The sequence below is a fragment of the Puma concolor genome, chromosome A1 (assembly GCF_028749965.1).
Source record: "Puma concolor isolate L17-30 chromosome A1, mPumCon1.1.hap2, whole genome shotgun sequence".
Classification (NCBI taxonomy): domain Eukaryota; kingdom Metazoa; phylum Chordata; class Mammalia; order Carnivora; family Felidae; genus Puma; species Puma concolor.
In genome coordinates, this window is record NC_141667.1 from 37,653,003 (window position 1) to 37,797,181 (window position 144,179).

Here is a 144,179-nt window from a genome sequence, read left to right on the forward strand (position 1 = left end):
TTTTAAAAAATAATATCCACAGACTTCAATATTCCATGCAGGAAATGCTAAAAAAAAACTGACTTCACCGATCAATAAAATATCCATTGAATGGGTTCCTTCTTGCTGTTAATGAAAGAGATTATACAATGCAGTTGACTTAAGTCCTATGAGTATTTTTACCTTGATGCATATTTTTTAAGTTTATTTATTTATTTTTTGCAATCTCAACACCCAATATGAGGCTCTAACTCACAATCCCAAGATCAAGGGTCTCATGCTCTTCTGACTGAGCCAGCCAGGCACCCCTTGGTGCATATTTTATAACAATTAAATTTATACTTTTGTAGAGCAGGCGTCACCTTTTTCTGTAAAGAGTGTAGGGACCAAGGGCAGGCTACGCCAAGATAGTCCACTTTGGCCTGAACATTATTTTGAGTTAATACTAATCAAAATTCAGCAAATGCAAGAAAAGCTCTCTTCCAGGTCCTCAATTGCCTAAATTGACACTGGAAGGAAGAGCCTGTACCAGGAAGAGAGCTGTTAACAAAGACTCCCCTTTACCTAAGAGATTTATCTGCATAATAGGGCAATCTTTGTGTGTTTGTTTGCTTGTTTCAAAACATTTTCTTTCACCTTCTTGCTAATGGCCTTCCTCCCCTTTATATCCTCGGAACTTACTCCTCTCCTTAGCTCATATAAGCTTCATGTTGCCTCACTGTCTTTGGAATTTCACTTCTGTGTGGATTCCCTGTGTATACGTTGTTAAATTTGATCTTCTTTTGTTAATCTGTCTAACGTCGATTTGATTCTAAGTCCAACTAGAAGGACTTTGAAGAAGAGGGGAAAGTCTTTCTCCCTGACTTTTGGCAGATTTGGGAGGATACTTTCACTTGCTGGACACTGCTGACCGCAGACTCTGCTACAGCTGAGAGATCCTTGGGACACCTGACAAGCAGCCAGCAGAAGTTGAGATTTCTTAAGTCAGACTCCCAGAATCTCCGTGGAGTCCTATGGAGCAAGAGTGGTGACAGTCCTCTTTCTCTCTTTCTAGATTTAGATTAGCAAGAGAAAATATTTGTAGAACTAGTTCCTTGGGCCTAGCAACTCTTTCGTTAAATTTGGTAGAGTACTCTTTTGGATACTGATCCATTTCCTCCCAGAGATGGTCTTTGTTTTATTGTCTTTTGTTTGATGTGCACATAAGGTAAAACTGTTGCTAAGGGATACCTCAGAAGTCAAAGTCACAAAACTGGTGGGCACAGGTCAAGCACTTAAAAGCTGTTACAGTGCTTTCCACCTCAAAAAGACTCCTGTGATAGGATAAATTGGTCAAAGAACAAATTAGATTGACACGCAGTCACCTGCCAACCTCAAGAAAATTTCCATGCAATGAGGTACAGTCTAAACCAACACATGGTCTCTAACCCCACAGCGGATCCCTCTTAGGTATTAGTGTAGCTCCAAGAGACCCAGGGCTTAGCCAAGTTTGTTGATGTGCATATATTTCCCTGCTGTCTTGTTCTGTATCCTAAGAGCTTGGCTTTGTGACCAGTGAGAACATTCTTTTTGGTCTTTGTTCTCCACCATTTGGATATGTACCTACCAAGGCTCACCTTGATGACCAAATAGACTAGGGATCCAACTCTAACTTGCTTCCTCTCTCTCTCTCCCTCTCTGTCTCTCTCTGACTGTGCCAGCTGTCAGGGGTGTTTGTCATGAGAGGTTCCAGCCCATTGGAACCTTTGTTGTCTCAACCTTTGTTGCTTGTTAGTGCTGAAAAGTCCCAAACCAGTATCACTTACTTGGTGTCACGCATTAGTGGGTCTGTGACTAGAGGCATCTCATAATTTTGTGGGAGACCAGAGACATTATTTTTACCACACACCATCCTTACTGTTTGTGCAGCAAAGGTCCTTCCTTTCTTTTTTTTTTTTTTTATAAAGTTTTTTTTTCAACGTTTATTTATTTTTGGGACAGAGAGAGACAGAGCATGAACGGGAGAGGGTCAGAGAGAGAGGGAGACTCAGAATCGGAAACAGGCTCCAGGCTCTGAGCCATCAGCCCAGAGCCTGACGCGGGGCTCGAACTCACGGACCGCGAGATCGTGACCTGGCTGAAGTCGGACGCTTAACCGACTGCGCCACCCAGGCGCCCCTAAAGGTCCTTCCTTTCTTAGACTAGTTTTGGGAGTAAACTTTTGGATCAAGGGGCTGTATCACCTTTGCCTTCTCTGGCGGCATCTTGCATCTTTGGCTAAGCCATTAAGGCTTAGTTGTTTGAGTCACTATTAGCTCCTAGTTGTCATTGGCCAGATGAAGATCCTTTAATCTGGCTACCTGTGAAAGAACAATAATCTTTATAGAAAGCTCTCATTTGTCTTATTGATAATAATGGCTAACCTTAGGGATTCCCTTGACAAAAATGAAATCAAAGAAATTAGACTTAAGATTTAAAAATAAATCTCCACCTCCAATGTAAATTTTTCTTAAAATCTGGCCTCATCTACCTATTTTAACTTACCTTTCTTATAAGATATCCAGGGAGCACTCAAGCCTAATCTTGAAGTTCAAAGTGTACGTGTTACTCGCGTAAATACTAAAGCCATGAAATACATCTAACAAAAGCACCTGAGAATGGCTGTAAGGCTTGCTTTGATCCTACCTTCCAGGGACTGATAATCCAGCCCTGCCAGCCTCAGGCATTCCTATGCAATGCCCCTTACAGGTGTATTCTGGATCCCCACTGCAAAAGAATTCCTGTCTCCTCCATAGCAAAAAGTTTTAAATGATAAAGCCCTGTACTTCCACATTGAAAAGTTCCTACCAAATTTAGAGATTAAGAAGATTAATGACAAACCCCCTTTACAGGAAAACAAGACCAAAAATTTCTCCTGGGCTCTCCTACAAATGATCTGTGAAAGGCCAATGTTCTTCAGGGCCAATAGAAGCCAAGGTTGAATTACATACCCGGAAAGAAGGCTTTTGTTAAAATGCTTTATACAGGTTTTACAAAGATGAAAATCTTTTGATTCCAATTTTAGTTAAAAATCTCCCAATATAAAAGAAGCAAATTTTGTTTAAAAGGCAGTCCAATTGCTTGCGATTCAAGTTGTAATCTAGTTCTCTGCAGAATTGTAAACAACTTTTTGTCCTTCAAATCTTAACAGAACCAGAAATGCAACTCTAGAAACAAGTCAGAGCTCACCACTCTTTACCAATCCCCAAACCTCACCTATTCCAAAATGTTTGTAGATATTATGAAAGATCAAGACTTTGAAACAAGTGTCCTGTACTTAAGAAAAAAAAGGTAAGTTTTAAACCACAATTACCCTAACACTTTGTAAACAAACAACAAATTCATTCTTTCTGTCCCTTCAAATTATAAGCCACATATCTTTAAAACATAAACACAGCACACAATTGCCTGAAACTGAGGAAATAAAAGGGAAAAGGACTTTAAATTTTTTTTAATGTTTATTTTTGAGAGAAAGAGCATGGGGGGGGTGGGAGAGAGAGAGAGAGAGAGAGAGACAGATAGACAGAACTTGAAACAGGCTCCAGGATCTGAGCTGTCAGCACAGAGCCAGATGTGGGGCTTGAACTCCTCAACACGGAGATCGTGACCTGCGCTGAGGTCAGACGCTCAACCAACTGAGCCACCCATGCCCCGAGTTTTTTTGTTTTTTGTTTTAATACAAACTGCTAAAATGGCTTTTGTGTCCAGACTCTTGCACCTCTCATAACAGACAGATAGCCACCAAATCTCTACCTTGGAGAAAACATTAATACTTCCTCTGTCTTTATGATGTAAAATTTCTACCCCCACCTTTCTAGGACTTAAGAGCCATTCTTTGAAATACAAAAAATTATGGAGGACTTTCAGGAAAGTTTTTCACAAAAAGAAAAAAAAAAGAATGTATTTGGGAATTGGGCCTTTAATGTCCTTTCCACAAATAGAATAAAAGCCAGAAGACTGTTTGCATTTTGTCTGTGTGTGTTTCCATGAATTTTGTCTGTGTATGTGTTCATATATGCTATAAACATAAGACATTTTTTCCACCTCTGGATGGTATTGCTAAAATTAATTTGCAAAAGAGCTCTTTTTAGGTGGTTCTAAAGCAGGCACTTGTAAAAATTGGGCATTCCAAAATCCTGAAAGATAGAAACAAATCAAAATGCGTTTTTTTCATGTTTACGTAATCTGGGAAAATATTCAGTACTAAAGTGAATTTAAGGTTGTTGGTTTAATTAAAATAAAATTGCCTTCTGTTTATGAGTTAGTTGGAAGACTTTTAATTTATCTGTGTTTAATGAAGGTCAAATAGGTTCGTGTTGTCTCTGTTGCTTATTTGTCAAAAAGAAAAATTAAAATAATGGTTAACTTTGTCCAATGCCCATGATGTTTGTGGGTAATCTAAACATTATTGTTAAGAATAAGTAGGTTAAATACCTGTAAATAAGATTGAAAGGTTTATATGTAAACTACTGGGTGGCCTCCAAAATGTTTGGTAACCTGAAAGTTCAGAGTTTTGCTGAGTTAGATGAAAAGTTGAATTTGTTGCATATCTAGCTTGTCCAAATAAGATAAAATAATGAAATGTTAAGCACTAAATATAGATTTGTCTACTTTTGTCTTATTTCAATAAACTAAAGATACGTATGGGTCTGTTAGTAAACCTGATTTATGGTTTAATAACATTGCACATTAAAAACACACATTTCTAGGGGCGCCTGAGTGGCTCAGTCAGTTAAGCGGTACAACTTAGCTCAGGTCATGATCTTGCAGCTCGCGGGTTCGAGCCCTGCATCAGGCCCTGTGCTGACAGCTCAGAGCCTGGAACCAGCTTCAGATTCTCTGTCTCTGTCTCTGTCTCTGTCTCTGTCTCTCTCTGCCCCTCCCTCAATCATGCTCTGTCTTGCAAAAATAAACATGAAATTCTTTTTAATAAAATAAAAAAACACATTTCTAGAAATTATAAAATGTATTCATAAATTTGCTAATCTAAAAAATACTGGTATAGCAAACTGTTCACAATTCCTTACTACTTAGTTTTCACTAGAAACTAAGGTTTCTAAGAATTAAGAATTCTTCTTTTTAATGTTTTTTTTTTTTTAAGAGAGAGAGAGAGTGTGTGAATGGGGGAACGGCAGAGAGAGAGGGGGACAGAGGATCTAAAGCAGGCTCTGCCCGGACAGCACAGAGCCCCATGTGATGTGCTAACTCACAAACTGTGAGATCATGACCTGAGCCAAAGTCAGATGCTTAACTGGCTGAGCCACCTAGGTGCCCTGGAGTTAAGAATTCGAAAAAATGTAATTAAGACTCCTAGAAATATGAGAAACAATGCTGTAAGCAGAAAAAGTAAGAGTTGAAATTTTAGGGGGAAAAAAACAGTGAGGAATGGAAATACATTTTTCTTAAGGGAAAAGAAAGTAATTTTGTCCTATGACTGGTTATTTAAAGAAGAAAAACCTTGTTAAAAGTAAAGTTATAGAAGGTTTATGGAGAGGGAATGGTGTAGAAGGGAATTTTGTGTATGCAATGCTGGCTAAGATTGGAATAAATGTAAGTAAATGAGTTTTAATATAAAAATTCAAATAACCAAGTTCTTTGTTAAAAAAAAAGTTGTCTTAGACAATTGATCTACTCTTAATAAGACATTGTAAATGTTTTATCTTTCAAGTTTCTGCCTAGAAAACAAGGATTAAAAAGGTAAATTTTTCTCACATCTGTGTAACCTTATGTATTTGTTTTTGATATCTTTTATTGTCACTTAGGTTAAATGGATAATTAAATATTATTTCATAATAATCTATGATCCTATTTAATCAAATGTTCAAATCTTTTGATATTTTCTGACGTACTTCCCAAAGTCAAATTCTAAAATGAAATCTTCTGACCACAATCTAACTGAGATGTTCCAGAGAGCTGGAACATTTCAAAGATTTTGTAAGAAATTAGACTAATTAGACTTATTTGGTGTGTTAAATTACACGGAAAACATTGTCAAATAAGCAATACTATTTGTTAGATTATATTTGTGTAGCTTGTAATTAAAATAAGTGTTCTAAAAATTGTATAAAACCCTATTTATGATATTGAGGTATGTTATTATCTTGTGGTGTGTGTCACAGAAATAACAAAAGGTCCATTGCATCATAATGAACTCTAATCAGATTTTTAACCATGGCCATTTTTAAGTTACTGTTTTACACGGATGCTATTGCAAATGTGTTTCCTCTTCAGTGACTCATAAAAAGAACTCTTGAGTATAAGTTTCTGATTAACATTAAGGTCACAAATTAGAATTTCCAAAACTAGTGGAAGAACTGGATTCTAACAAAACAAAAATTAACATGGACTGAATGAACTGAGGAAGATAATCATAATTTCTATGGCTTTCTGTTTAAAACTCAGCCACTTTTTAAAATGTTTTGTTTTTCCAGATCTAAGGAAATCTTTTCTTAAGCTAACTGACCCATAGCAATTTGATAAATTATACCATTATAAGTAGAATTGAAAATTTTCCCTTTTCTCCCTACTGAACCCTCCAGAATTCAAAAACCCAGTGAGTATTCTTATATTTTTATGGCAATATATTTATTTGCATAAGTTCAATAAGAATCTGTTTTACTTGTTTTTCTTTTTTTTTTTTTATGCTTATTTTTGAGAGAGAGCACACGAGCAGAGGAGGGGCAGGGGGTGGGGAGCAGAGGCTCTGTGCTGACAGCAGTAAGCCCGATGTGGGGCTCAAACTCACAAACCGTGAGATCATGACCTGAGCCGAAGTCCGAAGTTCAACCCACCCAGCCACCCAGCTGCCCCCAGAATCTGTCCTCCTTGTAAGAGGACACCATTGGAAACTTTACTTATATTGTCAAGACTTCGACTGGAATGTCATATTTGAGACATGCATAAACTCAGGTATGACCAGACACATTTAAGGAACTAAGGCTGACTTTAGGGAGCCAATAGGGCCCCTTGGAGATGTTGGCCAGATACCTTGCCTATAGAGTTTCCAGCAGCCTCATTGCCAGGTGAACTGGAGAGAGCCTGGAACCTGAGGCCTCAACCCAATCGCTCCCAAAGATGTCACTGAAGGCTCTTGGTCTCTTCAGGAGAAAGAATTCAAGGACAGACACAACACAGTGGATAAGCAGAACAAGCAGGAAAGTTTACTAAAGCAAAAGTACACTGTGGAGATATAAGAGCAGGCAAGCTCAAGCCCAAGAGATTGCATACACCAGAATTTGAGTTTCTCTTTTATTGACAGTGGTTAACAAGGGGGTGAAATATTCATTACTTGGGGCAGGGATTTCTTGGAAGCAGGGTTTCACACTTTTTCTTCCTTATTTGGTCAAGTGTTTCCTGTCATGGCACCTGCCATCTTGGGCCTGTCTGGGTTGATCTGGCTTCTGTTGGCTTTGTTTTGGAGTGTGCCAAAACACGCTTTGGACAGGCCTCTGACTTGCCCCATAGCAGCCATGGCTTTCTTTTTGCTGGCCTTCAGGCCTCCTGTTAGAACCTAACTAGATTCCTCATATGTACACTATTAAATTTGATTTTCTGCTGTTAATCTTCTTATGTCAATTTGATTCTAAGTCTAGCTAGAAGGACCTTGAAGGGGAGAAGGTCTTCCTCCCTGACAAGAGCCTGAAAGTAAATACTTTAGGTTTTGTGAGCCGTATGGTATCTGTAGCAACTACTCACTCTGAAGATCCAGAGGGAAGCAGCTTCTGAATTCGATGGCTGTCTGAATTTGGCCTATGGGCCACAGACTGAAAATCCCTGGCTAACATTATTTTTCATGTATATCATTTAAACTAAGAACCAAATAGTTCTATAAAGGATGTGGTATGCTGAGTTTGGGGATCATCCACTCTGTAAAAGGCTAGACAACTCTATTTGGCTATGGGTGATTCCCATGGATCGGTGACAGCTCAGGACTGAGCGAGGCCGCATTGCTAGCAGCCAAGAGAAATATTCTTCAGTCCTAAAATAGGAATTGGGGACATAACACAGTATTCGCTAGGACCCTCTCTTCAACACAGATACCTGAATCAGATTACTATCAGTATATTTACTTATTTGCTTAATGCTAGAATACACCAGAAATACTTTCAAATTTGCCAACCCATCCCACTAGGGATTTGGAGAAGAAAGCTAGGAACTAGATTTCGATATTGGTTAGCAGTCTTTTTCATCCTAATGGACATATTTAAAATACTGTGTTCAAAGGTTACTAGTATTCCTTCTTTTCTCGTCTTGTTAGCATGCTTATGGTATTCATTTGAGACTTGTTGCTGTTTGTACTTTAAGATTTTTTTTCTTTAATCTCTGTTGATTTTATTCATTCATTCATTCATTCATTCATTCATTCATTTTAGATTGGAAAACATTAACATGGTTCCAAAAGTCAAGGCTATATAAAATACATACCCAGAGAACTATCATTCCTCTCCCCACCCCTTTCTTCTATTCCTACACCCTCAGTTCTCCCATCCTGATCCCACCCATTCTCTGTAAATAACCAATCCCACTAGTTTTTGGTATTTCTTCTGGTGTTCCTCTTTATAATGTTAAACACATATATTTAGATTTTCTTATTTCTCCATATTCTTATATAAAAGTAGAATAGTACTATTAATCTTTTTCACTTCACTTTTTTAACTTTATGTGTTTTGGAAATCCCTCCATTTCAATTCCTAGGAGGCTTGTTCATTCTTTTATAGAGCTTCCTGGTTCCCCAGTGTGTGGGAATACTATAGTTTATTCAACTAGTCACTTATGTTGGAATATTTTAGATTGTTCCAATGTTTTGCAGTTGTAAACAATGTATCAATTCAAATTTAAGCATATACATGTTTGTGTTTTTTGGAACTTTATCTTCAGAGTTAATTCCTAGAAGTAGGATTACTAGGTGTTTTATGTTAATAAATTCTCTTTTTTAAAAAATACTGAGCCTACCTTGAATTCCTGAAACAAATCCCATTTGTATATAATATATGATTTTATTAATGTGGTGTTAAATTCTGATCATCAATGCTTTATTTAGTATTTTTACAATAATATTCATAAGTGACACTAATCTGTGATTTCTTCTTATTGTACTCACTTCATCAGATTTAGGTGTCATTGTTATACTTCTGCCTAAAACAAGAATTAAAAAATTGTCTTTTATTTTATCTTGGAAATAATTCATGTAGATTTGGGACCATCTTGTTTTTGAAGGTTTTGTAGAAGTTTCTGTGAAAATATCTGATATTAGTGCTTTTTTGTCATTATTTCCTAGATAATTTTCTCTATTTCTTCTACAAAACTTTCTGTATCTTCTAGAAACAATATACATTTAATCTAGGTTTTCATATTTATTTGTTGGAAATGTCAGCAGTTTCATATGTTTTAAAGTTATTCTCTTTAAATATTTATTTTATCCCTTGTCAACTATTACATGAATATTGGTGTTTTCCTTAATTTTGCTAAAGAAGTCTGTTAGTGGTTTATTTTATAAGATATGATTTTGAGTTATTAATTAAGTATAATGTTTTCAATTTCCTACTTCATTTAATTTCTATTTTTATATTCATCATTTCTGTGTATGTGTGTATGTATATTGCTTTATTTGTTCTTCTTTTTCCAGGTTTTGAGTTGGGGATTACATTATTTTCATTCTTTCATTTTTATTAATGCAAATGTTTAAGGTTATAGATTTCCCACTAATGTGCTTTAAATGCATTTCAGGGGCACCTGGGTGGCTCAGTCAGTTAAGCATCCGACTTCAGCTCATGTGATCCCGCAATTCATGAGTTGGAGCCCCGCATCAGGCTCTGCACTAAGAGAGCAGAATGTTAAGAAATAACATGGAGATCCAGTATATCCTTCGTTTAGCTTCCCACAATGGTAATAATTTTCAGATCTGTGAGCCTTCTTCAGATTTCACCAGTTTTCCTGTATTTGTATGTGTGTATTTACTTCTTAACAATTTTATCACATATATAGATTTGTGTAACCCTCACCACAATCCATATACAGAACAGTTCCTTCACAAAAGATCCCAAAGTGGGTGCCTGGGTGGCTCAGTTGGTTAAGCATCTGACTTCAGCTCAGGTCATGATCTCAACGTTCATGAGTTTGAGACCCACATCGGGGCCTGGGCTGATGGCTCAGAGCCTGGAGCTTGCTTTGGATTCTGTGTCTCCCTCTCTTTCTGTCCTTCCTCCACCCATCCTCTGTCTTTCTCTCTCAAAAAGAAATAAACATTAAAAATAAGTGAATAAATAAAAAGATCCCTCATGCTGTCCTTTTATAGCACAACAAACTAGCTGTCTTCCCTATCCCTAATCCTGGTAACAAATAGATCTGTTCCCCATCTCTATAATGTTGTAATTGCAAGAATGCTATATAAATGGAATCATACAATATGTAGACTTTTGAGATTGGTCTTTTTTCCTCGGCCTGATACTTTGAGACCTATCTTAGTCGTTGTATGTATCCAGAGCTCATTCCTTTCCATTGCAGATTAGTATCCATGGTACGGATATACCACACTGTGTTTAACTACTGGCTTGTTGGAGGACATCTGGATAGGGTCCAGGTTTTGGCTGTTATGAATAAGGCATCCTACCTATGAACATTCATGTGCAAGATTTTGCATGAACATAACTTTTCATTTCCCTTGGATACATATCTGAGAGTTCAATTGCAAATTGAACTCATTACAAATTGAGCTTTATATTAAGCTTCTATACTCTTACCCAGAATGATTGTACCATTTTACATTCCCACCAGCAATATATGAGTAGTGCAGTTTCTCTACATCCTCATCAGCATTTAGTGTTATAATTTTTTTATTTTAACTATTTTGATACATGTACAGGGCTATCTCAATATGGTGTTTTTGTTTTTGTTTTTGTTTTTTGGGCGTGAAGCCCAACATAGAGCTTGAACTCAGGACTCTAAGAGTTAGTTGCTTAATCGACTGAGCCACCCAGGCACCTCTATCTCAGTATGGTTTTAATTTGCATTTCCCTACTGGCAAATGATGTTGAACATCTTTTCACTGCTTATTTGCCATCTATATGTCCTCTTTGGTGAAATGTGTGTTCATGTCTTTTGCCAATTTTCTAACAGGATTTTTCATTTTTTTAGAGTTTGGTTTGAGAGTTTTATATATTCTAAATACAAGTCCTTTTCCAAATATGTGGTTTGCAAATATTTTCTCCCAACCTGTAGCTTGTTGTTTTCTCCTCTTCACAGGATAGAACAATGGCTTTGTAAAGCAAAACGTTTTTATAGAGCAAAGATTTCTAACTCTGATGAGGTCCATTTTATCAATTTTTACTTCTATGGATTGGCCTTTTGGTGTCAAGTTCAAGAACTTTTCACTTAGCCCTACATCTGGAATATTTTCTCTTATGAGTTGCTTTTATGTCTTTGTCAAAATTTTCAAAAATAAAAGTGTATTCCTCCAATAATACCACAGTCTTGATTACTTTAGCTATTTGGAAAGCCTTAATATCAGCCACAATAATTCCTCCCACTTTATTCCTTGTTTTTTTTCAAAATTATTTTGACTATTCCAGGTCCAGTGACTTTCCATGTAAATTTTAGAATATGCTTATCTATGTTTACAAAAAACCTTGCTGAGATTTTATTTTTATAAGAATTGCATTATACCCATAGGTCAATTTGAGGAGAATCAATTTTTTTTACTATATTAAGGCTCTAATCAATGAACACAGTATGCCTCTTCATTTATTTAGATCTTTTCTATTTCTTTTGTCAGCATTTTATAATTTTAACCTTACATATATTGTCCATTTTTTAATGTATATCTAAGAATTGTACTTTCTTTGGAGCAATTGTGATATTGTGTTTTTAAGTCAAAATTCATTCTTAGCATGTGAATTAATATCTGTCTGTTAGCCTCATATCTTGTAACCTGAGACGACTTGTTAGTTCTAGGAATTTCTTTTGATAGATTCTTGCAATAACATAAACAATAATATGATAATATAATCTGTACATAGAAATGATTTTATTTCTTCCTTTCTACCTGTAAGCATTTATATTCTTCTTCTTACCTTTTGCACTGGCTGTAGTGTTTTTGCCATTATTTTAAATTTTTTTTGTTTCAGTTTGTATTTATCCTTTCCCTGAGGAGAAAAGCTAGTAAAAGCAAGATAAAAGGGGCCAGCCAGGTGTCTGAGGCTGGATACTCCCCTTGCATACTTCTGGCTTCTGTAATCTTCTGGCCTCCACTGTCCACCAACTGCCCGGATAGCATCACTGATAAGTGCCCCCTCCCCTTTTTCTTTTGTCTCTCAACCCCCTACCATCCCAGCCATGAAAGGAGGCAGATGCCAAGGTTTGGGGCTCAGCCTTTGGAGGTGACTCTGCTGGGCTGGCACCAGTGCGCAATAAACAGTCTTTTCCTGATTCCATGAGTGTTTGTGGCTTGTCTCTTCCTGGGCACCGAGTATTTACTGTAACATTACCAATATACAAATCATTTATTTTTATTCTGTATTTTTGATGCTTTCACATTTTGGGGTCCCGCTGGAAAGAGTGCCCTCCCCAAGGCTAGCTAATTCCTAGAGATAGCAAACAACTCACCTAGGGTATGTCTTTTGTATGCAAACCAACCAACCCAGAGCCCAGACTCCCAAACACCTCCTTTATCAGGCTCTCACATTCTTGGCCACTATTCGCCTCTTATGCTTTCTTCCATACACAGAAGCACTATTGTGCTTTTTTTTTTTTTAATGGAGTAGTTCATATTTTCCTAAGTTTGAGTATATGACACATGCATTCAGTTTTTGTTTTCAGTCTAAATCATCTGTCTAAAGTGTCTTCACTAGATTTTTCTTGTATAAGTAGATATCTTCCATGATTCCAGCTGGTGCATTTAACAATACACAGACTGATTGCTGGAATTAGTAATAGCACAGCACATAGCAGAAAGGTGAAGCCTGTGTATTAACCAATGGTGACTGAGTAAGTAACTGTAAAAGTGTTACGATACCAGGCTGGAACGCTGGGAGAAAAACCAAGCGGCACTCGGAGATCTTGGTGGATCAGAGATTGATTTAACACCAGCAGGCTCAGAGGAGACTGTTTCTCCAAAGTTCTGAGCTCTGAATAAAGGGGGGGGAAGGGTAATTTATAGTTGTCAGCTTCCTTATCTGTGGTGGGTTTTTGCGCACTTGGCAAACAGGGCAAGAAGAACCTGGAAAAGGGGTCTGTAAGCTAGAGATCAGAGCTTGTTTTAGTCCCTTTGGCCCTTTGGTGTAAAACTTTATTCATTTTTCCAACAAAAGTAGAAACTTCAATGACTCCACCAACCCTCTAAGAAAGCAGTGCAAGCCAACGAGTGTGGTTCACTGTGTAGTCCACATTGTAAGGCATGACCGTTCCTCTTGGGATCTGTGAGCATAACAGAGTATCATTTCAATGGCAGTTGTCTTCTGATCTTTTGGCCTTGCCATACCTAACTAATGATAAAACCTATATTTTAAAATAAAGAGCTGCTAACAAAAGGTTTTTATTCCTGGTAGAAAGACCCTTTGTTTTATACCTTAAAACTAATTTCTAGTTTTATTGTGTTGTTACAAAATGTTATCAGCACCCTCTTTTTATCAGGGTGATGTGGGAGCATAAGGCAACCTTGAGGGCAAAGTACAAGCTAGCATATCCTTCCACCCCCAACCAAGGTGGGCTATGTGTGACATTCCTCAGGCACTCCTGGCTGCCCAAGAACAAAGGAAAGGAACGAAAACAAATGGCTGACTGATAGAGATCAGAGTCATATAGGACATGGGTCTCCATCAGTTTACAAATATCTTAGTAAATTACAAGAAAAAGGCAATCATTAATAGCCTTAATCTCCAGAAACCTTTAGACTCAGCTTCCTGGAGCTCCAACATCACCCCTCCATAGTGATGTGGGGAACAAAGACAAGAAATAAATGGCAGGTAAAATTAAATTTCCTTATAACCTGCAGCCCATTGAAAAATACTTGACGCAAATAAGGAATATGACATTTCTCCAGGAACCCCCTACTGTCCGAATGTTAATGCTTTGCTAGAGGGAAAAACAACCTTAGCTGGACAATAGCAAGGCCTCAGTTATCTTAGGAGTCCTCTTTAGCATATCAAAGTCCTTCTGGAGGCCTCCCTTTTAACTTTACCTCTCCCATTCCATAGTATACAACCCTCATTCTTCACAACCCCAGTGCAGCTCTTTCTGCTCATGGGTCCTGTCCCTGTGTTTAATAAAATCACCTTGTTGCACCAGAGACTTCTCAAGAATTCTTTCTTGGCCATCAGCTCCGGACCACCCCCCACCCCCATCATCCCAAAACCTCATCACTTGGGCAGAGTGGAGACTAAACAATATCAGTCTTTTCAATAAATATGCATAGGCTTAAGATTCTCAATTTAGCTCACAAAGCAACACTATATGAGAGCACACCCAAACAAAGGGATCTAGAAAGGTTAAAAACAAAGAGATGGACAAAGGTATACCAGGCAAAGGGAAATAATAAGAAAGCATAGGTTGCAATTCCGATATCAGACAAGTCAAGTTTAAATCATATGTATTAAACATGACAAAGAAAGGCACATTTTATCTCAAAGCTACAATTCAAAATGAAAATATAATACTTATGAATGTCTATGCACCAAATAACTATACAGCAGACACCATAGGTAATGTAAGAAAACACTGATAGAAAAAAACTTGGGGCGCCTGGGTGGCTCAGCTGGTTAAGAGTCCGACTTCGGCTCAGGACATGATCTACAGTTCCTGAGTTCCAAGCCCTGCGTCAGGCTCTGTGCTGACAGTTCAGAGCCTGGAGCCTGTCTCAGATTCTGTGTCTCCCTCTCTCTCTGCCCCTCCCCCACTCATATTCTGTCTCTCTCTCTCTCTCTCTCTCTCTCTCTCTCTCTCTCTCAAAAATAAATAAAACATTTAAAAAATTTAAAAAACGAAGAGACTTTTATACAGTCCAATATAGAAGATCTGAAAAACAAAATCTACTAGGAATATAGTTACCATTAGATATTGATCTTTTACACCCTTGATGGGGTTTTGGAATGGTGGGGGTGCAGAGCTGGCCGTGGGGGGCTAGGGAGGTTGTGGAGGATGGGCAGTTGTGCTGCCAACTTGCACTTTGTCTCAGCCCGCCCCACGCTCCCTCATCATTTACGGCTGGAGGTCCTGATAAATTTTTTCTTTACATTTAAATTTGAATAGTTTTACTAAAATATGTCTATGGCTTGATTACTCTGGATCACTTTTCATAAATAACTAGGAAGTCCTATAGATCTGTATTTTATTTCTGAAAAGTGTTCTGTCTAATAAATACCAATATTAACGTTATTCCAGTGTTGTTTCTTCTCCAGTAACTTCATTTATATTTATGTGGGCCTTGTTTGTCTTTTTCAATTGCTGCCTCTCTGACCAATTTTACTCCGTTATCTCAAGTTTGATTCTCTTTGATGTTTTCCTACTTTTGTTTCTCAGGCATCTTTTAATTTAGTCTTCACTTACTATATGATTTTCTTTTTTTTCTTCTATTTCTTTCCTGAAGTAAGTCAACTACCCTTTTATTATTTTTTTTATGGCTTCGGTAGTTTCTTTCCTTTTTTAAATTTCTAATTCAAGGTTATTGTGATATTTTTATATCACAAAATGTTTGAGAATTTAATTTATTTCAGAATATTGGATTCCTTCTGCTGTGCACGTGTGCACACATGTGTGCATATGCATATGCATAAATGTGTGTGTGTGTTGGGAGCTTGCGTTAGATAAAATAGTTTTATTCTTATTTATGGTGTTCTTCTAACAGCTTTCTGGACATCAAAACACCTTTTGCCTTGCATTTCATGAACAAGGCTTCTGGTGTAGGGTGGCTCAGAATATTCTTAGTTGAAGAATGAATGACTCCTTTCCCTTAGTCAGTGTAGGAAAATGCAGTTTTTAAATCCTTACCTGAGCAGAAATCAAGAGTCGGAAGCCTAACCAACTGAGTCACCCAAGAGCCCCTAAACTTTTCAAAATTTAATTCAAAATTTTTCACCATATAAATCCAATTTACTTTTGCAGATTCATCAACCCACTTAACTCCCAACTTCCCACATCTATCCTCTATTATAATAACTGGTGCCACAATTTTTAGCATTCATTGATTTTGCTTTCTTATTCCCATCTTTATGCCTTTGCCTGTGCTCTCCCTAACCTGAAAAGCCCTCTCCATTAATTATTCAGTAGTTGAGAATATTATTTGTCCATTGAATTTTTACCTTTCTCTTCAATAAATACTCACTCTATGGTTATATGGAAAGATACCAAATCAGGAGAACTTTCCCAGTCTTGAGACTAGAACCCGCTTAGTGGAATGACTACAAGCAACATATAAGCAAGAGAATATTTTTCTCTTTTTTCAAAAGATAATTATTATGGAAGGAATAAATTCAACTAAATCAATCATCTATGATTCATTAAGATTGAACTCCCACTTAGTGTTTTAATAACATATGGTGACCTTTTCCTTGATAAACATTGATGATCAAGTTCCGGTTTCTGCAATGTTTCATATTCTTCCAAAGAGATATTTTAAAGGTACAGGAAGTTTTAAACTAATAAAGTCCTGATTTTCTTTTTTTCACAGATTTAGTATTTTCTAATCTTGATTAACTATTACATGAGGCATAAATCAGGACCTTGGATACCCATTTCAAATTTTTTTTAAAAGTCATGCGTTTTTCTAAGGTGGCTCAGTTTGTTGAGCATCCAACTCTTGATGTTGGCTCAAGTCATGATCCAGGGTTGTGGGATCAAGCCCCACATTGTGCTTGGTACTAAGTGTGGGGCCTGCTTAATATTCTCTCTCTCTCTCTCTCTCTCTCTCTCTCTCTCCCTCTCTCCCTCTGTACCTCTCCCTCACTCACACTCTCTTTTTCCAAAAAAAAAAAGAAGTGTTTTTTTTTTTTTTGTTTTTGTTTTTTTTTTTTTAATAAGACACTTGGATAATTTCCAGGTCATAACTGTGGAGATTGACCTCCACCTTCATTTGGACTCATGAACCAAGGTGATCGCTCAGCGATATCCAAACATCTACAGCAGAATAAGAGGTAAATAAAATTCTGGGGAAGTCTAATTCACTAACAATCTATGATGACTCTATTTGAAAACTTCTGCGTTTTAGTTCCTAACCATTTTTAGATGTGGGGATTGTTCTAGTCCAGTTAAAGTAGATTTATATGGCCATGGCCCTTATAAATCCAACTTGACAGTGTAAGTTTGTTGCTGATTTGGCACATTTATTTATTGAATAACTTCTTGAAATAATTCTGTTAAGCTCCCAAGCATACTAAAATGAAGCATGAAAATACTGAAACATTCTTATTCCTATTCTATATAGGAAGACACTGTACCATCCATCATGCTGCCCCCCCAGAAAACTGACTTTTGGTGTCCTCTTTATGTGTGCCTGCTTTTCCAAGTAGTGCTTTCCCAAATCAACGATTGCACTGAAGGGGTGTAGTAAATATCTGTAATTGGTGGAATTTTTCTACCACTGCTCATATCAGACCACAACACAGAAAGCTGGCCTTGACAGCAAGATACCAAACACATCAAGTCATTTAGTTAATGCAATCTATTAGCAATAATAATCGCGCCTCGGATAAACCTCATTGGCTACGATACTGCCACTGCGCAAAGCTAGTTAATGCAATCTAATGCTCTTTAGCTGATGAAAAAAATAATCACTTCTTTCCTGGCTTCTTTTCCTTTTCATATTTTTCTCTCTCTCCACCTTGCTTCAAGCATGCACAACACAAACTGCATTTCCACAGCCAAGTTGGAAGATGTGTTTGTTCAGAAACAAAGCATGCTTTTTCTCTCCTTGGAGAAAATAATCATACATTGTTAAAAAAAAAATATTTGGTAGGAATGGTTAATGTGAAAAATTACAGGAAAACAGTAAAAACTGTAAGTAACTTTACCAGATTATCTTTCTTTGCTGGGTTTCAGGCCAGGACCTCCCATTAAGATGGCTGTTACTTTTTTTTTTTCTTTCTCTCTTCTATCTTTCATTCTTTCAACTAGAGTTTGGCTTCTCATTGGAAGGAGATTTATACTAAGAAGAAATTATATTGCAAAATCTGGTCCATCTAAACCATGGCAAGAAAATGATGGCAAAATGCTTTGTCCTGAGATTATGCTCTGCAGTGAATAACGTTGATTTCAATTATTTCTCTAAACCTATGTTTCACTAAACATATATTAATTTGTCTTGTCATAAGTTTTGCACAAGTTTATATATTTAATATACAGATAGCATTTCCTGTCATGGAGATTTGAGGTTACAGAAGAAGGCTTCTATATTGTCACTTGACCTTTCTATTATTTTGAAACAAATATTAAGTGAATAATTAAGCAAAGAGAAACTTGGGGAAGTAACACCAACAACTAGTATTTGGCTTGTTCCAAACTAAACCCTACCTCTACAAATCTAAAAGCCATTACTAGGGTGACCTTAATAACGTTTAGTTTACTACTGTAGACTTTTAGCTGGTCTCCCTGCTTCATTTCTTACGTCCTCTCTACACAGCAAGGTGATTTTTTAATAATGAAAATCAGATCGTATCATGCTTCTGCTCAACACCACCCAATGGCTCCTGGTGTCAGAACCAACTCATTTTCCCCAATACGTATTTACCATTCTTCTTTGAGAATTTAACCCCCAATATATTCACAAATGTCTAGAATGAAAACTACACTTCCTACTTTCTTTCAGAGCTAGGTGTGGCCTTAAGATACACTTTTCAGTAAATAAGTTTATAAATAGAAGCATTTGCTTTGCTCCTTTGTACTTTCTGATCATTGACATGCAGAGTTTATGGCTGGGGCTCATTCAGCCATCTGGGTCCCAGGCTAAAGCCACATTCTAAGAAGGACTGACCCCTAAGGATAGAAGGAGCTATGCCCCTGACAATTTTTTGAAGCTGAACTGGGATGCCTATATCTTAATGTCTTTATATGAAAGAGAAGTAATCATCTGTCTTTCTTAAGCTATTCTAAATATAAATTTTTCATCACTTGCAGCTGTACCTAATTCTAACGTTTCATATGACTGAGATTAAAATTAAAATCCTTTCTGTGGCCTCCATATTGCTTGGCTAATTTTATCCCTCATTTCCTACCCTTCATCCTCATTCAGCTATACTGGACTTCCTGCTGATCCTTTGACACAGCAAGCACATTATTATCTTTCGGTCTGCGTACTTTCCGTCCCTCAGCCTGTCATGCTCTCCCCAGATATATATGTAACTTTAGTCTGGTCTCTGCTTAGACCTCCTCCGGAAAAGCCTCCCAACTACTGTCCTTAAACAAAAGCACAAGTTAGTCTTTCTTTGCTTTATTTTTTTATAGCATTTATTAATCCCAGTTAATATATATTTTATTTGCCTTTTCATTTATCTGTCTTCTCCATTAGAAGGTAAGTTCCATGAGGTAAGCACCTCACTCTGTTTGCCACTCCATCTCCCAGACCCAGAACCCTTACAGGCACAGTTGTATAATATGTACATGAATGCATGAGTGACGGATTATACGTCTAGGCATCCGTCTGCTATTCTTATATTGTCATGAAGTATATATCCTATCTATTATACCCAGAGAGTTAGGCTCATAAGCTGATATGACACTGGGCACTTTTTGTTTGATGGTGAGTTTGTTAAAGTTTTCCTGAAGAGCCTTCAAAATCTTACGTGGTGAATTACTATGTGGTTGGTTTCATTTGACACATAAGAAATAAGAAGAAGTTTGGTGAGATTAGGCCATAAGATTAGTTGTAATTTTTTTTTATTTGATGGGAAGAAACCAAAAAGGAAATGCAATGAGTTTGGTGTGCCCTGTTGTTAACTGGACTGGTTTTGACACAAGTATTATCTACTATTATACAATTCAAAATTCAGCAAATATACCCTTCTCACACTATTATGGGATTGTTTTATGGACAAGAGTAGAATTTTCCCTCAGTGGATATTTCTATCATCAGTCACACTGGAAAGATGTCAATCTTGAGGAAGAAAATGAGCCTCCAGAGCCTCCAGAGTACACCAGAGGCTGAGAAGTGCCAAAGCTTTCATTTTCTCTAAGCGTTTTTCAGATATGTGGCCAGGACTCTGAGAAGGTGAGACAGTGGGAATTCTCCCACTGGTGGAGGCAGCCTGGATTCACACAGGAAAGGAGTCTGGTAACCATTCTGCAGTACAGGGCTACAACCCTGTAAGAATTATGAATTATTTTCAGGACGCCTGGGTGTCTCTGTCGGTTGAGCATCCGACTCTTGGTTTCGGCTCACATCATGACCTCATGGTTCAGGAGTTCAAGCCCTGCATTGGGCTCTGTGCTGACAGTGTGGAGCCTGCTTGGGATTTTCTCTCCCTCCTTCTCTCTCTGCCCCTCCCCTGCTCATGCTCTCTCTCTCTCTCTCTCTCTCTCTCTCTCAAAATAAATAAACTTTAAAAATTCCTGAAAAGAAAGAATTATATTTTCGATGCTATATTTCCTTAGAGCGTAGTGAAGCTTATAGTAACATCTTGGTAAATGTTCTCTATGTCGTGAGGAATTTATTTATTACTGCACTAAAGCCATTGTCCCATTTTAACAAAGGCCACCTAGATAAAAATCTCCTTTATGTGCTCTTTTCTATTTATATCCCAGAAATTATTTAGCAGAGAAGAAAGCATTTTTCACATTGTATCGAAAATTGGCTCTTATTTTTTCACCCAGCACTAGTCTATAAATTCTTTAGGAACTGCTCCTTCCACCCACGAATTCCCGGTGGCAAGCACACTACTGAGCAAAGTAAGCCCTCAATAATGGCTTGTGGTAGGCATAAGCAAGTCTTTCTAACAGCATTTACAGCCATTCCTACGACTTGAATGAAATAACATACATAAAATTTCTGTCATAACAAATTTAATTGAATCTTATGTGGTGCTATGGGCCTTTGACAAGTGAAGGCTAAAAAAATGAGCAAGAAGAATTTCAGTATGCCTGTATTGCAAACTAGGAGATGAAAGGAAGTGACAAGAATGTTCTGTACAACTTCCATCGAAGTTCTTTCCCACATTTTTGCAATTCCTATTCCATCTTTCAAGACACATAAAACTAGGGTTGAAGGTAAAGAACCTGGAAAGAGACTTGGGGATAATTCGGGCCCTTTCCTCTCAGCCCAACTCTGACCTAATTCTGAGAAAATAAACTAGCTTCAAATTATGATCTCTCTAAATACCTTCACTTCTTTCCCCAAAATGCAACTTCTTGGATTTCTGAGGCTAAGGCAAAGGAAAGTGCTGACTAATAACCTAACTTTGTTCCTCACTAGATATGGGTAGGCAACGGTTTTGCCAGATAACACTTAGTAAACTCCACTGCATTCTATTATGTGTGGTATGAAAGGGAAATTGATAGAAGATGAACACGTGAGTTCCTATTCATCATCTCAATGGCTCAAAGCTCCTGAAAGTAAAACATTTTGCCATGGCTCCCAGGATTTTGCAAAAATTCAACTGTCCTAGTTCATTCCTTTGGCCACATTCTTTCTCAAGTCAGCCCAACACAAGACCTTTCAGCTACTGTCTTCTAGTAGCTCTCTTTTGGGCTGAGAAGCTTCCAGTCTAAGCTCAATCCTATGGACACTGATTGCTTTTGTGAAACATATTATCACAAGTAATCAGAGCCCATTTAGTCTGTGTGCACAATGGTAGGGACACAGATACAAAGGAATTAGTACTTTTGGCAAATCCCTATGATTAAAACAGAAAAGTAAGAATGACAGATAAATTTCACATGGTGGAAAGTCAGACCAAGAGCCCAAAATGAGATGATGTCTCCTGCTATTTCACAAGAGAACATTACCATTTCTTTCTACAACTGACTTTAATGGACAAGTTTTGGGGTCATGAACTCAAAGTGTACTTTCATGATGAATTGTTAAGCTCTAAATGATATGATAGAAAATAGCAAGACACTACTTAATGTGAGATCAGAAGACTAATTTTCATGGCTAAGGATTCATTTTCTTAATTGTGGGTTTCCCCTATATAAATAGATTAACATTATTTCTATCATCTCTTCATGTACTTTTATAACATTTAAAAACAAAACAAAACAAAACAAAACCTGGGAATACAAACTGGTGCAGCCACTCTGGAAAATAGTATGGAAGTTCCCCCAAAAATTAAACATAGAACTACCCTATGACCCAGAAATTGCACCACAAGGTATTTATCTGAGGGATACAGGTGTGCTGTTTCGAAGGGACACATGCACCCCAGTGTTTATAGCAGCACTATCAACAATAGGCAAAGTATAGAAAGAGCCCAAATGTCCATTGATGGATGAATGGATAAGATGTGGTATATACATACAATGGAGTATTACTCAGCAACCAAAAAGAATGAAATCTTGCCATTTGCAACCATGTGGATGGAACTAGAAGGTATTATGCTAAGCGAAATTAGTCAAAGACAAATATCATACGACTTCACTCATATGAGGACTTTAAGATACAAAACAGAAAGGAAAAACAGAAGGGAAGGGAAGCAAAAATAATATAAAAACAGGGAGGGGAACAAAAACATAAGAGACTCTTAAATATTGAGAACAAACAGTGGGTTACTGGAGGGGTTGTGGGAGGGGGTATGAGCTAAATGGGTAAGGGGCACTAAGGAATCTGCTCCTAAAATTATTGTTGCACTATATGCTAACTTGGATGTATATTAAAAAAAAAAATTAAATAAAAATAAAAAGCACCCTTGGCTTCTGTTTAGATGAAATATACTTATTTGTTATAATGCATTACGCTGACTTATTTTATATTTAACTAAAGGTTTTCTTTGCCCCAACTCAGGAAACTTCAGGGCTTTACTAGGAGCAAAATTAAAATGTAATTTGATTATGAGTTTCAGAATTTCAGGAGAAGTTTTGAAAACATAGAATGTTTCCAAAAGCATAGAATTTTAATGCTTCCTGAGCTACCTAATCTAGAAGAGTAAATAGGCTGGCTCAAGGTGTCATGAGAGGCAGATGTCTGCCTCCCTTGTAAACACATACTGCCAAATGCGATCTCTATGCACAAACTGTCCCCTGCCACTACAAATCACTGGGAACCCTGACTGATCACCCTTATCTCCTGCTCCCCATGGTAGCAACAATAATGGCTCCACACCCCCATTTAAAGAAACAAATATGAGTTAATATAGTTATGATAGGGAGATGACGTGAATATGAATATTTACTATTATTTTGCATGTGCAGATAGATTTTATAAATGTAAAAGCTTTCGATTCAACCTCCTTGATTATGGATTTATTTCCAAAATAATGCAACTTTTTTGTTGTTGTTAGCATAAAGCTAAATTGCTCACATATGGTTAGGTACGAGAGATTTAATATAATTTCCATTTCTTACATAGATACAATAGCTCAGAAGAAAGGTTCTTATGCTCAGATGATCTTTCTCATGTTTGTACATAAATATTGTCAACCAATCAATGATGGGAAGAAACTTGTAAACATGTACTGATATTTAAACAAGAATAAGAAATGGATTTCTTTTTTCCTGGCCAGGACCATCAGATAAGAAATTACAATCTTAGCTCATCGGTTTGTAACCATCCCTACTCTTTACTTTTTCACCAGCTTTGAGCTGACCCTTTAGGTTGATTTTCTACCTGAACCTATAATTAAAAAGTAAACATTTCTACCATATTCTTTTCAGAATCTAATCATTTAATGCCTAGCCTACTCAACCATTTCAAACATTTTCTTAAACATTTTAGTTTGAAAAAATTATAGATTCATAGGAAATTGCAAAGATAGTTCAGAGAAGTCCCATTTACCCTTAATCTTATTTCCCCCAAAGGTAATACCTTAGGTAATTGTAGTATAATATCGAAAGAAAAAAAATGACATTGGTATAACGTGTATGTAAAGTTCAATGCCTTTTTCACATATGTAGATTCACACAACCACCAACATACACAACTAACAGATCATCACAAAGGTCTCCCGAACGCTCTTTGTAATTACATCTGTGCCCTCTTCCAGCATGGCTAACCCTTAAGAAACATGAATTCATTCGCCATCTCTATAATCTTGTTATTTTGAGAATGTCATGTAAATGGAATCATACTTTTTGAGATGGCCTGGTTTTCACTTAGCATAAAGTCTTGAAATCCAACTGGTTTACATGTATTACTAGTTTGTTCCTTTTTATTGCTGAGTAATATTCCATGGTTTGAATGTAGTACAATTTGTTTAAATAGTCATTTTGGTTGCTCGCAATTTGAGGCTATTATAATTAAAGCTGCTATGTACAGTCATGTACAGTATTTTGTGTCAACATACGTTTTCATTTCTCGGACATAAGTGCCTACGAATGTGATTGCTCAGATAAGGAGTGTTTACTATCGTTAAGAATCTGCTACACCAAAATGTCTATACATCTCCACAAGCAATGTAGGTGAGATCTCATTTCTGTGCATCCTTGCCAGCATTTTGTATTGTCAAAATTCTTTATTTCCACTATTCTCATATATATATATAGCAATAGCTCTTCATTTACATTTCCTTAATGACTAGTGACGTCGAACATGTTTGTATGTGCTTATTTGCCCTCTATATATCCTCTTTGCTGAAATATCTTTGTGGTTTTTGCTCATTTTCTGATTGGATTGTTTCTTTTTGTTTCTACTACTGAGTTTTATGAGTTCTTTATATATTCCAAATATGAATCCTTTGTCAGGATACATTTGTCTTTTTTTTTAAATTTTTTTTTAACATTTATTTATTTTTGAGACAGAGAGAGACAGAGCATGAGCAGGGGAGGGTCAGAGAGAGAGGGAGACACAGAATCCAAAACAGGCTCCAGGCTCTGAGGTGTCAGCCCAGAGCCCGATGCGGGGCTCGAACTCACGGACCACGAGATCATGACCTGAGCCGAAGTCGGACGCCCAACCGACTGAGCCACCCAGGTGCCCCTGGAAACATTTGTCTTTTTATCCTAAGGGGATATTTTGCAGAGTAAAACTTTTATATTTTGATGAAGTATAATTTTTTTCTTTCATGGATTGTTTTTTTGATGTCATGCCTCTACTCGCTTATACCAAGCCCGAGGTTCAAAGATATTATTTTACTTTTTCTGCTAAAGGATTTATAGGTTATTTTTTTTTCATTCTCTCACTCTTTTTTGTTGTTGATTTAAATTGTAATAAGGGGCGCCTAGGTGGCTCAGCCGTTAAGTGTCTGAGTCTTGGTTTCAGCTCAGGTCATGATCTCACAATTCATGAGTTCAAGCCTCGTGTCAGGCTCTGTGCTGACAGTGCAGAGCCTTGCTTGGGATTCTCTCTCTCTCTCACTCCCTATCTGCCCTCCCCCACTCATGTGTGCACTCTTTTCCAAAATAAATAAAACTCTTAAAAAATTGTAATAAAATTACCATAAAGAATATTTGCCATCTTAACCATGTTTAAATGTACAGTTCAGTAGCATTAAGTATATTAACATTGTTGTAAAACAGATCTCCAGAAGTTTTCATCTTGTAGGACTGAAAATCTATAGCCACTAAACAGCTCCCCCTTTCCCTCTCCCAGCAGGAGCTAACCAGCTCAAGGCACACTTTTTTGTTGGGCTCTCTTGAGAAGGATGAATTGTTTTACCAAACTTCCCATGAGTATAATGAAAGGGAAAAAAATCAGTTTTTTCTATTGAAAATTGAAAATATATTTTCTTTTTTAAAAATGTTTATTTACTTTGAGAGAGAGAAAGAGAGAGAGAGAGCAGGAGAGGGGCAGAGAGAGAGGGAGAAGAAGAGAGAGAGAGAGAGAGAGAGAGAGAGAGAGAGAGAGAGACAGAGGTGGAGAGAATTCCAAGAAGGCTCCATGCCAATGAGGAGCTCCATCACAGAAACTGTGAGAGATCATGACCAGTTGGTTGTGGAACTTAACCAACTGAGCCACCCAGGTGCCCAAAAATATATTTTCTAATACTCACTTAAATCCTTAATTTGGAGGAAATTTTATTGAATTTAATTGCATATTAAGTACACTCTTTGAGTTATATGCAACAAAAAGCTTTCTTTAAACATTCCAATACAGACATTTTCTGTGCTATTTACATAAATCAGAAAGGCATTATGGAAATTTAGACAACTATGCTAAAAAAAAGAGAAAATATTAAAATTATTAGGAAATATGTCATCATAAATCCATGGTCCTTGATTTAAAAAAAAAAAGTAAAGTTTATGGTCAAATTTTTATCTTAAGAGATACAAAAGCTGTTAATATAATCATATTTTGTGATTTTTTGTGCCATTAAATAACATTATAGTTAATTACATATGTAATATGTCTATTATTTCCATTTATCAAATAAAACATAGAAAAATGAGAATTTGTGCTTTCCCTGAAGTACAGTACAAATTAAATAGCAAAATCAATTTTTGTGAGCAAAAGTTCTGAACCATAATAGATAACACACCAAAATAATATAAGATTTTAACCAATATCCTGTAAACAAGTTTCCCTAGCATTTTCTTATTTGGAAAATGAGAGAGTAAGAAACATAGATGTTCCAAGTTAATCACGTGATTAAAAGTAATTTTGACAATGCTATTCATGAGTAATCTTCACCAATTTTGTAAGTAAATTTTATTATAAAAGCATAATGAGGCATTCCTGATTCACTGACAATCACAGATATTATTATGATACATTAATCACGAAGATAAGCAGATCCAAAGAATTGCCCAATTCATTTCACAGGTTATCAAAAACATGACTTTCTTTTCCAACATCTCTCACAACTGTGAATCATACTTTTGAATTATAATAAATTTTAATCACATTACCTTTGGAAAGTAATAAATCTTTAAACTTACTAAATTGTCTCATAATAGGTGACTCTCACCTGGCATTTTCTAAAGATAGTTCTTTCCATGACCTTGAATTTATCACTCAAACTCGCTATACATGTTAATGCTATGCCTAGGCTAGAATATCCATAAAGTACTTAGTTCTTCCCTGCAGACAAAAAATGTGACCATACAGGTCCATTTTCTGTCTGTTGTCCTGGTGAAATGATACATATGCTTTCTTTCATTCTCAGTGTTTGGATGATAAAGCTAATGTTCACACTAACTACTGAGGAGTAAAAATAGGGGGACGTGGGAAGAAGGACTCTCCAAAGGAATAGAAGGGTCATGATCCCCCAGCACCACTCACAGGGACACAAGTATACAGATCCTATAAGCCTTGAGGATAAGATTGTGGAACTTCTTTAACTGACCATCTGAGAAAATAAAAAATTTTTTAAAAGATATTTGATATAGATAATAGCCTCATTTTCTAAGACGCATGTAAGTAGGGGCTAAAACTGTTCAACATGGTTGTTAAATGAAGACTCCTGAGAAGGACTCCTTGAATTTCCATCCCAGCTCCAAACACTGTCTCCCCAGGCTTTGGGTTTCTCATCTCTAATACAGCAAATGGTAATATTTCCTGTAGCATAAGGATGTGATGTAGGGACTCAAGGAGGCAACACATGTCAAAGCATTCAGCACAGTGCCTGTCACATGCTAAGCACTCGACAAATGTCAGGTTTTATTATTTAATGAAATTTATATATTCTTAATGAGGAACTCAATTTGGCATGTAATTGACCATCTAGATTCAGTGCAAATACATTCCTATGGACCACAGAATTGAACATAGGCAGTTTCAGTTTTCTTTTTCTCTGGATAGGATAGAGTCAAAGTTAATTAATCAGAATCAAAGTAGATACTATGTAAATATGTATAATTTAAGATTCCAACATAATTGAGTCATTCATCTATTTTTCATTCATCCAATAAATATTAACTCAGAGCATGCTTTAAGTAGGTCACTGTGCCTTTTTTTTAAATGTTTATTATTTATTTTTGAGAGAGAGAGAGAGCGAGCCTGAGTGGGGGAGGGGTAGAGAGAGAGGGAGACACAGAATCCGAAGCAGGCTCCAGGCTCTGAGCCCGATGCAGAACTGTGAGATCATGACCTGAGCCGAAGTTGGACACTTAACCGATTGAGCCACCCAGGCACTCCTGTGCCTTTTAACTAATACTGCAACACATACTTGAACTCACTCCCACCTGAAGATGAACAAGGGTAATAGGGAGTAAGTCCCCTAATTCACTAACTGCATAGCCTTTTTCAATTAGAAAAGTGCATTTTCTGTAAGGAAGTATAGTAAATATTCAGTAACCATCTTGTATAAATCTATTTAAATGCCTCAAAGATGAAGACCTAGGGAATAAGTGAGCGGAACTGACATTTTTTTTTTCTTTCATGAATTTGATTAAAGACAAATCTTCAGTGATCAAAACTAAACAATGAAACCTTTCTTTAAAAATTTTTATTTAAGATAAAATTTTGAATGGGATTCTGAGATACTCTAAAGTACTATAAGGTATTGGAAGAGAAATGAGACATGAGTGGGGGGGGGGGCGGGGGACACTACAGCACCATGCAAAGGCTATAATTGCTAAAGTTGTTTATATTTAAATTCAATACATTATCTCATTAAAATAAAAGATAAAAATAGGGTTAATATTCCAACTGTTCATGAAAAATAAAGGACAATAGGAATTTTAAATAAATTGAAGGGGGCATACCTTGTATAGCCATTTAGGAATCAGAGCTCTCTTCACTCACTAGATATTGATACATTATGAAAATCTGATGACGCTTTTGACTCTATTACTGTGTAGTTTTCAAAGTAATAGAAGCAAACATTGACTCAAAACCAAAATCTGTTAAAATAATGTGTTTTAATTCTGATGTCACAATTTAGAGTGTTCTAAAAATAACTACAAATTTATGAAACTTGATTGATTTTTACTGATACATTTACCTATTCAACACACATTTTGTGACATCTCTAATGCACCCTCTCTGTGGTAGGTTAGGTACAGGACACAGGAAGAAGACAGATGTTACAGGGTAATAAACACAAAGAAATGTGGAGTTATTTGATGAAATAACATGGTATATATTCCACTGGGTGTGAAAGATCTACCAGGAAATAACATCAGATTAAAATTTTGAAAGCTAAACTCGAGCCAGTCCATGGAAGGAGCACAGGGTGGGGGACAGCATTCTGCACCGGATCTCTGTATATCAAGGCTAAATCAAGACACTGGGGAGAGATTAGCAACTTGGAAAACTGCAGTATTAAGAAATGGGCACCTGGGTGCTCAGTCGGTGGAGTCTCCGACTCTGGATTTCGGCTCAGGTCACGATCCCACAGTTTGTGAGTTCAAGCCCTGTGTAGGGCTCTGCGCTGGGATTCTCTCTCTCCCTTCCTCTCTGCCACTCCCCCGCACACACAGGTGCATGAGCACATGCTCTCTTTCTCTCCAAATAAACTTAAAAAAAAAAATAAAAGGAATATCAAAGGTGAGTCTGCCGAATGGAAGCTGCCATATTAAGTTAGCATAGCGAGATCTGTGTTTTAGAAAGATGAGTCGGGCAGCAGTACAAAAAATGGACTAACAGAAGATGAGACAGAAGAAGGAAAGCCAAGCCCTTGCTACTGCAGTGGTGAGAGTGGGGTGGGGAAGGCAATGGGTGGATGAGTGAACTACTGAGAAGGGTAAAGAAACAGATTCATTAATAATGAGTATTAGTTAATAGAGGAGAAGAAAATGTCATAATGAGCTCTGGGTTTTGGCCTGAGTACCTAGATGCTGAGAAAAAAGAGACAGATACAATGGGGGAGAAGATTTACATTAGAGCATAAACTGAATATGAAAGTATCTGGGAGTTTTAAGACATCATTAAATCTACTTATTCTGCAAAACCCTGTTAGCTGGAAAGATTAATAGAACTTCCCAACATGTCTAATATATAAACATAGAGCAGTTTTCCTACTTCAGCTTTTCTGCTTACTTAGAATTTTCAGCCAATTTACAATTGGTTATTATGAGTTAATCCATCTATCTTCCACATGAGGTTAGTTAATGGAAGCATTCCATTTTTAATCTAAGAGTCTGAAGTAATTTTCCAGAAGTTCTTCCAGAGAGGATCTAAAAAGTCAAAACTCAACTTTAATTTTCTGAGTACTTTTTCTGCTTAAAGTCACTGAAATGAATTGCCTTTGCTAGGAAAAATAGCAAGCATTGACCCTTAAAAATTCAACTTACTATTTAAACATTTCAGATTACCAAGGGGCAGCAATTTTTCTCGCTTGAAAAATATCTTAGCCCAAATAGTGTTGCAAAACGTAAGGATGCGTACTGCCTACGAGCTACAAATTGTTTTGTATATACCAATCATAAATACACCATTTTGAATTGTACTTAGTCAAATAATAGGTCTCATTTTTCACTGAATTCAAATTGTTTATATTAATTAAGTGACCTGATTGGTTGTCTGCCATCATATAGATACCATCCAAGAGAATTTTATCAAATACTGAATTAAACCAAAACAATGCAAGGCTTATGGCTCTGAGACTAAGAACGAAATAAAATCTGCCATTACTTAAGGGATTTCTAGTTCAATAAAACGTGTATGTGTAGTTAACATGCTTTACACAAAATACTCTGCAACAAAACAATGAGCAGCTTCTAAGTCACGACTTTATGTGTATTACTCCTATTAGTCATACTTTTAACATTAGTTAAGATGCCATATAAACTCCAATTTTCATTAACACAATTTTATTATTTTCTCAGCCAGGACACAATGTAAATTTCTAGAAGTTATTATTATTATTATTATTATTATTATTATTATTACAAATCACTGAACTCCTCTTCTCCAAATGTGAGTCTCCTAGTCACCAAAAATCATGGGTTTCTTGTCACCATCCCAACTCTTCCCTCTTGGCTTCTGCTTGTTCTGATGGCTGCTATACTGGACCCACCAGCACTAGGGGCACTGAGGCTTCACATCATCATCTTCAACACAGTCTAGTATCCTGCAGTATGATTTTAATAGTCCACTCAAAGCCACTGACAATTTTTCATGATCTATTTCATTTGATTTAGTTAAAGTGATTTTATGAAATATTTCAGTTATACACACCACCGGAACCATTCAAATTTTGAAGAAAAGTCTACGGCATTTACAACAACAGAGAAGAAATACTTTAGTACCTCTGGGTTTCAAACAAAGGAATCATGACTAGAAAGCAGTAGCAAAGCCTTTTTAGATATTTAGCTACCCATGAGTATCAGGGCACCAGGTACCAAGTCAAAGATACCAGGAAACCATGAACCACAGAAGCAGTGCTTCTACAGAACCCTGTAGCAGTGCTATATTATGACTATATGGACCTATATCCTACAGCATCAGCCCAGGTGTAACTTATGAAATCCCAAACCCATGGCATTTAAAAAATGCTCCACATGAAGAGTAAGAGTCACTTTTGCCTGCTGTCTGAAAGCAGTGGAGAGGAGTGAAACAAAGGTTGGGAAATGGGCTTTTTTTGTGGTGATGGGAGATTTGGGGCAAGTATATGGTTATATTTCCTTGCCTTAAACTGCTATTTGTGGAGGAAAAGTATGTTTTTCTTGTGGCGATTGTGAGTTGTTAGCAAAGGCAGAAAGTATTCATTTCCTAGTGAAGATGGTTTTTTTCCAGTGTGACAGAGGATGAACCTTACATGAAAATTATTACAAATATTTCTATACGTAGTAAGCATGATTAGAAAAAAACAACTTTTTAAGGCAAATGGCAAAGATTTTCTTTTTAATGAATTCTTTGGTTATAAACAGGTCTTGAGTGACATTAGTTCTGCGTAGTATTAACTGGTTTTGCTGGTATCTGTTCTGTGCATCCCTTGATGACCAGGATGAAATTAATCATCCTAGGTTATAGCTCATAGAACATATTTAATATAATTTACCTTGCTTTAATGTAAAAATAAGTGCAGACTGAAAATATATCTTTAGATCCCACATACATATATTATTACAAAGCTACTGCTGAGCAATATATTGCATAAAATTTTCATCCTTTCAAAAATAAAAATTCAGATGTTCTTAATAGGAAGCATAAATAAAGCTGAAATACAAACTGCACATGTTCCCATGACTCTTGACACGATGTTTCGCTTTCATTGGCTCACGGATTCCTGAGTTAAATAAAGCATAATGAAACATAATTAGCATGTCCTAATCATTCTAGAACTACTTATCACTCTAGCAAAGCAAAAAGTGCTAGCAAGGAGTGATCCAAACCACTGCCAAAACCAACAGTATCCATCCTAAATACTGTGGAAAAAATGTTGATGAACTATGAAAATTTGGATTCTAATCAGTAAAGAAAATAAGCTAATATGGATTTGTTCATAGCACCAAATATATGGCAGTATATGAGAATAAAAGAGGACGATCCAGAAAACCTATGATAGAAAAAAAAAATAAGACTATATGAAAAGTAGTAAAAGGAACTAGCTAGCCCGTGGTGATATATATATTTGTGTATATGAATTTTTCCTTTTATTTGGAATATCCTTTGGAAGTAACTTACATTTTTTCTGTGCCTGGGGGCATTATTTTCTACACCATTGGTATCGTCTGATTTCCTGTATAGAAAACAAAAAAGAAAACCACTAGATATTTACATTACATAAAATCAAGTCAGTACACCATCTATAACGTGGCCATCAGGTTAAAATGTAAAAGGTCAATACAGACAATTCATTTTTCCTAAAAATGTTTTACTCATAATGTTGATTTTGTTTTTATACCATTGCTTAGAGAAGAACTATTGCCATAGATGACTGTAACCAAGTCCCTTTTATTTTATGCAGAGGGAGAACTGCTTCTCGCCCAACATGAGTGAGGACTTGGGGGTATATGACTATAACTTGTGTGCTGTCTTGAGGCCTGCAAGATAATAGTCAATCAGAAATTCAGCCAATACATAAGAGACGAGTGCTGTAATCTAACATGTTCATTACAATTAGAGGTTACACACGGTTCTCTGTCTACCCGATGTGCATCAGGGCAAGACCACAAATACAGGCTTCAGATTCTTAAAGGCAAGAATGACTAAACAAGGTAACAAGAGTGCATAAGAATACCCTTCTAGGTCTTTCGGGCAGGCCTGAGCTCATTAAGCTGTTACCACCAGATAGTAAATTCAACCACCTAAGCAAAATTTGAGGGAGGGGTGAGTAGATGAGAGTGTATGCATTAAACATATGAGTGGATCAGATAAATGAATGAGCTCCTCATTGAAATACATGAAGTGATTAGCTTGTTTTGATGTTACGCACTTAGTACTGTTTTTAAGATTTATTTTCATCAAGGAACTCTATGACTCTCCCTGGCATCTAACATATAAACATTATATATAAAATGTAATGATAATTCTAAACTAAAAATTCTAAAAGAACATTGGTAAAAGTTACTGCAAATGAATTCAAGTGCCCTTGACCCTTGTATTAAAATTAAAGATACTGAAATAAACTGGAGATGAGCAGGACAGGGTAGAGAAAATTATGTACACTATCCCACTTATCCATAAAAGAAAAGAAAGTTAATCATTATACTATAGATTGAGTCAGTTTGACATTATTCTTAGGATATTCTAGACAAAAATACTGTAAGAATATTTTTTAAACCGGGTAAGCTAGATAAATGAAAAGTAAATTGAGAATTGATGTCTATTCCATGCTTTTCTGATGTCATCCTTTCAGAGTGTGTGTTACACAAACCACAAAGCCTCCAAATGTGAGTACAAGGGAATGGCTAGAAACACTGGGGCAGCTGAGCTGGAAGAACAGAATTCAGGCAAGTCTGTAACTGTTTCAAGTATCTGAATGATGGTCTTGTTTTTATATGACTGCAAGTATAACAATGGGAATCAATACGCGGGAACCAAAAAGATAAAACATTCAAAGCCGTATAAACAAGGTATCCAAGTTCTCCAGAAAGAGGTGCAATTTCCTTCCAACTGTAAGTGTTTATGCTAAGACAACACTATTTTGTTTTGTTTTCTTCCTCTTTCTTCTGTGGTTACAGAGCACAGAGCTCCTGATATAATTATTTCATGTCCTTACTTTAGAAGTTCATATTTATTTTACTGACCATATGTGAACAGAGTAAAAAGAACTATCTGAATAACGTCTGCGAATATCGGAATGACAGCGGTCTACCTCGCTCCCACACTCTCTAACCATGGCTATAGACCACACCTCAGAACTTGTGTCGGCTGACAAAGATAAACTTCAGTGCCATTCTGTATTGGTCACATTTGCTCAGGCCTTCCATTTCCTAGGTTTCTATCGGCTGCTTTAATCTGGTCTCGTTTTCCTGGTCCAGCCCTTGGCTATGTTACTCAGATCTTGAATCCCAGACTTGGGCACCTCTATCTATCACTGGACTCCATGTTCACTCCTCCAGCTTAGAGGACCTAGTAACTCCCATCTTCGCCACACTAAGCTACTTTCCTGATAATTTTCTTCTCTGCCCTCTTCAGGCTTGACTCTCAACAAAGGGGCTGTAAGAGAACCTGTGGCACAATAAATGTTCTCTCACAAGTAGTGACTAATAAAATTCTAGGCCAGTGATTTTCAACATGACAGAGAATCAGAATCAGTGATCGACATTTTAGAGAAATGGAGATGCCCAGGCACCAATCCCAGAGGTTTTGATCCAGGAGATCCAGTAAAGTCTGAGCAACTGTATTTTTGTAAAATTTTTTTAATGTTTGTTTATTTTTGAGACAGAGAGAGAGACAGGTGTGAGCGGGGGAGGCAGAGAGAGAGGGAGACACAGAATTGGAAGCAGGCTCCAGGCTCTGAGCTGTCAGCACACAGCCCGACGCGGGGCTCCAACTCACAAACTGTGAGATCATGACCCAAGCTGAAGTCGGACGCTTAACTGACTGAGCCACCCAGGCGCCCCCTGAGCAACTGTATTTTTAAGGAGCATCCTAAGTAACCAAAGATATAGCCAAGTTTGAGAAATACTACTTTACACAATAATACTTCCTTATGATTACTGAACACCCCTGTGCATCAAAGCCCAGGCTAAGCATTTGGTCCAAAAGCCTTGTATAGCAAATGCTATCATTAAAGCCATTTTGTTGAGGAGAAAACCAAAGCACAGAGAGGTAAAAGTGAGTGGTGGAGGGAGGAGGGGAGGCCCCCTTGCAGGCAAGCCTCCCCACAACACAGATGTGTACAGAAAATAACACCTGCATAATGTTACACTTGTGGGTTTTGTTTTCACCTGCAAACTTTTATATTCAATTTCATACTTGTTTGTATTTTACTCAAGTAAAAATTAATCTGTAAAAAATAATACTTACAGCTGTTCAACTTGTTCAAATTCTTTCCCATCATCTGTGTAGCAAAAGAAGAATTTATCAAGATTGGTTTGTTATTCTTACGGATCACGTATGTTGAATTCAACTTTCCCCAAGTTAAAAATGCATTTGTGCAGTTTTCTCTCTTTGGAATGAAAGAGATATACCACACAAGACACTTGCACATCGATCATGTTCTCCCCTTTCCCTGCTCTCTAGACCTCAACTGCAATTTTTTTAAATTTTTATTTTATTTTTTTTAATGTTTTATTTATTCTTGAGAGAGAGACAGAGAGAGACAGAGCATGAGCGAGGGAGGGGCAGAGAGAGAGAGGGACACAGAATCTGAAGCAGACTCCAGGCTCTGAGCTGTCAACACAGAGCCCAACGTGGGGCTCGAACTCACGAGCTGTGAGATCATGACGTGAGCCAAAGTCAGATGCTCAACTGACTGAGCCATCCAGGCGCTCCTCCTCCAATCTCTGATCAGGCATAGTCTAGTGTCTGGGATTTTCAAAATAGGGCTGACTAATTTGTCATTATTTAAGTTAATAAAAATTTAGTACAAAATCAGAAAAGTATATAGAATGTAAGACATATTTTCTTAGGGGACCATTGGCTTCTCAACCTGTAATCTGTAAGATACATGTTACAAAAATAGAAAACTGACCAGAAAATGTCTCTTTTATAAGAACTCCAGAATGTTTGATAAAATATTTTTGAAATGTGTTATCTAACTGAAAGACAGTCTTTGAGATCTTCTATGTTAAGCTACGAAGGGACTTTCTAATATTCCAGTACCAAACCACGTATCACCTAATTGGTGTTTAGGTACCAGTAACACCAAAGAAAAAGGGGGAAAAAAGTATATTTTCATACTAAAATATCTTAGGAAGTTGAAACAGAAAGTCTATCAGTATAAATTCATAGTACTTTCACCATTAATATTAGCATAAATACCACTCCAAATAACAAAAGTTAGACATTTCCCCCAAACTCTAAAGCCACTATAATGTATTAAGTCATAACATGAGAACATTACCTAAAAAAAAGAAATCTTACCTATGTGCTTCTTTTTCTTTTGGGTGTATGTTTCACAAAGCAGAATAACAGCCACTAAAATAGCAACCTCAACAACTATTCCAAGAAATGGTTTGAGCGGCACCAAGTAACTCAGCACCACAAGTTGAATGCGCTCTTCACTCTCGCCTAATTGGAATACTGCATGGCACCAGTAAGATCCCTGATTGTCCTCTGTAAGTTGCATGATCTTCAGCCTTGTTTCATTAGCATTTGTTCTATTGATCGCATACTTCTCGCTCATTTGAACATCAATAGGAACCTAACATGAGGAGACATTAAAAGCCATTCCTATCATATTGCATAAAAGATACACATCCTCAATAATCTAGTTTGAGCAAAAGGTATAAGGCATAGTAACAGAGTCCAAGAGTTTGCTCTCCCAAAGGTAGCAAAGGAAAGGGATATTTTAAGTGCTAAGCACTCAGTCTTTGAAACTAGTGTATAGGTGCTTGTGAGTAAATATCAGAATTAAAATTACACAAAAATTCCAGCCATCTGGGTTACATGTTCTAAGTCCTAACTAGCTGTTTAAAGTACTTCCTCCTTCCCAAGAGCAGGCATACATCAAATCAACTATTGAACTTAATGAATTAATGAAGCTATTAAATCTGATCATTTGTATAAAGGAAGATCACTGGCCCCTGGCACCGGGAGGTCCTCAGACTGGAACTGAGGGTGAAATCTTCAGGCCTTTGAAGCTGACATAGAGGGAAGGGTAGAAATCCTCTGTGAGTCTGGTAAATGTGCTTGTCTGCACACCTTCTGTCTTCTCATATCTGAATTTCTTTCTTTATCAGGCAAGGTGGCTTCTGGGATTCACTGGATTTTCCCCAGCCTCTAAAGAGCCATACGAAACTGCTGTGGAGCTGATTTATTTAATCCGTTTAAATTAAAATTTATTCTCAGGCCATTTGATGCCCTCACTGCACTATCACTCAACTGCCCTGCTTGATAAGTGCTAATCTGCATACAAATATTCTTAGAGGTTATCTGATAAAGAATCGTCTGTGAGTTTATTATTTGCACCCCCCACCCCGCCAAAATTTTAGCAACCTGGCTCCCTGTGCACAGAGCTGCCTGTGACGTTCAAATGAAACCCTCTCTAACTCAGAACTGATGAATCACAGTAATGCATGTTTAACAGGCACCCCGGATGACTCTGATGCAGATGGTTTGTCTACATTTTGAAAAAGAACACTTGACTTAAAGTTTTGACCTGCACCTTCTTCCTTACACTTTCCTCACATCCTAATATGACCCTAGCTGAGGACCAAATTGAGAGAAAATTACGATAGCAAATGAAGAGAGGCACAGACTACATCCTGAGAGTTTAATATCATCAGATTTAGGTTATTTTTTGCCTAGTATCCCATATACATAAATAAATCAGGCTATATATTTCAAGTACTACAATTGATACTTATCTTTATAAATTTACATACTTAAAAAAATATTTACACACACAAAATGATTGCCTTTCCTAATCACCAATGAGAAGATAAGCAGAAATGTGACTGGTTTAAATTTACTCCTAAGTGACTTGGAGCTTTCTCTGAAAAATCAAACCCACCACAGAATCAGACACTCTCCCTTTTAAGTCCTTCCTCTGGTTCTCTTCAACAGTCGATGGCAGTATCAATTTTGTCTAAGAAGGAATTTAGTATTTCATTGTAAGGTCTACACTGTCTCATGCTGTCCCTCCTAGAATTACAGCTTGTTTTAATTTCACTGTTCACTAGTAGCAGAGTAATAGACGGTGTTCCCCTGGAGGACAATGTGCTAAATTTCCTTGCTCTTAGAGGCTATTTGGGAGGAAGAAAAAGAGTGAGAAATGATTTTTTGAATGCTCATGTTTTTCTTATTATCAGCTCTTTGAACAGCCATTAATTCTTTAACAGGAATGTAAAGTCTTTTGCTTCCCTTAGGATTCCGGAAGGCCAAGAAAGGCCAATGACACTCCCAAGACCTAAGTTTAAGTTACCAAATTTTTATTCTTTTCTCAAATGGCGCCACTGTGTTGCATTCTATCACAAATGTTTCCAGAGACAGAAGCTGAAAAAGAAAACTGTCTACTTTTTCTAGATACTTTCATGGGATGATAAGAGAAGAGAATCTTTTTCTTAGGGTCATTTCTAAACTCATCAACTAAAAGCGAATTATAACTTCCTTTCAAAATATTTAAATTAAGTCGCTAAATCTAAGAAACAAAGTACCAGTTAATGGAACATTAAGAGTATCTTCAGATGTAAAATGTAATATGCTAAAAACATTCAATGACAACTGCATTTATCACTGTTCTTCTTCATGAATACATATTAAATAGTAAGATAATAGAAGTACAAATGGTCCTAGAAATTCTGATTCTGGTGGTAATCTTACTATTTATGAAATAAAAGTTTCCATTTTGTTTTCTTCAGATCAAAGAAATACGATCTTACCTGCACACTCCCATTACTATGGTACCAGGTCCAATGTAAAGGAGAGCAATGTTGACATTTACACATCAAGACAGTTGAATCCCCCACGTAAGTGATCAATGGTTTGTTTTTTCCATGAATCTCAGGGACTAAGAAATATTTAGAAAAACATGTTACTGAAAGAGTTTGAATAAGGAAACTCATTCAAGTTGAGGACAAATTCTCCTTTCGTTCATTTTCTCATTAATACAACTTGCTTTATGTAATTTTAGCTTCATACAACGTGAAACCATTTATTTTTTTAATTGGATCACAGATGACACACAATATTACATTAGCTTCAGGTGTACATCACACAGTGATCAGATAAGTCTATATGTTATGCTTACCACATGTGTAGTTACCATCTAACACCATGCGACACTATTACAGTATCATAGACTATATTCCCTATGCTGGACCTTTCATTCCACGCCGAAACTGGAATCCTGTACCTCCTACTTCCCTTTACCCATTTTGCCCATTTTCCCCACCACGCCCCACCCCTCTGGCAACCACCAGTTTGATGTCCCTATTTATGACTCTTTTTCTGTTTTTGTCTGTTTGTTTTGTAGGACAAATTTCCTAAGAAATTTACTACTCACCAGTAACAGAATCAAAGTGAACACTGAATTTAGAAATGTTAAGTTTTAAGGACGTGAATGACTTGGTAAAGAAAATTAAAACAAAAGAACATAAGCAAAGCAATAAAAAGACAGCCACCAGCTCCATGGTGGAATCAGTTTCTTCTTATTGACCTCAAAGGATATATTATGGAATATACTTACACTAGAGATGTAGACTGATCAACAAAGATTACTTTTATTTTTTTATTTTTTCTTTTACTCATTTGAGCAGATTTTTGGTTTTGTGTTGTTCTTCCCTTTTTTGTTTGGCAACAGAAAGTATAAAAGATAACTGGGCACTTGCTGGATGTATGAATTGTAAAGATGAGGAAGGGGAAAATAATTACTAATGACTAGCAAAGAAATTCTAACTTGTATAATCGCCAGGGAAATGGTAAAAATAGGTTGGAGAATAGGTTTTCTTTATAGAATCTGTCCTTAGGTGATTAATGTTACAATGATGGGTGTGGGGAGTCTACTTTATTCCTCATTGTTTAAATTGTGCCTAAATACAATTGTGCGTATCACCCTCTCCTTCATCAAGACTGCTGACCAGCAGAGTGTTGAATGAGGCACTGCTAATAAAAAAGAGATGCAAATAAGAGGAACATATGTCACCCATGACAGTATAAATGCTTTAAGTAATCATAAGAAAGAGAACTGAGCCATCTATAAGTCAATGGTTCTCATGCTCCTCATAACTAAGGAAACATGTTTTTATGAAACTGAATGGTCTACAATTTTACATTAAACAAAGATGTGAACTGCCTATCTGAATTTATAATCACCCACTAATAGTATATGAAAACCTAGTAAGGTTCCACTAGGGTGCTCCTGAGAGAGGAGAGAGGTGAGTATATATGACTATCTTGATCGAAGACATCCTAGCCAGAGAAGATACTCTGTGCATTCCTTTGACTGAGACCACTAGTGTCCCACACTCCTTATTGGTCACCATTAGGCTGAGGGATATTTAGTTAATATGTGGTTAGTATGTGTGCATTTCAAAGGTCAAGTCATTAAGTGTTTGAAGGAAGTCAGCCCAATGTGACAATGATGTGACAAAGAATTGATTTGGGTGCAGGAAATACATACATTAAAATTACTTTCAGTGTTACTCCTGTTGAGGACATAGGTAGGACATACCTATCCTGCAGTGTTGTTGTAAAGGATTAAGTATGGGATCATAAAACATAAAGTCCTTGGTACAGAGTAAACACCACAAACTTTTGATCATGGACTAGTTCTGCTTTTCTTAACCGATCCTTCTTACAAGTTGTAATGCCCATGGCCTTACTACATAGTGGTCATTAGCCAGCTTACTAGGATAGATTATCATTATGTGTGAGGATGATTTCTAGGTCATGTAGTCATTTTGGACAGAGAAGAAATAAGACTTAGAATAAAAAAAGAAAACTGGAAATTCATCTGAATATATCTCAGAACTGTAGGGACCTGTAAGAACACTCCAAAATGGGGGAAAGCCTCCAAACTGAGTCCTTGATGGACCACCCAGCCCATGTGAGAAAGGAGATTATCAAAGTAAAATAATGAAAAATTCAAGGGATGAATTCACAGGAAACAAGACCCAAAAGAATGTAGAAACAGTAGCTTTGAGATGTGGGTGATGGCACCAATCCACCCTTTAATAACATACATTAAACAACTGAGTGAAGCTGTAAAACAAATTCTACTGCTTGACACACACATTCAAGTACTTGGTGAAAGCAGTTAAATAAGATTTTGTTTGTATAAAGATTACAATTTCAGTATAAATTAAAACAATTAAATCAGAGTGCCTCATTACTGTTCCTTTGAATGAAACTGGTTCAAAGGTTAAAAGTTAAAAAGAAAATCTTGTCAGGGTGCCTGGGTGGCTCAGTCAGTTAAGCGTCTGACTTCAGCTCAGGTCCTGATCTCACGGTTCATGGGTTCGAGTCCCACATCGGGCTCTGTGCTGACAGCTCAGAGCCTGAAGCCTGCTGCAGATTCTGTGTCTCCCTCTCTCTCCCCTCCCCCTCCCCCCACACTCTGTCTCTCTCTCTCTCTCTCTCTCTCTCAAAAATAAATAAACATTAAAAAAAGAAAAACAAAGAAAAAGAAAGAAAGAAAATTTGTTTCCAGACCTATGTAGTATACGGAGCAGAAAGAATATATGGAATAATTTTACATACTACATATAATCTAAGAACAAAAAGAAAAGGGGCCATCTACCACACACTAGTTTTCACAAGAAAAAGCAGAATAAAGCAACAAATACTTTAACATAATCTATGACCTAAATTTTAAAATCACAGAATAATTGCTGTCCATGTGCCTTTTTAAAAATAAAAGTAGAGTGTGTCCCTTGCATAAGTGTTCTGTCCTATTAAGTCAAACCACTTTTGTTCAGTGTCCTAAGTCTGTGGCTACCCCCCCCCCCCCCCCCCCGGGGCTCATTCGTAGACCTGGAGAGCCCACTCTAATGCAGGAAAATAACCAATATAAGAAAACTGGAAGCAATTCTAGGATCTAAGAGAATAGATTGACCATCTGTCCTGATATTAACATACCTGTATTTTAATTCTTGAGAAGACCATACTTTTCAGTGTCAAGATGTTACAGGACTACATTATGCTGAACCATAGGACATTTTGTTCTGTTTTGTTTTTCTTATGGTAGATCCAGCTTCCTCACTAGACACTGGAGTTGGTGGCTACAGAAGCCTGGACTGAAGCCCCTGGTGACCTCAACAGAAGTTCCCTTCTCCCATCCAGCCCTCCAGCTTCCCAGTCCTAAAGAGGAGGATTATCCTGTATTGGTCATGGTCCAGGGCACTGATCAGGCCCTGTTCTTCAGGGATAGAAATTTGGAAGTATAAATACCATAGCCTCATGCTCAGCATGTTTTTTTCCGGCTCAGGAGGCTATATACTCATGTCTTGGTAGTAAAGACCAAATGGACCTTGGGCTGAGAAGGAATATATGGCTCTGCTTTAGTTGAAGGTCAGTACAATCTAATTGAGAAAACAGAAGCCTTCCATGTGGCATAGGCTTCCAAGAATTTCAGCAAGGTTTGTGGCCAAGACTGGCCAATAACAAACTGTTACTTTGCTTGACCATCCCTTTTTTGGGTATATTTTCTTATTTGAGATTTTGCTGTGAGAAGGAATGACTGGACCAAGTGAGAATGAAGTTATTTGTGGGCCTTCTGACAAAACACAATCTATCAATTCAAGATCACTTCCTAATCATACTTCATCCCAGTATGTCCAACACCTGGTGTGGCTTTATTCTTAAATGAAGTATGAGAACACAGAAGCTCTTGGAAAGATCAACCCTACTTCAGGTGAGGCCTCAACTAAAGACTTATAAATGAAGCAGAGATTTGAGCTTGGCTAAAATAAGGATTCTTTTCGGAAGCCACAAGGCTCCTTCCAAATCTCAGATGAAGCAGAGCCACACTTCTTGAGTTCCACATGAAAAGGTACAACATGTATATATCTGGCACTGTTTTTCAGTAGTGCAGCTCTGTTATAGTTACTTCTAGAGCTAGGCTAGGCTCGCCTCAAAACAAACACTGCTTTGAAGGCAGACTTTGAAACCAGTTGTGTTGGCCACTAGTCAAGGGCACAGTTTCTGCTTTCCTTGTTTGTTGATCTCCTATCCCAGATACCTTTCCTGGTTCTCAACCTCAGCATGATTCTTTCTGGAAATTCATTAGGACATGCTTTATTGGGAAAATCCGTGTTGAAATAAGATCAAAATATTGAAATCTACCTGTAAGCTAAGAATCAAAAGTGGAAGAAAGGCAACATTTGGGGGAAGAAACATGGCAGAAAAACACTGTTTTTCAGTAGGCCTCTAAGAGGCACAGGGTTGGAAAGCATGACTGGTAGCTGAAAGGGGATTTTCAAGAAAATCTGGGATATTTTATGAGGTTTGGGTGAGGAACATACAGCTCTGCTGCTAAATCATTCCAGTGAAATGCTAAGATCAGGGTACAGACAGCAGACAACTAACTGTGCAGTGACTTAGTGATGCTACAGGGAAACAAAAGCAAAATTCTATTTTCTTTTCATCTCCTCTGTTTTCTTGACTATCCCCTAGACTCATGACCAAGAGGACATGAACCACTGCTCTGCTATGCTTTATATGGCTGATAACAGCAGTATGGATCTAAATAATAAAATGCACTATGGTCAGGAAACATGAATTTGTTTGAACTTCTCCAGAGGTCACAGTTGGTTGTGGGCTGCTACTTATGTTTGGAAATATTTATGCAAAGGACAGTGATACAGTAGTCGAATGTGTTCTGTTGACCTTCTGAAACTTTGTATAAAGCAGGACAGGTGAGAGTCTTGGGAATGGAAGAATCCCAAGTTTGAAGATGGCAAAATTGCTAATTCAAACTCATGTCTAATAAGATGCAGTCTGGGATGTACCTGGTGACAGTAAAAGCCCAATGGAGTTGTAAGGTGAGAGATTTATATTTGCATATTCATGGGCTAGAAAAAAATCAGCTTGTGTCATTTTGGGCTCAAAGACATTAAGATATTATCAAATTAGGAAAAAGATCCTTTCCCATAGTTGAAGATAGCTAACTAGACTTCAACACCAGGGTTTGAAGCTGAAGTTCCAACTGACTCTATTATGCCACTCTTCCATACTTTGACTCCTTGGAAACTTCCTAGTAAAGGCAGATGGCCACTCCAAGACAGGTTTTGCAGTATTTGGTACTGTTAAAATCTCACCATGACTTCTAAAAAGTTCTATGTGCTATTACTTGTCCTTTACCAACCAAATTTCTGCATCTTTCTACTACGAGATTTTAACATTAGTGAATATCGTAGAAGTTTTCAGCAACTATGTCGGAATACTTGACCCACTGCCGAGGAACACCATAGACCAGCATTCATTCATCTTTCTTGAGGGAAAAGTAATCACTGACATATTAGCACTTGCAAGCTTCCAGGATGACTTTGCTCTCTCGCCTGTACCGGCATCAACAGCCAAACACACAGTTTGCTTTATACTAATCAATGATGTTGAAGCCTTTTTACAGTCTTGTGGTAATAAACCAACCCGCTCCCATAAAGGCCAAAGCAGGGATTTTGCGGATGAACTGTTCTGAGGACTCAGGCACATACCCTATAGTTGACTCATATAGTCAAGAGCAGAATGCGTTTTTTTGGCTGGATTTAAAACAGAGGATAAAAAAGCCTTTTCAACCACACTCAGCTGTAGCATTGCTAAGGAAAAATAACCCTTCTTCTTAGGAAGAACCACAAACAAGCCATGTGGAGACATAATATAGTAGGATATTTATAAAAATATGTATCTTATATATCTAACTACATAATAACTAATATGAATGAATTATTCTGCAGATGCCTTGAAATTATAATCAAATATAATTTCTCCTCCAAGCAATATTCAATCTAGATGAATTAAAGGAAATTATTATTTTACCAAAGAAGATCTGGAAAGCCCGAACTTATTAAATTTCTAAATAACTTCAGGATACAGTAGATACTTAAAAGTTACATTAATGATAAGTGGGCATTAAAGACTAATAAACTGAACTAAACTACTTTAAGAATACTATAAAAAGAAAAAAAAATAGTAAATATTCAGTGGCTCTATGCATTCCTCAAGCATTTGATTTCAAACCTAGGCCTTGTGTTGCTGCTCCGGAGACCAGCCAGAATTAGCCTAGATATCACAAAATAGATATGGAATCCAGAGGCCTTCTCCAAGAACACTCAGCATTAAGTGTATTGGCACATTGAAAAGTAAAATGCTTCTGTTCATCTTCACATTAGAGGCAGGAGAAATCACTACTAAATAATAATTTAAGTAATTTATTATAAGAGAGCTGATAGGAAAAAGCATGATATATTCAATATTTAAATTCTGAACAGGCATTACTAGTACATATTTTTATTTATTTTATTTTATTTTTTAATAAATATTTTATTTTATTATTTATTTTTGAGAGAGAGAGAAAGAGACAGAGTGAGAGAGGGGGAGAGACAGAGAGAGAGGGAGACACAGAATCTGAAGCAGGTTCCAGGCTCTGAGCACAAAGCCTGATGCGGGGATCAAACTCACAAACCATGAGATCACGACCTGAGCTGAAGTCGGACGCTTAACCAACTGAGCCACCCAGGTGCCCCACTAGTACATATTTTTAGAAAACAGTACTATTTAGGAGGGGGGGAAAGCAATTTTTAAAATTGAATCTCCTGGAATCATTTTAAGCCTGAAGATTTGATGAGTATTTCCTCAAAACTATAGGATCTCTTTACACATTGAAGGGAGACTCAATAAAATGTTTACTAGGATTGTGTGTATGCATATGTGTTTAATATTCTTTTAGCTCATTAGGAAGGAAGGAAGGGAAGAGGGGACTGGGTGAGGGGGAAGAGGAAGGAGAGACAAAGACAAGGGAAGGAAGGGAATAAGAGAAGGAAATGTATAGTGTATCTATCCTTTACTAAATTAAATTAAGCAAACAGAGGAAAAGAGGTTAAGAGAGAATGTCCATGATCAAATAATCAAAGGATGGTAATAGTTTCTGCCTTTGCAGAGACCAAATTGCATGAACACAAGGATTTATTACATTTACCGAGTAGGAACATTTACAAAACCACATGAAGGAAACAAATCTGTGAGTATAGAGGGAATATAGGGAGGGATGTAGGAGCAAACCATCTTAAATCAAGACAATACTGAAGAAGGCCATTCTGCTATTGATGGGGCTTTGGAGATGGTATCCATATTTTGTCAGAGCAGCTAGCCAGACTTCAAAAATTTCAGGAAAAGTAGAGAACAATTTCTCATGTGCCCTGGGAAATTAATGTAAAGCAAAGCCCAAAATAGTGAATATGGCAACAGACCACATTTCCCAAATACTAGCATGGACATTGTGGTTCACGAATCCATCACAAAATAGGGGTTTTTCATGAAGATAATTATCCAACTCAAAGATCAGTCTTTATTATGAGATTGAGAGCTTTAAGGTTTTGGTTTAATGATAGTAAAAGTAAAACACTCTGATTTTCCTTTGTTTGTACCACAGGAGAGTACTATGGATTGTATTCTGGAGTGTGTCCTTATTTGAGGAGACCAAAAACAGGCAACCCTTTGTGTATCTCCATATTATTTTTAAATGTTATGGATCCCTGAAACCCCTAAGTCCTGGAGCCACTGATAGGTACATAACACCAGATCGCATTCTCACAGTCCAGGGGTGCAATAACAGATACCTAGAGGGATGGTATAAAAGCTCTGAGTTTAGTGGGCTAAGCAAATGAAAAAAATAAATGAACTCAAGAGACTGTTATGACTTGCAAATAACCTGGCACCCCAATCTTTCAAACTAAAATTTGTGCTTTAATCTAGGGGAGGGGGGCTGGATGGCAAGTCGATTGGGAAACACAAAGTCTACCACTGGGAAGACTGGGAAGCTCCATTTTTAAGGTCACAACTTAGGATTCAGTGAAAAGCATATGATTTTCTCTCAGCTCATTATGTTTAGTGCTTTAATGATAAGTTAAATATTTGGATATTTAGAATTTTAAAAATTTAATGCTGAAATTATCACTCTATAAATTATTAGTACTGACCTTTGAAGTTAAATGTACCTCTTTGTTCCTTTTCTCCTCCAAAGAAACAAGAATAGCTTCCCATTTGTTTGCTATTAATGATGGTAAACCTAAAGAGAATTTATTAATATAGACTTAGTTCTCAAAACACTTCTTGATCAAACTGAAAAAGACTTAGCATTCAGTCAAAATTCTAAAATAGAAACAGTCCCGTAAATATGCAAAATAGAACATTAGCATAACTTTCAAGAGACAGCAAAGGAAAGAATGCCCAGTCAGCAAAAATGTTAAGAAGTTAACAAATTTCATCTAGCCATGCAGGTTAAAATTTTATATACTTACATGTACTGGGCATACAGGATGCATCCTGTTGCATTGGTGAGATAATTCTCAAGTAGTTCATCACCTTTTTTCCAAGTCACATTTACTGAATTCACACCCCTAGATATTGTGATTTGGCATGTGAGTTCTATATTAGAAGGTCTTTCTAAAGTGATATTTTTTTCCACCGGTACATTGGAATGTTCTATTAGCCACAAAAGAAAAAAAAGAAAAAAAAAAGTTGTAAAGTTACACTTAGGGGAGACCCAATATATATATATACATATACATATATATATGTATATGTATATATATATATATAAAGCAGTTTTAAGTAATCAATAACAATGCTCTATCAACCTTTTTTTTTAATGTTTACTTAGTTTTGAGAGAGAGGGAGAGAGAGAGACAGAGAGACAGAGCATGAGTGGGGGAGGAGCAGAAAAAGAGGGAGACACAGAATCTGAAGCAGGCTCCAGGTTCTGAACTGTCAGCACAGAGCCCGACGTGGGGCTCAAACCCATGAACCATGAGACCATGAAATGAGCCAAAGTCAGACGCAGACCGACTGAGCCACCCGGGTGCCTCAATAGTTTCTTAATGTAACATTCCTTTGAAGAATTATTCCTCTGTCAACATAGATTAGGTTTCCTATATTAATCTTTTTCATTGTCACAGCTGAAGAAAGGGTTTGTTACATTGACAGAATAGCAAAAGCCTAAGGCTATGATGTTAATTTTAAAATCTCTAGCTGACAAGGATATAGGGAATGAGCACTGTATAAAGGAGTGCTTTATGCTGATAGCACAGAAACAGTCCAACTGCAAAAACAAAGGAAACCTAAGGGAGAGAATGAAGTAACTGTTGGGACTCCTTTCAGGAATCATGTTCTTTGTAGTTCTGACAAGAATGTATCGGTATCCAGCAAATGAATGAAGAAACTCTAGAAATCTGACACGATGATGTCGCAGATCTGGGCATTTTGCATGAATTGCTGCAACCCTCCCCAACACACAATTGTGTGTCCCTTGGGGAGGAACACCCCACTACCTAAGCTGTACTTTTGTCCCAAAATATAAAATAAAATAAAGGGGGAGAGGGTCCTGAAACGAAGTCTCTAGATCCATCTACCAGTTTACAGGAAATACAGAGGATGGGAAAAACATGTTAAACTGCACCCCGTGAAAGTGATCAACAAAATCTGGAGTGTGAGAAAACTCTACAAGACGAATGATCTGGTTTTGTCAACTGATAAATTAGAAAAGGGAAAGAAACGAACCTAAAAATAAAAAGATACTTTAAAAACACGCCTTTAGAAAAGGAACTAAGACCAACCTGTAATATTTAGGGATGTACACCTGCGTAATAAAACAATTTTAAAAACCAAGGCTGTGACTGTATAAAAATCAGAGTAGTGCTGGTTACTCTTAAAGGGAAGTAAAGGGTTGTGTTTGTGGGAGGGCACTGCCTTATATAAACATGTTTCTCAATCTCATGCTCAGTAGCGTGGTATCACTAAAAGCAGAAGGCAGAGCCAAAAATGTGGAAAAGAAAAAAGAGAACCTAAGTAGCATAACATCACTTTTAATTCCACTTAAAACTTTACAGAAATGCTTCCTTAAGCAATGACCAGGTGCAAAGGTAGCACAGGTAGTGTGAGGTGCTTGGTGAGCACAAGCTTGAAATAACTGCTCTCGGAATTACAAGAGTGCTGAGTAAAAAACAAAAACAAAAACAAAAACACCTAGGTATAAACAGATCTTAACAACATTCAGTTATACAGGGAAAAAAACTGAGTCAGACAAACTGAAGGAATTTACACGTTTTGGCTCATTTTCTGAGTACACCAAAAATAAGACTAGGTACTAGTAAGCATGAGACAATGTTTTAAGATTTTTTATATTCGGTCCTAAGCTTCTGTCTTCTGTTCCTCATTCGCCTTTAGCTCTGGGGTACCCTTAAAAGTTAGTCCTGTCTCTGTCAAATGAAGAAATTTACTTCACTGGTCAATTTCATAAAGGAGTTCTCTACAGTCTCTGCCTTCACCCAATATAGCATATTCTGGTATCTTATTACCACATTACAAAAAGTGCTTTACCATAGGTTAAAAATGGTGTTGTTTAACCTGACTACCTCTTTTCACAGCTCATGTTTTATGTCTCCCAAGTATCAGCCATTGCCAGGGACTACATATGCCTTGAAATTCTCTTTCCCTTGCTTCTATTTCAGGATTTTAGTACTTTGCTGGCCACACAAACTCCTCCAACTACCCATAAATGTGGTATCCCTTGGGACTTTGCTCTCTGGCCCCTTTCCTTTTCAATTTGACACTCCCATGTTGGATTCAACTATTATCTCTAATATCCTTTATTCACAAAACTCTTAGCTCCATTCCAGACTTGCTTCTGGATCCCCATGTCCATAGCTCTGGGTGTCTACTGAGCATCTAAACCTAGATATCCCGCAGGTGCTTCAAACTCAATATATCCAAGGGAGATGCATTAGCCTTCTCTTCCCCTGACCCACAACACTGAATAACATATGGGAGAGTTCAGTGGATTCCACCTCTGAAATGCAAATATATTTGCCCAGTTGTCTCCAGCCACTTTTAATTTATGCCTTTGAGGTGATTCAGGACACACTCCCCTCAAAATATGTCACCTTGGTATCCTGGATTTTTAAAAACATTTTAAAATGTATTTTATTTACTCTGAGAGAGAGAGAGACAGAGAGAGGTAGAAATCAAAAGATGGAATCAATTTCCACCAAAAGAGATGGAAATTGGCAACATGCAACAACATGGATGGACCCCAAGGACACCAACCACAAGTGAACTAAGCCAGCCATGGAAGGACAAATACTGAATGACTGCACCCATCTGGAGGGGTCTGCATTTCTTCAGCATTTGCTCATAGCAGTTATGGTCTTTGCTGGTCTTCAGGGATCCTTAGAAAGCTCAGCTAGTTTGCTTTATCTCCTTGCTGCTGTGTGACAGGAAATCTTAACTTACAGAGAAGGAAGGGGCCACAGGAGGTCAAAATGTCCAAGGTGCGTCTACTGAAAATTCTTTCACATCCTGCAAAACTGCTCACTTGTTGCTTCAGGGACAAAGTCTTTGGAGATTTCTGTGAGTCTTTTCCCCAGGGCTAAGCTGAGTGTCAGTCATTACTGCTGGCCTCTGCTCAGCAGAGTTTATGCTGGCAAGGCACCCCTGCTCAGAATGAGGAGTCCCAGGCCTTGGAGCTGCAGGCCATCGAGCTGCCAGAGGCCCGAGAGGCCGGAGCACCCAGAGAAGGCTATTTTGACCCTTGCATTATTTCCCTGGTACCTCGTGGGGCTGACAACAGACTATCTTTCTTGCGGGAGGACTCGCGAGAAGACATGGCAGCACTATCACTCCTAGCAGGAGGCCTTTACATTCCAGAAGGTGACTCCGGGACACCGCGGTCTTTTCAGTGATGTGGCTCATTGGAGCCTTCCAACATTAGGAAGTTAGAATATGAATTTTCACCCCATTTCACAAGGCAGCAGCCCAGTGTCAGGTTCCTTGCCTGACGTTGCTGACAGGAAAATACAAATATCTTCATGTTGGACACCTCAGTTTCCTCAATTGTAAAATGGCACAATACATATTTCCTGAGACTGCAGAAAGAATTAAATGAGCTATCATGGGGTAAATGTTAGTAATATATTAATTGCTGAATAATTGCCCCACTTAAGTTCCTCTCACCATTTATCTCACTGGGGAATATAACAAAAGCTATGTGTTACCTAAAGTTATCTATTTTTCACATCATTCCATCTTTATAGCAGTTCTATGACATAAGTACCATTTTTATCATTCCTACTTCATAGATGAGGAAGCTGAGGCAAAGGAAGGTTACCCATCTTTCTCTAGATCACATATCAAGACAACGACAGATGTTAATACAAAATTAGGTGTGGCTGGGTTTGGATTCTTACAACCAATGATGTGTACCGACTCTCAAAGATACGAAATTCTTATGATAATGGAATGCGCTTCCTCATCACTTTCAAACTATTAAACTGCGATCTTAAATGAAAGAAAATATGAATAAAAGATGAAATAAACTTATAATGCAGCAACATAGCAATGTGATGACAGATGGTGTGATCAACATACTTTAAACATTCACACTTTCAACTGAATGCGTGTAGCCTTTCTTTGTGTCAGGCCAGTTTCTCAGCCTTCCTTGTCACCTCCCTGCTTCTTGTAATACTTCGCAGAAGCTTCTGCAGCTTGCTTTCCTATCAGAAGATCAAAAATATGTAAAAAGTTTTGCCTCTATTTTGTAGTTAGCCAACAAACTAATATGTCCATTGAACTCAATGGACAATGTTTCAACTTCCCCAAAACCACAACTGCAATGTATTTCTGCTATTTTGGAGTGTTGCAAAAACATCCATGAAATCAACATTTCTAAGACTATACCCAATTGCTCAATTTCTGAACTATATTTTTAAAAGGCTGTTCTTAAAGTCAAATGGTAATTTACATCTGTCTCTTATTTTCCTAATTCTCTTTTATTTTCATAATGAAAAGTTTTTAAGTATATGGACATTTAAGCAATTTGAAATCTTCAGAGAAATGACAACAGTAGGACCTTAATGGGTCTATTTAGGAATCATATCACTCAAAATAAAAGTCTACTTTGTTCTTCTATAGAAAAAAAAGTGAAAAAGGCAAATTGAAATTTCTTGCATAAGACAGTGTTTCCAAACATGCTTTAAAAGCAGTAACTTCTATTTGCAAGAGTTAAATGTACCACAACATAAAAAAACTGGTAAAATGGGACAATTCTGACTGGGGCAGAGATAGGAAATATAGGGCTCTTCTTTATTTTACTGTAGATGTCAATGAGGTCCCATGTTACATCCTAAAATATAGATGGAACATTTAGAATCCTGACAGAAATTGTCAGAAGGCCACTCTAACATGAGGCCAACATCTGTACACAAAACGGATTCCTATTTTTAACATTTTGTAGCTCCATTTATATGATGCTTCTTACTGTATGGAGTTTAACTGACTTTATGAAACAATTCCTCTGAATAAGAATAAAATACGGTATCTTAAACTTCATATTCAAAATTTGTACAGTAACACAAGAAAATTGCTCCTTGCTTCTTGTAATTTTCAGCTCTTCCCAAATTAAATTTCATATTGAAGTAAAGAATCATGATCATTTTTTTTCTCTGCATCTGTTATTTAGATGCCATCTGATCAGCACAATACTGATGTGATAGAGTCTAAAATACACATGGTTTGTCAGTAAGATACTACCTCACACTAGTCGGAGTGGCTAACATTAGCAACTCTGGCAACAACAGATGTCGGCAAGGATGCAGAGAAAGAGGATCTCTTTTGCACTGCTGGTGGGAAAGCAAGCTGGTGCAGCCACTCTGGAAAACAGTATGGAGGTTCCTCAAAAAGTTAAAAACAGAACTACCCTATGACCCAGCAACTGCACTACTAGGCATTTATCCAAGGGATACAGGTGTGCTGTTTCGAAGGGACACACGCACCCCCATGTTTATAGCAGCACTATCAACAATAGCCAAAGTATGGAAAGAGCCCAAATGTCCATCGATGGATGAATGGATAAAGAAGATGTGGTATACACACACACACACACACACACACACACACACACACACACACACACACACAATGGAGTATTACTTGGCAATCAAAAACAATGAAATCTTGCCATTTGTAACTACGTGGATGGGATTAGAGGATATTATGCTAAGTGAAATTAGTCAGAGAAAGACAAATATCATATGACTTCATTCATATGTGGAATTTAAGATACAAAACAGGTGAACATAAAGGAAGGAAAGCAAAAATAATATAAAAACAGGGAGGGGGACAAAATATAAGAGAATCTTAAATACAGAGGACAAACTGAGGGTTGCTGGAGGGGCTGTGGGTGGGGGGATGGGCTAAATGGTAAGGGGCATTAAGGAAGACACTTGGGATGAGCATTGGGTGTTATAGATAGGGGATGAATCACTGGAATCTACTCCTGAAAACATTATTGCACTATATGCTAACTTGGATGTAAATTAAAAAATAAAATTAAATAAATAAATAAATAATAAAATATATGTGGCTCCTGAATTCCATAACCTTAGAACAGAAACTCACCAACACGCACAAGAAACCTAAATGGGTATAAGCCTAACCTGAGTATAAAATGTATATTTAAAAAGTATATAATAAGGGGCACCTGGGTGGCTTAGTCGGTTGGGTATGTGACTTTGGCTCAGGTCATAATCTCACAGCTTGTGGGTTCGAGCCCCACGTCGGGCTTTGTGCTGACAGCTCAGAGCCTGGAGCCTGCTTCAGATTCTGTGCCTCCCTCTCCCTCTGCCCCTCCCCTGCTCCTGCTCTGTCTCTCTCGGCCTCTCAAAAAATAAATAAATGTTAAAAAAAATTTTTTTTAATGTATGTAAGAAAAGTATGTATGTGTATGTATACGTGTGTCTATACACACACACACACACACACACACACACACACAAAGTCTCCAAGTCTTCCCTTTGGAATCCCTCAAGCTCTAGGAACTATGTGACTGGTGTTATATAAGCACAGCTTAGTCTCAAAATTTTTGGAATTTTATGCAGGCAGCATCAAAAGTCAGGGAAATACTAGAAAATGTAGATGGCTTCTACACAAATGAAGCCGGGTTTACCAACCATAATTCAAAGATTCAGCAATATGATGGAAAATGTTATAAAATTAGCCAAGAAAAGATGTTAGTTAAACTTCATTAAACGAAGTTCCTGCTGGTCACTTAGTACCAGGTATAACGGTTATTTCTCTACTTTCTAAACTGACTTGAAATCATTTCAAATAACCATTTAAAAGGGACATGGTTCCATTTGAATTTTAGAAAGGCACATTTCTTCTTGTTTTCAACAATGTAGCCTTTAATTTGAGGGTACAGCATTGAGTAATAATCCATCAACTAAATACCTTTTTATACAACATAAGGAATAGGAGGTACTGTAATAACTGTTCATATCAGTTAGAGAGAAAATACAATAGTTAAACTGTTTTAGTAATAAAACAGGTTACTATTATTTCCAGATAACTAACATAAAATTAATCCAACACTGTAGTAGTAGATTATCATATTTTTGATAACCAGAATCTGAATACCATTCCCATACGTGTAAGTTTTAATGAGAGGCAAAGCCCCCTCAGTCACTATGTAAGCTGAAAAACCAGATATTTCTTCTACCTCTCTGAGGGTAAGGGCATGGCCACTTGACAAATCATATTCTCCCATCCAGGACTTTAAAATTAGAGAGAATGACTAAAGGCCCTACACAGAATTGAGAAATTAATCACACAGCAATGGCAAACGTCTAGCAATGATAGGGTATGTGTTCATATAGTCATTCATTCAAAACTTATTTACTGAACACCTACTACGTGCCTTTCATTCATCCATTCATTCACAATTGTACTAAAAATCTACTAGGTGCCTTTACTCTGAGCATTGATATCAAGAGTACAGTACTAGCAACAATATCTTAACCAGATGATTTCAGGGTTTCTTGCTGTCTGCCCTCCTTAGGTCTTTGGCATATTCTAGACTTTGGTTTCCATCCGAATCATAAACCTGGAGAAATAGAAGGCCTGGGGGACAAGCTTTTTGACATTGGTGTGGGCAATGATTTCATGGATATGAGCAACAAAAACAAATATAAACATGTGGAACTATAGCAAACTAATAGGTTTCTGTATAGTAGGGCTACGCAGGTGGCTCAGTTGGTTAAGCATCTGACTCTTGATTTATTTAGGCTTAGGTCATGATCTCAAGGTCATGAGATAGAGCCCCGTGTTGGGTTCCACACTGAGTGTGGAGCCTGCTCAAGACTCTCTCTCCCCCCTGCCCCTCTCCACTGCTCACTCTCAATCTCTCTCTCTAAAATAAATAAATAAATTAATAAATTAATTAATTAATTGAATTGAAATGAAATAAAATAAAATAAAATAAAATAAAATAAAATAAAATAAAATAAAAACAGGCAAAGGAGCTGAATAAACATTTCTCGAAAGAAGAGATACAAACGGCCAACAGATACTTAAGAAAAGGGAACTCCTGTACACTGCGAGTGGGAATGTAAATTGGTTTAGCCAGTATGGAAAACAGTATGGAGATTCCTCAAAAAATTAAAAACAGAACTGCCATATGATCCAGCAATCCCATTTCTGGGTAAATACCTAAAGGAAATGAAATCAGGATTTCAAAGAGATATCAGCACTGCCATGCTCAGTGCAGCATTGTTCACGAGAGCTAAGATGTGGAAACAAGCCAAGTGCCCATAGAAAGAAGGATGGATAAAAAGGATGGAACATTATTCAGCTGTGAGAAAGAAGGAAACTCTGCCTTTGACGATAACAGGGATGAACCTGGAGGACATTACGCTAAGTGAAATAAGCCAGACAGGAAGAGACAAATACTGTATAGTTTCACTTTTATGTGGAACCTAAAAATAGAAAGAAAAAAGTTGAACTTGTAGAAGCAGAGAGAGTAGAAGGATGGTTACCAGGGATTGGAGGAGTGGGGGAAATGAGGAGATGCTGGTCAAAAGGTACAAAGCTGCAATTCTGCAGGGTAAGACTAGAGAGCTAATGTACAGCATAAAGACTACACTTAGTAACACCGTACTGAACACTGCAAATATGCGAAGACAGTAAATTTCAGGTGTGCCCATCATGCAAAAAAACCAACTTTGTGCGATGCTATGTTAATTCATTGACTATAGCAACATTGCACTATATATGTATAACAAATCAGTATTCCGCACACCCTAAATACATACAATTTTTATTTTCTTATTTTTCTTTTTCCTTATTTTTAAATTTGCATCCAAATTAGTCAGCATATAGTGCAACAAGGATTTCAGGAGTAGATTCCTTAGTGCCCCTTACCCATTTAGCCCATCCCTCCTCCCACACCCCCTACAATAACCCTGTTTGTTTTCCATATTTATGAGTCTCTTATGTTTTGTCCCACTCCCTGCTTTTATATTATTTTTGTTTCCCTTCCCTTATGTTCATCTGTTTTGTCTCTTAAAGTCCTCGTATGAGTGAAGTCATATGATTTTTGTCTTTCTCTGACTAATTTCACTTAGCATAATACCCTCCAGTTCCATCCACATAGTTGCAAATGGCAAGATTTCATTGTTTTTGATTGCCAAGTAATAATCCATTGTGTATATATACCACATCTTCTTTATCCATTCATCCATCCAATGGACATTTGGGCTCTTTCCATAGTTTGGCTATTGTTAATAGTGCTGCTATAAACATGGGGGTGCATGTGTCCCTTCAAAACAGCATACCTGTATCCCTTGGATAAATATGTAGTAGTGCAATTGCTGGGTCATAGGGTATATTTCTTTAATATATTTTAAAAAGGAAAAGAATTAATTGTAATAGATATTCTACGTCGAATGAGATTTAAATCACAGGTGATAATATAATATCAGAAAATCATTCATTCCCCTCCAAATTATTCTACAGATTCAGTGAAAAATCAGTCAAAAACCAAGCAGTATTTGTTGTGGAATTTGATTCCAAAAAAATCTACATGAAAGAGTAAAAATACAGGACATTGGAAAACCTATTAAAAAGAAAAGAACAAAGATATAAAGATGTATCATAATGTTTCACAAAAGTAATATTAATGTATTCATGATGCTAGAAAACACCAGGAAATTAATGGAATAAAATTTCTGGATTGCAACTTGGAAACTATTAGTGGTCAAGAAGTCAAGATAACAGTTACCACGAGATTTGTTTTTTAATGAATTAGAAGAGAAGAGAAATTATCAGTGTAACACAACTATTAGGTGTGGGCATAGCTTAATGAACATTTTGTTTAGTGTGTGTGTGCATGTGTGTGTGCTGCGTGTGCATGGGTGGTGAATCAGGTTATAAGGTAAATTCATTTCTTACTGTGCCCAACTCTATAAAATGTCCAAAACACATTGAAACAATAAAGGAACAGAATAGCACATGGGAATTTGGAATATGATTAGGGTGATGTTTCAAAGCTAAAGGAAGAAGGAGAAATATTCAATACTGAGGGTTGAGACAATGGCTATCTACATAAAAATCATTTAATAAAGTTAGTGCCCTATCACACACAGTAAATAAAAGTACATTTCAAATGGATTGAAAACTGAAAGGTGAAAAACTCCTATGAAAATACTTCTATAAAAATGATAGGAGAAAACAAAAACAGTGAAACTTCCTCACAATAAAAAACACCATGCAAATGTTTAAAGACAACTGGGAGACAGTATTTGTAATTTCAGTAAAAAGTACAAATCAGTACTTAAAATTTATAGCTGTCTTCCAGACATCAATTTAAAAATATATAAGCCCAATAGATAAATGGATACAGGATGTTAACGAACACACATATACATATATATAAGTATGTCCAACTCCAAAATGCAAATTAAAACAAAAGTGATACAGCTTTTAGCGCTCATGCTGCCAAAAACCAAAGAGTTTAATAGTATCAAGCGCTGGTTAGGATCGAGGGAGAATTATAGTCAAATATGGGACTAAGGGAGAGGTAAACTGTCACTTTAGAGGGCAAACTGCAAGTCTGTATTAAAATTAAAATGCACATAATTTCTGATTCAGCAATTCTACTATGTGGTATTATCCCTAGAGGAGCACATGCAGTCATGCCCAGAGAGAGAGATGTAGAAAGAAGTGTTCATTATTGAACGGTTTACAATAGAATAAAAGTTCAACAAACTGGGGTACATTGAGAGGAAAATGTCTAAGAAGGCTGGTATATTTATACTGTGTGCACAAGTAAAAGAAACACGCTATGCCCATGTAATATGGCTAGATCTTCAAGAATTAATACTGAATGATAACAGAAAGCAATATGCAGAACAATACACTTGGGTTTAAAACACTAATTTTAAAGAATACAAAACAATGCACACAGTACTCTATAGTTTCTGTGAATATAAACACACACACACACACACACACACACACACACACACACATACACACATTGAACAGAGGTTACTCCTGGAGGGGAGAGACTTGAGACAGAAGCAGGGGTTGTGCAAAAGGGCTTTGACTTCCTCTGACAAGTTGTTTTCAACACCAGAAATTCTATTTGGCTATTTTTCAAACATGCTTTGTCTTTTTTTTTTTTTTTTTTTGATAGCATAATATTTTCTCATGTTTTAATATTTCTTCTTCTATACCTCTACCTACTATTTCTATGATATAACAACTCTAGACAATCTAATCCTGCTGTTCCTCAGTTGACTCTCAGTCTTGGGGACTACTCCACTGTATTTTGTATTTCTGACTTGTAAGTCCTCAGTAGAGATTCCACAGCCAGAGCAGGTGATGTGTCCTTCCATAAAGTTTTTTCATTTGCTTCTCTGCAGAATTAATACCTGCCAGGGTCATGTTTGTGTTATTTTTCAGCTTGCAGGCTCCTGTATAATCCAAGTAATATAAATGTGCACTCTAAATCTCATTGAGGGCAGGCCCTTGACTTTGAGTACTCAGGGTCTTTGTTTTTGATGCAGAACAAGGCTAAACCAAGGCTAAAATCATGGCCTGGTGCTAACCCACTGTTCCCCACCCCTTCTCACTTCCTAGGCCAAACCTCTTTTCACTGTATTTATAGCCTTCTGGCGGTTTTCAGTTCCACCTTTCTGGAAGGATCGGCTTTCTGGGGATTTTCAGTTCGAGCTCCCCTCCTTGCTTAGATTCAAGGCCTTATTCTCAGATCTGTGGCTCTTGGAACTCAAACACCTTGTTGACAAACACAAAGAAAACCAACACATCAGTTCACAAACTTGATGCCTGGTCATCAGTTTTGGCTGGCAGATATTGTTTTTACTTTTTGTGTACTTAACTAAATACTTAAAAGAATGTTTGAGATATTTTAAATTTTCTAGATATGGTAGGAGGATTTTCAGATTCCCTAATTTACTATATTGCTGGAAATAAAAGGTTACAATATTTTTTTAATGTTTATTTATTATTGAGAGGCAGAGAGAGACAGAGCATGAGTATGGGAGGGGCAGGGACTGAGGGAGGCACAGAAGCCAAAACAGGCTCCAGGCTCTGAGCTGTCAACACAGAGCCTGACGCAGGGCCTGAACCCACAAACCGGGAGACCATGACCTAAGCCAAAGTTGGACACTCAACCAACTGAGCCACCCAGGCACCCCAAAATGTTTCAATATTTTTGAAAATCAACTCACTTTTACTTATGTAATTAAAAATTAATTTAAAGTGCTAAATACAAGGGTGCCTGGGTGGCTTAGTCAGTTAAGCATTCGACTTCAGCTCAGGTCACGATCTCTCGTTTCATGAGTTTGAGTCCCACGTCAGGCTCTGTGCTATCAGGAGCCTGCTTCTGATTCTGTGTCTTCCTCTTTCTCTGCCCCTCTCCCGCTCACACTCTGTCTCTTTCTGTCAAAAATAAATAAACATTAAAAAAAAAACCTAAAATGCTAAATACATATCAGAGAAACAGAAACTACTTCTCTATATGTGCTTTATTGAAGATGTAGCTTTTGACTTAATTCTGAAAGACAGGGAAGATTTGAATGTAAGCAGCAGACAAGGGAAGAGATGGGACTATTTCCTATCAGGTTCCCTGTCCCACTTATGCTAGGATGTCCCGTCCCTGCTCCTTACCACCATCATCTAACTTTTTCATTAGATTCTTCACCCAATGTTAACAACCACGTGATTATTAAATCATTCGTCTTCTCATGTTGACAGGGTGGGGCACAGTTACACAGCTGTTCTTTAGGTATAGAGCAGTGGTTCTCAACTGGGTAGATTTTGCCTCCCCAGGGGACATGTGGGTGGCACCGTGTGAAGACCTTTTCGATTGCCACGACTTGGTGAGTGCTACTCAAATCTAGTAGGTAGAGGCCAGGGATGCTACCAAACATCCTCCAGTGCCCCCCAGTAGCCCCACTGCCCCTACAACAAAGAATTATCCCGTTTAAAAGGTCAGTATTTCTGCTAATGAGAAACCATGGTGAATGAGTGCAGTTACTGCCACTTATATCACTACGATGGCTCCCTCTTCCATATCTTTCTGTCACTCTGAATGCTAATATTCACTTCGTTTTTCTCTGTACATCAGCAGCGTCTGCAGAAGGTGTGATGACTGAGAGTCTGGCCCTGAGAAACATCACACCCATTTGAACCTCCTCCTCGGAATCATTCTAAGGTCTTCTCTGCCACAAGGCGTCTGAGCAGCCAAATATAAGGGACTCATTATTCTTTTTCTTTTTCGACTAAAAAGCCCATTTCTTTTTCTCTCTTCCTGAATCCTTTTTCTCAATCTCATGGACCAGCTTAGAGTCTGAGAGGTCCTAACCCTGACTTCTTGCCTCTAGCTCTAGGCAACAGGCCTACCTTCCTTTCCCAACCTTAACGACTCTTCTCAAATTTCACTCCATACCTTAATTTAAATATCTATTCCATTAGTGACTGCTTTGTCTGACTCCCCATTTCACCAGGACCTTGCCAGGCCAGCTGCTAACATTTCAACATGGCAAATAAAATTTGTCATCAGGGAGAGCCTACCCCAACATTACCAGGATGGTCAAGAAAACTGCCCGCTGATGTTTTGATTTTAACTTCTTTAGTTAAACTAAAACACATTGATTGAGATACCAAACACTATAATATGCAGAGGGAAAGAAAAAAGAATAAAGTAACAATAAAGAAAACACTCTAACTGCTGTAACACAAACAATGAATTTCAAACACTGACAATGGAAAAATTAGTGATGTAAAAAAAAAAAGTCCATTATCAAAAGAGCAGTTTTAAAAGCCCAATGATATCAGAAAAGGGGAAAAAAAGGGGAAAAAAAAGAAAACCTCTTATTCTTAATCAGTTATACTTTCGCAAATATATTCATTATCTCCACAAATGTAATTTCTATAACAAATGTATTTAAGAATAAGGTAATTAAAATATTTGTTTTCATTGTTTTTGAAACTTTATATATTTTCAAAAATAATGTAAGTTTCCTTAAAATAGGTATAATGTTTTAATAATACTGTTGAGGGAAATGGATAATTGGGCATTAAGAAAGACAGCATATATACTAACTAATAGCATGGCCCCCCGCAGCACACTTCCTGGATTCAAAACCACGCTTCAACTTCTCATCTGGGACCTCGGTCAATTCACTTGATTTCGTTGTGCCTCCTTTTCCTCATCTGCAAATTGCAGATAGTAACAGTACCCACTGCACAGAGTTGTTATGAGGACTGAACTACATTATATTTAGAAATATATACATTGTCTGTAGTCAATCAATCCCATGTGTCTATTAAGTAAATAATTAGCAACATTTTAAAAACATAAAATAAGTAAATGGTCAGGCATCCATGAATCAAAGGTCATGTTTTCCATTCTTCCAGGCACAGGATCCTGTGTTTCCCCAGTCTCTAGCATCTTTGGTAAGTAAGCATGCTAGGAGCTGGGCCAGTGTCGTCACGATGGTCCAAAATGTGCAACTAATGTATTATATTTGAATCTCTCTACAAGAAACATTTTATCTCCTAACAGAGAGATCCATTTCTAAAAGGGCCTGAGGGAAAGAGAAAATAATAAGGACAACCTAGAAATGTAAGTGCAGTTCAAGTACACAATAATATCACAGTATGAAAACATTCCACTCATAAAGTGGATTAAAAATCCTAGTGACAGCAATAAGAAGAAAGCCCATGGTTCCTAATGAGCTTGAACACATCTTCAGACTTAATTTCTGTATTTCAGTAAAGGCGGTCCCTAACACCAAGCATTTCGATGGGCAGGAACCATGAGAACAACCTACATGAAGACGCAACCAGCTCAAAAGTCCACTGTTTCAAAATCAACGTCAAATCTTTTCTTTTGTCGAATAAAAATGAATCCAGATTTACCTAAGGAGAGATTTTATTCAAAGAGTCTATTGCGGTAAGGAAGATGCTCCAGACTTTGGATCTGTCTGCAAGTATCTCAGAACCAAACAGAAAACACTTTCCTTTTACAGGAAGCAGGGGTGTGGGGCGGGGGGGGAGGGGCAGGTCAGTGGGCACTTTTGAGGGGAAACAGAACAAACTGGCGGATGGAGGCAGCATGATCGGGCTGTGCTCAGGCCTCGTGCTTGCTCAGACTTGGGGCAAACCAAAGTTCAGGGGCCTGGGAGGAAGAAAAAGCCTGACTAAAGCTTGATCAAGCCAAGGCAGATGATAACTAATAGACCACTGTGAGTGCTAGGTCTCTTCCGAATGGCAGGAATACTGGTTTTAATAGAAGAATTAGAATAAAAGAGTAGTTAGGAGTTAAACCCTCCAAACGGGTTAAGTAAGTAAATAACCAGCCCAATACCAACTGAAAAGTCCACTTTTTTCTCTCTTCCCGGACACCAACCCTTTTTTTCTCAGGGTCCTTACTGGGTAAGTGAGGGACATGATGTTGCCAACATCACCTGGCTTGTCAAAGGATTTGCAAGCTTAGGTTCTCATATGGGTCTGTCTTGAAGAAACATTTCATCTGACGAAGAAAATCAACAAGTAGAACATGCAAAAAGTAAAAAATTAGGTAACAACACAAGACACGATTACGTTTTACAATTAAGGATAATTCCAAATACTGGAATAGAGACTGAGAACAAACAGCTGTACAAAGTCATAAGAAATGGTCTCCAAAAAAAGGTCAGTGCAAACATACTGCAAAAAGGTCAGTATCAGAGGGGAGATGTGGGAAGCATACTGTTTGTATGAGAAAAAGAGAAACAGTTCTTAAGACAAAAGGACAGTTAAAGACTAGACAGGTATTGGATAAAACATGCTATTGACCCAATAAATGGGTTCACAGTATTTTAAATTCTAGTTGTACTTTTAACATTGTTACTAAAACAGACAACTACTCTTACTCATTTAAAAAAATCTGAGATTACTTTTGAAATACTGGAATCCAAAACTGTGAAAATGAAAGCAGAGCGGAGTTTCAGCACTGAATACTTTACTTATTTTTCCACAGGACTGTCATTGACTCATTTAGGAGCATCTTTCATTTCCCTGCCTAAAGGTCTCCCAGGACCTCCTCAATGCAGAGATTTGAATGGACGTACCAGCAAGAATTGATGAAAACGTAAGAGCATCTGCCAATCAAAATGAACCTTCCATTCCTCTCTGGAGTCCCTCTTCTAGAGGCTTCCTTAACCTTCCCACATCTGACCAGCTGCCCCCTCCCTGCACACCAAGCACATTGCCCTCTTTGCCTTAGACTCCTACATGCTCCCTTCTAATTGGATGAGGTACTGGTGTGTTTCTCCCATCAGACCATGAGCAGGGATTAACAGTTCATGAAGCAAAATGCAGTCACTTAATCAAACACAAAAACTTTGGGGGGGGGGGGCACTGTATTATTTGAAATGTGGTACATTTATCGGTCAGTGATATGTTATGACTCTCCAAGGAAAGGTTAGAATACTTTGTCATCATTTCTCCTCAGATGGGTAGACTTGTCAAAGGTGAAGCTGTAAGAAAAAGATCAGGCGACTACATATTATTATCAAGATAAAACAATATTTTACTTATTTTTCCACAGGACTGACATCGACTCATTTAGTAGCATCTTTCATTTCCCTGCCTAAAGGTCTCCCAGGACCTCCTCAATGCAGAGATTTGAATGGACGTACCAGCAAAAATTGATGAAAACGTTAAGAGCATCTGCCAATCAAAATGAACCTTCCATTCCTCTCTGGAGTCCCTCTTCTAGAGAGGCTTCCTTAACCTTCCCACATCTGACCAGCTGCCCCCTCCCTGCACACCAAGCACATTGCCCTCTTTGCCTTAGACTCCTACATGCTCCCTTCTAATTGGATGAGGTACTGGTGTGTTTCTCCCATCAGACCATGAGCAGGGATTAACAGTTCATGAAGCAAAATTCAGTCACTTAACCAAACACAAAAACTTTGGGGGGGGGGCACTGTATTATTTGAAATGTGGTACATTTACCAGTCAATGATATGTTATGACTCTCCAAGGAAAGGTTAGAATACTTTGTCAACATTTCTTCTTGGATGGGTAGACTTGTCAAAGGTGAAGCTGTAAGAAAAAGATCAGGTGACTACATATTATTACCAAGATGAAGCAATACTTTACTTATTTTTCCACAGGACTGTCATTGACTCATTTAGGAGCATCTTTCATTTCCCTGCCTAAAGGTCTCCCAGGACCTTCTCAATGCAGAGACATTTGAATGGACGTACCAGCAAGAATTGATGAAAACGTAAGAGCATCTGCCAATCAAAATGAACCTTCCATTCCTCTCTGGCGTCCGTCTTCTAGAGAGGCTTCCTTAACCTTCCCACATCTGACCAGCTGCCCCCTCCCTGCACACCAAGCACATTGCCCTCTTTGCCTTAGACTCCTACATGCTCCCTTCTAATTGGATGAGGTACTGGTGTGTTTCTCCCATCAGACCATGAGCAGGGATTAACAGTTCATGAAGCAAAATGCAGTCACTTAATCAAACACAAAAACTTTGGGGGGCACTGTATTATTTGAAATGAGGTACATTTACCTGTGGGTGGTATGTTATGACTCTCCAAGGAAAGGTTAGAATACTTTGTTATCCTTTCTTCTTCAATGGGTAGACTTGTCAAAGGTGAAACTGTAAGAAAAATAACAGGTGGTTACATAGTATTATCAAGATGAAACAATACTTATTTTTCCACAGCACTGTCATTGACTCATTTGACAGCATCTTTCATTTCCCTGCCTAAAGGTCTCCCAGGACCTCCTCAATGCAGAGATTTGAATGGACGTACCAGCAAGAATTGATGAAAACGTAAGAGCATCTGCCAATCAAAATGAACCTTCCCTTCCTCTCTGGCGTCCCTCTTCTAGAGAGGCTTCCTTAACCTTCCCACATCTGACCAGCTGCCCCCTCCCTGCACACCAAGCACATTGCCCTCTTTGCCTTAGACTCCTACATGCTCCCTTCTAATTGGATGAGGTACTGGTGTGTTTCTACCATCAGACTATGAGCAGGGATTAACAGTTCATGAAGCAAAATTCAGTCACTTAATCAAAAGTAAAAACTCTGGGGGGGGGGGCACTGTATTATTTGAAATGAGATACATTTACCTGTGGGTGGTATGTTATGACTCTCCAAGGAAAGGTTAGAATACTTTGTTATCCTTTCTTCTTCAATGGGTAGACTTGTCAAAGGTGAAACTGTAAGAAAAATAACAGGTGGTTACATAGTATTATCAAGCTATGTATTATCATACATACAAGCTAGTATGTAACAGCTAAAATGTTATATTGTATACTATTGAATGAAAAATGTTTCAGGAAGCTCCAATGAACTAGGTCTCATACGCTCCCAGAGATTCAGAAATATATGGAGCTATCAAATGTGACCAAATTTCCAACTTTTTCTATGTTCTTTTTTTTTTTTACTGAAAAATACCTACTGATTTATATCAAGTAGCTTTAAAAAAATTCATTGTCTTATCCTACCATTTGTAGTTTCTTTATAAAACATAAATGAAGACATTGAGGAGTTAGATAAGAGTGGTAGAAAAGACAGACATGAAGAGGCAGAAAGAAAATGAGTAAACAAAGACAGAGAGACCATAATAAAGGGGCATTAAAAGAGGACAGAGAAGATACAATGAACACACAGTGAAGGTTTCTGTTTGTCTTCCAGTGACAGACCGAAGCGCCCCCTACCAAAGTGACTTTTGGTTTTCCTCTGTCACTTCTTTCATCTTTTGAAAACCTTTATTGAAGAAGAAAATTTCCATTTCCACCTGGCCCACTCGTCTGGAGAGTGTATTCTGGTTACGGTTTCTTTGACTTCAAGGCACCTGAACTTACCTCCCATGAAAACCACCCCAACTCTATCAAGTAAGTCAAAAAAGGGAAAAAGGCTTATTTGTGAGTGTAGTCTTGGCTGCATTCTTTCAACATCTCATTCAATTTAAATGAAACCTGAGCCTTTTTTTATTTCACTTTCTTAATACTCTATTCAGAAACTTACTCCTAGTGCAAGATTAGATTTCCAGTTCTTTTCTCATGTGCATGAAAAATATTATCAAAATTAGTGATCACCTTTGTTGGTTCAGCTTATACATAGCTTTTACAATATTGCCTAATAAAAAATCTACCTAGCAGAACCTAGCTCTCCAATAAGCTGTATTCCAAAGGCTTGATCACTTCAACGCAGCTTTGGAAGGTAGAATGCACTTCCTCCTTAATCCTTTAATGAAATTAATATGTAAATCATACCACGCTCTGACAATGACTATAAAGGAAAATATGCCCTGAGTTTCTCACTGGGCTATCAGGAATACAAAACATTTCTTCCACCCACATCTAATATTCATTCATTTATATTCTCTCTCTCTCTCATTTTCTCTCTCTGTGTGTGTCTCCCCTCCTGCCCTCCTGTCTTTCCCTGTCTCTCTCTCTCTCTCTCTCTCTCTCTCTCTCTCTCTCTCTCTCTCTCACACACACACACACACACACACACACACACAGACACACGGCCAAAAGGCTCTTATCATCATTCTTCTCCTGATAAAAAAAAAAGTATTGTTTTTTCCATTCTTGAGCATGGCTCACTTAGAGGTTGTATTTAAGAGGAAATATCTCAGGAAGATGAAGGAGGATGTGATTGACTTGTGGATCGGAAGCCAGGAGGGTGCGGATGGGAAGGAATGAGCTGTTCTAGATCATCTGTTCTGTGAAACTTGCAAAACATCAACTTGGATATCTTTGCTTCCTTGCCTGGGAGTTCTCTTTTCTTGGCCTAGTCTGCTGCAGAGCTGAATACAATTGTGAGGGTTCCCACCGCATTCTTTACCCCTAAAAAAGCCTATAATCCTTTGAAAATAATATCGCTAATAATACTAATAAATGATATGAGATGGTCTAATATCTGGTATTTATTAGACCATATCATTTAGTAGTAGTAGTAGTATTCGTACCACCAACAGCAATAAGAAAGTGACATAAGCTGAAAAAAGTGTTTTATTTCTAATTCTTATTTCACTTAAATAAGTAAATATGTAGAGCCCCTGATACATGCTTGATGCTGGTAAGGACAATGAGACTGAGTAAACTTGGTCCCTCCAGGGTGACATGGGTCATATTAATATCGATTAAGCCCACAATGTGATTGAGAGTCATTAAAATTTCAGAGTGCCACCCACTGGCTGTATTGACTATAACTAGCTTGTGTATTTCCCAAATTGGCGTGTGAGCTGCAGAGTACGAAGCCAGGTTTCCATCTCTGAGGGACTCTGGTGATGGAACAGAGGTGGAGATAATGCCAAGGAGATGGGCTTGGAAGCTGGGGTCATTTTGCATTTCTCGATATCAGGACCTGGATGGAAGAGCCCACCAGTATTCGAGCAAGAAGAGAAAAGAGGTCTAGGAGTGGCATGGGCAAAATCCAAGCTTACAGAAGCTGAAGGAATAGGAGGAAAAAGAAAAACCAAGCTTCAAGAGCAGGGAAGTTTGGGTAGCTCCAGAATGTGCTAACTGTTGTGACCACTTTCCACGGCCAGTCCATATATTAAAAATACAGACATCCGTAAACCAGCTGCCACCTGTATCCTAACTTTATATCCCTTCTAAAGCATTCATTTATCTTGGTCAGGCTCCAGGTTCCACTGAACAAGCCCAAGTGCAAAAGGAAATGTGTAACTCTTGTGATGTTTTGCCTTGGGAACAGTCCCTTTAAGAGGCAAGGTACACAAACCTCTTGAGTGGAAAAAGCAGGGCAAGTCTCCGGAAGGTGTGAGAATAGTAACAGTGAGAAGTCCTTTGTTTTTAATCAAAAAAGTGGGAATGTAAACCTTACTGCTTTCAGTAGGAGGACACTGGCAGGAGGCTGATTCAGCTGAGGTTGATGTTTAAAGGAAATTGGCAGGAGAGTCAGGCAGATTGGTTTGAATACTTTTCCAAAAGGATTAGGCTGAGTCGCAGAAAGAAATTCAAAATGGAGAGGCAGGAATTTTGTATCCTAATCCAAGTGCTGCCTCTGACTTGTTACCTGGGGTTTCATTTCATGGAGGAAACAGGAGGGATCAGAAAAGTTGTATAATATTGAGTGACGGTACCAAGACCATAGCATACATTCCTCAATGTATCCTGCTCACCCCTTTCTTAACCGTTGCTGGAGATTTTCCACTCGACATTCTTTTATAGGTAGTGGCCAAAATGCCACATGAAGGAGTAACATCTAATAGTTTTTTCTTTTTTTTTAAATTTTTTAATGTTTATTCATTTTTGCAAGACAGAGAGAAACAGAGCACAAGTAGGGGTGGGCAGAGAGAGAGGGAGACACAGAATCCGAAGCAGGCTCCAGGCTCTGAGCTGTCAGCACAGAGCCCGACGCGGGGCTTGAACTCACGGACCACGAGATCATGACCTGAGCCAAAGTCAGGTGCTCAACCGACCGAGCCACCTAGGCACCCCACATCTAATAGTTTTTCTAAGGATTAAAGATTTTTCTCCCTCTATAGGGGCAATGGGACATGAGGGTGTTGCATCAAAGAACTGAATAACATCCTAATTTTCAACTATTGTTAGGTTCATGTAAGATAGCAAAATGGTCTCTACTTAAATATCTTTCACATATTATATTTTAAAATAGACATTGCTAGATGGGTTTCTAATTTATACTATTAACATTTTTAAATGAAATAAACATGTTCTAATTTCTACTTAAAATATTAAGGTAACATTTTCACATATTTAATTCTGGAGCTCCACTTTAATTGAAGTAAATTGGGAAGATAAAGAAGAGGGTAAGTAACACTAGAACACTGCATTGGGTCTTAAGATTTGGTTTCACCTGTATCAGAAAATAAGTTCAACCATACCTCTGTTTAAGAATAAGCATTTTCTCTAAATCCCTCCCCCCCCAATCTCTTTATTATATTTTACAATCTTGGAAGGACTTCATTTAGAGAAAGGTGTAAGTAAAAGCCATTATTAGGATAAATATCATTCTCTCTCTTTTTCTCTCTCCTCCAAATAATGTGTTGATTGCTATCAATATGTATAACTAACGTTGTTTTTAATAAATCTTAATTTTAGCATTGTCTGATACACAGCATTATAAACGTGCAGCCCAATTACAAAAAGACTATAACCTAGGAATGGATAATATATACTATTTATACAACAGAGGTTTGGAACTCAGAATATATTTCCTCATGGAAGCAATGCTATATATAACCATGAGATCCCATGCCAAATTGCAAAAGCCTTTTAAGCCATGATATGACTAAACTATAGCATTAAAATATCGAATTACCAATATTTCTAATAAACAGTGCTTTTAGAATTTTACTTCTGGATTCAAGGAATATGGTATTCCTATCCCCTGTCTGTAACAGGAATAGTAGAAAGAAGAGGAGAATAAGACTATATTGATCCCAGACACATAATCCAGAGAGAGTTTGTCAAAAGAGAAAAGAAGGTTTGACAAAAAATAAATTCCTGATGGGGACATTTACAAGTCAGACTTTCTAAGTCAGGGACAGATAAAAAAAACAAACAGGGAACTCATATTTTTTCTACATAGAATGAGAACCATTGGACAAAAAGGCCATTTTTAGACCAGCAAAAACAAACAAATAAACAAAAAGCTGAAGAACAATTAAAAAGCCTAATGGCAAGAACAGTGTGCTCTTTTACAGAGCCTTGTAAAACTGTTTTTAAAACTTGGCCACATTGAAATATAAACAAATTGATCCTTTCGTTTCGTTTAAATATGATTTTCGCAATAAAATATATTTTGAAGGGCAGTGTGAAAACTCTTGTTTCAAACTACCTCTAAATGGCCGTTAAGATATTTTAACAGTGAAACTTAGGCCAAAAAAACTCTTAAAAAATAAAACCCCCAAGGTTTGACTGTGGGTTTGTCGAATGTGTCACCCACTAGATTATTCTTTAATGAGACTTACATTCTGTTCAGTGGTTCTCAGCTTGGGCTGACCTTTGCCTCCACAGGCCATCCGACATTCCGGAGGTCACAAAATGGAGGCCGTTACCACTTGTATCTAATAGGTTACAGTAGTTTTCTAGTAATGCCACACAAATTACCACAATGTAGCAGCTTACCACAACAGAAGTTTATCCTCTCGCAGTTCTAGAGGCTAGAAGGCTGAAATCAAGGTGCAGGGCTTTGCCCCTTCTGCAGGCTTTAGAAAAGAATCCTTGCCTCTTCCTGGCTGTTGGCGGTTGCCGGTAATCCTTGGCATTCGTTGGCTGACAGCTGCATCAGCCCAATCTCTGGCTCTGTCTTCACAGGGCCATCTTTCTTCTGTGTGTGTCTATCTCTGTATCCAAATCTCTCTTGTTTCTTTCACAAAGACCACAGTCATTGGGTTAAGGGTCTATCTTAATCTCCTATGACCTCCTTTTAACTCGATTACATCTACAAAGACCCTACTCTCAAATGAGGTCACATTCATGGGTACCAACAGCCAGGACTTGAACGTATCTTTTTTGGAGACACAACTCATGATATAGGAGAGGCCAGCAATGCTGCTGGGCATTCTAAAATGACAGCCCCCCACAACAGAGAATTATCAAGCCCCAAAAGTCATAATGCCAAGGTTGAGAAACCTTGATTTCAAAACAGGTACCTCCTTATTTCTGATTCTTCAATGTGATTATTTTTAGTAATCTTCAAATGGCCCTGTGGCCTTCAGGTCCTGTTCTATACACTTTAGGTGTAGATATTTTAAAGCAAGAACATCTCTTGCCATCTTTTTTGCCAGCCACACCCTCCTGCCAGGGGCCTTTTGAGGACCTTTCACAGACAGGCACTAAGGGCTGGAAGGAGTTTTGAAACACAAACCAGGAAATCTATTATAGCTATTAGCTAGCTCCAGCCTCTTGGCTACATGAGGAAAGCACTTGGGCTTCCAGATCAATCGAATGATGTATCTAAATTCCCTTTCAGGATGTCAGAACTATGTAATTATAAGGCTATTGAAAAAAAAAAAAAGATTCTATCTTTGGAGTGAAGATACATTAGTAATAATATAATCACAACTTTTTAAAAATAATTTTTTTAATGTTTATTTATTTTTGAGACAGAGAAAGACAGAGTGTGAGTGGGGGAGGGGCAGAGAGAGAGGGAGACACAGAATCCAAAGCAGGCTCCAGGCTCTGAGCTGTCAGCACAGAGCCTGATGCAGGGCTCAAACCCACGAACCGTGAGGTCATGACCTGAGTCAAAGTCAGATGCTAACTGACCAAGCCACCTAGGTGCTCCAATATAATCACAGCTTTAAAAGTTGCAGAAAAACATTATTTCCGATTAAAGGAAAAACACCATTTTCAAAGATAACATCTATTATTTCTAACAATATATTATTTGAGATATTATATGTGAACAGTGACTATGTCTTATCAGGAGTAGGGGGTTTATTATTTTCATAGAATATTGTGAGGTTTTTTTCTTTTCTTTTCAAGATTTTATTTTAAGTAATCTACACCCAGCATAGGACTCAAACTTACAACTCTGAGATCAATGGTCACGTGCTCTACCAACTGAGCCAGCCAGGTGCTCTGAGGTTTTTTCCTTCTATGTCACTGTGTGTGTCTTGTTTTTTATTTCTATGGTTCACATTATATTGTGAAATATGGAGGCCAGTGATACAAAAGTAATTTCAAAAGAATACACTGTAGGATGAACAGCCTCCACACTTACAATCTGTTTAAAGACAAAAACTCCTTTGAAAAATGATAATTACATAAACTAATGACAGTTTCTCAACTCTCATTGTGGTTTAATGTCTATGTTAACTAAAGCGTTCCCAGAAAGAGTTGAAATTCTTTTTTCTTTAAGTTTGTTTCTTTGTTGGTTTTGAGAGAGAGAGAGGGAGAGAGGGAGGGAGGGAGAATGGGGAAGGGGCAGAGATAGCGAGAGGGAGAGAGAGAGAATCCCAGGGAGGTTCTGCGCTGACAGCCCAATTCAGGGCTCAAACTCAAATTGTGAGATCATGACCTGAGCTGAAATCAAGAGTCAGATGCTTAACCAACTGAGTCACCCAGGCCTCAAGAGTTGAAATTCTTTTTCCTTCTTTTCAAACGATCTCAAAGAGAATAGTTTCAAGCACAGAAAATTTTTCCCCTGAACGGTCTGAGAACAAGCTGATGACCTGATGACCTATTCCCCTCTGAAACGTTACTATACATTCCTTACAAAGGACATAACCCTCACACCATCCCACAATGCCATTAAAATTGGGAAATCAACATTTATGCTATTACCATCTCATCCCAAATCTCATTGAAGTTTCAACAAAAGTCCTTAAAATGTGTTTTTTAGCCAAAGGTTGCAGTTCGGAATTACATGTCGCTCTCAGCTGCCGCGTCCCTCTGTTCCCCTTCACTCTGGAACAGCGTTAGTCATTCTTGACTTCTATGCCCAGTATGGCTCCAGGATAGGTATGTTGAATATGATTAGATTTGGAGTAGACCTCTTTGGCAAATATATCACAGAGGTGATGTTGCGCTCTCATTGCATCCTATCACATGGCTCACAATTTCTAATCATCTCTTTGCTGATGGTTTTCACTTTGATCATTTGATTAAAGGCTTCTCCACTGTAAAGGTGCTCTCTTTACCTTTTCATTAATACAACTTCACCAATTTTGTGGGAAGCTACTTTAAAATTATGTAATATTTTGTGCCTCATCAAACTTCCAATTGATTCATTTAATTAATTTATATCAGTATGTACTCATGAATACCTATATTATTCAGTGGGCATTCTCCAGTGGATACTAATGGATACTAGTCCATTATTATTATCATTTATTTTGATGCTCAATTTGTCCCAGGTTTGTCCACTGGGAACTCTCTGGCTCTTGTATCTTTTTGACACGGCCCATCATTCTTTGAGCACTTCATTGCTTTCTGGCACAAGAAGTTCAGGGTTTATCTTATACTTTCTCTTCCCTTTTTGTAAAATAAGTAATTTTTCCAGGAAGTCCTAGTTACCCATTAGTAAAGAATCATATATAGAGTCAAGATTTGGCTGCTAAGTATGGTCATCACAATTGAGAAATCAGTGGTCCCCACCTATGTGGGCAGAGCTAATGCATGTGTATATTCACACACACACACACACACACACACACACACACACACACACACCATAAATAAATATATGTGAAAGGTATACATACATACATAAATATATGTGACGTATATGCGTTATATGTATACTTACATATACACATCTATATCTATGCATCTGTTTATATAGACACACACATAAAAGACAAATAGATTTAAAGTCATGAATTCACGCTAATGCTGTCAATTGCAACCCAACACTCCAAGGTTCATTCTAGTTTCCATTCTTTATTTCCTTCTGCTGTAAGAGAAAAACCTACATCCTATTATTCTTACTCATTCTACTTATTTGCTCAATCCTCTTGTATGTAACTAATCTCCCACTGCCACAGCCACTCCTGGCCCCAAAGAAATGTTTTCCTCACCCATTTGGGCTCCAACATCTTGCACTGTTGGCTCTTCTGTGTGCTTTCCCTACACCCCCCTGATCAAGATCAGACAGCACAATGTCCGGCTGCCCCTGCTTTGAAGCCCCTGTCACGCTGTTCAGCTCTGAGACCTGGCTCTAGGCCACCCCTCTGCAGGAGGACACATCTCAACGTACTCGGGCTCTAACACTCCACACGAGGCTGCTCCCCTACCTGGATGCCATCCTGACCTGGCCCACTTTCTAATTCCCTGACCTGGGACCCTCTGGCTTCCTCTAATAAGGGAGCTTGCCTCCCTGCATTCCCCAACCTAATGACTATAGAACCCATTCCTAGAAGGAAGAGGAGGAGATGGGAGCAAGAGGTGGGGACCAAAGAACAGGAAGAGGAAGAGCCAAGAACTAATTCTTAACAAATGCTTATATAATTTTAAATGTGATGATAATTTAGGCTCAAAAGTTTGATGCATCAGATATAACTCTATTAAACATAAGCTTATAGTTAATCTGTTCCTTTAAACAGTTTAAAGAAATGACTCAAAACTGCTAAAAAATATTGCTGAAGTTTTCTACTTAAAAAAATTTTTTTTCTCAACGTTTTTATTTATTTTTGGGACAGAGAGAGACAGAGCATGAACGGGGGAGGGGCAGAGAGAGAGGGAGACACAGAATCGGAAACAGGCTCCAGGCTCCGAGCCATCAGCCCAGAGCCTGACGCGGGGCTCGAACTCACGGACCGCGAGATCGTGACCTGGCTGAAGCCGGACGCTTAACGACTGCGCCACCCAGGCGCCCCTGAAGTTTTCTACTTAGATCTAGACTAACACAATGTCAGGCACATGTAGGTGCTTCAATAATACCCGTTCTCACAAATATTTATTACTAGGTGGTTGCTGTATATGTGGGATGGGGAGTATCTCTAGAAAGGTAGTTGAGCTCTTCCTATCTCTTCCTACCTCTTCCTATCAAGAGATCTCTTGATTCCTTCCTATCTCTAGGAAGGTGGTTAATCAATAAAGTATATAAGCGAGGTCCCCCAGAAGTTAAAAATGATCACTTCAAATGTTTCCCTTGCATTGCAAACATATTTTTCAAAAGATAAACACGACTCGGGGCACCTGGGTGGCTCAGTCAGTTAAGCGCCCAACTTTACCTCAGGTCACGATCTCACAGTTTGTGGATTCAAGCCCCGTGTCGGGCTCTGTGCTGACAGCTCAGAGCCTGGAGCCTGCTTTGGATTCTGTGTCTCCTTCTCTCTCTGCCCCTCCCTCACTTGTGCTCTGTCTCTATCAAAAATAAATAAATGTAAAAAAAAATTAAAAAAAAATACACATGACCCATCCCCTCGATTTGTTCCACATAAGAGTAATATTAATGATGTTTAAATATTCCCATTTATCTAATATTTGCTTTAATAAAGTGATTTTACATTTCTTATTTAATTGAAACAGCTTAAAAGAATTAGAGTCCCTTTGTCTAACTTTATTCTAGAACTCAAAGTGTGTTAGCATGCTCTTCAGCTGAAATCAAGCATTTAAATCCATACACCGTGTTCTGTCAGTGGTTCCAAACTTTCATAGACATACCCAGTTATCTCAGAGAGACGAGTGAATATTGTGTTTAAGAAAACAGATATTGGAGGGGGCTCCTGGCTGGCTCAGTTGGTAGAGCATGCGACCCTTCATCTCAGGGTCACAATTCATGCCCCACATTGGGCTTAGAGCTTACTTTAAAAAATTAAAAAATAGGGGCGCCTGGGTGGCGCAGTCGTTAAGTGTCCGACTTCAGCCAGGTCACGATCTCGCGGTCCGTGAGTTCGAGCCCCGCGTCAGGCTCTGGGCTGATGGCTCAGAGCCTGGAGCCTGTTTCCGATTCTGTGTCTCCCTCTCTCTCTGCCCCTCCCCCATTCATGCTCTGTCTCTCTCTGTCCCAAAAATAAATAAATGTTGAAAAAAAAATTAAAAAAAAAATTAAAAAATAAAGAAAACAGGCATTGGAGTCAGACTGAACAATGCTTAATTTCCTATTCTACTGCTTAAATAATTATATATACTTGGGCAGTTGTTTAATCTCCCTAAATTCCAATGTCCTCATCTGAAAAGTCAGGGACAATAAAAGCTAACCCATAGGGTTATATACTGCACAGTGTAATGCCTGGCCCACTTGTTATATAGTAAATATGATAAATTATAACCATGTTTATTATTAAAATTTTGCCCAAACTCTTAGGCTTATAGAATACCTATTTCCAAGTAATTCAAAGTACCTACATAAAAAATAGTCAGTAAACGTCACAATAGCCTTTAGCAAACAGAAAACTGAATCTCCCAGAGATCAAAAGAGATTCTACAGAATAAAATGAGGTTGCTTCACGATTTTTAATCCTGCCTTAAAATGAGATGCTAACTTCATGCCTTTTATACAGCACATCATTCTACAGTTTTCGCCTAAGCGGAGGTGAAAGGCCAGGACTGACACTATATACATACACAGACAATTGCCATACCTACATACACCATCCCAATTATTTACAACTTTGTTAATTTAACCCACTTTCATTTGTTCCCTACTTTTTTCTCTTTAGAAGTCTGCTGTGAATGTCAACTTAAACCTGACTCCCTGCTACCAACAGCATATAAATATTCACCCAATGGTGCACTCTCTAGGCCACCGCAATTTTGAAGCAGTGGGTTGAAAACCAGCTTAGGATCTCTTGATTAAATCACACGGGAGCTTTCAAAATACCTGATATCCAGCCCAAATCCCAGGCCAACTGAATCAAAAGTTTTGAAGGCAGGATCCAGTATTTGTAAAGCTCCCAGATAATTTTAACATACAACCACGTGGAGAACCATAGGACTTACCCAGAATGCAATGGGCCTCAGAGCTGCAACAGTCTCAGGTGAACCAGGGGTGAATCAGGAATGGCAAGGGGATGGGGGGTGGGGGGAGGGGGGTAAAAAGTCCTTGACCACTCTTTATAAGTGGTAGGAATGAAAAAGAGGTACGTGGCTAGGAAGTGGGGCAAGGAAATTTAGGAACTGAAGCAATCCATAATGCTTTGTCCAAGTTAACAACTAGACCCTTTAAAGGACATGTAAAAAACTGAAAAATCTTATCCTTTGATTTTCTTTCCATCTTTATGTTACAAAAAAAAATCTACATGCTACAAGCTCATAAAGGTGGAAAATCTTGTGCATACTATCTTAATTTTAGTTGGTGATAGGCAGTATCTGTCAACCTGAAAGGCAGTCTATTCTCCTAATTAGCTGCTAACACTTTGAAATTTGTAACACAGAAACCTGCATTAGAAAGTAGGTTGGATGAAATACTTTCAACATGGCAAGTGATTATAAACAGGTGAAACTACAATGCCAAATCTGGTGTTGGTTTCGGTAATGTTTTGCACACAGATCCCTGTTTCAAAGTGTCTGAAACAATTAAAACAAAACCCGCAAAACCTTCGTTTTCAGAGACCGTGGTGTTTAAAAGAAGATACACACACTACCCAATGAGCGGGGAGCTTTGGTTGATCGGTTGTGGTTACGTTGTTATTTCAACTCAGCTCTAAAAAACATCCTCAAGTCCAGCCCACCTGCCAGGCAGGGAGGTGATATTTAAACCTACTATCGATTCCAGCGAAGGGAGTTGGCCTCGGGGAATGTGGCTTTCAGAAATCCTGGCACTTTAGCGGAGCGAGTTCCTTGCTCCCGCTCGCACCCCCACACCGTGCCGCCCTCGTCCCAGGAACACCCAGACCCGTCCTGCTACCAACGCCCCCGACTCGCGGGGCGCTCTCGGTTCCAAGATTCCCTCCCCGGAGCGGAGGAGCCCGAGCCGCCCCAGTCCTCCCGTCCAGCTTGGACAACCCAAGCTGGCCAAAGGACGGAGGCGGCCGCCGCTCCGCACCCGCGCGCGGTCTCCAGCATCCCCGCGCCTCTCCCCACGGGGACCGAGGCTCGCGCGTCCCTTGCAGCGCACCCTCCTCCCCAACTCGGCCCTGCAGCCATCGCACCTGAGGGCTGGCCTTCCGCCAAGCTCCCGCGCGCCGCGGCGAGGAGACACAAGAGGGCCAGCGGCAGCGGCCCCCGGGGCCCCAACAGGCCGGACGGGGCGCGCATGGCTCCGGCGGGTCAGCCGCGGTCCTCGCGCACCGCCGTCGGTGGCCGAAGGCCCTGCGCACAGTCGCCGGTACCCCGGCGCCAGCAGCTAGTCCCCGGGGCGGGGCGCGCGACTAAAAGCAGAGTGGGAGGGGCCCAGGCGCCCTGCCCTCCTCCCCTGAGACGCTCTCGCCGCGCCGGCCGCCGACCCAGGGCTGCGCGCGGTCCTCCATCAATTATGCAGCACGCTGGCCGCGGCAGGCGCGTCCGGCTGTGCAATGGCCACCTCCGCGCCGCAGCCTCTCCTGCCTCCGCCCTTCCGGCTCTGGCAGGGCTCGGAGGGAGCCTGCTACAGACGCGGCAGGTGATGTCTAGCCCGTGTCCGGGAGGAGAGCTTGAAACTCCTAATGTGTGCACACATATATATACATCTATAGACTATTCTGTGCAGTTCGTCTGAAGCAGCGGTCACTTATTTGATGACACACATGAGAGGATGGAGAACACTTTCCCGCTCCCCCCGGGACATCCCTGGGTTATTAAGGAGATTTATGTTTGCGCAGGTGGTAGGCGCTCTCCAGCTGCCCTGCATCCCGGACGACTCTGCTCTCCAATCGCACACACCCTCCCCTCCGGTCTCTGAAGGCTTAACCGGTTCTCTCTAGATTAAGGTTTCCGAGTCCCAAGGCCCCACTGAGTCTGCTTCTCTTTTCCTTTTGTTTGCTTTGCCTAACAGCTTTTAAGGAGCCACCTAGAGGTCAAGAAACAGAAACTACCGAAAGCAGATACTGTGTAAATGGCACAAGCCTGTTGACCTTCGTCAAACTCGAACACAGTTTTAAGATAATACTACTTCTAACCCGGCAAGACTGTAGCTTGGGATTTTCAGTGCTCCCCACCAAATAAAGTCAAACTAAAAGCCATCAGAGAGGGGAGGAGAAATCTATGTTATAACATAAGAGGCAGTAAGACCTTATGATTCTCCAGGGTGTTAGAACACATGAAAAGATTTTAAGTATTTCTCATGAATCTTGTTCCCTTTGTTTTGGGAATGCCAGATTTGATACTCATAAGTTCATTTTATATCAGTGTCAAAAAAAATTAAAGAAGATGCGAGACACAAATTTTGAAAACTGAAGCGCTAAACAAGAGAGAGCGATGCTCACTTTACTGAGGAATGGTTACGTTTTAATTGGTGTACTTATAAAGTATGCCTGTTTCCGGTTCAGTATTATATAGGCAAAATTTCAGAAGAGTGTAGATTATTTAAATTGGTGTTAAGAGAATATGAGTAATACAATTCATTAAGCATATTAATATCAAATTAATATTAAAAAATCTGCCAAGCACCAGGCACTGGGTTCAGAATAGGCTGCATGGGGGGCACCTGGATGGGTCAGTCAGTTGAAGGTCACACTTCCCTCAGGTCATGATGAGTTCAAGCCCCACTTTCTGCTGGCTGCTGTCAGCAAAGAGCCCACTTCAGATCCTCTGTCCCCTCCCTCTGCCCCTCCCCCGCTTGCACTCTCTCAAAAATAAACATTAAACACACACACACACACACACACACTAGAGAACTACGTATTTATGAACTACAAATCTCAGGAAAAATTCTTCTCAGTGAGAAAATTATGGTTATAATGATTAACCCTTTCTAAACAAAGCATTATAAGAGACCCTGTAGGATTAAGATTTTACATCATGGACTCTCTTGGGACCTTGACCAGACTTGCTAAACCCAAATTGCCTGATCAATGGTTACTAAATCACACCCCTGTCTTGCTGCCCTGAATCCTGTCTCAGGATTAACTACAATCATTTGTCTATACCTTCGGAGTTTGAACAGCAAGCACTTTTCCAAACAAGCTGAACATTGACTGACCTTCCCCAGGTGTTCCTGGGAAATAGGCCCAAATTCACTTTATTTCAGATGAGCTGACCTTGTTTAAGGAAAAATTATCTTCTCGGTTGAATCAATGTGTTGGTGAACAGGAAAAAGGGACTTGCCCAAGCTGAGGCAATTGCTTTTGTTGTTACAGCAAGATAAATTGAGAAAGAAATATAATTCGTGTTTTGCTAAGTCTTTTTTTAAATTTTTTTAACCTTTATTTATTTTTGAGACAGAAAATGAACAGGGGAGGGTCAGAGAGAGGGAGACACAGAATCTGAAACAGGCTCCAGGCTCTGAGCTGTCAGCACAGAGCCTGATGCAGGGTTTGAACTCATGGACCGCAAGATCATGACCTGAGCTGAAGTTGGCTGCTTAACCGACTGAGCCACCCAGGCACCCCTTGTTCTGCTAAGTCTTTTGACAGTCTTTTCCCCATTGTTACCTGCTTTATATTTAGATAGTTGATATTTTTGACCTTATCTCAACTTCATTTTTTCAAACGTTCTATAGTCTTTAAAACCAGGGTCTGTAATACTTTTCCTGTATAGCTTTTTCTGACCTTTCTAGTCCAAATTGACCTTTTCTTTCACGATGAATTAAACATGGCCACAAATACTTTGACTAGTCCTCACCATGTGGAGTACTGAGGGGAAACCAGAGTCCCGTGTTTCCCTTCTTCAAGCTGGCTGGTTGGTCTCTGTGACTTCTCTAGTCTATTGAACAGGGCAAAAGTAACATTGTGTGAGTTTCCAAATCCAAACCACAAGAGCATCTTCTTCCTTCCTCCTCGTTCTTGCAAGACAGACGCCAGGAAAGACGTGTGACTACTTTGAGATCAACATGCTGTGAGAAGCCCAAACTGCATAGAGGGACAGGAACAATGAGATGCCGGGTGGAGAGAGGCCAAAGAGCAGGAAGGTGCTACATTTGTGACAGTCTCTTCTTGGAGCCTTAGGCAAGGTCAGTCCCCAGCTGAGTACCGTGCAGTGACCCCAGCCGATATTCCGTGGAGAAGAATTGGCCAGCTGAGCCCCGCCCGAACTCTTGGCCCACAGGATTGGGAGATAGCACTGTCACTTTAATCCACTAAATTTTAGGGTAGCTTGTGTCACCACAGTAAATTATCCAACAGTCTCCTCTGAACTCATACTGTCCCTAGGATTAATTTGACAATTAATAATTTATAGCTTTGTGACTTGACCTTCATTGTTGGCTTCAAGTTACATTTAAATATTTATTAGTATTCAACTGGTTATGTGATTATATCTTCTTTCCCAACTATATTACAACTCTTCTCAGTACCTCAAAATAGTTCTATACATCTTTGTGTTTCCTGCAGTATCTTAAAAAAAATAGTTACTGCTAGTGTGCTCTGTTTTTTACTTCTTAGAGAATCAGTTAGGAAATACAATTTTTTCCTTTTTTTGCTAAAACTTGTGTTTGTAGAATAATGCTATAAAATCTTTATTTTTTTTTCTTTTAGGATATAAGCTGTTGTTGAGTGAAAAGTATATGACAGGATCCTAGAAAGGTATGAAAATGAGAATGGCAGGGGGAGGGGCCTGGGTGGCTCGGTCAGTTGGGTGTCTGACTCTTGGTTTCGGCTCAGGTAATGATCTCACAGTTTATGAGTTAGAGGCCTGCGTTGTGCTCTGTGCTGACAGTGTAGAGCCCGCTTGGTATTCTATCCCTTCCTCTCTCTCTCTGCCCCACCCCCACTTGCCCACACTCTCTCCCTCTCTCCCTCTCTCCCTTTCAAAATAAATAAATACATGGGGCGCCTGGGTGGCGCAGTCGGTTAAGCGTCCGACTTCAGCCAGGTCACGATCTCGCGGTCCGTGAGTTCGAGCCCCGCATCAGGCTCTGGGCTGATGGCTCAGAGCCTGGAGCCTGTTTCCGATTCTGTGTCTCCCTCTCTCTCTGCCCCTCCCCCGTTCATGCTCTGTCTCTCTCTGTCCCAAAAATAAATAAACGTTGAAAAAAAAAATTAAAAAATAAATAAATAAATAAATACATAAATATAGAAACACATAAAGTGAGAATGGGAATGTGGGTTACCTCTTTTGGAAGGCACTATTTAATTTTTAAAAATTTTTTATTGAAGAAAAACATTATATCAAACAGTAATACACGAGAGGGAAGGGTGTAATATGTTTACCTGTATCACTCAACAAACCACAATTTCTGTCTTTGTCAATCTGACAGTTGAAAACGGCATGCATTTACAGTTTATATTTGTTTTATTGTAAGTTGGGGTGAGCATTTTTAATATGTGAAAATGTAATGTACAAGCATTGTTGCAAACAACAAAATTCTGTGTCAGTCGTTGAAGCAGAAAAACAAGCATTTAAAACTTGTCAGGTACTTCTTGGGATTGTTGAAAAAATAGACTCAAGGTAAACTTTGAGGAACACCAGAATTCGTGGAGAGCACTGATGCCTGCCCCATCAAACATGAAGGCCAGGGACTCGGTACCCTGCGTCCACTTCTGCCTCCATCCCTGAGGCCTCTTGCGTGTCAGCAGCTGACCCTTGGCAATCCCTGCAGCGCCTTCACCAGCCAAGTGGGAGGGCTGTTCTGCTCCCCTCTGAATCGGTCGGTCGCTCACCTGGGAGTGTAAGGCCAGAGCACGAGCCTGACTGCTAGCTTCCAGAGACGCTGAGTGTTTGAGAGAAGGCAGGATTCCTAATGTGGAACTCTTCCTAAATACAGAAGCGTTTCCCAAATACAACCAGGGGCCCTGAATATGTCAAATACCCACTCCAGTCCTCCTCACTGTGACAGGCAAACTTTCTTCATCCTGATTCTTTAAAACAACAGCAGATGCTCCCCAACTTGATATGCCTTGTACCCACTTAAATGCAGACATGCCATCCAACCCACAAAGAGAACCTGCCCCACTAGAAGAGGAAGTTGGATCCCTGCCTTGTACAGATGCACATTCTCAGGCCCTGGGACAGGAGCTCATAGTGTGTGCATTTGACATATGCTTTTGTAAAATTTGCTAAAGTAAACACTGTAACTGGAATTATTTAATATGACCACTTATTTCTACTCCAACTGCTCTTGTATCTCACTTTCCCACAAGTCAGATGGCATGCTGGGCGCGTTTCTGGGATCTCCCTAAGAGCAAGTTGAGTTAAGGATACATTTCATAGAGCTTTATTATAGTATCGTTTTCTGTTTTGCGGTCCCTTTGGTATAGAGACAAGTTATTGCTAGCCACCCAGTTTAGAAATGGCTTAAAGGTATACAGACTTCTTGCTGTGTGACCCAACTAGCACTGTGACTGAGTCAACTCTCTGGGCATCTTGACATAAATGTGAAGAATCGAAGACCAGATCCTGATATCATATTGTCACTTGGCACCAGAAATAAGTTGATAGGGAGGAAAAAGGATGCCATAGCCAAACCAAAAGTGTATTGGACTGAATTGTATCCCCCTCCAACCCCCCACACACCAAATTCATATGGTGAAGCTCTAATCCTCAGTACCTTAGAATGTGACTGTATTTGGAGATAAGCCTTTAAAGAGGTAATTAGGTTACATGAGGTCATATGGGTTGGCCTAGAATCTAATATGACTAATCTTGGACCTAATCCAATATTGAATCCTTATAAGAAGAGGAAGAGATACCAAAGGAAGCACGCATGCACACACACACACACACACACACACACACACACACACACTCAGAAAAGGCCATGTGAGGACACAAAGAGAAGGCAGTCATCTGCAGGACAAGGAGAAAGGCCTGGAGAATCCAAGTTTGCTTCCATCATTTGTCACTGTCTATTTAGTTTTTGGTAATAACTTTTCCCAGTGTGCCTTCTGTCTTGTGACATTACCACCAAGAATTATTTGTTATGTAGCCAAATTAACCAGTCTTTTTAAAAAAGGGCTTTTGATACAGAGAAAGATACCATATGGTTTCACTCTTATGTGGATCCTGAGAAACTTAACAGAAACCCATGGGGGAGGGGAAGAAAAAAAAAGAGGTTAGAGTGGGAGAGAGTCAAAGCATAAGAGACTCTTAAAAACTGAGAACAAACTGAGGGTTGATGGGGGGTGGGAGGGAGGGGAGGGTGGGTGATGGGTATTGAGGAGGGCACCTTTTGGGATGAGCACTGGGTGTTGTATGGAAACCAATTTGACAATAAACTTCATATATTGGAAAAAAATAAAATAAAATAAAAGTAAAAAAAAATAAATAAAAAATAAAATAAAATAAAAAAGGGCTTTTGTTTCTGTCATACCTAGAAAGGCCTTCATTGCTTCAAGGAAAAAATAAAGACATCCTATGTTTTCTTCTAGTATTTTTTGCTTTCCCTTTTTTATGTTTGAAATTTAAGTTAATGTAAATGTTAATCTCTATAAATGTAAAATTATTATAAAAATTTATGGTAATAATTATGACTTACCTTCTGTCATTTTCAGATATCTTGTACTTTAGAATTTTATGTCATCTCTGCATTTGGGCAATAAACTAACCAATCATTTAAATGAATTGTTTGTTATTTGTTTACTATTCCTGATTCTTTCTCATATTTCAAGTTACCTTAAGGAAGTGGCAATGTCTAGTTAAGAGGATGGGTGGGGGGAGAGGCTAACCAAATACATGAATAAGAAGGAGAATTAAATAATCTGAATATCTGAATATGCACCTGAATATATACCTGAAAGTAGAAAAGATTCTGTAACTGGACTGAGTCTCAAGAGCTCTAGCTCATGTTCACATTTTAGAGACAAAGCAATTTATAAAAGGCAAAATCGAAGATCTCAAAGCCTTTATCCCTAAACTTTTATCTCAACCGTTACAATGTTGGGGGGAGATGGAGAGGGAGAATATTGTTCACTATAAATGATTTCAGAGTTTCAATTATTTTTAATTTTTTAAAATTTATTTGGAGAGAGAGAGAGAGAGTGTGTGTGTGCGCGCGTGCATGCGTGCACTTGAGGGAGGGGCAGAGAGAGAGAGGGAGAGAGAGAATCCCAAGCAAGGTCCATGCTCAGTACTCAGCACAGGGCCTGACATGGGGCTTGATCTCATGACCATGAGATCATGACCTGAGTGAAAATCAAGAGCCGGAAGCTTAATTGACTGAGCTGCCCCAGGCACCCCTACAATTTCAGTTTTTATCCAAATGTTTGACTTTATGCAGAGTCTTATCTCAGAATAGAACCAATATATTACTTCCCATGACATTTTAACTGTTTTGTTAGTTTTTTTTTTTTTTTAATTTTTTTTTTCAACGTTTATTTATTTTTGGGACAGAGAGAGACAGAGCATGAACGGGGGAGGGGCAGAGAGAGAGGGAGACACAGAATCGGAAACAGGCTCCAGGCTCCGAGCCATCAGCCCAGAGCCTGACGCGGGGCTCGAACTCACGGACCGCGAGATCGTGACCTGGCTGAAGTCGGACGCTTAACCGACTGCGCCACCCAGGCGCCCCTAGTTTTTTTAAATAAGAATTAAAAGTTAGATAAAATGAATTCATCTCTACAGCTAGATAGTTGCCCGTTTGTAGTGATGTCCTTGTTTCTTTTTCATTAAACCGTTACAGAGAAAGCGTGCTCTATTTTAGTTTTAACAAACTGTGAGGTGCTCTATAAAGGTCTTTTTGAAGATGTGGCATAATCAATAAATAGTAACTCTGGTTTGTGTTCTGATGCAAAGCAGCTTTGTATTCACCCTGGAAGATTAATGGTTGCTAAGGAGAGTGTTTATCTGATAAATGTAGGTTTTGTTTGGTAAGGAACTTTTGAAGAAGGTTTAGTTTTTCTCAGTGTAGAGAATCAGCAAAAATGGAGAGAGCATGTGAAAAAAGAAAGCTCTGTGTGTGGATGAGACAGCCTTGCATATTCACACTGGTTAAAAGGATATTTGAAGGCAGTAGTTTTGAGTCACAGCAGTACCACTTAATCTTTTGGTGAATTTAAAAGTAACTACCCGGGCGCCTGGGTGGCTCAGTCGGTTAGGCGGCCGACTTCGGCTCAGGTCATGATCTCACGGTTCATGAGTTCGAGCCCCGCATCGGGCTCTGTGCTGCCAGCTCAGAGCCTGGAGCCTGTTTCAGATTCTGTGTCTGCCTCTCTCTGACCCTCCCCTGTTCATGCTCTGTCTCTCCCTGTCTCAAAAATAAAAATAAAGTGTTAAAAAAATTAAAAAAAATTAAAAAAAATAAAAGTAACTACCCCTCCAAATTTTTTAAAAGTAACTACCCCTCCAACTACCCCTCAGTTTCCCTTCCTTTAAAACAGGGGGATAGTACACATCTGCCAAATGTTGTTGAGATAAAAGTTTTGGCAGTATTGCAAACTATAAAATAGAATATCTGGATGTTTGTTGTAGTGATTTTTGTTGTTACTACTCTTATTGTTATAGATTACACAATTATGGTATTTTTTTGTCTTGAGGATCTTTTGTGCAAAAATGCATCCAATTTGGAGCTGTGTTTTGTTGTGCACTGTAGCTGAGAATAAATGTTACCAAGTCACTCTAGTGGATTAAGGAACAGAATTTATTGACAGGGGCGCCTGGGTGGCTCAGTCGGTTGAGCGTCTGACTTCAGCTCAGGTCATGATCTCAAGGTTTGTGAGTTCAAGCCGGCATTGGGCTCTGTGCTGATAGCTGGGAACCTGGAGCCTGCTTCAGATCCCTCTCTCTCTCTCTCTCTCTCTCTCTCTGCCTCTCCCCTGCTCATGCTGTGTGTCTCTCTCTCTCAAAAATAAATAAAAACGTTAAAAAAAAAGAATTTATTGGCAAACCTTACAATGGATGTGATCACCAGAAAGAAAGACACAAACCATCCAATACCTCCTCTTAATTAGCACAACACCCCTGAGGAGGCCCACTCATGCCAGAGTCCTCCACCAGACGCACAACGTAGGTTTGGCATTCAGGGGAAGAACTGTACCTCACTGTTGATAGAGAGCAGCCTTTTTGATGGAATTTGTGGCCAACACATACAGGCATGGTAGAGAAATATCAGCTGCCAGCATGCTGTGACCTTGGTGCCTGTGCAAAGCGAGATTTAGACACAGCAGCTTTGTGAGGGACCGAAGGAAGAAAAGCGGCACTGGAGTAAAGAGAATTGTGTAACGTTGAATTTAGAAGCAGATCTCCAGGTCCCCACCTGAATTGTACGTTGTTGGGCAAATGCTCCTCTCCCAGCCTCAGAGAAAACGGAAAAGAGTAAAACTGGTCTTTAGTCTTGATCTGCAGACTGGAGGGTGTGGGTACTCAGGACTGGACACATAATTTTGGGGGCCCAGAGCAAAATTCAAATGCAGGCTCAATGTTCAAAAATTGCTAATTTTGGGGCGCCTGGGTGGCTTGGTCGGTTGAGCGTCCGACTTCGGCTCAGGTCATGATCTCACGGTCCGTGAGTTCAAGCCCCACGTCGGGCTCTGTGCTGACAGCTCAGAGCCTGGAGCCTGTTTCAGATTCTGTGTCTGCCTCTCTCTCTGCCCCTCCCCTGTTCATGCTCTGTCTCTCTCTGTCTCAAAAATAAATAAACGTTAAAAAAATTAAAAAAAAAATTGCTAATTTTGAGAGGACTACCATAGAGAATTAAACCACGTGTAGGGCTGTTATTAGGACTCAGTGTAACTTTACAAGTTGGTTCTGCCTCCTATATAGCTGGCTGTGTGGGTACTTTACTGAAAATAGTTAAGATCGGTGTCCACACACACACTGAATGCTGGATGATAAGACCTCTTTTCTTTTTTTTTTTTTTTTTTTTTCAACGTTTATTTATTTTTGGGACAGAGAGAGACAGAGCATGAACGGGGGAGGGGCAGAGAGAGAGGGAGACACAGAATCGGAAACAGGCTCCAGGCTCTGAGCCATCAGCCCAGAGCCCGACGCGGGGCTCGAACTCACGGACCGCGAGAGCGTGACCTGGCTGAAGTCGGACGCTTAACCGACTGCGCCACCCAGGCGCCCCTTATTTTCTTTTTAAAAAATATTTTGGGGCACCTGGGTGGCTCAGTCGATTAAGCATCCAACTTCAGCCCAGGTCATGATCTCACGGTTGTTTGAGCCACGCATCAGGCTCTTTGCTGACAGTCCAGAGCCTGGAGCCTGCTTCAGATTCTGTGTCTCCCTCTCTCTCTATGCCCCTCTCCACTCATGCTTTGTCTCCCTCTCTCTCTGTCAAAAATAAACATGAAAAAAATTTACATTGTTTAATTTAACTAAAGTTGACACATAATGTTACATTAGTTTCAAGTATACAACAGTGATTTTATAACTATATGGTATGGTCACAAGTGTAGCCACCATCTGTCATCATAGGATGCTATTATAATATCATTGACTATATTCCTTATGCCCTACCTTTTATTCCCATAAATATCATAATAAAAATCCTCAGATTAAAAGATGATATTGTATCTATGAAAAAAGAACAAGCTGTTATGAAAAAAGAACATTTAAGGGGAAAAAAGATCAGATTTTAAAACACGATAAAAGAAATGAAAGGAGTTTGGGAAAATAAAGTTGAGGAAAATCTCACAGAAAGTAGAGCAGAAAGACAAAGAGATGGCTGTAAGAAGAGAAAAAAGATAGTATTATATAATTAGTCCAGGAGGTCCAATAGCTAAATAATAGAGAAAATGGAGACAATCGACAACAAAATAATTCAAAAATTGGGTAAAACTGAAGGAAATGCAAGCTGAAGGTTTCCACTAAGTTCCTGGTTGAATGAAAATACACCCCTCCTGTATAGCTGGAAAATACCAAGGCACATCACTGTGAAATTTCAGAACACTGTGGATAAGAAGAAAATCCTATAGGTTCCATAGAAGGGGATATGGAACTGGTCAAAAAATAGAATGGCTTTAACATTCTTAACAGAACAGAAACACCTCCAAAATTCTGCAGAGAAATGTTGTCAAGCTAGAGTTGTAGGCCCTGTCAATTAAATATGAGGACAAAAGAAATGTATGTTAAAGTATGAACTATCTCAAAAAAATTATCCCCCGTGCATACTTTTTCTCAGCAAGCTACTGAAGAAAGTTCTCAAAAGTAAGAGAGTCAATCAAATTAAAGGGGAAAACATGGGAACAGGAAGGGAGCTCTTAAGATGAGAAAATATTGCAAAAAATATACTCATCAAAGCATACTGAATAGTAGCAATGAAAGTGTGATTTATTTTCTTTCTTTAATTAGAAATCCTATAGTAATCTGTTGTTGAATGGAATTTTTGTTGCTAATTTTTGTTAGTTTCTCTTTCCATATTAAATCTTCTCCTTGCGTGTTGGGTGATGTTGAATTGTTTATTCTTGTTTAAGATTGTGGGAATTAAAAGTTTATTTTAATCACTCTGAGCACATATACGGGACTTTTCTGACTTTGAGCTTCACTTGAAGGTTCTTTTTCTTTTTTTTTTTTTCAAAGGTTTTATTTTCAAGCAATCTTTACACCCAAAATGGGGCTCAAACTCACAACCCCAAGATCAAGAATCTGTATAGACTGTATCAAGATCAAGAAGCTGTATAGACTGAGCCAGCCAGGCATCCCCACTTGAAGATTATCTTAAATGTTTTTGAGGAATCTTGGGCTGGTTGTACATACCTGAAAATACGGTTTTTGATAGATACCCATAATTATACAAAGGTAGTTTTCTTTTATTACTAAATTACTAAAGGTTTTTTGTACTTAATGAATACTTTTGAATCAATCTCTCATGATCAGTTACTTTTAAAAGTAGAATTTATTTATTTATTTATTATGCATACATGCATGAGCTGGAGAGGGGCAGAGAGAGAAAATAAGAGAGAGAGAGAGGGAGGGAGAGAGATTCCTCAGCAGGCTCCATGTTCAGCGTAGAGCCTGATGCTGGGCTCAATCCCTTGAACCTGGGATCATGACCTGAGCCAAAATTAAGAGTCTGATGCTTAACCAATTGAGCCACCCCGGCTCCCCAAAAGTAGAATTTAAAAAGAAATCGCACTGAATTTACTGATTGATTTAGGGAAGGTTGACAACTTTGTAATGTTGATTCCTCTTTATTTGGTTGTCTCCATTTTATGTAGTCTGAGGAAATGTTTACTTTTCCTTCATGTAAATTTTACACGATCTTAGTTTAATATTTCTTAAGTATATAATTCATAGCATTGTTTTTTTTCTGTCATTGTTAAGGTTTGGGTTTTTTTTTTTTTTTTTTTTTTTTTTTTTAAGTAGGCTTCATGCCCAGCATGGAGCCCAACACAGGGTTTGAACTCACCATCCTGAGATCAAGACCTGAGCTGGATCAAGAGTCAGATGCCCAACTGACTGAGCCCCCCAGGTGCCCTTAAAGGTATTTTAAAACAAATGTTTGTATTTTGTTATTTCTATAAATTTTAAAAAGTGGGTTGGACACAGAGACTGGTGGGAGGGCTGGGGGAAGAGACCCAAGCCTAGAAAAATGGCTGACTAATGGAGGGTGGCCTAGGAGGGGGTGGTTCACAGGTGCCGGCTGGGGTCATAGCACCTGAGTACAAGCAGAATGGGCTTTGAGCTCATGAAGAAGCTGGGGTCTGGACTTCCTGCCAGGGGCCCTACCCAACATTCCAGGGGCAGGGGTTACACTTTGCAAAGGAGGAAACTGAGGCCCAAGGAATTTGGGTATCTTTCCTAAAGTTGCAAAGCTGAGTCCAAACCACACTGGGACTCTCTATCACTAGAAGAATCTTTCCGGTCCTTGTGTCCTCATTCTGTCCTCCCAGCTTCCCAGTAAGCACACAGCCCCCAAACCATCCTTGACACCTTGAGCCATGCTGTGCATTCCAGAGCACCCCACTTACCCACCCCTCTACTGTCTGTGGTGTTGCTGAGCAGCCTGTGGCCGGTGGGATTGGCCCCATCCTCACCCTGGCCCCAGAGCTGCCGCAGGAGCTCCCTCTACTGACCTGGGCTACACAGCCCTATCTGGCCTGCTCCTGAGCCTGCTGTCCCACCCACTCTGAGCTGGTGGAGGGAGCGCTCCCTGGGCAGCTGCGGTCCCTGCACGCCTCTGCCCTGCTCCCTCTGGCTGCTAGCCTAATGGGTGTGCTGCAGGCAGGCCTCAGGGTACCCAGTGCAGCTGGTGGCCATGGCCATATGCCTGTCCACCTGGTCACGCTGGGCGGGGCAGGGTTACTATTCTAGACAGCCACAGTGGCTGCTGCCATGGCTACATGCTCAACAACAAGCCCCCCTTCCTGCATCTCTTCTGTGGCTTCCTTGTTGGCCTGGTCTATGCAGACAGCGCTTTCCTGTGGCTGAAGCTCTCTGAGCTGTGGCTGCAAGCACTGCAGAGAGCATCTTGTGCAGGGCCCGGGCAGGGTGCCCTTAGACTCCTTCTTACCTCGGGTGGCCTGGCGGCGCTGCCCGTCACCCACCCCGGTGGAGGGAGGCCTCCAGCCCCTGGACCTCCTTACATGGCCTCCCCTAGCCTCAGGCCCCACGGTGAGGGCTCAGCCCAGCCCCCGCCAGGCCTGGAGACAGTGCAGCAGACCTGGGAGGGCTCCTCCGAGGTGGGCCCGGCCTGGGCCCCACTATGGGCAGACCCGGAGGAGCAAATGCTGCAGGTGGGGATCCAGCCCTCACTCCTTGGGCGGGAGGGGGGACAGCCCAGGGTGCCGAAAGCCCCCTATGGCTGCCCAAGTCCTCCATCCCCGCTCTGCAGACACAGCAGCTGGAGCACACGGGCTTCCCCACCGGCAGGCAGCAGCAGCAATGGCAGCCACAGGCCACGTGGGGGGCGCCATGTCACTCCTCGTGGGCGGGGGCGGGGAAAGGTGGCACTGAGGCCCTAGTGACTCAGGGAAGAAGCTGCTTGCCCACCCCCCAGGGCCCTGGTCCTACCTAGCACATGTAAGCCTTCGGGTGACGGGAGGCTTGGCCTGTGGGTGGGTAGTCCGAGCCCCAGACCTGTCTCCGGACAGCCAGACAAGCAAATAAGCAGGGCAGGGTAGAGCAATGGTGGGAGTCTGAGCCCGTTGGTCCCCACAAGCTGGCAAAGAGAGTCTGGAGAAGTTTGCCACAATGGTGGAGTCAGGTAGGAAGTCCACCTGCTGCAGCACCTGGAAGAGCGTCGCTGACCTCTGTCCCTGGTGGTATCCTCTCCGGGGCCTCAAAAAGTTGCGCGGAGATACCTCCGCATTTTGCAGGACCCAGTGCAGAATGTAAACGTGGGGCCTCTGTTCAAAAAGGAAGTCCCGTTACAAACACTAAACCATAAAGTTGTTACCTTTCTTCTGCGGTCTCTCTCTTGACTTCTGTCTTTTCTACTTGGTATCTAATGTCGTTCTAAGTAGAAGAAAAAAGTTGTAATTATTCGAAAGAATTACGCCATTTATATTGTTCAATACCAGATTAGATGCAAATGTAAGAGCATTTAACTCAGATGCAGACTCACTGAAATGACAGAATATAATTACTACCTATAAAATACTGTCATCTCTTTACAAAATATTTTGTTTGCAATAAAGATTATATAACAATCAAACTTTAGAAACTGTTAAGATAATGTCTTATATTTAAAGTTAAGCAAGCATTTTACTTTAGAATATTATCAGAAATAGCTCAATGAATATATAGCAAAAACCTTTTTAATTAGCCATATCTCATTTTCCCTTTCTTTCTTTCTTTCTTTCTTTCTTTCTTTCTTTCTTTCTTCTTTCTTTCTTTCTTTCTTTCTCTCTCTCTTTCTCTCTCTAAAAATTCTATTTATTTATTTATTTATTTATTCATTTCTAGGGCTAAACATATTTATTATTTATCTATTTATTTTAATTTTTTAATTTTAATTTTTAAAATTTACATCCAAATTAGTTAGCATATAGTGCAACAATGATTTCAGGAGTAGATACCCCTTAGCCTCAATGCCCCCTAATGCCCCTTATCCATTTAGCCCATCCCTCCTCCCACAACCCCTCTAGTAGCCATCTGTTTGTTCTCCATATTTAAGAGTCTCTTATGTTTGCCCCCCTCCCTGTTTTTATATTATTTTTGCTTCCCTTCCCTTATGTTCATCTATTTTGTATCTTAAAGTCCTCATATGAGTGAGGTCATATGATTTTTGTCTTTCTCTGACTGACTAATTTCACTTAGCATAATACCCTCCAGTTCCATCCAGGTAGCTGCAAATGGCAAGATTTTTTTCTTTTTGATTGCCGAGTAATACTCCATTGTACAAATATACCACATCTTCTTTATCCATTCATCCATCAATGGACATTTGGGCTCTTTGCATACTTTGGCTCTTGTTGATAGTGCTGCTATAAACATGGGGGTGCATGCGTCCCTTCAAAACAGCACACCTGTATCCCGTGGATAAATGCCTAGTAGTGCAATTGCTGGGTGGTAGGGTAGTTCTATTTTTAGTTTCTTGAGAAACCTCCATACTCTTTTCCAGAGTGGCTGCACCAGTTTGCATTCCCATCAGCGGTGCAAAAGAGATCCTCTTTCTCCGCATCCTCGCCAACATCTGTTGTTGCCTGAGTTGTTAATGTTAGCCATTCTGACAGGTGTGAGGTGGTATCTCATTGTGGTTTTGATTTGTATTTCCCTGACGATGAGTGATATTGAGCATTTATTCATGTTGGTTGGCCATCTGGATGTCTTCTTTGGAGAAGTGTCTATCATGTCTTTTGCCCACTTAAAGATTTTATTTTTTTAAGTAATTTGTCCACCCAACGTGGGGATTGAACTCACAACCCTAAGATCAAGGGTCACACGTTCCACTGACTGAGCCTGCCAGGTGCCTCAGTCCCATTTTGACTTTAAAAGCAATAGTATTTCGGGGCGCCTGGGTGGCTCAGTCGGTTGAGCGTCCGACTTCGGCTCAGGTCATGATCTCACGGTTTGTGAGTTCGAGCCCCGCGTCGGGCTCTGTGCTAGCAGCTCGGAGCCTGGAGCCTGCTTCAGATTCTGTGTCTCCCTCTCTCTCTGCCCCTTCCCTGCTCATACTCCGTCTCTCTCTGTCTCTCAAAAATGAATAAACATTTAAAAAAAAAATTTTAAAAGCAATAGTATTTGGCACTTTCTGGAGTACTTCAAATAACTGGTTATGCCCACCTGTGACCCCACACAACCTATGTTTCCTATTTCAACAAAGCCTTTATCTTTGAAGTGGAGTAGTGTGAGATCAGATATTGTTGTTCCCCAGGGAAGTGAAATTTTAGACACTCATTGTTCAGTTTCACCTTTCTGATCAACCTCAAGTTTATAAACAGGAAGAAAGGGTAACATCTTATATACACAGAGGAAGAGAAAGGCAGAAGAGAAGATAAACTCTTGCCAATTTCTTACTCCAGAACCTCCTCGGTGGAATTTGCTTTCTTCCACAAGTTGAGCTGTTCCAGTGACTTTATATACATTTCCAGTAGAATTAGGACTTGACTGGGTTAGCATCTCTGCTCTCAGTGTTATTGTTTACTTGGCGGCAATAGACAAATGTTTCTCTAAAATTTGAACTTCTCAAAGTTCCAAATAGAATCTGGTCCTAAATATGTACAGTTGTGTGTGTGTGTGTGTGTGTGTGTGTGTGACATATGAATCCTGATCATTCTCTATTAGGTAGGATCTATACTTTATACATCTAATACCAATTTCAAGGAGAGTAAACACAAAACAATTTTATCAAACCTAAACAATTTAACTTTAAATATGTATATATATATTTATCAGATATATTTATCAGGTTTATATATTTATATATTTATCAGATAGCTGTACTGCTACATTCTGTGTTATACATAAATGGACTAGAAATATAAAATGGTATTTCTCTGTATTCCCAACTAATAGGGAATTTCATCAACATTATATTATAATAAATTCATGCTTTGGGGACACAGCTTTTAGTATTATTTCTTGTTCTCTATTTAATACCTTTTATTGGCTTGAATTATAATTAATTATATAAAACACTTTAAAAATATTTTGCTTGTTATGTCTGCAGAAAAGAATATTCAGAAATTCTCAGTTAACAAAACACTAGTGCTTTCTTGGAATGGAAGTATATGAGATGCCCTTAAAATACACAAATTCATTATTAATCGCTCTCACACACATGTATGCACACACATCTATATATCTAGATAAGATATCTAGTTATACACACCTATATAGGTTTATATATATATATATTCGTATATATTATTTCAAACTCATATATATGACCAAATTTTCAGTTAAAGTCTATATCCCCAAAAGTGTGATTGGAAAAGTCAGAAATATCTGACTGAAAGTATAAATTCTTTATAAAAAAGCAAAATTTAATGTATATTTAAAATATAAAATATGAAACCATATATACAACTTATACATTACCAGAGCATTTTGGAATGTGAACTGAATACTGTTGTTAAAATAGCAACATAATAATCCTGTCAAATAGCAGTGGCTGCTCCATTTAAGTCTAATATTCCCAGTCTAGGATCAAACCTAAGTTTATTTCAATATCTCTCATTCTCAAATCAAACTATACAGTGAAAAAAAGGCAAAACAAAAATGCACTGCAGTTTGAAAAGTGTATGTTAATGAAGCAGTAATATTGGTTGATTTTTAAAAGTATTTTACTAGAAAACAATTTCAAACCACTGAATTTAAAGACATCTAAAAGTATAGCAAATGCAAGAAAGTACAATTTTAACACTGTAATCAGTTGTGGTTAATTTGGTTTAAAAGCCAGGACTCTGGATGTACAATGTTCTCCTTTAACATTCCTGTATTGTATTCAAGTCAGCATTGACTTTGAAATTTTTTTATGACTTCAGATTTTGTGTAGTTATTTTTCTTAGGCTTTTCTATTTTTAAGATTTTGTTATGGGATAATTTAGAATGACATTCCAGGTGATTCTTGTTGTGAGAATAAGTTTAATGGAGATGAGCTTCTAATGAGGGTTTTTTTTCCTCTCATTGGAAACATTCTTTCTGCCACTATCACCCATATTTATTCAGCCTCCACAATTTGCTTTTTCTTATAGGCAACATGTTAGTACAGTTCTTTCATGTGTACCATTGAATTTCTAATCTAATTAATACAGAAGAGAAATTAATCAATAGAAATATAATTTTAAAACTCTTAATGCCTCAAAATTTTTCTAATTTTTAGTAAAACTGTTGAGGAACTCTAAAATGGAGATGTCAACATCTTTTCAAGGAAATGGTCAGTTTCCTGAACAAAGGTCAACTCAGAAAATTTGCTGGTGTTTTATTTACAGGTGATCGAAGGAGACAGCAGTAAAATGTGATCCAGATCCAGAACCAGAAGAGACATTTGCTGATGGAACTCCAACTGGAGGTGTCACTCATGTTCTATTAGTAGATCAGTAGCTTACACTGGACTCATAGATGATTTTTTTGTGGTTGTGTGTTCATTTGTTTATCAACACATGACCACATCCCTCAGATGATGGCTCTCAAACCTAGGTGCACATCACCATCAATTCTGGAAATGTCTCAAAATGCAGTTTTATAGTAGCATCCAATTCAGTCTACTGACTCAGAATCTTTGGAAGCAACACCTATAAATCTTTTCCTTCTGTCCATCCCTCTCCTCCTTTCCCATCCTTCCTTCCTCCCTCTCTCCCTCTTCTTCCCTTCAAGCATATTACAAAAACAAAAACCAGAGGTGCAATATAGAAAAGGAAAGAAATAATAAAGAAAGATAAATTAGTGTCAAAAAATCCTTACAAAGGCAAATATTCAAATAGCTCTGAGATTCTTTTTCAAGTGAAAAACATGATGGTTTATCCAGTTCATTTAAAAATTATACCAATAGTGGTCCCCACTATCATTTTCCTGTAGTATGTTATTAAGATGGTTTAGCTGAAAGCCTAGTCTGACCATTGACTTATTTGCCTACTTAGGTTCCTATAATATGAATTCCCTAAAGGAAATTCAATAGTACCAAGCTTGTCCCTAATTTTGTTCAATTTACCCTGCCCCTTAATTGCTCCCACTGTCTAAAACATCCTTTCCCACCTTATTCAGCTCTTGAATTCCTATTTATCCTTCTAGATGAAACTGGTACATTCAGTAGATAATTTAATGACTGAGTGCCTATTTAGTACTAAGAGTTGTGATTGCACAGAAAATACAAAATGGAATTAGGCTTTGTCCCTTCACCAAGGATATTACTGTCTAGCTATTGAGAGTGATAAGTAAATAAACAGTTACAGCAGGTATGATAAGAATGATGCTAAGAACACTTTGCTAATGCAGCAAAGCAACATATAAACTGAACTGATAGGCCATACCAAGGTGAAGCAAAAGTACCATGTGTCTGTGCCCTGTTCTCGAACCTCTCCTCTTAATATTTTTATCATTTGAATGGAAACGTAGAAAATATTCTCAGCAAGGCTTGAGGGAAAGCAACACAGCAGATGGGAGATTTAATATACTAGAGAGTTGAAGCAAGATCCAAACTAATGTCAACAGTCTAGGTTGATGGTCCAAAATCAAGGTAATCGCACTGAACAAGAGAAAAATATAGTATGGGATGGGAGGCACTTATCTGGATGATATTTTTAACAGAACATATACAGATTTAAGAAGATAATTTTTACAAGTCCTCACTGTCCTACAGCTGTCTAATATTTATTTAAAATTCAAAAATGCTTAAAATTAAATAATGTATACATTAGAACCTTAAGAAAAGCAAAGGAACGGTAAGCATAAAATCCAGAATAGTGGTTACCTAAGAAAGAGGGGACAGGTGGAGAAATACAAATGCAACAGTGATGGCAGTTGCACCAGCAATTGGTGTTGGCAAAGGGCTACCAGCATCAGGTGTATCAGAAATGTCTTGCTTCACAAATGGGGTACATCAGTGTGTGCGTGTGTGTGGATTATTTCAAAATTAAATTTGAAAATAACAAAAACTTACTCTAATTGTATCCATTCAACTAGGAAATCAGAATCACTAGGAGAAAAATATATATAATTTGCTCCAGAGAATTGGGCAACTGTGGGAGCTGCTTAAGCACCCTTGGTGATGTGGTTGTTGCTGCTTCTCATGCTGATGCATAAAGTCTGCTAGGAAGGCAGTCAGGAAGGGAAGATAGCTGGAAACTGGAGGAGACCAAGGGGAAATTGGAAGCCAGAGGCACAAGACTGAACCCCAAGAGGACAGACTGAAACCATGTTAGTTTCTTTGCCTTGGACCTTGTTGACAAAGGTATTCTGCAAGATTTCCAGGGTCCTCTGTTCACAGAGGTAACAAATACACCTGACTGAGGAATAAAAAAACCAAACTTGGATCCAGGGCAAACTAGGGCGCTTGGCAGACCCAGCTGCTACTTCACCCCAAGGAGGTGATTCAGCAGATTGGAAACGACATGTGTGAGCTTGGAAACAGCTGTTGCTTCTCCTCTGCTTCCAACTCTCCCAAGTACCTCCCCTGTGGTCCGCTCTACCATACGACAAAGGGAATGGAAAATGTAGTTCAGCATGGTTTACACAATAGTGACGAAAGGTTGACATACCAGGCTGTTTTAAAAGAAGGCATATCATTTGTTAACTGCATTTGGCAGGCGGTATCTAATTCAGTTCTGAGTATTGCATTTTAAGAGGGTCTTGTAGAAAATGATATGGGATCTGAAGATTTATTCATAACATCTAAAGAAGGAAGGTTCTGATGATTCTTCAGATTTTTAAAGAACTCTCATGTGGAAGAGGCAATAAGTTTGTTTGGTTTGATGTAGAGCATCAGCAATTAAAATGTTACAGGAAGGTAGACTTTTAGTTCAATTTAAAGGCTAAAAATCCCTGTCTTTCTTTCTTTATTTATTTATTTATTTATTTATTTATTTATTTATTTATTTATATGTTTTTAAAAGAATGAAAAAAATTTAAGTTTATTTATTTATTTTAACACACACAGAGTGTATGCACACATACACAAGTGGGGGAGGGGAAGAGAGGAGAGACAGGATCCCAAGCAGGCTCCATGACATCAGTGCAGAGCCCGATGCAGGGTTCAAACTCATAAACTGTGAGATTTGATCAAGAGTCAGACACATATGGGGCGCCTGGGTGGCGCAGTCGGTTAAGCGTCCGACTTCAGCCAGGTCAAGATCTCACGGTCCGTGAGTTTGAGCCCCGCGTCCGGCTCTGGGCTGATGGCTCAGAGCCTGGAGCCTGTTTCCGATTCTGTGTCTCCCTCTCTCTCTGCCCCTCCCCCGTTCATGCTCTGTCTCTCTCTGTCCCAAAAATAAATAAATGTTGAAAAAAAAAAAAAAAAAAAAGAGTCAGACACATAACCGAATGTGCCACCCAGACTCTCCAAGACTAAAAATCTCTTTAGACTGCAAATTCTACAAAAGCAGGAAATAGTGTGTGTGTTTGTGGGCATATGCTTTTAACTTCCAATGTTCAGTACGTATTTGCATATGTGTAAAGTGATAAAAAAATGTTTGTTGGATTAGTCAATTAATTAATGGACAATGGAGACAATTTTCTAACAAATAAAATTGAACTAGCTAACTGTGAAATGGACTATGTACATATTACATAATTCCCACTTGACCACAGCAGAGTAAACACACCATCTCTTCATAAGCATATGTTCTTTCAAGGTTGTAAAAATCAAATAACAGGAAAGTTTAGAAACATAAGCAATCTCCATAAAAGAGTCATAAAATCTCAGATCTTTGAGAAATTACAGTTTAGTAAAATCATAAAAATAGCACAATGACTAAAAATATTTTATACTTCCTTGGGCAGCTTGAATGTGTCTACTGGATTATAAAACTAGGTGGAGGGTAAATAAAGGTTTCCATTCTCTCTGGTAATAATGTCTGTTAGTTCCATATGCAATAATAGACAAAAATACAATTTCATTTTTCATTTACTTTCAGGAGCTTAGAAGTCACCAATCATTTGAATGTGACTAGTTCTACTTCACAGATAAAAACACTGAGGAGACAAAATAGTGATCACTTGGGAATGTTTATGGTTTTGCATATAGATACCTGGCATCCTTTGAGCAATATATATATGAATATATATTCACTAATATTTGCATCACAGGGAGCCTGTGTCTCTCCCAGTGACCTACGGGTGCAATAAGAATACCAATCAATTCTCTTTAAAACCCAAGGATTTTGAAATGTTTGCATTGTTTTATGGAGTAGTCCCTTTCCTTTTTTTCTACTTTTGACTTTGTATGGGAGGGGGAAAATTCCTTTACTCTCTAACATTCTTTCGGTTGGTTTAGTAATTAAACTGACCTGAGACAGATTAGCAGGAGAAAAAGTTTTACTATGTGTACACAGAGGTCCAATAATGAGACCCAAAGAAATGGCCAAGTCAGGTAATTTTTATACATTTTAGACATAGAGACAATAAATTTGGGAGGAATTGACAGGACAAAGAAAACCGTGTGGAAGTTTTAATTAGTAAGAAATTCTAAGTGGAATTGGGGCTGGAGTAGTAGATTAGCAAAAAGTCACAAAGTTGTTTCTACAGCTTTCTCTGCTTTAAACTCCCTATCTTCAGTGATAAGGATGTCATTTTACTGCTTAGTACATGGAGCGTACCTTTCACATGAGAGAATTATTTCCTGTCTCCAGGGAGACAGAGGAGGGTCTGAACGTCCTTGTACTGGCTCTTTCCCAAGTAGCTTCAGCTCAAAATAATTAATACGCTATTGGGGCAGTCTGCCTTGGGTTCCTGGAGTTTTATCTTTTAAGTTTTGTAATTTATTTTTCAATTTTTTTAAGTTTATTTATTTTCAAAGACAGAGAGAGAGAGAGAGAGAGAGAGAGAGCAGGAGCCAAGGAGGGACAGACAGAGGGGGAGACAGAGAATCCCAAGCAAGCTCTGCACTGTCAGCACGGAGCCCGCTGCAGGGCTTGATCCCACAAACCATGAGATCATGACCTGAGTTGAAATCAATACTCAATTCCATTGATCTGGACACTTGACCAACGGAGCCACCCAGGAGACCCATGACTCAACCATTCTATTCTATTTTATTTAAACTTTGTAATTTAACTTTATTTTTTTTTATTTTTTAAAATTTACATCCAAATTAGTTAGTATATAGTGAAGTAATGATATCAGTAGATTCCTCAATGCCCTTTACCCATTTAGCCCATCCCTCCTCCCACAATCCCTCTAGTAGCCATCTGTTTGTTCTCCATATTTAAGAGTCTCTTATGTTTTGCCCCCCTCCCTGTTTTTATATTGTTTTTGCTTCCCTTCCCTTATGTTCATCTATTTTGTATCTTAAAGTCCTCATATGAGTGAGGTCATATGATTTTTGTCTTTCTCTGACTGACTAATTTCACTTAGCATAATACCCTCCAGTTCCATCCAGGTAGCTGCAAATGGCAAGATTTTTTTCTTTTTGATTGCCGAGTAATACTCCATTGTACAAATATACCACATCTTCTTTATCCATTCATCCATCGATGGACAGTTGGGCTCTTTGCATACTTTGGCTCTTGTTGATAGTGCTGCTATAAACATGGGGGTGCATGCGTCCCTTCAAAACAGCACACCTGTATCCCGTGGATAAATGCCTAGTAGTGCAATTGCTGGGTCGTAGGGTAGTTCTATTTTTAGTTTCTTGAGAAACCTCCATACTGTTTTCCAGAGTGGCTGCACCAGCTTGCATCCCCACCAGCGGTGCAAAAGAGATCCTCTTTCTCTGCATCCTCGCCAACATCCTTGTCAACGTTGTTGCCTGAGTTGTTAATGTTAGCCATTCTGAAAGGTGTAAGGTGGTATCTCATTGTGATTTTGATTTGTATTTCCCTGATGATGAGTGATGTTGAGCATTTTTTCATGTTGGTTGGCCATCTTGATGTCTTCTTTGGAGAAGTGTCTATTCATGTCTTTTGCCCATTTCTTCACTGGATTATTTGTTTTTTGGGTGTTGAGTTTGGTAAGTTGTTTATACATTTTGGATACTAACCCTTTATCTGATATGTCGTTTGCAAATATCTTCTCCCCTTCTGTCACTTGCCTTTTAGTTTCGCTGATTGTTTCCTTTGCTGTGCAGAAGCTTTTTATTTTGATGAGGTCCCAGTAGTTCATTTTTGCTTTTGTTTCCCTTGCCTTTGGAGACAATGTTGAATAAGAAATTGCTGCGGGCAAGATCAAAGAGGTTTTTGCCTGCTTTCTCCTCAAGGATTTTAATGGCTTCCTGTCTTACATTGAGGTCTTTCATCCACTTTGAGTTTATTTTTTGTGTATGGTATAAGAAAGTGGTCCAGGTTCATTCTTCTGCATGTTGTTGTCCAGTTTTCCCAGCACCACTTGCTGAAGAGACTGTCTTTATTCCATCAGATATTCTTTCCTGCTTTGTCAAAGATTAGTTGCCCATACATTTGTGGGTCCATTTCTGGGTTCTCTATTCAATTCCATTGATCTGAGGGTCTGTTCTTGTGCCAGTACCATACTCTCTTGATGATTACAGCTTTTTTTTTAATTTTTTTTTTTACGTTTTATTTATTTTTGAGACAGAGAGAGACAGAGCATGAACGGGGGAGGGGCAGAGAGAGAGGGAGACACAGAATCGGAAACAGGCTCCAGGCTCTGAGCCATCAGCCCAGAGCCCGACGCGGGACTCGAACTCACGGACCGCGAGATCGTGACCTGAGCTGAAGTTGGCCGCTTAACCTACTGAGCCACCCAGGCGCCCCGATGATTACAGCTTTGTAGTATAGCTTGAAGTCTGGGATTGTGATCCCTCCTGCTTTGGTTTTCTTTTTCAAGATTGCTTTGGCTATTCAGGGTCTTTTCTGGTTCCATACAAATTTTAGGGTTGTTTGTTCTAGCTCTGTGAAGAATGCTGGTGTTATTTTGATAGGGATTGCATTGAATATGTAGATTACTTTGGGTAGTATTGACATTTTAACAATATTTGTTCTTCCTATCCAGGAACATGGAATCTTTTTCCATTTGTTTGTGTCTCCTTCAATTTCTTTCATAAACTTTCTATAGTTTTCAGTGTATAGATTTTTCACCTCTTTGGTTAGATTTATTCCTAGGTATTTTATGTTTTTTTGTGCAACTGTAAATGGGATTGATTCCTTGATTTCTCTTTCTGTCGCTTCATTGTTGGTGTATAGGAATGCAACTGATTTCTGTGCATTGATTTTATATCCTGCAACTTTGCTGAATTCATGGAACAGTTCTAGCAATTTTTTGGTGGAATCTTTTGGGTTTTCCATATAGAGTATCATGTCATCTGCAAAGAGTGAAAGTTTGATCTCCTCCTGGCCAATTTGGATGCCTTTTATTTCTTTGTGTTGTCTGGTTGCAGAGGCTAAGACTTCCCAATACTATGTTGACTAACAGTGGCGAGAGTGGACATCCCTGTCTTGTTTCTGACCTTAGGGGGAAAGCTGTCAGTTTTTTCCCATTGAGGATGATATTAGCATTGGGTCGCTTGTATATGGCTTTTATGATCTCGAGGTATGATCCTTCTATCCCTACTTTCTTGAGGGTTTTTATCAAGAAAGGATTCTGTATTTTGTCAAATGCTTTCTCTGCATCTATTGAGAGGATCATATGGTTCTTGTTCTTTCTTTTATTGATGTGATGAATCACATTAATTGTTTTGCAGATATTGAACCAGCCCTGCATCCCAGGTATAAATCCCACTTGGTCGTGGTGAATAATTTTTTAATGTATTGTTGGATCCGGTTGGCTAATATCTTGTTGAGCATTTTTGCATCCATGTTCCTCAGGGAAATTGGTCTATAGTTCTCCTTTTTAGTGGGGTCTCTGTCTGGTTTTGGAATGAGGGTAATGCTGGCTTCATAGAAAGAGTTTGGAAGTTTTCCTTCCATTTATATTTTTTGGAACAGTTTCAAGAGAATAGGTGTTAACGCTTCCTTAAATGTTTGGTAGAATTCCCCTGGAAAGCCGTCTTGTCCTGGACTCTTGTTTTTTGGCAGATTTTTTATTACTAATTTGATTTCCTTACTGGTTATGGGTCTTTCCAAAGTTTCTATTTCTTCCTGTTTCAGTTTTGGTAGTGTATATGTTTCTAGGAATTTGTCCATTTCTTCCAGATTGCCCATTTTATTGACATATAATTGCTCATAATATTCTCTTATTGTTGTTTTTATTTCTGTTGTGTTGGTTGTGATTTCTCCTCTTTCATTCTTGATTTTACTTATTTGGGTCATTTCCTTTTTCTTCTTGATCAAACTGGCTAGTGGTTTATCAATTTTGTTAATTCTTTCAAAGAAACAGCTTCTGGTTTCATTGATCTGTTCTACCGTTTTTTGGTTTTGATAGCATTAATTTCTGCTCTAATCTTTATTATTTCCTGTCTTCTGCTGGTTTTGGGTTTTATTTGCTGTTCTTTTTCCAGCTCCTTAAGGCATAATGTTAGGTTGTGTATCTGAGATCTTTCTTCCTTCTTTATGAAGGCCTGGATTTCTATATACGTTCCTCTTATGACCACCTTTGCCGTGTCCCAGAGGTTTTGGGTTGTGGTGCTATCATTTTCATTGACTTCCATATACTTTTTAATTTCTTCTTTAACTGCTTGGTTAGCCCACTCATTCTTTAGTAGGATGTTCTTCAGTCTCCAAGTATTTGTTACCTTTCCAAATTTTTTCTTGTGATTGATTTCGAGCTTCATAGCATTGTGGTCTGAAAATATGCACGGTATGATCTCGATTTTTTTGTACTTACTTAGGGCTGATTTGTGTCCCAGTAAATGGTCTATTCTGGAGAACATTCCATGTGCACTGGAGAAGAATGTATATTCTGCTGCTTTAGGATGAAATGTTCTGAATATATCTGTTAAGTCCATCTGTTAAGTGTCATTCAAAGCCATTGTTTCCTGTTGATTTTTTTGATTAGATGATCTGTCCATTGCTGTGAGTGGGGTGTTGAAGTCTCCTACTATTATGGTATTACTATCAATGAGTTTCTTTATGTTTGTGATTAATTGATTTATATATTTGGGTGCTGCCACATTTGGCACATAAATGTTTACAATTGTTAGGTCTTCTTGGTCTGTAGACCCCTTGATTATGATATAATGCCCTTCTGCATCTCTTGATACAGTCTTTATTTTAAAGTCTAGATTGTCTGATGTAAGTATGGCTACTCCGGCTTTCTTTTGTTGACCATTAGCATGACAGCTGGTTCTCCATCCCCTTATTTTCAATCTGTAGGTGTCTTTAGGTCTAAAGTGGGTCTCTTGTAAACAGCATATATATGGGTCTTGTTTTCTTACCCATTCTGTTACCCTATGTCTTTCGATTGGAGCATTGAGTCCATTGACGTTTAGAGTGAGTACTGAAAGATATGAATTTATTGCCATTATGATGCTTGTAGAGTTGGAGTTTCTGGTGGTGTTCTCTCGTCCTTTCTAATCTTTTGTTGCTTTTGGTATATATATATATATATATATATATATATATATATATATACATACCAAATTAAAATATGCCAAATTAAAAATACACAAAATATACCAAATTTATATATATATATATATATATATATATATATATATATATATTCATTCTTTTTCTCCCCTCAGAGAGTCCCCTTAAAATTTCTTGCAAGGCTGGTTTAGTGGTCACAAACTCCTTTAATTTTGGTTTGTCTGGGAAACTTTTTATCTCTCCTTCTATTTTGAATGACAGCCTTGCTGGATAAAGAATTCTTGGCTGCATATTTTTCTCACTCAACACACTAAATATATCCAGCCACTCCTTTCTGCCTGCCAAGTTTCTGTGGATAGGTCTGCTGCACACCTGATCTGTCTTTCCTTGTAGGTTAGGGACTTTTTTTTCCCTTGCTGTTTTCATGATTCTCTCCTTGCCTGAGTACTTTGTGAATTTGACTATGATATGCCTTGTTGATGGTCGGTTTTTGTTGAATCTAATGGGAGTCCTTTGTGCTTCCTGGATTTTGATGTCTGTGTCTTTCCCCAGGTTAGGAAAGTTTTCCTCTATGATTTGCTCACATAACCCTTCTACCCATATTTCTCTCTCTTCCTCTTCTGGGACCCCTATGATTCTGATGTTGTTCCTTTTTAATGAGTCACTGATTTCTCTACTTCTTAAATCGTGGTCTTTTGCCTTAATCTCCCTTTTTTTCTGCTTCATTATTCTCTATAAGTTTGTCCTCTATATCGCTGATTCTCTGTTCTGCCTCGTCCATCCTTGCCGCCGCTGCATCCATCCATGATTGCAGCTCAGTTATAACATTTTTAATTTCATTCTGGCTATTTTTTACTTCTTATCTCTGCAGGAAGGGATTCTAATCTATTTTTGACTCCAGCTAGTATTCTTATTATCGTGATTCTAAATTCTGGTTCAGACATCTTGCTTGTGTCTGTGTTGGTTAAAACCCTGACTGTCATTACTTTGTGCTCTTTGGGGTGAATTCCTTCATTTTGTCATTTTGAAGGGAGAAAAGGAATTAATCAGGTAGAAAAATTGAAATTAAAAAAATTAAAATTAAAAAAATATTAAAATTAAAAATTAAAAGACACATCCACACAAAAATTGAATAGATGATGCTAGATTCTAGGTGTGTTTTGGTCTGGGTGTAGAAAGTGGTTTGACAAATTAGAGAAACAAACAAACCTACAAACAAACAAAAGTGGGGGGAGAGAAAAAAAAAGGAAATCGTTTGAGAATTTGAAAAAATGAATACACTAAAGTAGACTAAAATACACAAAAGTAGAGAATATAGCAGAAAAAATTATAGAAAAACATTTTTAATAAAAGTTAAAAAGAAATATGAATTTTTCGTTTTCTGTATTTAAGAAAAAGAAACACAAAAAAGAGAAAAAAGATTAAAAAAAGAAAAAAGAAAAGACAAAAAAAGAAATCGTTTGAAAATTTGAAAAAGTGAATACACTATAGTAGACTAAAATAAAATGATGGGAGTAAGATAGAATTTGAAAAAATTTACATAAAAGCAAAAAATATAGTAATAAAAATTAAATAAAAATATTTTTAAAAGAAAATGAAAGTAAAAACAAAGTTTTTCTCTTTCTGCATTAAAGAAAAAGAAATGAAAAAGAGATATAAGAAAAAGAAAAAAAAAGGAAATTTTTTGAAAATTTGAAAAGGTGAGTACACTGAAGTAGACTAAAATAAAGTGATGGAAGTAAAGTAGAATTTGAAAAAAATTACACAAAAGTAAAAAATATAGTAATAAAAATTAAAGACAGATATTTTTAATAAAAATTGAAAATAAAAATGAGGTTTTTACTCTTTCTGTATTCAAGAAAAAGAAAAGAATTATAAAAGAGAAAAAGGAAAAAGAGAGAGAAAAAAATGGAATAGATGAACCTGCTAACAGATTGAAGTCAGACTGAAATTGCTTCGTTTTCCCCTAGAGGTCAGTCCATGTAGCTCTTTATAGTCCATAGATTAAGCCGGTGGTGAGGTTTGTGTTCTTGAAGAGTGAAGTTGGCCCAGTTGGGCAGGGCTCGGTGTAACAGCTCTGCTGTCCGCTAGATGGCGCTGCTAGCCTACTGGGGTGGATTGTTGCGGTGCTTGTGGGCGCGCATGCATATGCGTGGGAGCAGTGAAAAATGGCGCCATCCAGCCACCCAGTCTGTTCTCCCGGATCAGCAATCGTGCACTGGTCCTCCGTCTTCAGCTTTCTTCCACTCTCTGCTTTTCCACTGTCTGTGACCGGGCCCCAGGCAGTACCTCTCTCCCGAGCTTTGTCTCAGATGCGGCTGTTTTCCCCAGCCCCTTACTTCCAAAGGACTGCGGCTTTAACCCGCTCCGCCCCTCTGCGGGAGGGTCTCACTGAGCAATGGCCGAATGAGGAGTGGCCGAATGTTGGCTGCACCCAGGAACGCCTGCTGGACCCTGCTGTTGCCGGTGCCCCGAGACTGTGGCCAGGTGTCAGCCCGCCCCCCCAAAAATCACGAGACAGTGTGGCCTCAGCGTTTCAGGGACCATGGAAAATCGCAACACACATCTGGTACCAGGCTTCACCCTCAACAGCCTTGCCCCAGCACCAGCAAATGTGGCTGCCTTCCGGGGTCTGCTGGGACCAGGTGGCTTCAACAGTCTCTACCAAATGTCCTTCCAGCAGTGGAACCGCTTTTCCCTGTGTGGCCCGAGAACCTCCCGGACCCCACTCTGTTCCTGGGTATTCACCTTTCCCACCAGAGCACCACCAGGTATGGAGCTGCGGAGTTTCAGACTCTGCGCTCTCCCTGTTTACAGTCTCAATGGAATTTAAACCCTCTCCTTTCTCCTTTCTCCCTTTTTAGTTGAGTCCCTGCACTGTTTCGAATTTTCCACTTTCTCTCCAGCTGCTTTTGGGGAGGGATGCTTTTCCCGTATGCCCCCCCCCCCCAAGTCTCCATCCTCTCTCTGCCTGCAAAAGGAGGTTCCTACCTTTCGGGGCTTCTTGCTACCCAAGTTCAGCTCTTCGTGTCGCGTATCTGCTGAATTCTGTGGTTCAGGTGGTGCAGACTGTTGTGTTAATCTTCCAATCGGTTTTCTAGGTGTGTAGGATGGTTTAGTGTTGGTCTGGCTATATTTCATGGACGCGAGACACACAAAAAGCTTCCATGCTGTTCTGCCATCTTGGCTCCTCCAACCATTCTATTTTAATTTGCACCTTTCACAAATGTGGCTGAAGAACACGCTGTGCTCTCTGGTCTTCTGTTTCGTTAATGCAGCGACTCTTTCATTCTGGGCTCAGCCTCCCCCTCATACTGTTAATAATGATATCTTCACAGGTCCTGCTTATTAGTTTAAATTACTCAGAAAACTTAATAATGTTGGCATTTTGCGGCATTAATGAATCACATTTTTAGACTTAGGTTTTCCGAGGTGTGTATATGAGACCACCCACAAAATTCCTGGTTTGTCAGGTAACACAGTAGAAGCAAGTTAGAAAATGCATCATGCTGGGAAAACCTCTTGCTCCTACTCACGGTTCAGAATGTGTTTGTACACTCTTTTCTTCTCAATAAAGTACACTCAAAGAAAAGAAACTGTTGTCCATGGAGAGAGGTTGTGATCCTATGTAAAGACTTTGAGGTCAAATTGTAGGATTTGAATCCAGTGCTACCTTTTGCTTACTACATGACCTTGCACTTATCATTTAACCTGTTTCCCCATTTACAAAATGGAAATCTTAAGGGACACCTGGGTGGCTCAGTTGGTTAAGTGTCCAACTTCAGCTCAAGCCATGATCTCACAGTTTGTGGGCTTGAACCCTGCATCAGGCTCTGTGCTGACAGCTTGGAACCTGTAGCTTGCTTCAGTTTCTGTGTCTCCCTCTCTCTCTAACCCTTCTGCACTCACACTCTGTCTGTCTGTCTGTCTCTCAAAAATAAACATTAAAAAAAAGGAAATCTTTAAAATTTAGTAGTACATAGTAGCCACTTTATAAATACTAATTCTTGTTATTATGATGGTTGTTTTCAGAGTTTCCAAGATGTTTTAAGTTCTGATTCTAGAAATCCACTATTATTATATATCCTTTCCCCCATTTTCTGCCCTCTAGTGGCAATTTCAAATATGACTTCTGTGTTTTATTTTAAATGAAATTCTTGTTCTTGGAAAAAAAAAAATATATATATATATATACACACACACACACACACACACACACACACACACATACATACATATATACCCACTTTGTTTCCCTAGTCTTATTAGGCTCAAATCATTTTAAGTGCAATCTTATATATGTACAATTGCATGCAATTTGCAACCATTTTTTTTTTTTTTTTTTTTTAGTGAATTTGGTAAGAAATAACTTGGGGATTGTTTTACAAAAATAATTTCCTCTTCAATGCCTATTTACATTCATTTCTCTGAGAGAACTCTGTCCAAAAGCAATCCCTTTTTCTAGAAACAAGAACTCTTCCTTTACCTGACCTTACCAGTGAGATCCCACCCATTTTGAGCCCTATAAAAGCAACAGGGCATTTTTATATTAAAGGTATTACAGTACTTCCCTACTCCCTGAGAAGTAAGCATTTAACTCCAAAAATAACAATGCTCCAAAAATAGAATGGTAACATCCATAAGCTATTGGAATATTTATCAAAGAATGATAAAAAGACTTACTTGAAGCTATTTGTTGCCTTGAAAACTCTGTCACCTTCTTCTCTTCCTTTGAACACAAACTCCTTTCCAATATACTTACTCTAAGTCTGGATTTAGAGATAAAACAGATTATTCCTTCTTCCTCAGCTTTACTGAGATATACTTGGCATATAACTATGTGTAAGTTTAAGATGTATACACACATATATTGTGAAATGATTACCACAAAGGAGTTAGTTAACATCTCCATCAACTCACATAATTACCATTTTTGTACTTGTGGTGAGAACATTTAAGATCTACTCCCTTAGTAACTTTCAAGTATATCATACAGTACTATTGACTGTAGTCATGCTGTATATTAGATCGCTAGAACTTATTCATCTTGTAACAGGAAGTTTGTACCCTTTGACCAACATCTCCCCATTTCCCCTTTTCCTCAGTATCATAGTATAAATAAGAGCAACAACTAACTGGCTTTCTTCTTTTTCTTCTTTTAAAGACTTTTAGGGAAGTTTGGGGTTCACAGAAAGATTGAGAGGGAGGTAAAGAGATTTCTCATATATCCTTTGCCCCCACCTATGCATGGCTTCCCCCCTGTCATTCTTAAGAACAGATCTTTGGTGTTTTTACAACATAGCTCTTTATATTGAGCTCAGAAATATCACCTTGGACCAAACAGTTTTAGCATATAGACATATCACAAAGAGGGATATATTAAACTCTAAGAAATTAATTGAGTTATCTGAAAGACCTTGTATTTTTATTTATAAACCAGGAAATGAAGTTAGGAAGGATAACTGAAGAACTGTACTGAGTTATAAACCACATGATTTAGTGAGTAGATCAAATATTCAAAAAACTCACTTGAACTATTTAATTTTATCTGTACATTATTTTGTCCTTGATCAGGATAGGACCATAAATATAAGAGAAAGAAAGAAACTCCTGGCTTAACAAGTCTGTTCAGTTTGACTGGAAATATTTATTTCATGCTCCCTAAAACTTCCTTCTTTGAGCTTGGAGTGGAAAAATGCTTACCATAAAGAACGTTTTATTACCTTCCTTTTCTAAGTTAGTGAAATGTTGAAGACATCTCCTTCTGATGTCAGAAACATAAGATGTAAGGTCGTAATCATTACCATAGACCAAGAAGGATACACTCAGAATAAAGGGAGACCCTGACTACTCACTTCAGAAGGAAGATAGGAGAGTCCCTCTAGAAGTGGCCAACAATGACTTTTCAGGAATATTCATAAACCTGATATATAAGCAGCTATTATTGGGCAATAGCATCAGTGTTAGAAATTAGTATCTTGGTGCCAATTCATATCAATTTGCTCTCAGTTTCAAATGCTACATGCGTAATCAGTATGAGTTGATATAGCTCTGTTAAATTTATATCATATATCATGGTTTATTTATTTTTAAGTAATCTTTCTACCCAAGGTGGAACTCACGACCCCAAGATCAAGAGTCAAAGGCTCTACAGACTGAGCCAGCCAGGTGCCTTGATATTATGCATCAAGGATTATTTAATACATTTAATTTGCTTTAATTCTGTTGGATAGAAACATTAGCAAAGGAAAGGCAAAATAAAAATTAAAAAGAGGAGATTTTAGAAGTATTCAAAGAAGTGCCATTGGTTCCCTCCTTGACCAAACTTTAGCCAGGTTCCTCTGAGCCTTCTTCTTGACAAGCCTCAATCTTGGCCTATAAAGACTTTTTTTTGTTTTACCTTAAGTTTTTATTTTAATTCTAATTGGTTAACATACAGGGTTATATTGGTTCGGGGTGTACAATATGGTAATTTAACAGTTACATACATCACCGTGTGCTCTTCCCAAGTGCACTTCTTAACCTCAACACCTGTCTAACCCATCCCCCCACACCCTCCCCCTGGTAACAAAGACTTAAATATCAGTATAGTTTCTAACAACACAAGACCACATCCCTGGGATGACTCTAGCGCCCTGTTAAAGTCCACCTCAGAAAACTCAAAGCTGCCAAAAGAATTCACTGCTTGTTTCAGCCAATAGCTGAAGATGGGGCCTTGTCTCCCAGCCTCTGTTGGGGGGTAGGAGCTTCACCTCCATAAGCGCACCAGTTAGCAAACCCGGATGGGTTTCGTGTGGGAAGAACCCGTTCACTGCATTTTGTAATTTTCCACTTCCCTGACTCTACTGTGCCCATGATCACTCCCTCCCCAATTCACTCATTCTCCTTTTAAAGCAGCCAGTCACTTCTGTACAAATTGAAGTTGAGTTCAGTTCACACTGGACTCTCTTTATGTGATAACGTGTTACTGATTAGGATTTGTCCTTACCACTTTGTCGAGCGCCCAGTTTTGTTTGTCTTTGACAGAAGGAAGTGGAAGAGACAGAAAAATAAGAAGGCAGAAAGCACCCAATCTAGTCAAAATAATAAACCTAAAATGAAATATGTGAACTCACCAATTCAAACATGGTTTATTAGTGCTTATCGTAGTAAGGTATAATGTTAGGTATTGGAGACAAAATAGTGAACAAAAGGTTTCACCTAGTAAGAAACAGCAATGTGATGGGCCACCCACTTAGAAAGAAAATGACGTGTAAGTACTATGAAGGGATCGAAAATAAGGTTCTTCAGAGTCCATTAAGATTTACAAGTGGAAATAACATTTAAGATGAATTCTGAAGGATAAGTGGGAATTAGGCAGAGGAAGAGCTGAGAAAAGAGTGTTCCAGACAGAGCAGAGAGCATGCGCAAATGCCAGGAATTAAGAAAACAAATCTCCATCATGGCTGGAGAGTAGTTATCAGGCCAGGGAAGAGAATGGTGGAAAAACCCGGGGTGAGGGAGGAAGGCTGGAGTCAGAGTCTAAAAGGTCCTCTGGGGTTGGTTTGTACTCCTCACATAGGGACGAGGAGAGGTCTGAGCTTCCAGTAAGGGCTAATGTGGCTTTTTTTGTGGAAAACGGATTGGAATAAACAAGAGAAGAGATGGAAAGAAGTGGATTTATTCATGAGTTATTTAGGAGGCCATATACAGGAACTCAGGGGTACTTAGCCGTGGGGTAGAAGGGACAGAAGGGAAGAAGCCGAAGTTGAAATTCCCACTTGGGGCTGGGCAGTTCAGTGAGTGGTGCTGTGTTGTGTTTCTAAAATAAGAAATACAAAGGGGCGCCTGGCTGGCTCAGGCAGTAGAGGATGCAACACTTCATCTCAGAGTTTTGAGTTCAAGCCCCACGTTGGGCGTATAGATCACTTAGAAAAGTAAATAAAATAAAATAAGAAATACTGGAAGGAAAGCTGTTTTGTGAGAATAATGGGGCAGCTGTATTCCATGACTAAAGATACACTCCATCTTAACGTGCAAGTGAGGAAACTGTCATCTTTGTTTTAGTTGAATAAAAAAGCACCGCACTAAGATCTAACTACACACAAGGTTTTAGTCGATTACTTTACCAGAGGACAGGAGGTAAAGTGTAAATCAAAACTCAGAACACAATGATTGCAACTGCATTTCCTCTATACAAGAGGTAGGTGACAAAAAGGGGGGAGGGACTGTAGAAAAGAGGAATAAAAACAAAGAAACAAATACAAGAGGCTCTCACTCTATGAAGGAAGAAAGCAGATAAAACATATCCCAGAAGTTGGGTAATTGAGAAGTTAAAAAATAAAAGTTAAAATAGGTAAGAAGTGGACATTAGAATTTTTCTTTTTATTATTCTTTAGGAACTATGTTAAAAAAAAAAAAAAAGATTTAGCAATATAACCAGTAGGAAATACCAGACCTCAAAAATCTAACCACCGGACACACTCATGCAGGTTTTACTTTAAACTTTTAAAAATATTGCACTTTTCTGTACTTTAATTGAATGTTTCAGTCATTTACACTTTAACATATTTTACATGGGTGATAATTCCGAAGTAGGAAAAATCTTTGCTTTTTCCACCCAGGTAAAAAATTCATGCTATGAAACCTGCAAATTTATACAAAAGATGGGCAATAAGGAACTTCTAAAGCTTGTTGCTTTCTTCCTCTATGCTCTGAAACCACACAATTTCAAAAACTTTTTTTTTGTTGTTCTTACCACGAAAGTGCGTAAGTTCTCTAAAAGAAGCCACCGGCATTCTAATTTTTGAAAATCCTCTTAAGTTATTGGTGTTTAATTTAACATATTTTAGATTTAAAAGTTAACAGTTCTGTTCTTAAGGAGATTCTATATTACCAAAAAAACAAAAACAAAAACAAAAAAAAAAACAAACCCAGAAAGTTTCTCTTAATTAAGATATATATTGTTTGGGGTATACTTAGAAATGCTTTATCCTTACCTTATTCCTAATATTACCTGTAAAGTTTAGGTAGTGTAGCAAAACTTCACAAATTAAGATTTCATGCAAGTCTTATCATCTAATACAAATCTGCCTGTGAATAGACCCTACTGAATTCTTCTTTTTGTGCACTATTTTGCCATTTATTCATCCATAAATTGTTTATCCTTTACCTTGGGCTGGACACTATTTTAAATGCTGAAGATATAAAGCAAGTACAACCAGAAAGGACCCTGACTTTATCGAGCTTGTGTTCAGCCCAGTACCATAAGGAGGAGCTACAGAATGAAAGACCAAAGGCCATGGGAAGCTACATAAACCAAGGCCTCAGTGCCATAGACAGATGAAGGAAAATGATAATAATAATAATACTGCAATCTATTGTTTCCCTCAAAAAGTACACCTTTGCTTTAAACTTTATTACTATCAAGGTACAAAAATGACACTAGAGAGGCAATACTTGAGATCAAGATGAGAATCTATATTAAGCTTTACAGAGTAGTGGGACAGAAATGATTATATTTTAAGATTTCTAGTGAGTGATATTTCATTTTTTAATGCACATAATCCCAAGTACCTTCCAAGAAATGTAAATAATATACAGTATATACTCATACCTCAATACACTCACCATAACTAAATGTTTATTCATTGGGTTTTGTGAATGAATGACCTAAAATATTTCTTTCTCTCAATTTTTTTTTAAATTTTTTTAATGTTTTTATTTTTACTTTTGAGACAGAGAGAGACAGAGCATGAGCATGGGAGGGGCAGAGAGAGGGGGAGACACAGAATCTGAAGCAGGCTCCAGGCTCTGAGCCGTCAGCACAGAGCCCCACGCAGAGCTTGAACTCACGGAGTTGAGATCATGACTTGAGCTGAAGTCAGACACTTAACCGACTGAGCCACCCAGGCGCCCCTCTTTCTCTCAAATTTAAATGAAATAGAATTTTGTGATTTGTGCTTATATCGAATATCCTGATAAGTTTTTTTTTTTTTTAAGTTCTCATGTATGTCCCTCCCTAGAGTACAGTTTAATAATAGGGCTTCTACCCATTAAATTTTTCTCTCACTCTTTGTTTTTTCTTTGTTTTTTGTTTTTGCGTGGAGATTTAAGAGATTATTTTTTTTTTAGTCTTAATTTACTTATTTTGAGAGAGCAAGTAGTGGGGGGGCACAAGAAGGAGAGAGAGAGGATCCCAAGCAGGCTCTGAGCTGTCAGCATGTAGCCTGATGTGGGGCTCAGATCCACGAACTGCAAGATCATGACCTGGGCCGAAACCAAGAGTTGGATGCTTAACCCACTGAGTCATCCAGTGCCCCAAAAGTAAATTGTTTTTTAAAAGAGATACTGACAAGAAGCATCCTAAGAGTCTACACCATACCAAATGTGACTGTATTAGTCAGGGTTCTCCAGAGAAAAAGAGCAAATAGAAGATATCTATATCTATCTATGTATCTACAAATTATATCTATATTTATCTTTTAGTCTAAATAAATCTATATTAAATAGATAAATATAGATACATATTTGTACATATATAGATATACATTTAATATAAGAAATTGGCTCATGCAGTTATGGAGGCTGGAAAGTCCCAAGATCTGCAGAGTGAGTAAGCAAGTTAGAGATCCAGTTGAAAGGATGGCATAGTTCCAGTTCATAAACTAGTAGGCTTGACCGAGGAAGATTCAATGTTTCAGCTGGAGTCTGAAGGCAGGAAAAAGCTGATTATCTCAGTTCAAAGGCAGTCAGGCAGAATAAGTTCCTTCCTACTCAGCCTTTTTGGTTTATTAGCCCTTCAACTGATTGGATGAGGCCCATCCACATTAGGGAGGGCAATCTACTTTACTCAGTCTACTGATTCAAATGTTAATCTCATCCAAACACTCTTACAGGAACATCCAAAATAATGTTTCACAAAATATTTGGGCACCTTGTGGCCCAATCAAGTTGACACACAGAATTAACCATCACAAGTGACTTTCAGTAATTTCCTTTGGTTTCTCAAGCCAACAGATTATGCCACTGCATTGAGAGGAAAGAGAAAGAGTTGGAATAATTTCGTTCAGACTTAGAGTATCTTTCTTGTTTCTTAGTCCCAGAAAAACTAAATAATACAACCACAAACATGTCTTTACATAGGTTTTCTTTTCTTCCTCTTTGCTTTATGCAGAATTTAGTAACCTCTGGGTCTTCTGTTCCATTGACAGGGCTGCAGAAAAAAATGTTTTTGAACTTTTTCCAATATATTTCAAAAATGATATCCTATTTGGGCTTCATACTTGATTGGATGTTTTTAAGTTTATTTCTCTTAAAAAAGTACCTATCAGAATGTAAAAAATGTCCCCTCTTCCCATTGCAAGCTATTTTAAAATTGCCCAGGTGGTGCCTTCATCAGCATTTTGCCTGTTCATTATGCATATGTGATATTCATCGTTTTGTGTTTCCTACAAGCTTTGTAATTTTTCCTAAAATACTGATTTCCTGCTGAGATACTTCAATTGTGGATACATGCCACTTTAAAAAATTTTTGAACCATCTGTTAATTACAAAAATCAAACTATAGCTCATATCTAAATAATTAGAAGCAATACCTGTATGTAGTAGGAATTCAGTAACTGATGAATGAATGAGTGAATGAATGAGTGATGAATGAATGAAGGTTAAATGCGGCAATGTGGGGGGGTGGGGGAGGGAGGTATTGATCATACTTGTGGTTGATCTGAAAAAAGTTCAAAAGATAAATATCTTTGGTAAGATAAAACTTGTATCTTGGCCAGCATCAAACTAGAACTACAAATAGAGAGTAGTGATGATTTTAAGTTTATATCACATGTAAGTAATACATAAGTTTATTCTCTGTGTAAAAATGTTTAAATATTGAAGATAAGTTTAAGATACCATTGAACACTACCCCATAAACAATATTACAGTACTGTTTTGTGGATTTGTGAATTTTTTTCCTCTGTGAACTCTGAGTAGATATTTTATAACAGGAATGAGGGACAAAACTAGGGCAGAGTATCCACATAGCAATAATAGAAATAGCTAATATCTACTAAATCCCAGTCATTTTTTCTAAACACTATGCACACATTAACACACTTAAGCCTTCCAAGGACACATGGTATCATTATTATGTACTATCCATTATTCCCATTGTGCAGATGAGTAAACATCCATTTCCCCCAGCAATTTTCCATAATTTCTCCAAAGTCATGGACCTGCAAGTGGTAGAGATGGAATTTGAACCTAAGTGGTGTGGCTCCTGCACTTGATCAAAACCACTACATCATATACAAAATATGTAGACAAAAAGGGAGCCTGTGGTCGAGTACTGATGGTACAGCCATCTGCATGTGCACTGGTACAAAGCAAATGCCCAGCCTGGTCAACTCATGTTTCTCACTTGACTACCAGATATTTTGGCAAACTCTAGGATTTATATTCCACTTTCTAATTTGCTGCCCTTCTCTTATATGGGAATCCCACTTCAGTTCTCAAATGTGGTTCTTGATAAATAACTGAACTGAACTAACAAGGGAGGACTCAGATAACGCCAAGATCTCACTCCAACTTTGTGGATCAATATTAACATACTCTTCTTCAACATGGACGATCCCAACTAAGCATCCTTTCCATTAAGCTGTGCAACAATGTGTTAGGTGCCTTCACTGTGTCTGAAATGTTCTTCTTTTGTTAGTTTACATGTTAACACCTATTTCTCTCTCAAACTCTTGCTAGGGTGCAATGTCCTCAGTGAAGTCTTCCTTGTATGTATTATTTCTATCTCTTTTGTGTTCTATCACTACTGCACCGTCAGTCTAGATTTTAATTATTATTTTTTTAACATGCTGTTCTCACATTGGACAGTAAGATATTTGAGAATAATCATGGTTTGGGTAAACCAGATGTGAACACCATGCCTGGCACATATTAGATACATCATGAATGTTGTGAAACTAAATGGAAATGTGACTATTACCACAGCATCGTTGAGCCTGGCAATACTTTTTACAACCATGTTTACAACTCAGTATTTACCTGGTGTATGAATTAACTCCCATATGTTGAGAAAAATTCATTTCATATTTCCCCCAAATAGTCCACAAAGCTACATTTTTCCATTATATTTTATTTCCCTATAACCTTAAGATGAAAATCTTAATAATGTTTTACACTTGGAGGAAGATTTTTAGTTGTTTCTTTATTAAATTTAAGAATAATTTGGGGCGTCTGTGTGGCTCAGTTGGTGGAGCCTCTGACTCTTGATTTCGGCTCAGGTTGTGATCCCAGGGTTGTGGGATCGAGCCCTGTGTTAGCCTCTGTGCTGAGTGTGGAACCTGCTTAAGATTCCTGTTCTCTCTCTCTCTCTTTGTCTCTCCCCCCCTTCTTCCCCTCTTCCCCACTCACACTCTTTCTCTCTAAAATAAAATAATAAATGAGTAAATAATTGGGAAAAAAAGAGCCTACTTCCTTAAAAAAAATAAGAATTCTACCAATTAAAAGCATTCACAAATATTTGTAGTGGGGAATTGTATGTAGTGGCCATTTTTAAAAATATTACACCTTAGCAGTATAGAAGATGGTGGCTAATTTTACCAAAATGAGATCACTAGCAATTGTTATTCCCATTAAGGGGTAATTTCTCTCTTCAAATAATTTTTTCTGACTATAAAGCTAGATAAAACTCATTTATCACAGGGTAGCTGACAAAGATAACTAGAACCCTTTCCACTACAAATACCAAGATATGGTGGATGGAACAAACCAAACTTATTTTTAAATGCATAGCTAAATTTTCAACAAAGAGAGGAGAATTTGTCAGTTCCAGAAATAAAATAGAAACTGAAAACCAAAGGGTAAGCATGTGAGTGGAACCTGAGACTGTCCTGTGATGTACTTCTCTTCCCAGTACTTTAGGGACTCAAGTTCTATTTCCCACATGAGAAAGGGGACATGCCTGGGCCGACACATGACAGAAAATTGGGACTAAGAGATCTGAACAGAGCTGGGACCCTCAACTGTCTACACATTTGGTGGACCATTTAATTTTTAAATTGTCCAGTGTCACAAAGAAACATGTCTGTCTCGGCTATGTGGGAAAAAAATAGAACCCCAAATAAAGTGAAGTTCTACTTTATTTCCATAGGCTACCGTGGGCTTGAGGATAAAATTAGCATATTGTTAACGTTAACAATATGCATTACGTTGTTCTTGAGACCATGATTACCACCAAGCCACCTGGCAAAGCGAATGCAAAGCTGTTCCTTAAAGCCATTCCACAGTATTATCTGAAAAATAAAGAGAGGAAAAAAGGCTCACTAAAATAGGTAATTAACAAGTAACAGCATGTATGGAAATCACAGAAATAAACCATCATGAATGAGACTAAGCACACAAGAGAGGGGGATTACAGATTCAAGAACTTGAGACATAACAAGGTAATCTAAAAAAGAGTATACAATAAAAAATACATATCAATATAAAAAGCCCTTTTTAATATGCAGAGGTAGAAATATGGCTGCATTGAACAGGAAAGGTCACAGGATCAGATGATCTAGACAAGGAGAAGGTAGGATCAAAGGCAGTTAGGAAATAGAGGACATGACTCACGTGGGGGAAACAGTTTAAAGGATAAGAATTTAGTAAAAACAGCCTAAGTTTGGTGCATATTATAGAACTATGAGGAATAAGGTTGACCAGAGAGAATGAGTCTATTTCAGTAGGCAAAAACAGTACAGTTCATTTCCAACATTCATCCCATCGTTTCCCGAATAAGTATTGCGTGATTTGGGAATGGAACTCAGTTTTGGGGTGGGTCTGATTTGTCCACTACTTTTCTCCCCAAACCATGTCTGACCTACACGCAACACTTTAACTGTAAGCATTATGCCTGCCCACATCTCATTGCTACCTATGTCTCTGTCAATTCCCATGCTCTGCTTCTCCCCATTTTGTTTTCCAGAATTTATAGTGTCCAACCGAACAAAAAAAAAACCCAACAAAACAAAACACAAATAAAAGATTTGTAGATGCCCCTGTTGTCTTAAAAGTAGGACCTTTGCAGTAGAGTAACAACCGTGTAGAGTTCTGATTGGTGTAATGATGCGAAGGGAGCGGAGGTGAGAGGAGTGCCGTGCTGACAAATGTTTAACAACCCGCAGGGAAAATGGGCTGACTTGTAGCCTTTGATGATGATTTCTATGATATAAATACTCCTACCAAGGCTGATTTCAAGCCTCAGTGGAACAACCATCTTGCAAAATCCTGATAAATGAGCACTTGTCTGTCTCGAACCGCTGTGAGCTGGCTCCAGCACACTGCCGCTCCCCACACACCTGTAGAAGGCAGTGTTGCACCATGTCACGTGCTCTTTCCCAGGTGGGTCGGCCACTGCCATTTTCTAACTGGTTGTAGCAGCCTATGGATGATAAATGTTCTCAGACTCTAGTGACAGGGTTGTGGCCATCTAAGTGTTGATGATAGTGTGGGCTTTGTTTTTTCCAGAAATAAAATCGAAACTGAAAACCAAAGGGTAAGAATGTGAGTAGAACCTGAGCCTGGCTTGTGATGTACTTAATGGGGGGTTGGGAAAGAATACACCAAAAACTATTTTAAATTGGACTCCCAAACTATAATATATTAACAGTATTTCTCAATTTATTAGTCATTTATTCAATGAAAATGTATTGAGCACTTTCCAGACACAGTTTAAGCTAGAAAGGATTGAGCAGTGAGGAAAAAGTACAATGACTAAAACCAAACAACTCCTTCTCCACCGCTCATAAAAAGTTCTTCCCTAATTTGGTTTTAAAATATTCCATTGCTTTCTTTTATGTAATTGAATACAAAGCAGTATCTATACACAGTGATCTTATGTTCAATGTATAAATGTTGGAAGTAAATAAATGTCAAACGTAAACATATGGCAAGCCTGGTAAAACATCTGCAGGTAGAATTTTTATTTTAAACAAACTACCTAAATCATGGCAAGTCACAGGATCAATAATCCACCTATTATAGTCAATAAAATAATTAATGGCAGCATTTTTTGTAAGAGAAAAAAATGGAAAAAATCTGAAATGTTCATTAATTGGGAAATAGACAAGTAAATTGTGACAGATCCATACAATGAAAGGGTTTCATACAATTTTTAATTTAATTTAATTTAATTTAATTTAATTTAATTTAATTTAATTTAATTTTATTTTATTTTATTTTATTTATTATTTTGAGAGAGCACATGAGCTAAAGAGAGGGGCAGAGGGAGAGAGAGAGAATCATAAGCAGACTCAGCACAGAGCCCCATGTGGGGCTTGATCCCATGATCCTGGGATCATGACCAGAGCTGAAATCAAGAGTTGCATGCTCAACTGACTGAGCCACCCAGACACCCCCATTTATTTATTTATTTTGAGAGTAACAGAGAGAGAGAGAGAATGTGCACACACTCATGTACGAAAGGGGGAGAGGGAGGAACAGAAAGAGAAGGAGAGAGAGAATCCCAAGTAGGCCCTGCACTGTCAGCACAGATCCCGAAATGGGGCTGGATCTCACAAACTGTGAGATCATGACCTGAGCCGAAACCAAGAGTCAGAGGCTTAACCTGAAAAGCCACCCCGGTGCCTTTTCAATGAAATGTTACATAGCAGAGAAGATGAATAAATGGGTGGACCTTAAAAATTTAATGTTGAAAAAAATTGCCAAAAATACATAGTATAATAATTTTTAAATAAAAATTGTAAAATGTTTATGTATACACATATAGGTATGTGTATGTATACATGCATATTTATATTTTGTATGTATATTTACATGTATACATACAATCTGCCAGGCATGGTAATAATAAACACCAAATTGCATGAAAGTAATAACCTCAGAAGCTGAAGGAAATATGATGCTGTTAAAAAGAGATTCATAATCAGCTTTAACTATATCAGAATGTTATATTTCTAAGCTGAGTAATATAGATTTTTGTTGACATTTTGTTCCTTTGGAATTATGAAATATTCCATAATACATTTTAACAAACATTTAAAATTTGCCTGGGTGGCTCAGTCAGTTAAGCATCCAATTCTTGGTCTCAGCTCAGATCTGATCTCAGGGTTGTGAGTTCAAACCCCACACTGGGCATAGAGCCTACCTTAAAAAAAAATTAAATTCATTGGCTAAACATTTGTCACGTCATAAATATTTGTGTGATTTGAGCATTAGTCAAGAATATTATCTTGTGCATAAAAACCCTCATTAGTCTTCCTGTTTTCAAGTTTGGGAATTACTTTCCTTGATATTTAATTATCAATATGTCACTAATGTTATTAAGAACTTTCTACCCAACTTCAAATCATACCTTGGAGAATTATAGATGTACAAAAAATTAGAATTGATATTTAGGAATAAGAGATATCATCTCACCTGGAATAAATATAATGACACAAATTCAATCTCTCTTTGTTGTTTTTTAGTCATGTTTTGTCTCGGGAAGATCTACCAGGTTTTTCACAATCACAAAGATTTATGATGTTTGTGTGCTGGTGCTTGTGTGTGTACAAGCATGTGTGTGCACAAACGTATGTGTGCAGGATTGAGTCTGACCAAGAAATCCCTGCATTGCCAACCTCAGAACTGAAATTATATATTGGATGTAAATACTGTTGACATAGCTCTCAGTGAGGCTAAGGAGAATATTGCCTCTCCTTCCATTGAATTTTAAGGTTAGATCCAGGGAAAAATTGCCTTGCAGTGGAAAGGGCTGTTAAGAGAACAAAAATGTAGTTAGCCATAGAGTTTCACAATTCTAGATCTCTTTTAAAAAAAAAAAATCTAGATCTCTTTTGGTCACTGACCAGTTTTGTGACCTTACTTCTCTGATCTTACTTTTCTGCATGTCTTGTTTTTTCTCACTTGTATAAGATATCTGGCATTTTATGTATAATTATGTAATCCATACCAATTATATTCATTTGCTACAAATAGTAGTAGAATTTGTTTTCCCAAAGCAACCCATGACTTAACATGTGCCCCAGAAATTCCCTCAGAGATAACAAAAGTTTCCTATCACTGCAAAAAATGAAACAAGATGTTTCCTCTGGTTTATTCTTGGTGGAAAAAGATGAACAAACTTAGACTACTTGGGACCTGAAAGAACCAAGAAAGTACATGCAGATATACTTTCCCTGAAGTGGTAACAAATTTGAGGAAAAATGGCAGAAAGGAGAGGAAACATTCAGGTTTTACTAATGCTTGAATTTGTTTTCTATTGTTAAAGTTTATTTTGCGAGAGAGCGAGAGAGACCAGAGAGAGTGCATGCTGCGCGCACGAGAATGAGTGGGGGAGGGGCAGAGAGAAAGCGAGAGAGAATCCCAAGTGGGCTCGAGCTGAGAGCGTGGAGCCCAACACAGGGCTCAATCCCATGACCCTGGGATCATGACAAGAGCCAAAATCAAGAGCTGGATGCCCAACCAAATAAGCCACCCAGGTGCCCCTGTACTGTTCTATTTAGTTAGGGCCATGCAGTTTTTCTCAGGACTATATAAATTGACTTTACCAAATTCTAGCACAATTATATTTTAAGGAAGTAAAATATTTACAAGACTCTACATGGATAAATTTTGATATGCAAAAATTATAAATTAAGTAGTATTTGTTTACTTTCAAATGGACTTTGCCTAGTATTTAAAAATACTGTTTAATTTATAAAAATTAAAATCTCCATTGAAACTTTAAGGTGAACATTTATTGCTTAAAGCAATGTTCAACTGTATTTGAAACAAAATTTATATTAATTCACATCTTGCATACATAAAATGATGTTATGGTGATGTTTGTTTTGTTTTGTTTTCATTTTTAACTAAGGCTTGAGTTCCCGATGTGACTGAGGCAGAATCTTAATACTGATCCTTGTTGATGACTATTCCAAAGTGTGCAACTTGGTAGTTTAAGGAAGTAATGTTGATAGGCTTATGGCGGAAATAAAATTTAATAGTAACATCAAAAGAAATTTAACATGTGCCTTCATAGGAGATGTCAATTCTTTAAGACTTTATGTTTAAGTAATCTCTACACCCAGTGTGGGGCTTGAACTCACAACCCCAAGATCAAGGTCATATGCTCTACAACTGAGCCAGCCAGGCGCCCATAGATGTCAACTCATTTAAGGAGAAATGCCTTGTTACCAACTATTATTAGTTTGAAACAGTAAACTCCTTTCCCAAAATAATCCAGGAGGAATTTTTTTTCTTTCTTTCCTTAACACCACCACCAAATTTCCCCCAAACTTGGAAGGTAAATTATCCTACAGTTACACATGCTCAATCGGCTTCTAGAGTTTTCCAATCCAGAATAGAGAACCCACTTCATGTGCTTTCCCAAATTCCCACATTCACAACTCTCCTCCCAGACTTGGACAGTTTGCTCATTAGAATGCTCCCCTGTCACCATTGGTGCATCATCTGCTCACACTGCCAGCTGCCTCAGCCCTCGCAGGTGTCAGCTGGCCCAGCCCAGCCTTCATGCACTGTCCACAAGGCTGCTGTAGCAGCCCATGCTCCTAGGCCAAACTGAGAGGACCCACAGTGGCTCTGGTTCTTCCCATCACATCCACATTCAGATAAAGTATCGTGCCGTGGGGTGTGGAACAGGGCTTCCCCAGCACCTAATAATACAACTCAGAAGTGGCGGGGGGTTCGTGTCCTATGGACAAACTGAAACTAACAGAATCAGGAAAATGGAAAGAGCCCTCAGTTAAATTCCTCTCTTTTCCTTCTCTCTTACACTGTTCCAAGTAGCAGGGTTTTCTTAAGACCCTCTTCAAAGACTTCCTTCCTGATGTGAGAAATACACTGTGCTTTCAAAATTCTGAAGCTGTGGCCTGCTGGGCCACCATACCACCAACCTTCCTTCAGCTCACTATTTTTCCCTTACTGTAGCTACCCTGGCAAGGGTAAATCTCCCAATAAAGTCTTAGGATTTGGGGCTTTGACTCAGGCTCTATTTTTCAGGGAACTTTAAGACATCCTCTTTGGGGCATATCTAATCTTAAGCCAGTAAGAAACCTAAAATGCGATGATAATAATTTAAAAATCTTTCTGTAAAATTCCCTTGAATATCCATTGTTATCACTCTTTAACAACAACATGCCAAATTAAAAATTATAATAATAATAATAGGGCAAAGATCTCCTGAATGCCCATAAATTAATACAGTTCAGGAGATCCTATTTTTTTCATAGCTCTGTGCCATGTAATGTAAAATACTAATAATTATTTTTAAAAACTTCAGTCAGGACTGATAAAGGATAACAAAAAGTGAGTATTCTTAAAGAAATATGGGAAACATTTAGTTTACTATAGAAAATAGATCTTATGAACAATAGCGGTGAACATTAATAAAAACAAATTTGTTTAGTTTCTTTACAGTGAACTGTATTGAGGTATAATTTATATACAACAAAATGCACCCATTTTAAGTACGCATTTCAGTTAGTTCTGACAAATATCTATACTGATATTACCACTATCACCATCAAGATTTGGAATATTTGCATCACCCCAAATAGATCCCCCTCATGACCCTTTGCAGCAAAAATTTCCCACCCTTAGCTTCAGACAACCACTAGCCTCATCAGCTTTCACTCTCTGTCACTGTACAGTAATTTTTCTCTTCTAGAATTTCTTATAAATAGAATCATCATACACACATATTTTGTGTGTATGTGCATGCCAGGCTTCTTTCTTTCACCATTTGTTTGAGGCTCGTCTATATAGGTGTGTGTGAAAGTAGTTTATTCCTTTTTCTTGCTGAGGATTAGGCCATTTTACTGATATACCACATGTTAATGGACCTTCGAACTGTTTCTAATTTTTGCCTATTGCTAATACAGCCACTGTGAATATTTGTATGCAAGCTTTCTGTAGTTTTATCTTTTCACGTATTTTGGGTAAATATCGAGTAATGGAATTGCTGTCTCGTAGGGTAAGTGTATGTTTAACTTCACCAAAAACTACAGAATTATTTTCTAAAGTAGTTGTACCTATAAGCAGTGTTCCATATCCCGCCCAGCAGTTGACATTATCAGTCTTTATAATTGTAGCCAGTTCAGTGGGCAGTGTCATCTCCTGGTACTTTTAATGTGCACTTCCTTGCTGTGTAATGGTATTGAGCATCATTTCATGTGCTTATTGACCATGTTCTATCCTTTTGTGAGAATCTTTTATTCATTTTTATTGGTGTTTGTCTTCTCACTCACTTTTAAACAGTGAAAAGCCTTCAGAATCCACTCAAGGGTCTTGTGGTTTGCAAATATGCCAGAGCATTTTAATTAAATACAGGAAAAAAGAACAATTAATTACCTCATTTTCTGCTTTTATCTTCCCTCCTCAGGAAGCTCCAGCCAGTCTAGGCTTCTACCTGTTCTTAGAACAGGCCCAGTTCTTACCCCGCCTCACACTGCTCTAGCAATTAGCTTGGCTTGAAATTCTGCCTCTCTCTCCCCCTCATGAGACTGGATCCTTCTCCTCCTTCAGCTCTCAGCTCAAATGTCACATTCTTACCAGTACCCTCCCTGACTACCCAATGTAAACTAAAGCCCTTTAGGCTATTTCTGATCACAGCACCCTGTTCCATCACTTAGCATCAGCAGTGAAATGTTTTTATTTATTTGCTTACTTGCTTATTATTTTCCTCTACACTGACCTGTGCTCCCTTGAGAGTGGAGACCATGCCCAACTGGGTTGGATTTCCAAGGACCCTCCAGCACATTGTGCAGAACAAAACTCACATTGGAAGTTGAATAAATATTTGCTGCTCAATACATTTATACCTCAGCTCTCCATGCATTATTAAATTGGAAGGTCAGTATATGTAGAGAAATCATCCCCTACAGTTCCTGTTGCAGTTTGACACAGCTATCAATGATTCACAAATGAGGATATCCTTGGAATCTCTTTCTACTTGACTCTTTATCAGAAGATTCCTAGGATAAAAGAGGTTTCATGAGCTTTCCTAGATGACTGAGCAACTATGGGAATTCCAAGAAGCTCCAGTATAGGGGCACCTGGATGGCTCAGTTGGCTAAATGTCCACCTTCGGCTCAGGGCATGATCTCATGGTTCATGGGTTTAAGCCCCGTGTCAGTCTCTGTAGCCAGGGACCTGCTTTGGGTTCTGTGTCTCCCTCTCTCTCTGTCCCTCCTCCGCTCATTTTCTTTCTCTGTCTCTCAAAAATGAATAAATGTTAAAGAAGAAGAAGAGGAAGAAGAAAAGAAGAAGAAGAAGAAGAAAAGAAGAAGAAGAAGAAGAAGAAGAAGAAGAAGAAGAAGAAAAGAAGAAGAAGAAGAAGAGAAGAAGAAGAAGAAGAAAAAGAGAAGAAGAAGAAGAAGAAGAAGAAGAAGAAGAAGAAAAAGAAGAAGAAGAAGAAGAGGAGGAGGAGGAGGAGGAAGAAGAAGTAGCAGCCGCCGCCTCCACAGTACAGTACTTAGCTTTTTGGGACTTCATATCAATGCTGAAACTTTTCAGAAATTTACAGGCCTAAGAATTATCCTACAGGGATGCTCAGAATAAACAGGATTATCTAAGTTTATTGGGCTACTTTGGGGTTCACTGAGAAGGTAAGCAAATCACACAATGAGTAAACCATGCCCAATGGGAACAGCAGGGAATAGTGGGTAGCTTGGTGACCCAGTCCAGTGTTGTCAATCCAACATGCAGGATCCATTTTTCCCAATCTCCTCATATATGAATGAAAAAGTAGATGAAGACCTGAACTCATATGTGGGCTCTGTCTCTTAGTAATTATATAAATATTGCCAAGTTACTTAATCTCTATGCATTTTAGTTTCTTTATGTTTAAAGTGAGGATATAGTATCTAATTTATAAACTGTTTTTCTGTATTAAGTAGAATGCTAATAGAGTCTTTGGCATATATTAGAAATTTTATTTTTTTTGTTTATTTTCTATTTTAATTCACTTCAGCTTACATATATTAGGAAGCAAACATTTCCCAAAGACATACTGTATTCAGTTCTCTATTCAAATTGCTACTTAATAAATATTTATTGATAGGGGCACCTGGGTGACTCAGTCGGTTGGGTGTCTGACTTCAGCTCAGGTCATGATCTCAGTCTGTGAGTTCGAGCCCCACATCGGGCTCTATGCTGACAGCTCAGAGCCTGGAGCCTGTTTCCGATTCTTTGTCTCGCTCTCTCTCTGACCCTCCCCTGTTCATGCTCTGTTTCTCTTTGTCTCAAAAATAAATAAACGTTAAAAAAAAATTAAAAAAAAAAAACTATTAAAAAAAAAAAAAAAAGATCCTAGGGGCACCTGGGTGACTCAGTCCATTAAGTGTATGACTTTAGCTCAGGTCATGATCTCACAGCTCATGTGTTCAAGCCCCACATTGGACACTCTGCTGTCAGTGCAGAACCTGCTTCTGATCCTCTGTCCCCCTCTCTCTCTGACCCTCCCCTACTTTCATGCATTCTCACTCTGTCTCTCAATAAAACAAAATAAAATAAAATAAAATAAACATTAAAAACAAAGCAAACAAACAAACAAAACCCCCCAAAGATCCTGAATGCATGTTACTAACTGAAAGAAGCCAATCTGAGAAGGCACATACTGTATGATTCCAACATATGACGTTCTGGAAAAGGCAATACCATGGAAACAATAAAAAGATCAGTGGTTGCAGGGGTGGAGCAGGGAAAGGTGAAATGAACAGTCAGAGCACTGGGGATTTTAGGGCAGTAAAAATACTCTGTATGATATTATAATCACAGATATATGTCATTATATATTTGTCCAAACCCATAGAATGTACAGCATCAAGAATAAACACTTTGTGTGGTCAGCTGTGGACTTTGTGTGATTATGATATATCAATTCTATGGACTTTGTGTGATTACAGTGTAGAGATGTAAAAAATATCATTCTGGTGAGTGGTGTTAACAGTGGGAGCAGGAGGTATACAAGAAATCTCTGAACCTCCTTCTAAATGTCGTTGCAAGCTTAAAACTACTCTAAAAATAGCCTTTAAAAAAAAAGAGTGAAAGGGCAACAAAAGCAAAAATAAACAATTAGGACTGCATCAAACTAAAATGCTTTTGTATAGTGAAGGAATGCAGTGAAGGTGATCTACTGACTGGGAGAAGATATCTGCAAATGATATATCTGATAAGGCGTTGATACCCAAAACATATAAAAAATTCACACAACTCAATCACAAAAAAAAAAACCCAATTAAAAAATGGGCGGAGGACCTGAATAGATATTTTCCAAAGAAGACATACAGATGGCCAACAGACACGTGAAGAGATGCTCAACATCACTCATCATCAAAACCATATGCAAACAAAACCACAATGAGATGCCACCTCATACCTGTCAGAATGGCTACAGTTTGAAAGACTAGAGAAAACAAGTGCCAGCAAGAATGTAAAGAAAAGGGAACCTTCATGCACAGTTGGTGGGCATGTAATTGGTGCAGCCATTATGGGAAATAGCATGGAAGTTCCTCAAAAAATTAAAAATAGAACAACCATAGGGGAACCTGATGGCTCAGTCAGTTAAGCATTTGACCCTCGACTTCAGCTCAGGTCATAATCTCACAGTTCGTGGGATCAAGGCCTGCATCAGACTTTGTGCTGACAGTGTGGCGCCTCCTTGGGATTCTCTCTCTCTCTCTCTCTCTCTCTCTCTCTCTCTCTCTCTCTTTCTGCCCCTCTCCCACTGGTTCATGGGTGCATATGCACATATTCTCTGTGTGTGTGTGTCTCTCTCTCTGTCTCTCAAAAATAAAATAAACGTGAAAAAATAGAGCAACCATAAAATCCAGCAATTCCTCTTCTGGGTATTTATCTGAACAAAACAAAAACATTAAATCAAAAAGACTAATGCATCCTCATGTTCACTGCCGCCTTATTTATAATAGCCACGATCTGGAGGCAACCCAAGTGTCCATCAACAGATGAATGAATAAAGGAAGATATTATGCATATATACTGAAACACAATGAAATCTTACTAAGCTAGAAAAAAGCAAATGAAATCTTGCCATTTGTGACCACATGGATGGATCTAGAAGGTAGTATACTAACTGAAAAAAGTCAGACAGAGGAAAATACATACCATAAGATTTCACTTATATGTGGAATTTAAAAAGTAAAACAAATGAGCAAACAAAACCAAAACAGATTTATAGATACAGAGAGTGAACTGGTCGTCGCCAGGGAGGAGGGGGATGGGGGATGGGCAAAACAGGTGAAAGGGATTAAGAGATACAAACTTAGTCATAAAATAAATAAATAATGAGGATGTAATGTACAGTATAGGGAATATAGCCCATAATGTTGTAATAACTTTGCATAGTGACCATGGCAACTGCACCTGTTGAGCTAGATGATCATTTCACAATTGAGGCATCTAGCTTAGTCCATTGAGCTTCTGACTCTTGATTGCAGCTCAGGGCATGATCCCAGGGTCATGGGATCAAGCCCCGCTTTGGGCTCCACGCTGAGTTTGGAGCTTGCTTGAGATATTCTCTCTCTCTCCCTCTGCCCCTCTCCCTTGCTCATGCTCTGTATCTCTCTCTCTCTCCAAAAGAGAGAGAGAGAGAGAGAGAGAGAGAGAGAGAGAGATGATCATTTAAATATATATAAAATATATATCAAAACAATATGTTGTATACCTGAAACAAATACAACACTGTATATCAGTTATAATTCAATAAAAAGAGAGGAAGGGAGGAAGAAAGGAAGGAAGGAAGGAAAGAAAGAAAGAAAGAAAGAAAGAAAGAAAGAAAGAAAGAGAAAAGGAAAGAAAAGATGTACACTAATTCAAAGAAAAAATATTTTTTCATAATCAATTTAATAGAGCAGAGATTCAGACAAACTTGAAAAGTAATTATTTCAAGATATTAAACATTATCCAAAGAATAAGAAGATTATATAATTTGTGCTTGACTTAAAAAAAGTTGTACACCACCTATTTGGCAATATCATGGACTTAGATATGACATTCTACATATATTTTCCAGATGTTCAAATCTGTGAAATTTCCTTTTAAAATAACTTTGTCTAACTATAAAATTAGAAATGCTGATGCGGGTATTATTACATAGCAACTGGTATCAGAGATTAATCAACCTGTCTGAAGTTAAACAAATTCCATCTTAGGTCTTTTAAGATAGGAAAGAAAAGAAATATGACTGAATAAATTAACTTCAAAAATCACACCTAAAATCGCTGCACATATGACTTAAGGTCAGCACTTGTATGCAAACATGTCGAGCCCTCCTGATCATGTATACTCCGTCTTCATGCTGACCATGTATTCTTATATATCTTGTCACCTTAAACTCGGCAGCCTAGAAGAAATGTCTTTATCTCTGCAAAAAAATTTCATTTTCTCAATCAAAATCCATTTTATTTTCTCAATCATCAAGACAATCATTTATTTTTCATTCCTTGTTTGAGTTCAAACCTCATGACTAACTAGTTGCCAAGTTCTGAAATTTTTCTAGTGAGATAAGAAAGATTGGTGGCTATTTCCTTTCTTAAGCCTCAAACCAGAAAGAGGAAAGTCTAAATGTAACAACCACAGTTCAATCATTTGCTTATCATTGGAAGAAGAAGCCTCTGAATTTTAAAAATAGCCCTTGCTTGGAGTCCAATGATCAAAATGTATTCTTGTCTTAGCTACTAACTAGCCTTCTGACATCAAATAAGACACTTCCTCTCCCTGCTTCAGTTACCTGATCTTCAAAATGGTGGGGAAGTGGGTGGTTTTCTAAAATACCTTTCCATTCTAAAATTTTGTGTGGTTCTCAATTTGTTCCTTTCTTTCCATCCCCACTGTAGCCAATCCAAATATAGGCATTTATTACTTCAAAAACCATTGCAGCTCCTTGCCCAAAATCTATCTTTAACCTTACCGACCGATTTAACTTCCTAAAACACAGTTTTGTTTGTTATTTCCTTAGCCTGAATTGGCTAGCAGTGTTAATTAGATAAAGTCATATGCCAGATCTTTCCAAATCACCTGTCACTGAAATTTCTTGCTACATGAACCTCCCACATAATCAACCTTTCTGCTTCAAGTCAACCCAGATCACTCATTAATAGGAAAACATGCACTAGACTTTCTCATTTCTAGTCTTTTGTCCATTTTATGTATACCAGTCTTCTAGACCTGAATGTTCTATTCATTTCTTGCTACCCACTGTAAATGTGCCCTGTTCAGATTACACATTCTCTAAAAAATCTACTCTGATTGCCCCACACCTAAACAATTTGTCTTGCATCTGAACTCTCAGGTCAAATGAAAAGAGTGTTCATAGGTCTGGTAGGAGAGGGGGGGGCTCTCAGGCCCTCAAGGATAGAGAGGCTTCCCAAGATGGGTGCCCGTGTAGTAGGGGGATCACCATTGTGATTCTCCCTCCGCCATCCGGGTGAAGCATTTAAAAACAACAACAACAATAAGTAGGTACTTATTGTAGCATGGACTGTTGGGGCCCAGCCGTCAGTCATCTGTACGATGCATGTCAACAGCTGCTTCCTGGAAGCGATGCTCTGGCTGACGACTGCCTTTGGCTCCCATGCAGAAGGGGCCACAAGTTTCGGGGAACTAGTACCTCCAGGAGAAACCCACAACAAATGAAAGATAAGAGTTTGTGGATGCATGCCTTAGTTTCATTGCTCCTCAAGTGGCATAATTTGGAAAAGTATTTCACACAGACTTCCAGAGGCCTCCAGGGGGACCAAGCCCTACTTATCACTCCTGGTAACCCACCCAGGAATGTTCTCACTTTGTCTTCACCTTCTACACTTCCACATCAGGGCTTTGGGAAGTCAACTACTGTACAAACTACTTGCACCCAAATACTTGCCTTGAGGTCTGCTTCTGAGGGAAATGTATAGGTTTTCTATTTCTATAGGTTTCTATATTTTGTTTATCTTTTTTAAGTTTGCCATGGTTTGATTTACATAATTCAATCTTTTGAGGAAATTACAATTTCCTTTATGCTTTCAAATTTGTTAATATATATTTATTCATTATGTTATTTTATAAGTTAAAAAAACTTCTAATGTAGGTTCAGTTTGTCTTTCTCCTTCTGAATTGTTTTTGCTTTTGTTCTCTAGTTTTATTTACCATGCTTTTAAGAGTATCTATTTTGTCTTTTCAATGCATTATCTCTTAGTTTTATTAATCATCATTTCTAATTTTTGGTTGTTATTACTTCTGTTACTCTTATTTTCTATTTTATTAATTTTTACTTTTTAAAAAAGTTTTATTTTAGTTATTTTGAGAGAGTGAGCACAAGCAGGGCAGAGAGAGGGACAGAGAGAGAATCCCAAGCAGGCCCCGAGCTGTCAGCGCAGAGCCTGACCCCAGGCTCAATCTCACATGATCATGAGATCATGATCTGAGCCAAAATCAAGAGTCATACACTTAACTGATTGGGTCACCCAGGCTCCCCTATTAATTTTTCCTTTTACCTGTGGTATTTCTTCCTCTCCCTTCTCTTGGCTTACTACAATTTTAGCACTTTGAGACAATTGCTAAATTTATTTAGTCTCGATTTTGTCTCATCTTATAATGAATGGACATGAAATGATACATCTTCCAAATACTGATTTTGGACCACCAGTTGGAACATAATGTAGCTTTTCTGTTTGTTTTATTTTAAAAAAATTTTTAATGTTTATTTTTGAGAGAGAGAGAGCGCGGGCAGGGGAGGGGCAGAAAGAAGAAGACACAGAATCTAAAGCAGGCTCCAGGCTCTGAGTTGTCAGCACAGAGCCTGACACTGGGCTCGAGCCCACAAACCATGAGATCATGATCTAAGCTCAAGTCAGATGCTCAACTGACTCCACCCAGGTGCCCCTCTGTTTATTTTAAATATTTAAAAATCTTTGTTGTTATTTGTTTATCAGTGTGTATTATTTAGCCATGTGATATTTTATTTCCAAAATTATTCTATTTTATTAGATGTGTTTGGTTGCTAATTTTTAATTTCATTTACTGTTTTTACTAAAGAGTTGTGAGCTGTTTAATTTTTTTTTAATTTCTTAAAACTTCTGTCTAAAGTAATCATTCATTTTATAAAGGTCCAAAATATGTGCTTAAAAATATGCATTCTCAGGGTAACTGGGTGGCTCCGTTGGTTAAGCATCTGACTTCGTTTTAGGTCATGATCTCGCAGTTCATGAGTTTGAGCCCTGCATTGGGATCTGTGCTGACAGCTCAGAGCCTGGAGCCTGACTCAGATTCTGTGTCTCCCTCTCTCTCTGCCCCTCCCCTGCTCACATTCTGTCTCTCTCTCTCTTTCAAAAATAAATAAACATTTAAAAAAATATGCATTCTTTATTAGGTGAAGAGTTCTCTAATAAAATATCTATTGGCTGGGGCACCTGGGTGGCTCAATCGGTTGAGCATCTGACTTCGGCTCAGGTCATGATCTCACAGTTTGTGGGTTTGAGCCCTGTATCAGGCTCTGTGCTGACAGCTTGCTCACAGCCTGCAGCCTGCTTCAGATTCTGTCTCCTTCTCTCTCTCTGCCCCTCCCCCGCTCATGCTCTGTCTGTCTCTGTCTCTCAAAAATAAATAAATGTTAAAAAATTTTTTTTTAAATATCTATTGACTAAAAATTATTAATCAGGTTTGAGTATTTCAAGAACTGCTTTTTGCCTGCTTATTCTACCAATTTATTAATTCATTGGTTAAAATAGCACACCAAAATTGTAGATTTGGGATTTTTCACTTTAAATCTGTGAGTCTTGCTTTATATCCTGCAAAGTTCTGTTTCAGTGCACGTAAGTTTTAATTGTCGTATTTTAGTGCATTGTTCATTTTATCATCATGAAATATTTTCCTTCGTCACTTTTAATACATTGCATCTTCTGGCTTCACAGATGTTTCCCAGTTCTGATTCCGCACTGTATGTAGGGCCTAGAAACTTGGCTTCTGTTTCTATGTAGGTGCTGAGACCTTAGCCACTGTGGATTTCTAGGTGACTCGCTGCATGGGCCTAATGGCTTCAAATATGGCTTATTGCTGTCTGTTCCTTCTCTGTTTCTGGTGTCTAGACACCTAGACACTTTACTTTTTTTTCTTTTTTTTTTTTTTTTAGGAGAGAGACTGTGCCTCAGCAGTGGAGAGTGAAAGAGGGAGAGAGAGAAAGAATCTTAAGGGGGCTCCACACTCAGCGTGGAGCCCAGACTTAGGGCCTGATCCCATGACGTTGAGATTTTGACCTGAGCTGAAGTCAAGAGTCAGACAGGCAACCGACTGAGGTCCCTGGGGCCCAGACACTTCCCTTTTTTATTCTGACATTGGAGATTCTATACCTATACCATTATCTATCTTCCTGTTACATTTGCATACATATATATGTATACATAGCAGGAAGAGATGCGCATATGTACGTGATATATTCAGAAAGAGAAAATGAGAGCACACAAAAACAGGTGTTTCAACATGTGTTTCTTCTGCCATCCTGAAGTTGATGTATACCTAATCTTTTCTTTCGTTCTTTTTTTTTTTAATTAAGTTTATCCATTAATTTTGAAAGAGAGTGAGAGAAAGAGAACCAGAGGGGGAGGGGCAGAGAGAGGATCCAAAGCTGTGCTGACAGCCGGAGAGCCGGATGTGGAGCTCAAACCCAAGAATGGTGAGATCATGACCTGAGCCAATGTTGGATGCTTAATCAACTGAGCTACTGAGGTTCCGCCCTAATCTTTTCTTAAATAGAAAATGTGACTAATTGGCATTACCATTCAATTTCTTGAATTGCAAATGCGTCTCTTTTTGATTTGGAATTAACTTTCCTGAGTAGTTTCATGAATATCCTCCTTGCTGTCCTGTGAAAGCTGTCCAAAGATTTCTGTAAAAGTTGCTAATGACTACTGAGTCCTTTCACTGGGAATGCATAGCTCCACTCCAGCAATACTACTGAGGTATTTCTATAGAAGGCCTTGTTAAGTGCTTACTGCTTTTAGAAATAGCACCTGGACTGATGCCCAAGCTTACATTAAGGGAATAGTATTAATGTGCCCTTAAAAAAACATCTTTTATAGCCTAGCAGGAAGAAAAATCACTTTACTTTCATAATTTGCTATATGTATTGCTGTCATCATCACTAATTATAGTATTGCAATAAAGTATTTATTAAGTCTCTTTAGTTTGCCTTCCTCTATTAGTAAAGTTTATTTTCCTCTCTTAGTAGAATTTCTTGCTTCCTATTAAAATTTTAAATCATTTGATTGGATAAAAGATACGGATGATGACCAAAATAACTAATGGCAGAGAGACTGGTTAAGTTAATGCTTTGTTTTCTTTTATCATTCTATTTAGACTTAAAAATTCAAGCCCTTTTTTCTTTCTAAAATCAAACAAGGCTTAAGGAGTTCTAAATCTCATTTAGCCAGACACATCCACTTATATCTTTAACAATTTTGAATGTGTATTGACAGATTTTCTTTCTTTCTTTGCCATGTACATTATAAGTTATGGTTTCATTTCACGGCAGTTAAATATTATAGTCATTTTCAGGAAGAGAAAAAAAGTTACCACAGTCTAACTACCTTTATACTGTCATACATGAATCATTTAGAAAATTTTAGGAAACTGTCCAACTGCATTTCTCATAAAACAATGCCAAGACTTATATCTGTGTAGCTTAGAAAATTGAGAAAATTGAGATAACTAAGTAAAACAAAAGAAATTAAATAAAGCACATTTTGCAGTACCATTGTAACCATGCAACTTGAACAAAGCCTACTAAGGAAAAATTTTGTTCAAATGCATTTTCTTCCATAACTTTCCAGCATTTTACATAATGTAGTCTAAATTAAAGATAAAGTAGATCTTTAAGATCTTTTGCAAATAAGCACAAAAAAGCTGTATTCTATTAAATGTCAATGACTGCACACTATAAAAATTTTTTGATGGTTTTTTATTTTGAGAGAGACAAAGCATGAGCAAGGGAGGGGCAGAGAGAGAGAGGGAGAGAGACAATCCTAAGCAGGCTCCATGCTGTCAGTGCAGAGCCTAATGTAGGGCTCAATCCCATAAACCATGAGATCATGACCTGAGCCAGAATCAAGAGTTGGATGCTTAACTGACTGAGCCACCCAGGAGCCCCAATGACTGCAAATTATAAAGAAGATATGTTTCATTTTATTGTCAAGATTAGAATAGTTCTCCCATATATGGCTGAAGTTAAGATTTTTGCAGAGGGAAAATGAAATAGTTTGGTTTTTTTTATTTTGAGAGAGAGAGAGAGAGAGCAGGAGAGAGGGGCAGAGGGAGAGAGAGTGAATGTTAAGCAGGTCCCATGCACAGCACAGAGCCCAACCTGGGATTCCATTAAACAATCCTGTGATCATGACCTGAGCTGAAATCAAGAGTTGGATGCCAAAACTGACTGAACCACCCAGGCGCCCCATAGTTTATTTAAAGTTACATTATAGAGTTATTGAAATAACATAGCTTATTTCTATTGTATTTTCAAATAAGATTTATACAAATTTATAAAGGGGTTTTGTGGGGTACCTGGTTGGCTCAGTTGGTTAAGTGTCTGACTTCAACTCAGGTCATAATCTCATAGTTCATGGGTTTGAGCCCTGCATCAGGCTCTGTGCTGACAGAACCTCGAACCTGCTTTGGAATCTGTGTCTCTCTCTCTTTCTACCCGCCCCCCCCCCCATGCTTACTCTCTGTCTCTCCCTATTTCAAAAATTAATGTACGAGACAATTTGGGTTATAGATCAGAAAAAATCTTCCTGTTAGCATGTGTCCTTTCTGACACCTGTCCTTGAAGTGTATCTAATCTTTTCTTCAGCAGAACAATGTGATTAATTGGAATTAGCTTTAAATTAACCTGATGAAATGGTTATTAGTCTATATACATTTTCTAATTTTTGTTTGGTATTTTTAATTTTTGTCAATTTTTGTCTTGGCTTGATTAATTTATTCTCTTGAGAAAATTGTTACTTCATGTATATTTTCAAGTTTACTGGCATATATTTACTCATTATGTTGTCTTATAATTTTTTTTAATTCTTAATATAGCTTTACTTTATGTCTGTTTTCATTTGCAGTGGAAATGGTTATTATCAGTTGCAATGTGCAATAAAAATAATTACTTTGGTCATATCTTAGAACATATTAGTCTTTTCCAGTTGTATCGTTGACTCTCTTTAATCTTAAAATGTTAACAATTGCCATCCTTTTTTACTATAAGATGTAATTACTGAAATTACTTTCCTGTTTACTAAACACTTAAAGAACTTCAGATGAAAAGATACAACAGGAAAGCAGTTTCACTTTTAGTTCATCAAAAGTATGGATTTCCTCTCCTATCAGTAAAATTTCTGAATGCATCACTTGTTTTTATCAGTAATCATTTTTCGTTATACCAATGTATTCACAGTTGCGTGAAAATATCATGGTGCTATTTTCTTTATTGGAGTTCCAGACTTCCAAATGGTTTTCTCTTGACAACTGAGAGAGTAGTGACTCATGAAGCACCCTCTGTAACAGAACATAATTGTCTAGGGGGTAAGAACACTCAAAGTGAGACAGTGGGTCAAAGTTGAAGAAGAGACCATAAGCATATAGATATCTTTAAACATAGAGCTCCACTGAAGAGTTCTGAAAGTCTGGCTCTATCTACTCTTTTTGGCTCAGTGTGGAAATCACACAAGAAAAGTGCCTAAAGAATGAAGGAGGAAACAGAGGAGAAGAAGAAGGGGAAACTAGAAAGGTAACTGGTAATTCCATATACATTTTTAAAATTATATTGCTGAATTTATTTTAGTTTCTCAGGCTCTGTCTCAGAATAAATACAGTCATAAGTTTGACTAAGTGATAGCTTCGTAATTCACAAGTAAAGGGAAAGACTTCATACTTCATCTATTCCAAATTGTTTTCGACATTAAGAACAGGCGACACAGACTGTGGCAAATATGAACACCACTGTGCACTCGATACGACTCGGCCATTAAGCTTTTACTTTGCTTTATTTTTTGTTAATAGAAAAGCTGTTGCCTGGCAGTCTGTCTATAAATACTTGTATGTAAATGAGGGTGCCTTTGAATTTGAAAGAGAGAATAGTGCGGACATTGTGACAGGCCACTCATATTACACTTTCATAACTACTCTCAAGTAAACATTGGAAACACTGTGCAATCTCAATATATTATTAAATAGGTTGATGCAAAATACTTTAAATAATTTCACATTTTTCACGATATGGACTTGAGCTTTAGGCTTTAGCACAAGTTATTTGGACATTGATACCATCTATGTATGTCTTCCAACAGTGTCGAGATTGTTGAAAAATATATATCTTATTTGACCTCCCAGCTTAAATCTTCAAAAATGATTTCCCGAGGTCACATTCCTTAACAAAACCTTACTGGAGACTAAAAGAAAGGTTCAACCCTGTGACCCTCCCTTGTTCCTGCGTGGCAGCCACAGTGAGCATCTTCTAGTTCTTCCAAAGTTCCACAGTTCCCAGGTTCTCACCTTTATGTTGCCTGCTTTTCGCTGAACTGTGTCCACCACCCTTCTAGCTAAGCCCTACATCATCTGTGAGTAAAAACCTTTACTACTCCTTGGACTCTCACATTAGATCAATCCCCTCTGTCACATGCACATTTAGGTCTCAATATTTCCTTTCATACCACTTCTCACAGTTTGACATTGAGTGAGGACAAATTTATAACCACTGTTACAAATTGCACTATAAGGTCCCTGAGTAAAAATCGACGTTATTGATTTTACTCACCATTTTATCTTCACAATGTAGTACTGTACTTAGGATCTAGTAGGTGCATAATAAATAATTTTGACCGAACAGATATGACACATGGTCATTATAACTTTTTTTTTATGTTGATGAAAAAGCACAAATAGAATTTGCATTGTTTTGTAATTTATATAGGTGAATTCAGATAGTCCAAGAGTGCTATTATGTTTGCAATGGACACAAGAGTAGTTTTTCTGAAAATACAGTAGTTCCCTTTTATCCATAGTTTCACTATCCGCAGTTTCAGTTACCTGCAGTCAGCCATGGTCCGGAAACAGATGATCCTCCTTCTGAAGTATCCTCAGGTCAGTGTCAGTTTAAAGCTGTCACAATGCCTACATCATTCACCTGGCTTCATCTTATCAGGCATGTTATCATCCCACATAATCATAAGGGTAAGTACAGTACAATAAGATATGTTGAGAGAGAGACCACATTCACATAATTTTAGGTATATTGTTATTATTGTTCTACTTAAGTATTAGTCTTTGTTAATCTCTTATTGTGCCTAATCTATAAATTAAACCTTATCATAGATACATAAGTACAGGAAAAAAGCACAGTATAATTAGGGTTCTATGCTATCTGCCGTTTCAGGCATCCGCTGGGAGTCTTGGAATACGTTCCCCACTGTGGTGGCAGCATGTGCCCTTCTTATTCTCTTTTCTCTCCACCATGTTTAGAATTTTTAAGTATCTTAGAAAATACATAATGAGAAAATGTGATCGTATCTTAGTTTGAGTTTCACCACAAGTAAACCTTAAAAAAGAGGATTCAAGTGTAAATAATTTAGATGGGAAACACTGGTAGCAGAGTGAGGAAGTGAAAGAGGGAATAGAGACAAACTTAAATAGCATATGACATAATAATTTAACAAAATAACAAGAGTGTTTTATTAGGCAAATTACCATTGTAGACGTTGGGAGCTAATGTAGAACATGTACCTTATTCAGACTGAAGGACAAGGAATCTGGAGTATTTAAACACTGTCTTCCATCAGTTGTGGCTGCTTGGGGGGTTGTAAATTTCCTGAGGCTTTCAGACTGCTACTGTGCACCCGCAGAACAGCCTGAGACTGCCAGAGAAAACCTTCAGACAGATGTACATGCTGTCTTTGGAAGTCTACTGGTGTGTCTGACAATGCTAAGAACCTAGGAGATATGGCAGGGCACAGAGTTTGCCCACAATAGGCTTCATAAATATTTCTCAGTATACTGTGTGATATTTTTTTCAAATTTTAGTATTATTCTAGTTCTGTGAAAAATGCTGTTGGTATTTCGATAGGGATTGCATTAAATCTGTAGATTGCTTTGGGGAGTATGGACATTTTAACAATATTGGTTCTTCTGATGAATAAGCATGGAAAGTCCCTCCCTTTATCTGAGTCATCTTCAATTTCTTTCAACATTTTATAGTTTTCAGAGTCTTTCACCTCCTTGGTTGAGTTTATTCCTAGGTATTTTATTCTTTTTGATGCAATTGTAAGTGGGATTGTTTTCTTAATTTCCCTTTGTGCAACTTAATGACTAGTGTATTGAAATGCAGTGGATTACTGTATATTAATTTTATATCCCGCAGCTTTACTGAATTCATTTATCAGTTCTAGTAGATTTTTTTGATGGAGTCTTTAGGTTTTCTATATATAGTATTCATGCATTCTGCAAAAATTCATGATTTTACTTTTTTCTTACCAATTTGAATGCCTTTTTTTTTTTTTTTTGTCTTTTTCTTGCCTGATTGTTGTTGGCTAGGACTTCCAGTGCTATGTTGAAGAAGAGTGGGCATCTTTGTCTTGTTCCTGATCTTAGAGGAAAAGCTTTTGGCTTGTCACCATTGAGTATGAATTCAGCTCTGGGTTTTTCATATATGGCCTTTATTATGTTGAGGTATGTTCCCTTTAAAACCTGTTTTGTTGAGAATTCTTATCATGAATGGCTATTATACTTTGTCAAAACCTTTTTATATATTTATTGAGATGATCATATAGCTTTTATCATTTCCTTCTTAATGCAGTGTATCATGTTGATTGATTTGTGAGTTTTGAGCCAAACTTGCATCCCTGGAATGAATCCCATTTGATCTCGGTGAATGATTGTTTTAAATGTATAACTGAATGTGGTTTGCGAATATTTTGTTGAGGACTTTTGCGTCTGTGTTCATTAGAGATCCTACCCTATAGTTTATTTGTATCTTTTTCTGGTTTTGGTATAAAGGTAATACTATCCTTGTAAAGTAAACTTGGAAGCTTTCTTTCCTCTTCTATTTTTTGAAATACTTTGAGAAAAATAAGCATTAACTCTTTCTCAAATGTTTGGTGGAATTCACTATGAATCCCTACTGTCCTGGGTTTTTATTTGTGGGGAGTTTTTTGATTACTGATTCAATTTCATTGCTAGTAATTGGTCTGTTCAAATTTTCTACTTCTTCCTGATTCAATTTTGGGAGCTTATATATTTCTAGGGATTTATCCATTTCTTCTAGTTGGCATCTAATTTTCCATAATATTCTCTTATAATCCTTTTTATTTCTGTTGTGTCAGTTGTTATTTCTTGTCCCTTATTTCTGATTTTATTGGCGTCCTCTCTATTTTTTCTTGATGAGTCTGGCTAAAGGTTTATCAATTTTATCTTTTTAAAGAACCAGTTCCTGGTTTTATTTATCTTTTCTTTTAGTCTCTATTTCATTTATTTCTGCTTTAATCTTTATTATTACCTTCCTTCTATTGGCTTTGGGCTTTGCTCTTCTTTATCTAGCTCCTTTAAGTGTAAGGTTGATTGCGTATTTGAGATTTTTCTTGTGTCTTGAGTAAGGTCTGTATTGCTCTAAACTTCCCTTTTAGAACAGTTTTTACTGGATCCCAAAGATTTGGGACCATTGTGTTTTTATTTTCATTTGTTTCCACATATGTTTTTATTTCCTCTTTGATTTTTTGGTTAATCCATTTATTGTTCAGCAGCATGTTATTTATCCTCCATGTATTTGTGTTCTTTCCAGATTTGTTTACACTATACTGTATTTTATGATCTCAAAGTCTATAATCTTGTTTTAATCACGATTTAATCATATTTTTGAATAAAGTGTTAAAATTTTTGGTGGTGCATTTTAAGATGTAATAACTTAAAAACCATAATAGGAGTGGGCAAGTATAGACTATAGCAACTTGTAGCATTGCTGAAACTGTACCAAAGCAGGTAGCCCTTAAAAACACTTGGGTAGAGAAATTAGCACATTGTTTTAAGGTTTAATCAAAAAATAGTTTATAAAAGTTGTTCCAGATATATGTGGACACAATTAGAAAAATAATTTGGCAAACAGTGGACCTTTTCTTTTCTTTTCTTTTCTGTTTTACCTTACATGTTGGAATTGCTCAAATGTGTTCTCCAAGTGGTAGAAGCAAAATGGAAAACCAAACAAGCATTTGGGTCCTAAGGAGATTAAAAGAACTGAAATGGAAGAAAAACAAAAATAAAGATATTGGTCATTTTGTGACATTTTCACATAAGCAATGGATGTATGATAGAACTTGAAATTATTGTACTGGAGTTACTCTTAGACACTTTACATGATACCATTAACTTTCCATCCAAAAAATAAAATACAATAAGAGGCTGATTAATGCCTACTGAATGAATAGCAAACATACTTCATGTAAGTAAAATAAAATACTGAATTTATGTTGTGATTTTTAATAAATAAAATATTTTATACATTTTTAAAATTTATTTATTTTGAGAGAGAGAGAATTCCAGTGGGGTAGAGGCAGAGAGAGAGAGAGGAGAGAGAGAATCCCAAGCAAGCTCTGCACCACCAGCACAGAGCTCAATGCAGAGCTTGAACTCATGAACCATGAGATCATGACCTGAGCCGAAATCAAGAGTCAGTTGGATGCTTACCTGGCTGAGCCACCCAGGCATTCCTATTTTATACATATCTATTACTCTCACAATATTTTGAAATAATAAATATTATTTATCTGATAAAGGAATTGGAAACAATGCCA

At 38.2% G+C, this 144,179-nt stretch overlaps 1 protein-coding gene and 2 pseudogenes across 1 annotated transcript; 1 reads left to right on the forward strand and 2 right to left on the reverse strand.

Moving 5' to 3' along the window:
* Positions 1-17,597: 17,597 nt before the first annotated feature.
* LOC112861752 (U4 spliceosomal RNA) lies at positions 17,598-17,711 on the reverse strand (annotated as a pseudogene).
* A 14,061-nt stretch (positions 17,712-31,772) lies between these two features.
* EMB (embigin) lies at positions 31,773-78,270 on the reverse strand. The gene is made up of 11 exons (XM_086678525.1): positions 78,061-78,270; positions 65,648-65,737; positions 65,082-65,171; positions 64,514-64,603; positions 47,455-47,638; positions 47,134-47,222; positions 38,881-39,008; positions 36,422-36,701; positions 35,363-35,396; positions 32,573-32,627; positions 31,773-32,174 (listed from the first exon to the last, which is right to left on the reverse strand). The coding sequence occupies exons 1-11, from the start codon at positions 78,164-78,166 to the stop codon at positions 32,157-32,159; spliced, it is 1,164 nt and encodes a 387-aa protein (XP_086534651.1). The 5' UTR covers positions 78,167-78,270; the 3' UTR covers positions 31,773-32,156.
* Positions 78,271-78,641: 371 nt separating this feature from the next.
* Positions 78,642-91,877, forward strand: LOC112860472 (rhomboid domain-containing protein 3 pseudogene; annotated as a pseudogene).
* The last annotated feature ends 52,302 nt before the right edge of the window (positions 91,878-144,179 follow it).

Bases quoted from the DNA above. Each gene is read 5' to 3' on its own strand.
- EMB (XM_086678525.1), bottom strand. From the start codon at position 78,166: ATGCGCGCCCCGTCCGGCCTGTTGGGGCCCCGGGGGCCGCTGCCGCTG. The intron at 47,223-47,454 runs GTAAGTATATAA...AATTCTCTTTAG, and splicing joins ATCCTGTATGCCCAGTACAT to GTTTACCATCATTAATAGCA. The intron at 35,397-36,421 runs GTAAGATTTCTT...TTTGCTACACAG, and splicing joins AAAGAAAAAGAAGCACATAG to ATGATGGGAAAGAATTTGAA.